The following is a 125,180-nucleotide window of genomic DNA, read 5'->3' on the forward strand; positions in this document are numbered from 1 at the left end:
ATTGATCCTCAAATTCAATAAAAGTCATGCAAAACATTAAACACCAATCTCATATTATAAAGTTGAAATCTGGAGAGAGGCTGAATTCTTTAACTTACCACTTGTATGCACAGTTGAATCTGGAGTGGTTGCTATCTCTTTAGCGTCAGTAACATCCTCTTTTCTTTACCCTCTCACCCAATAACTAATGACATGACAGAAAACAATTGATTTGGTTTGATTTTAAAGTAGTTGCTGAACAAAGGATTGTGGGAAAGCTCAACAAAAAACCCCACCACCCAACCTTTACAAGTGCATTCAAAGTCTATACCTTTCAGTGCACAATTCAAAGCATTTACCTAAAGGCTAGAAATTAAACATGTTAATCTATTAAACTCATGCTGTAACATTAATTTCACTCTTACACACATAATTACAGTATGTGACAATGATGCATAATATTGGTTATTTTTCAAGATTTATTCTAATCTACACCAGAGATTTTCTAATCAGAAATAGTCTATCAGCTAGATAAACAGTTTTTCTTTGTTTTAGTTTTTGATTGAATAAAACAAATCTGATATTCCCAGTTGTTAACCAACTTCTGTAATGGAAACCTGTGCTCGGTGTTCAGCTTGTTGTTTGCATCCTGCTACCATACACCAGAAAGGACCGAGCACACATCCAAACCTGTCCATCTTGGTCTGAGAGTCAATGTTCTATGCTACTAAATCACAGGTAACTTGGAGATACCGGTAGCAACAGTCATACGGAGGGAAGTGTGTACATTAAGGTCACTTGATTGTGTTTAAATACCAAAGTCTCACGTAAAAACAGGGAACTTAATTTAACCATGTAACCTTGCTATGGGAGGTTATTGACACACACATCACTGGTGTCTATGCAGTGTAGAATGTGTATAATACACAACCCACACAACTCTCTTCCTGTGACTGAGGTAATTTAAGTGATCTCCACCACAGAAATAGAAACACTCTCCCACACTTGAACAAAGACGAAAAGAGCTGCTAGAAGATGAAAGGATTTTACTAAACAAGTGAAGTAAAGAAGTGAGATGGCAAAGATAACTGTATTATAGCTGATGTCCATTGAATTACAGTGAAAACTACATTGGAGATCACTGTATGACTCAGCACACGACATCTTAGATTGAAACAGGTCAGAGGCCCTCAGAATAGCCTCAATTAATCTGGGCATGGACTCTACAAGGTGTCGAAAGCGTTTCACAGGGATGCTGGCCCATGTTGACTCCCATGTGAACCATTCTTCATACACACGGGAAACTGCTTCAAAAACCCAGCAGCGTTGCACTTCTTGATGGAAAGCGGTGCGCCTGGCACCTACTACCATACCCCATTCAAAGGCACTTAAATATTTAAATATTCACTCTCTGAATTTCACACATACACAATCCATGTCTCACTTGTCTATAGACTTAAAAATCCTTCTTTAACCTGTCTCTTCCTCTTCATCTACACTGATTGAAGTGGATTTAACAAGTGTCATCAATAAGGGATCATAGCTTTCACCTGGATTCACCTGGTCAGTCTATGTCATTGAAAGAGCAGGTGTTCTTAATGTTTTGTACACTCGTTGTATTGTATCCTGTGAGCAGCAGACAGTGGAGTTGAGTGTGCCACTGCCTTGATGTTCTGGAGTGGAGCTTGGCAGAGCGCTGTGGTTACTGTGGCGGGAGGCTGGCAGCCTTCTCCCCAGGGTTTCAGGGAGTGCAGGCAGGGGGGGGCAGGTTGTTGAGACGGGGTGGTAGGCTCGGTGGGTTTGTGTCTCGTCTCTGATGGGGGGGGGGGTTCAGGGGCTTCTCTTCCTACATCCGTCCCTCTGCTACCCTGCTGCTGCTCCTGTCTTTCTAGGAACCTGAATCTTGGGGGTCTGGGGTGGAGGGGTTTGGGGAGGGGGGAGGGGGTTATGGCTGGTTGGCATTTAGTGTACTTTTCCTTTCTTTGTTTTTGTCTCACCTGTTCTGCTTTCCACTGTGATATGTTCTCTTGCGTTCAAGTACGCTCCTGGCTCTGAGCTCCAATGAAGCAGTCTGTATAAGGCTTTGGTTATGAAACAAGCATCACAAGCACGAATGGAGCGACAGGTGAGGATGCAAACACAAGACTCTCTCTGGTCAGAGAGTGACCTGGGGTTGGACTGAACTAGGGAATACACGATGTTAGGATGCGGTCTAGGTGCCGTGGTCCCCCTCGTTTATCACAACTGAGCAAATGTTCCATCATGGCTCCCAATCTTGTTAGAAGGACAAGTGCCTAGTAGAGTGTACGTGGCTGAAAACCTACTGCTCGACTCCCAGTGTGTTACATCTGCTCCTGCCATGCCCTCTACTGCTCATCCTGTGTCTCCTTGACCTGCCATCACTCCCCCAATTCTCTCTCTCTCTCTCTCTCTCTCTCTCTGTGATTGTGTGGGCGGAGACAGGTGTGCTGGAGTCAGAGCACATCCCCACCAGCTGCAACCTGTTCCATAATCAAGACCTCTACAAATACTCAGCCCTGCCACTTCTACGCTGCCAGATCGTAATCTCTGCTCAGTCAGTTTACGTTTCCAGCCATTTGTTCCTGTTTAGATCCTGTTGTGCCTGTTTTCCCTTGCCTGTCACGGTTTTCCTCTCCGCTACAGTTCTACCCGCTCTGACTCTGGTCCCTGTCTCCAGTCCCACATCTCATCAGTCCTGCTACTCTGTTCTGGATCTCCCACTCTACTGCTCCCTTGGATTCCCCTCCGGACCTGCTTACCCTGTCTCAACCCCTCTCGCTTCAGCCTCAGCCTCCGCACTTGTTTTCCTGCAACCTGCCCAAACTTCCCCTGACCTGCACTCCATCTTCCCCCTGTGTTTCAATAAATACCTTGGTTACCTCATCCCAGTCTCCTCGTTTGAGTCTGCTCTTGGGTTCACGTGTTCCACTCCGCATAACACATTGATTGGTTCACTGCTGCAAATGTCTATTCTTACATAGCCCAAATAGGCGAGAATATGAAATATTATTTTTCTCAAACAACCCTCTACGCCAGTTTAACCGCAATGCAAATGTACATGAGCAGAATTGGAGTGACTGGGAAGTGGAGTCCTCATTCAACGGGGATGAGAAGACTATAACTGTAATTTTCAGACAGGCAGAGTCTCTGACCATGACATAGAACTGTATCTGCAACATTACTGCACTCTCCTTCAGCTTGCCTTAAAACCAGTAGACACCAATGGGATATGGAATGGCCTAAGAGGGTACAAGGTCCAGCCCAAGAGAGGAACAGATGGTGCTGTAGAGATCTCCAACAACATCGTGCTAGGGCCACACAGCTGCAGAATCTTCTACCCAGGACAGACCAGCCGCTGCTATGTCTGTAAAGCCAGTGACCACCAGTTGAAGGATTGCAAGACTGTCAAGTGCTGGAGATGCAGTGAGTTCAGCTACAAGTCCAGAGAGTGCACAAATGAAAGCAAGTGAACACTCTGCAATGGTGATGGGCACACCTACTTCAACTGTCCACAAGCCTACAGCAACAGAGCAAAGAATGGTGGAAGGGGAGCAGAACCTGAAGCTCAACAACTAACTCAGCCAGCAGACAAGCCCGATGACCCCCAGATCCCTCCCCTAACAAGCTGAGCAGCAGAGCGGTGAGGAGGAGGAGGACAAGGGAGCAGAGAGAGGTGAGGAAGAAGGGGACAAGGGAGCGGAGAGAGGTGAGGAAGAAGGGGACAAGTTAACAGAGAGGGGTGAAGAGCAGAGAAAACACGAACCCGAGTATAACAGCCAGTCATGCAGTCAGTCTGACAGCACACCAGAGAACAAGAATGACGAAGAGAATGATGACAGCTTTGAGTCCGCCAGTGAAGAGCCATCCCAAGACTCTCCCCTCCCTGATGACACAGGTCCTGCAGCAGTCAGGTCCACTCAAATGGAAGCTCATGATGACGACCCACCAAACCATGCCAGTACTCCGGCCACCTCCCACCTCCCTCCCTGGTGGCTACCCACCTAATTCAAAAAAACTGCTCTAAATGAGTACCATTAAATAGACTGCATACAAGCAAAACTTTATCAATATTTACAGGACTTTTTTATTATCAGTATTTATTATGATTATCTCTAATGACCAAATTGAAGTATTTTTTAAATGTGTGCCTTCTATTTTGCAATATGTATTTAAAAATATTGTCAACTCATGAATTGTATTAATTATTGATTGAAAATAGATTCTTAATTAAGATTATATTAAAACTAAAAAACTAAAAAATCTAAAAGATATGACGCAAAACAACTTGTCTGTATCTAATAAACAAGAAAAGAAACTGTCTTTTTTCTAGTGCTGGGTATGGGGCCAGAGAAGCGAGTGCTGGGCCCAGCCCAATTTCACTGACTATTGTGGTTTTAACACATCAACCAGAGTTGGCCTTAATCTCTCCCAGAGATACAAACACATGAATACATACACAAACATACCACATGTTATTGTGCATCTGCAAGCAGGCAAAGTCCAATGCAAACAGGCAAAGTCACATACACATGTGCATGCATACAGTGCACACACTCACAAACGTGAACAGTCACACACACAGGCATAAAGTCACACAGGCTACACCATTCAGGACACACTCTTGAAGACATACAAACAGTAAAACAGTAAAGACATCCAAATTCTGTGAACAAAATCGTCCGATACAGAACAGAGGAGAAACAATAGGCGTTTTCACACTTGAACATTTTCCCTGCATGGGGCAACCACAGGAGGAAATGATCTAATGAAAAAACGCCCATCACTGATAGCAACAAGGAGTCCAAATTTTCCTCACTAATCACACATTACCACACATTAATCAATAAAACCTATCCAACAAATGAACATGCAAAGAGAGTAAGGGGGAGAGAGATGGAGATGGTCAGAGGGCTGCCGTCAGCAGTAGGCCATGGTTACAGCTGGCTGTGTGTATCTCTGTATACGTGGTTGGTTGGTGGCTGTGGTTACAGTCAGGGGGCTGGGTGTACTTTCTCATGGCCCACATCTTCTTTTTCTCTGTCACCAACAGGACTCGCTCCCCCACACACCCACCCACCCATCTCACACATTCATTTCCCCTCTTTCTCTCTCTCTCTCTCTCTCACGTTGCATGGCAAAGGGTGAGAAGGTGAGCGAGAGGACAGGAGCTTGTGACTACTCTAGATTTGGAGAACAACAAAAAAAACGGCCCGTGGTGTAATAATAGATGACATTTGTTGAAAAGGTCTCCTGGTCATGCCTACTACCAGACATCTCTTGACACATCCATGTGTTGTGGCTGCTCTGAAGCTCTGCCTTCCTGTTATACTCTCTCTCTCTCTCTCTCTCTAAATCTTTCTTCATGGCATTTCACTCTGTTTCTAGTCTTGTGTATACGGCCTAGAAGCCTATTACATGATGCTACTCTCTCTCTTACTGTGAAAGGATAGTGGGAGGTCAGGGGGTGTGAGAACTCTGAAACTCTATGGTACCCAAGGCAGTCATACCTCCCTGTACACTACATTACAGTATAATAACCTAACACCACCGCCACATGGAAATGTCATGTATCCTAATGTATTTAGCATTTACCATCTGTCATACTGTAGATGAGTGAAGAGGAGGTGACTGCTCTGTGTGGTCCCATCTTAACACTTCCCCTCATTCACAGCCAAGATATCAGTCATAGTGTTAAAAAGCGCTTATGTCACTGTCACCAATCTCGCTAATCTTTATCCAGCAAAAGTGTTATGAGATCATAAAAAGGCACTTATATGTTGGGCCTTGATGGTAGTAAAACGATGTACAGTGCCTTCAGAAAGTGTTCACACCCCTTGACTTTTTCAATCTTTTGTTGTGTGACAGCCTGCATATAAAATGGATTACATTGGTATTTTGTGTCACCGATTTACACACAATACCCCATAATGTCAAAGTGGAATTATGTTTAGATATTTTTACACATTAATTAAAAATGAATGAACCCCTTTGTTATGGCAAGCCTACATATGTTCAGGAATAATAAGTTGCATAGACTCAGTCTGTGTGCAATAATAGTGTTTAACATATTTTTTTTATGACTACCCCATCTCTGTACCCCACACATACAATTATCTGTAAGGTCCCTCAGTCGAGCAATGAATTTCAAGGACAGATTCAACCACAAGACCAGGGAGGTTTTCCAATGGCTTGTAAAGAAGGGCACCTATTGGTAGATGGATTAAAAAAAGCAGGCACTGAATATCCCTTTGAGCATGGTGAAGATATGAATTACACTTTGGATGGTGTATCAATACAGCCAGTCACTACAAAGAGACAGGCTTCCTTCCCAACTCAGTTGCCGGAGAGGAAGGAAACTGCTCAGGGATTTCACCATGAGGCCAATGGGGACTTTAAAACAGTTAAAGAGCTTAATGGCTGTGATAGGAGAAAACTGAGGATGGATCAACAACCTTGTAGTTACTCCACAATACTAACCTAAACGACAGAGTGAATATATTCCAAATATTCCAAGACATGCATCCTGTTTGCAACAAGGCACTAAAGTAATACTGCAAAAAATGTGGCAAATACATTTACGTTTTGTCTAAATACAAATTCTTATGTTTGGGGCAACTACAACACATTACTGAGTACCACTCTCCATAGTTTCAAGCATGATGGTGGCTGCATCATGTTATGAGAATGCTTGTCATCGGCAAGGACTAGGGAGTTTCTTTTAGATAAAAAGAAACCGAATAGAGCTAAGCACAGGCAAAATCCTAGAGGAAAACTTGGTTCCGTCTAAATTCCAACAGACACAGGGAGACAAATTCACCTTTCAGCAGGACAATAACCTAAAACACAAGGCCAAATATACACTGGAGTTGCTTATCAAGACAACATTGAATGTTCCTGAGTGACCTAGTTACAGTTTTGACTTAAATCAACTTGAAAATCTATGGCAAGACTTGAAAATGGCTGTCTAGCAATGATCAACAAAGAACTTGACAGAGCTTGAAGTATTTTAAAAAGAACAATAGGCAAATATTGTACAATCCAGGTGTGCAAAGCGCTTATAGACTTACCCAGAAATACTCACAGTTGTAAATGCGGCAAAGGTGATTCTAACATGTATTGACTCAGGGGGTTGAATACTTTTCTAATCAATATATATTTGTTTTTTGTTTTCCATAATTTGTTTTGAAAAAGTTATCATTTTTCTTCCACTTTGAAATTACAAAGTATTTTGTGTAGATCGTTAACAAAAAATGACAATTAAATATATGTTAAGCCCACTTTGTATCTCTGTATTCTAAACTCTGATGGAGTGGGTCTCTATGTGTATGAAGGGACTATTGTTTTGGCCCGGTGACTCAGGTTTCTGCTCTCTACCCCACATTGATTTTGAATGTGATATGTATGAATTGTAATATATTTCCTTCTAAAATAAAACATTACATTTAAAAAAAAACTCTGATGGAGGGAGAAGTCCATTTACTGACACTCATACTCACAAGTGCAATCAAGCACTCACACACACACACCGGGTGGACGTGTGAAGCCTCTGTCACACACACCACACCCAAAACACCAGTCTCTCTGCCTCACACACATGAATAAGCAAACACAAACAAATAGCCAACACACCAAATAAATAGAGTATTTTGTATTGAACTGACTTTGCAGGTTTGTATAGAGATACAATATCAACAACAGAAATATCCAGAATAGCGATAGTTCATTCAGCTACTATGCCCAATATGTAAGGGTATGCAGGTAACTGCCAAAATAAAGGAAACACTTGAGTAAATGAGGGATACAAACTATAGCCTCCTGAGACCCAGCAATTCATTTTGTCCTCTTTAGTGGACATCAGTTCTTGGTCCTTATCTCTGAGGCCATACAAGCCACCCTATTAAGTCCTGTTGTCACTTTGAGAGGACATTCTGGGCTTTCAATTATATCACGTGTGGGGGTGTGACCTTGACAACTTTATCTTGCTGGTTCTTAAAAAAAAGGCTGCCGTCAAAATTAGCCCATTTTATGGAAATCAGATTTTTGTGAGTTTGATATTCAAATTGTTTCTAGTAAGTGAATATCTCAGGAATAGTTAAGTGAGTTGTCAGGACTCTGTAATAATTTTGTCACATTAAATAAGAGCTAAATAAGAGCTCATCAAGAAATGTCCTCTGTAGCGGACACCCGGATGGCGCAACTATGTATTTTACCTACCCATTGACTGTAATGTTCCTATTTATGTCCTAATGACCACTACAGAAGACAATTTTGCATTTACAATAAAATATCAATAACAATATATATATATATATATTAAAAGTTATTGGTAATGTTTTTTTTCAGTCCAAACACTTACAGTGGGGGGGGGAAGTATTTGATCCCCTGCTGATTTTGTACGTTTGCCCACTGACAAAGAAAGGATCAGTCTATAATTTTAATGGTATGTTTATTTGAACAGTGAGAGACAGAATAACAACAAAAATATCCAGAAAAACGCATGTCAAAAATTTTATAAATTGATTTGCATTTTAATGAGGGAAATAAGTATTTGACCCCCTCTCAATCAGAAAGATTTCTGGCTCCCAGGTGTCTTTTTTACAGGTAACGAGCTGAGATTAGGAGCACACTCTTAAAGGGAGTGCTCCTAACCGCAGCTTGTTACCTGTAAAAAAGACACCTGTCCACAGAAGCAATCAATCAATCAGATTCCAAACTCTCCACCGTGGCCAAGATCAAAGAGCTATCCAAGGATGTCAGGGACAAGATTGTAGACCTACACAAGGCTGGAATGGGCTACAAGACCATCGCCAAGCACCTTGGTGAGAAGGAGACAACATTTGGTGCGATTATTCGCAAATGGAAGAAACACAAAAGAACTGTCAATATCCCTTGGCCTGGGGCTCCATGCAAGATCTCACCTCGTGGAGTTGCAATGATCATGAGAACGGTGAGGAATCAGCCCAGAACTACACGGGAGGATCTTGTCAATGATCTCAAGGCAGCTGGGACCATAGTCACCAAGAAAACAATTGGTAACACACTACGCCGTGAAGGACTGAAATCCTGCAGCGCCCGCAAGGTCCCCCTGCTCAAGAATACATATACAGGCCCGTCTGAAGTCTGCCAATGAACATCTGAATGACTCAGAGGACAACTGGTGAAAGTGTTGTGGTCAGATGAGACCAAAATGGAGCTCTTTGACATCAACTCAACTCGCCGTGTTTGGAGGAGGAGGAATGCTGCCTATGACCCCAAGAACACCATCTCCACCGTCAAACATGGAGGTGGAAACATTATGCTTTGGGGGTGTTTTTCTGCTAAGGGGACAGGACAACTTCACCGCATCAAAGGGACGATGGACGGGGCCATGTACCGTCAAATCTTGGGTGAGAACCTCCTTCCCTCAGCCAGGGCATTGAAAATGGGTTGTGGATGGGTATTCCAGCATGGCAATGACCCAAAACACACGGCCAAGGCAACAAAGGAGTGGCTCAAGAAGAAGCACATTAAGGTCCTGGAGTGGCCTAGCCAGTCTCCAGACCTTAATCCCATAGAAAATCTGTGGAGGGAGCTGAAGGTTCGAGTTGCCAAACGTCAGCCTCGAAACCTTAATGACTTGGAGAAGATCTGCAAAGAGGAGTGGGACAAAATCCCTCCTGAGATGTGTGCAAACCTGGTGGCCAACTACAAGAAACGTCTGACCTCTGTGATTGCCAACAAGGGTTTTGCCACCAAGTACTAAGTCATGTTTTGCAGAGGGGTCAAATACTTATTTCCCTCATTAAAATGGAAATCATTTTATAACATTTTTGACATGCGTTTTTCTGGATTTTTTAGTTGTTATTCTGTCTCTCACTGTTCAAATAAACCTACTATTAAAATTATAGACTGATAATTTCTTTGTAAGTGGGCAAATGTACAAAATCAGCAGGGGATCAAATACTTTTTTCCCCCACTGTATGTCTCAGGAGGATATTGAAAGCAGGTGCTTCCACACAGGTGTGGTTCCTGAGTTATTTAAGTGATTTACATCCCATCATGCTTATCATCTATAAAAATGTTGCCCAGTTGCCCACTCGGGCAGTCTAAGGCACTGCATCTCAGTGCTAGAGGCATCACTACAGACCCTGGTTCGATTCCAGACTGTATCACAACCGGCCCGAAATTGGGAGTCCCATAGGGCGGTGCACAATTGGCTCAGCGTCGTCCGGGTTAGGGTTTGGCCGAGGTAGGCTGTCATTGTAAACCAGAATGTGTTCTTAACTGACTTGCCTAGTTAAATCAAGGTTAAATAAAATCAAATAGGTTTGGGCTACCATGGCTAGAAGAAGAGATTTCAGTGATTTTAAAAGAGGGGTCTCAAAGGAGCATAGGGGATTTAATAAAGGGGTTGTGTGTGTGTGTCTGTCACGACTTCCGCCGAAGTCGGTCCCTCTCCTTGTTCGGGCGGCATTCGACGTCACCGGTCTTCTAGCCATCGCCGCTCCACCTTTCATTTTCCATTTGTTTTGTCTTGTTTTCATGCACACCTGGTTTACATCTCCTCATAATTACTATGTGTATTTAGCCCTCTGTTCCCTCCATGTCTGTGTGGGGTATTGTTTATTGTCAAGGTTGGCACGCTTCCGGCTGGTTTGCGCCGGGTTTTGTTTTGTACCCGTGCTTTCTGGCAGCCGGTACTTTGTACTTGGTTGTGGTACTTTGTGCTGCCTCACTTGTTCTTTGGGCATTTGTTTTTGTGACGCGGTTGCGTTCTGTTCTAAGAATTGCCTCAGTAAAGTGCTTTGTCCACTCATCTCTGCTCTCCTGCGCCTGACTTCCATGCACCAGCTACACCCATCGTTGACAGTGTCTCAATTACCAGATCTCAACCCATTTGAACACTTATGAAAGATTCTGGAGCGGCGCCTGAGACCGCATTTTCTACCACCAACAAAACACCAAATGATTGAATTTCTCATGAAAGAATGTTGTCGCATCCCTCCAATAGAGTTCCAGACACTTGTAGCATCTATGCCAAGGCTCATTAAAGCTGTTCTGGCAGCTTGTGGTGGCCCAACGCCCTGTTAAGACACTTTATGTTGGTGTTCACTTTATTTTGGCAGTTATCTGCATATAAGGATAGAGGTGAATTGGACATGAATTTAGATGCACCTGCTTATCATATATGAGGCAGAATAATCTGCACAATCCTCCTCTGTCTCTTACAGCTGCGATTCACACTCTCATTAGATTTTCTCTCTCGACTTGACACATCCCTTTCACATCCGCTCTGGTTCCCATCACAGCAAGGTCGCACCCATCCAGTCCCAGCATTGGTTTTTCTAACCTCTCTAGGCCATCACAAATAGACATACACACTAAGAAACACACCGCTGTGTACAATAGCTACATCATATTGGCCATCTCCCTCCATGTAGTTACTGTAAGCATTCTAAAACTCCACCTGACCCAGATACCACACACACACACACACACACACACACACACCTGCAAAATGGAACAAATAGAAGTTCAATAACATAAAATAAATGGCAAACCAATAACACAATCCCATGCTATTACTGCACAGTAGCCTACCTTTGTGTGATCACCAGGACAAGACAATGGACCAAGAAATACATTTCCTCCCACATTCATTTAGTGACTCTTCAACATAGTTAGAAGCCTATAGTGGTGGTGCTTGACACTCTGGTAGTCTTTGCCTAATCATCAATGACCCCTGGTGGATATGGAGCATCAATGCATCTTATCGTGTGTGTCAATACTATATATATATGTGAGCTTGTACGCATTAAATCACCCCAGAATCGACCAAATAGAGATTTTATTTAGATTGACATATTTGCTAGAGGCAAAATATACGCTCCAGTATGGAAAATAAGATATTATTGGGTTGGGGTGGATGACACACACACTGGTGTTGGGGTGGACAGCGGATCTGTCTCACGCAGAAGGCATCTTGCCGTGAACCCGGAAGCGATACACACATGTGTAGTCCTGGTGACCCCAGTTGCTGAGGATACGGAGCTCCACATAGCGATACACACTGTTAGGGTTCTGAGAGAGAGAAGTCCACTGTTATAATCATTTTGACACTTTTATTATATCAGCCTGCCTGTTGCATAAACAATCACCCCAAAAGTTAAACTGCTTAAAGCCAAATGAAATTGGAATAATCTGTGTCAATGTCTGGAATCATGTTATCTGTATCTCTACCACGTGTATCTCTACCATGTGTATCCCCACAGGGCACAGACGTCAAGTCAACGTCCATTCCACTTTGGTTCAACATCATTTTATTGGAATGACGTGGAAACAACGTTGATTCAACCAGTGTGTGCCCAGCGGGTCTCTACCATGTGTATCTCTAATATCTCTTTGTTAGTGTCTGACTCACAGGCAGTTTAAATGTCTGGATTGGATCCCCAGCCTGGTTAAACATGAAAGTCCCGAGCAGGGTTCCCTCTTCACTGTCAGTAGTCATGCCCTACACACACAGAGAGAGAGCGAGAGAGAGAGAGAGAGAGAGAGAGAGAGAGAGAGCGAGAGAGAGAGCAAGAGAGAGAGAGTTAATTAAAGGTACTCAGCATAACACTCTAAAAACATTCCTGTGTGGTTCTGATCAAATATACAGGGGTCAGAGGTGGCTCACGTAGACGGCGAAGTCCTTAGGAGCGCTGTCTATGTGTCCGGTGGGAGAGACGGCGGTGGAGATGTGCTCCATGGTAACGTAGGTGACGTGGACAGGGTGAGACAGAGCCACAGTCATGGTGCCCTGGGCCCCGTGGAAAGGCCAACACTTACCAGGCTGCACCAGCTGGCCCTTTGGAGAGGAGAGAAAGGGAAAAGTAGGGGGGAAGCAAGACAGAGGAGTGTCAGGCTGATAGTGATCTTTAAAGTGCATTCAATCATGGTCACATTACATTACAGTTTACAAAGGAAGGAGAGAGACAGACGGAGGGAGAGAAAGTGTGAGTATAGAAGTGAGGCGGGAAAGAGGAAGAGAGACAGAGACAGAGACAGAGAGAGAGAGAGAGAGAAAGAGAGAGAGAGGTACTTACCTGAATTACAGTCCGGGGGCTCTCTGATGGAAACCACAGGGGAATCCCCAGGAAACTCACTCGGGCCGAACCGGTCTTATATGTCTCAGAGCACCGACTAGTTACAATGCTGCCACCTACACACACACACACACACACACACACACACACACAGTGAGCTCTGAGCATATTGAATAATATAGTCTATACCATGGATCATGAACTAGATTCAGCCGTGGGCAGATTTTTTCGTGAGCGGATGATCGAGGGGCTTGAACATAAAATAATTCCAAACAGATATAATATTTGACAAAAACATGATCACTTCAAACCTTGCTTACATTTGTATACGATCATGTGTCTCTCTATAATGCGTGGGAATACTTGGGAACAGATTTATTTTATGTCATTGTCACACACTGTATATAGACTTTTCTTCTATTGTGTTATTGACTGTACGCTTGTTTATTCCATGTGTAACTCTGTGTTGTTGTTTGTGTCGCACTGCTTTGCTTTATCTTGGCCAGATCGCAGTTGTAAATGAGAACTTGTTCTCAACTAGCGTACCTGGTTAAATAAAGGTGAAAAAAATAAAACTTTTTTTTTTTAAATGTGCCCCCCCCCAAACAAAGTGATCAGTGATGATGTCACAAACCTTGGGACTCGAGGGCGAAGTTGGGCATTTTGTCAGCCAGTGGACGACTGCAGTCTTTCACCACCTGTTTCACATCCTGTCTCTCATCCTGACACACACACACACAAACAAACATACATTTACACACAATTCTATCACATTTCATGTTAATTTGTGGGGAAAATAATACAAAATATCAAAAAAATTCTACATCTACAGTTCCTTGCAAAGGTATTCATCCCCCTTGGCGTTTTTCCTATTTTGTTGCATTACAACCTGTAATTTAAAAAAATATATATTTGGATTTCATGTAATGGACATACACAAAATAGTACAAATTGGTTAAGTGAAAAAAAAAAAAAAACGTATTTCAAAAAATACAAAATAAAAAAAATGGAAAAGTGGTGCATGCATATGTATTCACCCCCTTTGCTATGAAGCCCCTAAATAAGATCTGGTGCAACCAATTACATTCAGAAGTCACATAATTAGTTAAATAAAGTCCACCTGTGTGCAATCTAAGTGTCACATGATCTCAGTATATATACACCTGTTCTGAAAGGACCCAGAGTCTGCAACACCACCAAGCAAGCGGCACCATGAAGACCAAGGAGCTCTCCAAACAGGTCAGGGACAAAGTTGTGGAGAAGTACATATCAGGTTTGGGTTATAAAAAAATATCCAAAACTTTGAACATCCCACGGAGCACCATTAAATCCATTATTAAAAAATGGAAAGAATATGGCACTACAAACCTGCCAAGAGAGGGCCGCCCACCAAAACTCATGGACCAGGCAAGGAGGGCATTAATCAGAGGCAACAAAGAGACTAAAGATAACCCTGAAGGAGCGGCAAAGCTCCACAGTGGAGATTAGAGTATCTGTCCATTGGACCAATTTAAGCTGCACACTCCACAGAGCTGGGCTTTACGGAAGAGTGGCCAGAAAAAAGACATTGCTTAAAGAAAAAAATAAGCAAACATGTTTGGTGTTCACCAAAAGGCATGTGGGAGACTCCTCAAACTTATGGAAGAAGGTACTCTGGTCAGATTAGACAAAAATGTTGCTTTTTGGCCATCAAGAAAAACGCTATGTTTGGCGTAAACTCAACACCTCTTATCGCCCCGAGAACATCATCCCCACAGTGAAGCATGCTGGTGGCAGCATCATGCTGTGGGGATGTTTTTCATTGGCAAGGACTGGGAAACTGGTCAGAATTGAAGGAATGATGGATGGTGCTAAATACAGGCAAATTCTTGAGGGAAACCTGTTTCAGTCTTCCAGAGATTTGAGACTGGGATGAAGATTCACCTTCCAGCAGGACAATGACCCTAATTATACTGCTAAAGCAACATTTGAGTGGTTTAAGGGGAAACATTTAAATATCTTGGAATGGCCAAGTCAATGCCCAGACCTCAATCCAATTGAGAATCTGTGGTATGACTTAAAGATAGCTGTACACCAGCGGAACCCATCCAACTTGAAGGAGCCGGAGTAGTTTTGCCTTGAAGAATGGGCAAAAATCCCAGTGACTAGATGTGCCAAGCTTATAGAGACATACCCCAAGAGACGTGCAGCTGTAATTGCTGCAAAAGGTGGCTCTACAAAGTATTGACTTTGGGGGGGTGAATAGTTCTGCATGCTCAATTTTCAGTTTTTTTGTGTCATTTCTTGTCTGTTTCACAACAAAAAATATTTAGCATCTTCAAAGTGGTAGGCATGTTGTGTAAATCACATGATACAAACCCCCCCGAAAATCTATTTTAATTCCGGGTTGTAAGGCAACAAAATAAGAAAAATGCCAAGGGGGTGAATACTTTCGCAAGCCACTGTACCTGGGCCAATCTATCTCTGAGCCATTTGCCCATGGCCTCTTTGAACTCAGGGGTCAGGTGTGTGTTGGTTGGTGTCAGAGCGGGAGGAGGCTGGTTCTTTATAGAGGTCACCTGATGCTGCAGCTACAGAAACAGAGAGATTACATATATTATGAAAGAAAGGGTGTGTGTGTGTGTGTGTGTGTGTGTGTGTGTGTGTGTGTGTTACCGTGTCGCTGACATCCTCCAGGGCCCTAACTCTTCCTCTGGTAAAGATTAGGTGTTCTTGTAGATCAGCCACCTGCTTGCTGAACTCTGTAGCTTCCTGATCCAGGCGACGATCAAAGCTCACACTCTCAAAGTCCACACTAGAGGCAATACAATACAAACCAATACAACTTTATTTTCGTTTTTGGGAGAGGTTTGTCTTGTAGAATAGAATACAACATAACTTTCAGGAGTAGGAGCTAGGGGCTAGGGGTTAGGGGCTAGGAGCTAGGGGCAAGGCACTGAGCTAGTTTCAGGACTGACACACACTCACCTGTCCACCCTCACTCTCATGTCATCAATCTCAGTCTTCACACACCTCAGGTCCTTAGTCATTCTTTGTAACATCTATAGGGGAAGACAAACTCAATTCAATTCAATTGTCTTCATTCCTTCCTGAGAGGCAATTATTGACACCTAAATTAAAGAATATTGGAGGAAACAACATTTGGCAGTGTTTTTAAACTTTGAAGGTATGTCAATTTAAAGGCGCGTCTCACCTCGGAAATGTCCCTTTGCTGGTTTTCTTTCTGTTTCATAATTTCAATCTCTCTCTGCAAGACACACACATGTAACAAGTCAGATAACCAAATGAATATGTCCATCAGGATTGAGGTCAATTCAATTTCAATTCTAGTCAATTGAGAAAGTTAACCAAACTCCAATTTAAATGAAAAATGTTCATAATTGAAAAGCATAAGAGACTAGGAATTGGAATTATAGTGTACTTCCCTGAAGTGATGGAATTAAAATGGAATTGACCCCAACCTATTTTCGGTATGCTCTCTCTCTTCCCACCCCTTCTCTCTCTCTCCCTCTCTCTCTTACCAGTATAGTATCCATTTGCATTTCGAAAGCTGAATTCATGATAGGAGTTCCATGCTGTAGAAAGAGATTCAACAAGTCCTTATTGGACAATCAGGCTCATAACTTCAATGCTACATTCACCCAAATCAATGCATAGATAATAGACATGAGACAAACAGTAGGGCTAAGAACAGTATTAGACCGATGAAAAACAGGTCCTACCGTAGTCTTTTGAGTCAGGTCAGGTTGAGTCGGTCGGGTCATCAGATTAAGGTTCATGGTGGGGAATGCAGTCGAAAACAGGAATACTGCTGGGAAGACATCGTAGTACTAGTTACACAGAGGACATCAGGTTGATTAGGAGCACATCTAGATGTGTCAAAATGTGATGTAACACTCACCGAAGGTCAGAAGAAAGGGGAGGAGGAAGAGCAGGATGGCAAACCAGGAAGGCAACCAGGAAGGCAACCATGAACGGGCTACAGGGGGAAACACATAGAGCCAAAGCTAATACTAATACTAACAAACAAGGCACAAGCAGAGAGAAAAGCTAACGCTCAGCTAATGCTAACAAACAAACTACGAGCATAGAGACCAGCTGTCTCTAATGTTGTCTCTCGTACACAAACACATTGCACTCACTGCAGCTAGCACCGGTCCTTGTGCCAATGCCACTAGAGAAGCTCCTGCTGGAGCATGTCCTACGCCTTTGTGGCTCTTCAGAGCAGTAGCCAGAGCTGTAACTCATGCTCGAGAAGCTCAGGCTGGGCTCCAGGGCCACACTGGGGGCCACACTAGGAGGAGACAGGAAGGTCTGCCTTCTCTGGGTGGCCCTCAATGTCGGAGCCAAGTCTGACATAGGGAGGGAGAGGGGAGAGGCAGAGAGAGGGAGATAAGGGAGGTTGAGTATTTTAGACATATACAGTATATTGTGTATACATATCCAATTATTTCCGATTGACACAAATGTCTAATCCAAGCAATGGGGTTAGAGGGTAGGCCTGGTCCCAGATCTGTTTGTGTTGTCTTGCCAACTCCTATGGCCATTGCCATGGCGTGACAATGACCACAGGAGTTGGAAGGACAGAACAAACAGATCTCAGACCAGGCGACTAGTCGACACAAGGAGCTAATAGAGGTTGGCAATGTGAACACCAACTAGCTAGGACAGGAAGTGATGTCTGCAGTACCAATGTCATCAGCATTGATGTTTCTCTCATTGGTGAAGTTGGTGGCACTGACAGTGCTGCTGGCCTGACTTGATCGGGAAGAATCCATATGTCCCCCAGTTCTCTTCTTATTGAAAACCCTGAGAGGGACACACACAGTTTTAACATTGTTCTAACGCTACCGTTCAATACAAAAAAGATCACACGCAAGATGAACTCATACACATAATCACCTGACGGGGCTCTCCCTGTAGGAGATGCTGGAGGAAGACTCGTCATCGGAGGACTGGTTATAGTACCCTCCGGTTACTAGCCTCGCGCTTCTCCTAGGCATGTCTGAGGGGGGGGGGCAAGTGAGATTTATTTATTGATTTCAAATTAGCCTACTTTTAAACAAATAGACCTACTGACTAAAACCAGGCATTTTATCACAGATATAAATAGCCTTCTACTTACCGGAGTCTTGCAATCATAGGCTACAGTAATCTTCGCAGTCTGTAAAATCAGATGTTGCAAGAGCAAGTGAAACTTTGCAAATGAGCCACTGTGTTGAAAACTGCAATTACGCCGTTATTCACATTGTTGCGTAGAAGGAGCACAGGGCACGTCATAATCGGCTCTCTGCCAGTTCTGGAATACTTGATTGACGGGCAGTGCAATCTCCACCCTAAACCCTAACCTTAACTCCTACCCTAACCTTAACCATAACCATAACCTAACCCTTACCGTAAACCATTAAAATGTCAACTTCGATGGGGTATGTCCCAAGGATCCCGGATAGCGCTGACCCTTGATTGACAGCGGTCCTCCCGCTCATTCGTCTCCAAATGTCCATTGATTGTTCGAATAAGTAACCCCATGAGTTTATTTTATTTATTTATTAGGTTTATTTAAAAGGGACCATGCACAATTAATACTAATCTTACAAGAAATTTAATGCATTGTAATTTGAATTATATTTAGCCTAGCTAAACAGCTCATCAAGGCTTCATCTCCCTGGCCCGGGCAGCTGAACAATAGCCTTCATCTTTTCGGTTTATTGGAGTCTCATTATTCAAATTGTAAGCCTATAAACCACTGTAAGAGGGAACATGTGCCAGCCAGGGTGAAATAAATAAGCACAAAAGACACTGTATTTTTTTGTAATCAATTATTATTTAATGTGTTATTTGTTTGTAATAATACTTTTGGGGGGGGGGAGTAGGCCTAGGCTACAGACAGAGCCTTCTATTGCATTAAAAGGCTTTGGCTACGGACTGGGCTGAAATTAATTAGATTTCTTCTCAACATCTCACTTCGTCATGACAACCGTTAAAGAGCCAAAACCCCGTGTTTGTCACCACTGCCGCGGCGCTCCACTCTCAACACCAGTCACCGCCCGCAACAGTTTTTTATGAAGTTTCATTCTTGAGAGAACCGGACCGCACCGGACTAGTCACCCCAGAGCGATGCACCGCGCAATTCACTGTTGTTTTTCTAGACACCGTTTGAGCAGCATACAGATAAGAAAACGTTTTTGTGAAAGAAAAAGCTGTCTGACAAACGTGCTGTGGTAGCAGGTAAGTTTTATTGTTTTTGCGTTGTGTTATTTAACAACTCTTGAGAATAATTAAGGCATCTGATTTAATAACTGATTAACTTTAAATTCAAATCTTAGCCTAACTATTGGCTACTGAAATATTGCATTCCAATGTCAAACTCACATAAATGTGTAACACAATGCGAATGACACTTCCAATATTCTGTTGTGCACTTTTCCTCTAGCGTACCCTACCTGTCATAACCAGGGCACACTGGTATACTGACTAGACTACTGCCTAATATATGGCAGTGTGTGTCAGGGGGATGAAGAAAACAACCAGGAGCCAGAAACGTCCTCTCATTCAGTTAAATCTACAGTCAACGACATGTCACATATTACTCTATTACCTTAAACTATATTAAACAAGTAGTTTTGAATCATATTATCTTTCAGCAGGGTAGGGTAACCACTTTTAACTTTGTTTAACAAAGGTCTCTGTAACAGTTCTAAACCACAAGACTTGTTGGTTGGGGGGAAAACTGTACTGGATTGAATTGGAGGCCAGTTTTAGAAATAGTCTGTCTCCTATAAAGTGCTCTTTTTCCTCTCACTTCCTTTTCTGATTATCTTGTCTCTTTCCCAACAGTCAAATCTCCTACACCAGTGTTTTTTAAATGTTGGGTCTGGTCCCACTGGAGGGCTGCAACTGATTCCTTTCAGGTCTGGATCCTGGCGCAATAAGCATTGGAGTTGGTGACAGCAGAATCACTATTCCACCATTTTGTTAGTCAGTCCTTCACCCAGCATAAGCCATGTTCAGCCTGTCAGAGCTGGCCTCTCTGAGTGAGCGTCAGGGCAGCTCCAAGCTGCTGAAGCCCTGGTGGGAGGTCTTCATGGAGTACCTGGTGGTGCTGATGCTCATGGTATCTGTGTTGTCAGGCACCCTGTTGCTATCTCGAGACAGGGTGGTGTGTCTCCCCCTGGACCTCACTACCACCTCCACTAACCAGAATACCTCCTCCAGCAGTGGTGCCGTACCTCAACCCCATCCCCCTAACAGGCCCCCCACCAAACCATCCCCCATACCAGCCAGCCCTTGGACCCCTGCTAGGGGCAGACGCACCCACCTGGACTACCAGCAGTATGTCTACATTAGCCACGTGTGCTACCACAAGGCCCTGCCCTGGTACTCCCGCTTCTTCCCCTATGTGGCTCTACTCCAGTCCCTGGTGCTATTGGCCAGCGGTTGCTTCTGGTTCCACTTCCCCCTCACCTCCGCCCGCATAGAGCACTTCCTGACCATCCTGGCCAAGTGCTGTGAGTCTCCCTGGACCTCCCGCGCCCTGTCCCATGCCGCCCGCCAGGAGGAGGGAGGGGAGGAGACAGGCCCCCAGGATCTCCAAACGCCTCCTCCTACTCTCCTGTCTTCACCCTCCGTAATCCGCAACCGCCAGTCCAGCCTGGACTCAGGCACAGACAGCCCCCTGCTGGTGAGATCGGATAGCGCGTCCACTGCCGCCCCTCCCTCGCCCTGCCCCTCCACTCTCTCCCGGACTTCCTCTCTGTCCTCCATGTCTCTGTCCCGGGCCCGTGTCCCGGCTTCCAAATCCCCTGTGGTGCTGGATGGTTCACGGCAGGTTGCCAGTTTGGACCGGCGTGACGGGGAGCAGGCCAGGGCACTGTTCGAGAGGGTGCGCCGCTTCCGCTCCCACTGTGAGAACTCTGAAGTCATCTACAAGGTCAGGGGTCATTTACTGAACGTGTCTGAACTATTTTTTGATGTATCTGTTTACCATACCACACCTTCACAATCACCATCCCTGTTTTCTGCTCTCTCCTGCTGTAGGTGTACTTGGCCCAGACGGTGTTCAAGCTGCTGCTGGTGGTGCTGATAGTGGCCTACACCACCCCTCTGATGAGCTCCATCTCGTTCACCCACACCTGCCTGCCCCAGGCCCATGCCCTGACTGGCTACAGTGCCTTTGAGTGTACCCATGCCCTGGCCTCTGTCCTCCACAAGTTGCTGCTGGCCTACGTCAGCCTGGTGGGGCTCTTTGGCCTGCTGAGCATCTACACCCTCAGCTGGATCCTCCACAGGTCTGGATAGCAGATTAGTGGCAACATTTTTACGAGTGTTGTGACTGTAATTTGCATTTTATTTTCCCATCTATTTTAATTTGCTTTGCTCTGCAGCCAGTGGTATAAAGTACTTACGGTAATTAAAAATACTTTAAAGTACTACTTAAGTAGTTTGCTTTACTTTACTATTTATATTTTTTACTAACTTTTACTTTTACTTCTCTACATTCTTAAGGAAAATAATGTACTTTTTACTCCTGACACCCAAAAGTACTTGTTACATTTCGAATGCTTAGCATGATAGGAAAACAGTCCAAATCACGCAATTCTCAAAAGAACATCCCTGGTCATCCGTACTGCATCTGGTCTGGCAGACTCACTAAACATAAAATGCTTCATTAGGTAATGAAGTCTGAATGTTGGAGTGTGCCCCTGGCTATCAGTAAATGAAAAAAACTAGAAAATCATGCTGTCTGGTTTGCTTAATACAAAGACTGTGAAATTATTTATACTTTTACTTTTGATACTTAAGTATATTTAAAACCGAATACTTTTAGACTTTTACTCCAGTAAGTAGTATTTTACTGGGTGACTTTCACTTTTACTTGATTCATTTTCTATTAAGGTATCTATACTTTTACTCAAGTATGACAATTTGGTACTTTTTCCACTACTGTCTGCAGCATATTACACTCTTAGTACCTTTGTTGTTAACTATACAGTGCTCTGTTTGTGGTTGTGCACCCCTCAGCTCCCTGCGTCAATACTCCTTTAACAAACTGAGGGAGCTGGGCTCCATGAGGGATGTCCCTGACTTATGTAATGACCTGGCCTTCCTGTTACACATGGCTGACCAGTACGACCCCCTGCTGGCCCAGCGCCTTTCCGTCTTCCTGTCACCCGTCAGTGAGACACGCCTGCTGGAGGAGAGCCTGGAGAGGCGCTGGGGTGCCGAGAGGCTGCGCTCCATGACCACGGTCGACCCAGAGGGACGGCCCCTGCTGCAGTTGGTGGCCCTGCCGCGCCTGCCCCCCGCCCTCTTCACCCTCAGCCAGCTGGTGGTGCTCAAGCTGGAGCTCATCACAGACGCCAAGCTCCCTGCACAGGTGGCCAACATGACCTCACTCAGGTGAGCCATATAGCCAACAATGAAGCCACCAAATATTAAAATAATCTACATGCAATATACACTTTATAGAAGTGTTTGGTTTGGTGTGTTCTAGACAAGGGGCTTCAACTGTTTTATATGTCACAACAGGGAGCTTCATTTGTACCACTGTACTGCAGCCATGCAGCCTGGTGCTCTGGTGGTTCTGCAGGAGCGTCTGGAGGCCCTGCACCTCACCTTCACCCAGGCTGCAGAGATCCCTGGCTGGGTCTACTCTCTCCGCGGCCTGCAGGAGCTGCACCTTTCTGGCCGGCTGGGCTGCGAGGGCGGGGTGGGCCGTGGCTGGGCCCTGGGAAGCCTCCGGCAGCTCCGTCACCTCCGGGTGCTGGTCCTGAGGGGCATGCTGCAGCGTGTGCCCGGGGAGCTGGGGGAGTTGGCAGGGAGCCTGGTGAGGCTGGAGATCCACAACGAGGGCTCCAGGCTGCTGGTGCTGACGGGCCTGCGGCGTGTGGCCGGTCTGACCGAGTTGCAGCTGCAGGACTGCCACCTGGAGCGCCTGCCCTCTGCCCTGCTGGCCCTCACCAGCCTGCGCACCCTGGACCTGCAGCACAACAGCCTGCGCACCCTGGAGGAGCTCCTAGGGCTGGCGCACATCCGCCGCCTCTCCTGCCTCAGGCTGGCCCATAACCGTGTTCTGGCCCTACCGGCTAGTGTTGGTGTACTGCGTGCTCTGGAGCTCCTGGACCTGGGGTACAACCAGCTCCAGAGCCTTCCCCCGGCCCTCTTCAACCTCCACCACCTACGTCGCCTCCTACTGGCTGGAAACCTGCTGGATGAGCTGCCAGCAGAGGTAGGAGCGCTGACATTTCTCACCGAGCTGGACCTGAGTGGGAACAGGCTGGAGAGTCTGCCTCCAGAGCTCTTCAGTCGCTGTTTGGAGCTGCGGAGCCTGAATGTATCCCACAACTCCTTGGGTTCCCTGCCTCCAGGGCTGAGCAACCTGAGCCAGCTGTCCCGCCTGGATCTGCGCAGCAACAGTCTGGAAGAGCTGCCCATGGAGCTGGGCTGCTGTTCAGGACTGCATGGAGAAGGTCTGCTGGTGGAGGACTGGCTGCTCCATGCACTGCCACGACATGTGAAGGAGTTCCTAACCCAGCCTGGCTCTCATACCTGCAAATCCTTAGAATCACACTCCCGTCCAGACTCAGATAGCTTCCCCTACTTCTCAGCTACCCAGTGGAGTTTCTCCTCCGCTCTGGAATCACGGATATAGAACTGGAGATTAATATTGTCTAACCTGTCATAGAATACATTCAACATCTTGTAGTGTTTGTATTGTTTCGGACAATTCATATATTTTTTTACTGCTTATTTTATTTCTGACATTTTATTTTTTACCACCTATTTTTCTTCTTGACCACTCTTTTCTATGTTTATCACTTGTTGAGTTTGTGGGGTACATCACTGCAGCGTTGACACATCCACAATCTTCCTAGACAAAAAGTGATTTTACATGAAAGTCCATAGACTTTGCTGCAGTAAAACGTTTGATACCTTATGTCCCTGTACAGTTTATATAACATCCATATATGTAACCCTGTGGAAAAACTGAGAAGTCTTTGCTTCCACTTTGAGAGTCCTCTATTCATTTAATTTCAAGGTAAAAACAGTACTTTGAAGGAGGCTGCATAAGACTGGATGAATGCATGTCCTGCTACACTAGATTAGACATTGACATGAAACGATTGTTATTATCTCCACGGTGGAGCTCAGGGTTCCCTCCACAGGCTTACAGAAACTCTGGGCTTTCTGGGACTTGTTTGTCTGAGTAGGAAAATACCCTGAGCTTCAATGAGCTTATGAAGTTTAAAGGCCTAAACTGTACATGTGGAAAGACTGAAATTGGACAGACTGACTTAAACAACCAATAAGATTAAAATTAACATTTATTCCTACTTGTTTTGCACATTTAATCTTCAAAAAACTCAAATTAATCTTACTAGCATTGGGTGCAATCTTTTGTGAAGCTAATACTGACGTGAAACTAATACAATAGTGTGCTTGTTCAGAACATTAGCACTTTATTGTGACTATTGAAATGATTAAAACTTGTTAAACTTTTTTGTACGACTAATAATATTAATTACAGTACATGCCCTTATTGGTGCTGATTGGGACTATGTTATCATAACACCTACTTCGTAATACAAAACACATCCCAATGAATCGGGACAAATACATTTATTGAATAAATGAAGTGTGTGTGTGTGTTCTACTGTACACAAGACCATGGTCAAACTTATTGACTGAATTAATTTAATAAACTATGAAAGTCCCGCATACTTCCTGGATCATGTTCCATAATGTTTTTGAATGAGATTCAACATTATATCATAATATTCATAAAAACGCGATCATTTGTGATATATGTAAAATTATATTTGTTTTCATGGCTTAATTTACTTCTGCCCAATACGTTTTTTATAAGGTATTAGATTACAAAATAGAAAACGCAATCGAAAATGTTAATGGAAGACAACAGGCGGATTTAAGATTTGTAGACTTTGCCATTTGTCAAAGTTTAAAAAAAAATCGCGTTGTTTAGGAGTGCAAAGGCGAATCGAGCTATTGCACACGCGCACTTCACAGAGTAGGCGTTCCCTAACGGAAATATGCAGATGCCTGCTAGAACAAGCTAATAGGATCTCGCTAGTTCGTGCTTGGCTCTTGCCCACTATTTCCCATTGGAAACGACAGGCTGTGGTCTATCTTGGTTAGTTATAAAACATCTTTGGCAGCAGTGCCTAGCGTCACTGATGATTGACACTTTGACTTGGCCAATCGTGATACGATTAAGAGTAGTTTCGTCAAATTGACACGTAAAACCAACCAATGATATTGCTGTATTTTAGTGGAGGCGGAAGTTCTGGCTTGTAGTATAAACTGAGGCCTCCTCTCCATGTGCTTTTGAGGAGCATTTTTCCGAAGTTTAATTGTAACATCACTGTAAGGTAAGACGGTAGCTAATATTGCTTATTTGTGTCCTTTTTGGAATATTCTGGTTCTCGTAGTTATATTAGAAATTACCAACAGCTTTTGATGGTTTTCGGAAAAGCAATATATTGGCAAATTCATTGTAAGCAGTGTTAGTTCTGAGCAAGGCATCTGAGAATAACGAAGGCTATTTTGCTAGCTAGGCTAGAACTAACGTTAGCTAACCAAAACCGGTCCAAGTCGTGCGAAACATTGGAGTTAGCCACATGTGAATGAACATGTTGTGTAATTTGGACAATAGTCGGCTTAGTTCGATAGCTCGCTACAGTTATAGTTTTATTAGTTAACGTTAGCTACCAGAAATGCTAATAATTTAGCTAACTATGTTGGCCTAAGCTGTGTGCGGCAAAGGAGGCAGAGTCGATTCATGACATTGTTTGCGTTACTATACGGATGTAACGTTTGCATTACTATACGGTTGTTACGTCAACGAGTAAAGTCAGATATCTCTGGTAACTAGCTACGGAGCTAGCCAATCCCAACCCTTGTTGACAACCTTTTAGTTGCTTACCATTTATTACAAATTGCTAGCTAGCAACCATGGCCCCTGGTTTTGTTTGTAGTACATAATTGAGCTGTTTTTATTTTGCTGTTTAACGTGGATAGTTTGCAAATAGCTAACTACGTAACTTAACTGGATAGTAATGTCTCTAGTTTGAGACGTTTCCTGCAACTGTCAACGTCATGATTTATTTAAACGTTATGATGGTTTGGTGTTACTGAATGTTAACTTTATAGAGGGCTCTGATGTAGACTAACGTTACCATAGAGTATTGCTTATTTCCATTGTAAGTAGTTAGATAGTGGCGATGTTGGTCTGTTAACCACTAAATCTCCTGATTTGAATACATCTTTTTATAAAAAATATGGTCTCGGGGACAATCCTCAGTCAAAAGCAAATGGTGACAACTAGTGTGAATGACCAGCCACTATTCCCCTTCTAAAAAATATTTCTGTAGACAGAATGGCTGAGAATGACGCTGACAATGAGCTGCTGGACTATGAAGAGGACGAGGAGCCTCAGGGAGCCCCAGAGACCGCTGCCCCAACAGGCAAGAAGGAGGTGAAGGGCTCCTATGTCTCCATCCACAGCTCTGGCTTCAGAGACTTCCTGCTCAAACCAGAGCTGCTCCGCGCGATTGTCGACTGTGGCTTTGAGCATCCGTCTGAAGGTGAGTGCTAGGAGTGGCATAAATGGAGGTCATGAATAGCTGAGTGGCATGTCTGTGGATACAATGGAGTGCATGCATAGGAGGACAGTGTATAAATGGCTGAGTGTCCATGGTCATTGGGTGTTGATGGACTACTTGTCAATTACAATGCATGTGTTGTTTAAGGTGTGATGGTAAACAATGGCTTTTTTGTTTGGGTAAAGATGGTGTACTGACCAAATGTCTCATTGTTTTCCAGTTCAACATGAGTGCATCCCTCAGGCCATCCTGGGCATGGACATCCTGTGCCAGGCTAAGTCTGGTATGGGCAAGACGGCAGTGTTTGTTCTTGCCACACTACAGCAGATCGAGCCTGTGGATGGACAGGTCAGTATCTGCACTCTGCAAATGCCTCTGGAATGTCTAGTTTCAAATATTTGTTATGCATAACCTACAAGTGATCTATTAGCATCAAATACTCCTCTTTCCTCTAGGTGTCAGTTCTAGTAATGTGCCACACACGAGAGCTGGCCTTCCAGATCAGCAAAGAGTACGAGCGCTTCTCCAAGTACATGCCCACAGTCAAGGCAGCCGTGTTCTTTGGGGGCCTGTCTATCAAGAAGGACGAAGATGTGCTGAAGAAGAACTGCCCTCACATTGTGGTGGGAACCCCTGGCCGAATCCTGGCCCTCATCCGCAACAAGACCCTCAATCTAAAGAACGTCAAGCACTTTGTCCTGGATGAGTGTGACAAGATGCTGGAGCAGTTGGGTGAGTCCTGCTTATTATTCCTGTCCATTTTGGAAATGCTCCTTTTTCACTCAACTTCTAATCCAACCCATTTTTGTTATTTACACCCCCCCCCCGAAATATTAATTCTAGCAATTGCAATCTTGAATGTAATGTGTGAACAAGGGTTTTCCCCTGTGGAAATCTGTTATCACATGTAGACTCAGCAAAATGGATGTCTTGGTACCTGGCTGTTCTGGGGGGTAGTTTGAGACTTGGCTGTTTTATCCATGGTCCCATTTCTCTTGTTTCAGACATGAGGCGTGACGTACAGGACATCTTCAGGCTAACACCACATGAGAAGCAGTGCATGATGTTCAGCGCCACCCTCAGCAAGGAGATTCGACCGGTCTGCCGCAAGTTCATGCAGGATGTGAGTGCAGGGGGTAGCACTGCCACTTCATGCGGTTTTGGACTCCAAATGCTGTTTTACAAACAATCGTCTTTGCATTGACTCCATAGAAAAGTAGATTTTTGAGGTTCTGAAGTACTTTGTGTCCTGTAGCCCATGGAGGTGTTTGTAGATGATGAGACCAAGCTGACGCTGCACGGTCTGCAGCAGTACTACTGCAAGCTGAAGGACAGCGAGAAGAACCGCAAGCTCTTTGACCTGCTTGATGTGCTGGAGTTCAACCAGGTAAACCCACACACTAATGGTATAATTTTTATCCCTGTAAAAAGTTGTTGTATTTGTGCTGTTTCCTTGTGAATGTTTGCTGTAGTTCTGTAATGTCACCTCTAGGTGGTGATCTTTGTCAAGTCAGTGCAGCGCTGTGTGGCGCTTTCTCAGCTACTGGTGGAACAGAACTTCCCTGCCATTGCCATCCACAGGGGCATGGCTCAGGAGGAGAGGTCAGTCTGTCGCTTACATGCACACCTTTCTCTCACACATCTCCAATTAAATGGAGCCCCAAATGCTGACTTTATGTAGCTGAAAGCCTCAATTAACTCAACACAGTTGCCTTCAAAGGGCAGCCTCTACATCTAGTAATACCTATAGCAGCTGTGTTAATCCTCTCTGGCTGTCTATCCCCAGGCTGTCCCGGTACCAGCAGTTCAAGGACTTCCAAAGGCGGATCTTGGTGGCCACTAACCTGTTTGGCCGAGGGATGGATATCGAGCGGGTCAATATTGTCTTCAATTACGACATGCCTGAGGACTCAGACACATACTTACACAGGGTGAGTCACATAACTGATGGAGCCTCAAACACCTGTCTTCTGGTAGTGAATGGTATTTCCAAATACCTATTTCAATGATTGCATCTGACTATTTCATGAACTTGTCATTGGCCTCTGTAGAGCTCCCTCTAAAGGCTAATATATTCTTTGAGTTGTCACTCCCATCTGACACTCTTGCCCCTCAGGTGGCCCGTGCTGGGCGGTTTGGAACCAAGGGTCTGGCTGTGACCTTTGTGTCAGACGAGACAGATGCCAAGACTTTGAATGACGTGCAGGACCGCTTTGAGGTCAATGTGGCCGAGCTGCCAGAAGAGATCGACATTTCCACTTACAGTAAGGCTTTCTCCATCCTTATACATGCAGCCTCCCATGGAGGTTTCTCCATTCAAACTGACATTACTTTTTATTCTTATAAGTTGAGTCATAGTTATGTCTTTCTGTCACTGTCTGCTGGTAATTGCTTAATTCAATGTTGAAAGGGAGTGAATGTAGTGAAGAGGGTCTAAAATTGACTTGGCTATCATAACAAATGTCAATGTGCCCTGTGTTGTGCCTGGGGTATGCAACATCTGTTAATCATTAGTACTCTAATGCTGGGCCTGAAAGGTCAGGGGGATGTTGTCAGCTCATTGAAACCCCCAAGATAATTGCCTGGTATAATAACTCATTGAGTAATGATGGTGGCTAGAGGGAATTGGACTGCCACGTCGGGCTGTCCTCCACACAAATCTTTGCCGCTCGAAAGTCATCTGTTCTTTTGACATTGGTAAAGTTTTTTTTTTTTTTTTTTTTTTTTTTTTTAAGAGCTTGTCTGATGCTTTAAGCCAGGGGTGTCAAACTCATTCCATGGAGGGCCTAGTGTCTGCTGGGTTTTGGTTTCTCCTTTCAATTAAGACCTTAACAACCAGGTGTGGAGTTCCTTAGTAAACAGTGACCTTGATTGAGGAGTTGGGTCCAAGGGAGAAGCAAAAGCCCTTAAACTCATTCCAGAGGGAAGTGTCTGACATGTGCTTTAACCTCTCTGGGGTATGTGGGACGCTAGCTAACAGCCAGTGAAATAGCAAGGCGCCAAATTCAAAACAACAATCTCATAATTCAAATTTCTCAAACATACAACTATTATATCCCATTTTAAAGATGCACTTCTCGTTAATCCAACCACATTGTCCGATTTCAAAAAGGCTTTACGGCGAAAGCATAGCATTGGATTATGTTAGGACAGCACCTATACAAGAAACTACACAGCCATTTTCCAAGCAAGGAGAGGCGTCACAAAAACCAGAAATACAGCTAAAATTAATCACTAACCTTTGATCTTCATCAGATGGCACTCATAGGACTTCATGTTCCACAATACATGTATGTTCATATTTATATCCAAAAACCCAATTTTACATTGCCGTGTAATGTTCAGAAATGTTTTGCCTCCCAAAACTTCCGGTGAATGAGCACATCAATTTACAGAAATACTCATCATAAACGATGAAATATTAAACTGTTATTCAAAGAATTATAGATACACTTCTCCTTAATGCAACCGCTGTCAGATTTTTAAAAAACTTTACAGCGAAAGCACACTTTGCAATAATCTGAGTACAGCATTCAGACATGAAACCAAACACGCCATTTTGTGGAGTGAACAAAACTCAGAAATAATATGATAAATATTCACTTACCTTTGATCTTCATCAGAATGCACTCCCAGGTATCCCAGGTCCACAAACGTTTGTTTTGTTCGATAAAGTCCATAATTTATGTCCAAATACCTCTTTGTTCGCGCGTTCAGTCCACTATTCCAAATGCAGGAAGTGTGCGCAAAATGTCACGATGAAAAGTTTTAAAAAAAGTTCTATTTACATTCGTAGAAACATGTCAAACGATGTATAGCATCAGTCTTTAGGACGTTTTTAACAAATCTTCAGTAATATTCCAACCGGACAATTCCATGGTCTTCAGGAAAGAAAAGGAACACAGCTCACTCTCACGTGAGCGCGCACCTCTGAGCTCATGTCATTTTTTTGTCAGCTACTTCCAGGACCTCTTATTCTCTCCCTAGTCACAGTAGAAGCGTGAAACAACATTCTAAAGACTGTTGACATCTAGTGGAAGCCTTAGGAAGTGCAAAATGAACCCTAAGTCACTGTATAGGTGTAACCGATGTGAAATGGCTAGTTAGCGGTGGTGCGCGCTAATAGCGTTTCAATCAGTGACGTCACTCGCTCTGAGACTTGAAGTAGGGTTTCCCCTTGCTCTGCAAGGGCCGCGGCTTTTGTGGCGCGATGGGTAACGATGCTTCGGTGGGTGTCAGTTGTTGATGTGTGCAAAGGTCCCTGGTTCGAGCCCGGGTTGGGGCGAAGAGAGGGACGGAACCTACACTGTTACATAGGCAATCACTTGAAAAACTACAAACCTCAGATTTCCACACTTCCGGGTTGGATTTTTCTCAGGTTTTTGCCTGCCATGAGTTCTGTTATACTCAGACATCATTCAAACAGTTTTTTTTTTTTTTTTTTGAACCTTCAGTGTTTTCTATCCAAATCTACTAATAATATGCATATCCTACCTTCTGAGCCTGAGTAGCAGGCAGTTTAATTTGGGCACGCCTTTCATCCGGATGTCAAAATACTGCCCCCTACCCTAGAGAAGTTAAGCACACATTTTGATGAAATATCAAATCAAAGTTTATTTATCACGTGTGCCGAATACAACGGCTGTAAACCAATGACTCGGGAGCCAGAGATCCAGATTCTGCCATTATGCTCCTGAGGTTACCACTAATACGTTACACCAGGGGTCGGCAACTCTTAAAAAATAATATATATATTTTTTTTCTTAATTCATGTGGAATGCCAATTTAGTCAATTTCTACTGATTTGTGTGCCAGTTAAGGGTTTCATATGCACTTTTTTATGGAACAGTGGTAATAAATTACACAAATATAAAGTCACGTCTATTGCCAACTATGTAAGGCATGGCCTGTCTGCAACAAACTCAAAACATTATCAATTGGGTCCAGCCCGACGCGTGCGCTAGCAAACTTGAAAACATTATACAAAATATTCTGGGCCCCTGTTTTGCTGCACCAGTTAGCCTACAGTGGCTTCTGTTCAGAGCTATTTGCGCAAGGGAAAAGAAGTAATCAGACAGGCTTATTTTTTACATTTCCACTAGATCAGAGCATGATATTTTTCCCTTTCACTCAGTGGTTATCAAAAGAGGGCAGGAAAGATTTTTCAAATACATTGAGTAACTATTAACATTCTCAATGTATGTTAAGACTTTGTTTACTTGCTGTTTGAAGTGACAAGTTACTTTAAAGCTCCAACTCATTAGTGGTGGTGAGTTAAGCCAATCAGAAATGCAATCGTATCCCCCAAATGGGCTTATTTTTATAGGTCTACATTTGCAAGCAGGCCAGGCAGCCTTAGGCCTACTTCTATACTCAACATTGACAGGAGTGCTTTAAACAAAAGACAATTACTAGTAATTTACTAGACAACTAGTAAATGGAATTGTATACATCTAAAGTTGTTTCTCACAAGTGGGTTGTGCACTCTGACAATGAGAACAAGACTAATAATATTAAATACATTAACAGATTATGGTAAACAAACCTTGTAGATTAGAAATTATGTGAATCAATTGGAAATGTACTACTTGTGATGTAATGGGGAATTGATAGACACTAACATAGGGCAAACAATTCACACAATGAATGTGCACGAATTGGCGGGAGAGGTCATTCTGGAGAGGTGGATTAGTCCACTGAGACAGGTTTCTTATGTGCCATAAAGACATGTGGGTTCAGCCCTGAACTGGGTAGGTCTTAGTGAATGGAGACCCTGTACATATTAACCTGTGTGAAAAGCTGGAATGCCCAGCTGTTGCTAATAGAGATGGTCTTCAGAACAGTGTGTCTTCTCTCCTTTCTCACCCACCACTTTTTTTCTTTCTAGTTGAGCAGTCCAGATGAGTCCTCCATCCCCGAAAAAATGTCCCCTACCCCTGAATCTCTGTCCTTGTTTGGATGAAAAACCCTCCTCGCTGTTTTTATTTTAAAGTTCTGTTCCTTGACTGTTTACCAAAAGTTTTTTATTTGAATGTGTCATTGGGGGTTGTCCGGTTTTAAATTTGTTGTGGTTTGGTCAATGAAATTAAAACTTTTTATAAAAATTCCAGTTTCTGGTCTAATTTTGACAGATTCCATGTTGCTTCTTTAAATTCCTTTTTTTTTTGCTAGTTAAATAGGACCATCAATTCCCCATTCAGATTGCTTTGATTGCATGCAAGCTTACAAAACGTTGGGCCAAATCTAAAATGCAACATCAGGAAAGTCTATGAAGGGCATCTTGTTAGTTACTCTTTATTGTGAGTCCCAAGCATGTGGTGGTTGTACGCTGGCTCCCTATCAAAACTGGGAAATCTCGGCACAACTTCATTTGTAAGGGCTCGTAAAAGGAGGGGCCATCACGGCTGATTTGGAAGAACCATAGTGTCTGCTGGCGCATGACTGACCCCAGTCATCATGGCTCTATTAATGGGAGCGGGGCATCTGCGGCATCCTTCCATTGGGTAACCGCATATCTGCCTGAACAATTTTATTTATACATGAATCAAAAGGTTGTAAGCGTCTATCATAAAACCTATTAGTGCTAATTGGCCACATCCCTGTATAGTCTTACAGCCATATTTCGTGAAACAGAGTTGTGGTTAAAGGGAGTATAGCCATTGATCATGCCTCGGTTTCATTACACAAGTCATTGGACGACGGTGTCATTGGACGACGGTGTCTTGTTTAGAGCCCTGACTGAACATTAACACGCAGTGCTTGCGGTATGGTTTTGGAAGCATAGAACCTTTCATATCAGCGACATTTTCCAAAACAAAGGTTAAATTGATAGCTTTTTTTAATAGGGTCAGAGTTAGTGTTCCCACCAGACCACATCTCCATGTTAGTTTGTTTACGGGCAACTGATAGGTGAGCAACTGCGGATTATCTAGCGTGCTCCGAACATGTGGAATAATAGCTTTGTCAGAGGCACCTATACATAGCTGTATAGATCTGTGAAACTGCTAAAGAATCTAATTCGAATGACTTTCTCACTGGTGAAAGATGAGGGCCATCTGTTTCGAAAGCTGTATCGCAAGCAAGCCGACGTTTCTAAATGGTAAAATGCCACGTCGGGATTGTAGTTCACATGACTCAGTCGTGGGCGACGCTGAGAACTGCAGGGAGAAGGCAGAATGCCGACAGAGTTAGGAGTGCAGGCGTGACATTTTGTAGGTGTTTAGGAAAGCATTTTAGCTAACCCTTTTCCCAACCTGCCACGTTGAATTATTCTAACCTGCTACGAAAGTCACTTCCGGTTGTATCTGTACTAGTCAGACCTGTGAAAGGGTGCACTTGTTCTTTAGGTAATACATCAACATCCAGGGTGTTCGTGAAACACTTTATTCCAAATACAGCATGAACTCAATTAGCCAGTAAATCAAAGTTAGGACAAACCCAGATATTTGCCTCTATACGTTTTCAATCACTTGTTCAATAAAGCAAAGAGATTTCAAATGGCAGTGTGTGCTGTGCCCACATCACAGAACCCAGACTTGCTCAGTGCTAGCTATACATGGACTGGTTATAAGGTAACTCGCATGGATTGGCCTATACACGGCAGAAACTCAACATGGATGCATCTGTACATAGCTGCTCTAGTGTCCAGTTATTAAACCAAATACTTCTCAAATCACAATCTACATAGGTAAGCGTGATGGCAGTGTCTAACCAATCCGATAACGTCCATTTTTATTTTAAAGTCAATCACCTAACAGGCTGTGTGCGGCAACTATGAAAGCCTGTCCCAACCTAGAAGTTGTACAAAAAGTTGAATCATAGAAAAATACAAATCAACACTTAAGGCAGGTAAAAATCTCATGGACTACAATGTAATATGGGCTTCAATACTTGAATCCTCTAATACTTTTCATGGAGTCAGAGGGAAAAGCATGTGAGTTACACATCTTTTAGTCTGAGATATACCACTCCGATGAAGTCATGAACAAGGCTGCTAAGGTGCATTAATTATCAACCCGTCCTAATAGGGGAGAATTTGGAAGTTTAATTCTAAAGAGGTCCATGTCTCACCAATACAGAATCTTAACCTCCAACTTCAGACAACTGTTATGCTAATCTCTTCGAGGTGCTAAAACAGACTACTGACGCATGTCCATGCAAAGGAGGAAATTGGTAACCACTTTAGTGCTGATCCCTTTGAAGTGTCCTCATGTCTGCTTCAGTCTCTAATGAGCATGATGTTATCATGTCAACCTTCAATGGCAGAGAGCAGATTTAGACGCCACAAACATAAAGCAACATGAGTAAGAGTTTTGTTTTGTGGAGTATTGTGGATCAGTTGCTAGATTACAGGCCAGATTGAGTCAAACGGTCCCGCCCGCTAGTTACAAATTATATGTTTACTTCATATGCAGGAATTTTTATCTTTTATAACAAACCAGAGGGTGGCTGAGGTTCTTTCTAACCCTCAGCCAGGATTGTAATTTGCTTCAAATCAACAACATGACTCAATGCCAAAAACAGAGGCTTGTTCCGCTGGCACTATGTTAAATGTCTCACTGTTTCAGGGCTGAGGAAGAAATGGAGACTGGTCCAACTGTGTAATGACTTATTACACACACACACACACACACCGCCTCAGCCAACAGGTTCTGCGCCAGTCTGTCTCTAACCATAACATCTCTCCTTGGGGAGTTGTCTTCGTCCACTATTGCTCAGGTAATGTGTCTGTTTGATTACAGTGAACACTGGTGTGACCAGGGATTAAGTCCCAGACCTCCCGGAACTCCCCTCTCTGCTGACAGATCTCAGCTGTGTTGTCTCTCTCAGGGCCCTCCGGTCATGCCGCTCCAAACATAGCAGTATCGCTTCTCTCATTGGCAACCACTGTGTCATCGTCTGTCACAATAAATATCATTACAAATACAAAATGACCCTTCCAGAGCATTCTGTGGAGTTTCCATATTCTGTCCCACAAAAACTTTGTCTTTTAGTGTCTTCATTTGGTTACGCAAATAGCAGGTATTGGAAATCTACTGGATAAGTCATTCTGTTTTCTTGCAAGTCTGATTCTCCTTCCACTCAAACCAGACCTGCTTGCCATTGACAGGCCTACTCTATGCTGGCAGTCACCATGAAATGTAACACCTTACCATCCCAAGTCCACACGTCTACCGGGTGTGTGTGCAGCAGCTGGGTTGGAGTCTGCATTGGGTGTGTCCCACTTTCTCCATCGTCCCCACAGTGCGGGTTCAGTCCCAGAGTACAGGAGTGCATGGGGAGTGACAAAATGGTGGCCGGACAAATCCATGTTTGTCTATTTGGTGATTCCGGTTGATGAACCACAATGGACCGGGTGTCTACTCTAAGGCCAACACTAGTCACTCATCTCTGTCCAGAATGCAGATCAACCAATCAAATTCCTTCACCCAGGCCTCCCAAAACATGCTCCAGGAGGGTGGTGGGGGATATTTGCATCTGGCTAGTGTCTACTCAAAGATACTCTTAGGACTACTTCTCTATCGGGGGCTTAGCTGGTGGGTAAAGTGATGGGGAGCGAGTGAGGGATTTGAGGGGGATGCTAGTCTGTGAACTTGTGTGTGTCTCCGTAGAGCCACTGCTGGGGCGGGAGGGCAACCTCGTTCAGATGACTACACTTATCACTGCATTTGCAGGACTGCACGAACATGACGGAGTGGTCGAAGCGCTCGCCATCAGGGCAGGCAAAGGTCACGGAGGCGGTGCGTGTGCGGCGGGGCGAGCAGCAGCGGCCGTCCACACACAGGCCGCAGTAGTTGGGCCGGTAGAGACGCGTGCTGCGGCAGCCAGCATAGGACAGACGCAGGGGCTCTGGAGCCTTGTGGGTACGGGAGCACTTCCTCCCTTTCTGTGGAGAAGAGAAAGAGCCTCGGTTAGTCACTTTACAGTCCCAGTGAACCATAACTGCAGTTATTATGCTGGCCCAGGGAGAGAAAATCTGAGGAAAGGTCAAAACAACAAGACCAGGGCTAGAGAGGGGCATGGTGATGGTATGGGTGGGTGGGTGGACATCCAACACCAACAGTTATGAGGTGGCATAGTGTCACATTAATGCCCCAACAACTCGCAAAACACAGAGAGAACATATTAAGACAGGTGCCTAACAACCAGACTCATCAGTGAATCACTGCTCTGGTGAGATGTAGAGAGGGAGAGCGTTTAAGGGTGTTGCATGAAACGAGAGAAAGCGAGGGAGTGGGAGAATGGAGAGCGCTTTGCGTCATACACACAAGGGCCTATTAACACCTCAGAGACCTGGGCACAGTGGGGGAGAGTCTCTACATTCCACTGTCACAACTATTTGGTGCCTTGTACTGTTGGTCTTCTAATGATGCTTTTTCCATTCACAGTTCAGTTGAACTTGTTCCACAGCAACAGTACTGTGAATAGAGTGGGCTCAGACCCACACTGGGAGAGCTTGCCAGAAGGAGGGGCACTTAAAACCATGATATTAATATGGATGTGGGCACACCCCTGTCCACACAGTCTCTTATGGTTTAGACTGGGATGCAGGCATTGACCTAAATACATGTACCTACAATGTATGAAGGCAGGGGGACTATTAAATGGTGGGCTGAACTTCCTGGATTAGCCTCGGTTTCAATTCTCCTCATTAGGAAATGCGACTGAGAACGAGATTTGGGTCATGGAGGAGTGCTTTGATGTGGGTGTCTCGTGTGTGTGTGTGTGTAAGAATGTGGGAAGCGTTTGTACTTTCACTCTGCCAAAAACAGTACACAGTCACTCACTCTTCTAGCACAAGGGTTCCCAACCTTTTATACTCCAGGGCCCCCTTTTTCACGTAAAAAAATAAGTCAGGCCCCCCTTTTATTTTTGACATGATTGTTTATTGATTTAGCCTATATTATATACACGACCAGCTTTATTTGGTTTAACGTGAAAGACAGGAAAATGTTATTTGAAGCTAATTTCCTTCAATTCTCCGTAGTTTAACAAGACTCTTGACATCTTCTTGATGATAATCATAATAGATAAGGAAAATAAGTTCTAGACCCAATTTCCACAAATGTCATTCCGCTACCAAATATGTTTTATGGTATTTATATGAACTCCCAATTTAATTATACATATTCTCTTTTAAACAAAGTGAATAGATCAATTGATAGCGACAGTCACACATTGTATAAGATTACTTCTCAAGCACAGTCCAATTTCTTTGACTCCTCGACTTTAGAAGGTCGTAGCTCAGCTTCTGAATGTCATAGAGCCAAACCAAATATATTCCCATGTGCATCAGTCGAGTGTTCCTCTGGCATCTTCCCACTTGTTTCTAGCCTAAAGTGTCACCGATGTATGCGTCATCTCAAATCAAGGAATGTCCCACGCCCCACTACGAAATGTTGGCGCAACTTATGGGGGGACGTGACCCATAGGTTGGGAAGCCATGTTCTAGATAACGTGAAACAGTCTAACCAGGTCTTGTCTGGAAGTAGCCTAGACTAGCTAGCAAGCCAACTTCTTTCGCCGATTAGCTTCAGCTGGCCAGTGTGCTAGTTAGGGACCGTCAAATTACACAATGTAAATGGGACAATATGTTCATGTTGCACATCTTTCAGTTGTCTAATTAAATGCTTTCAATATATGTATATTAATTTCTACGGCTTATAATTAAATCAAATTTGGAGCTGTTGACATTTTAAAATATTGTCGCATGTACATTGTGTGATTTACTGGTCCTTAGCTAGCCCCGTAACGGTATTGAATGTCAAACCAAATTAACCTTGGGCATTACGACCAGGGATGCATGCAGCTGGGTTCTGAATTGATGATTGCTGTGGGCAGGATTGAAATAAACCCAACCCAAAAAACCTGTCATGGTACCCTTCATTCTGTGACATACCATTTTTCCCTAATTATCTCACAAATCTCAGTTTGGGACGAGCTTGACTTTATGACCCAAATTATCTTATTTACATTTTGTAGTCAGTTTTGACACTGGAGTAAATGTTTGACTAATATCGATGCTACATAGGCCGTTTACTACAAGAGAAGTTGTTTATTGCCTTCAGTTGCTCTTTATGGTTTCTAGACCCTTTACACACACACACACACACACACACACACACACACACACACACACACACTTTACCTTGACGGGGATGGACATGGAGCTGCAGGGCCGGATGTTGCACAGACGCGTCTCCTTCACTAGCTTACACTGGGCGTTGTCATTGGTGACACGAGAGGACACGGCCATACCACAGCTGCGTGAGCATTGGGACCATCTTGTGGTCTGGACCACACACTGCCCTCCAAACTGCCTCCATGCTGGACGGAAGGAGAGAGTGGGGGAGAGAGGACCAGAGGGAGAGGCAGAGAGAGATGTAAGCACACTGGCCTCATTCACAGAACAGGCAACACTGACGCATAGAGGAGGGTGATCACAGAGAAGGAAAAGCTGGACGACAGAGGTATATGCTGTGAGAGAGTGGTGTGTGTGTGCGCCTCTGGTGCACAAGTAGTCAGTGGAAAACATGGCGCACTCAAACACTGACACACACAAACACACATGCAGGGGAAAGGCTAGTGGTGCACAGTGGGTCTGTTTGTGAGTCGGGGGCTAAAAGGCTAAAACACAAACATGACGTTTTACTGCGGGGAGGAAACAGACGGCGCTCTAAGGCAACATCACGGCGCCCGCTCTTACCCGCCAGGTGCTTGTGCCCTCGCAGCTTGTCCCATTTCTTCTCTACCTCCACCAGCTCGTTTCCCATGGTATCCTTGGGTTTGTAGTGGTAAGGCTTGGAGTATGGTTTGTAGGGGTAGGCAGGGTAGGGCATGAAGGGGAAAGGCGGGTAGGCTGGAGGCAGTGGGTGCCATTGTACTGGGGGTACAACGGATGAGCCCTTGTGGCAGTCGATACGGAGGCAGCACTGCCCAGGCACCTTGACCAGGCGCGGGGCAGGGCAGGAGGGCGATGCCAGGGGCACGTGGCTGGGGCACAGGGGCACGCAGCCCACCGCCCCGTCAATGCACGTACACTGGTGCTTGCAGCCAGCCCGGAAATTCTCCCCGTTCTGGTAGATCCGTCCGTTGTATTCGCAGGAGCGACCCTCGAGCTTCGCTGTTAGGGGAGACAGATAAAAAAAAAGGATAGACTTAATGATGTCTGTATGTAGAAGGCTCTGAGGTATCACTAGCCTATGGCCATGCCTTTGGTTGTATTGCTTAAAACACAAAGAGTTCAAGTTGAGTGAGGTAATGAACAAAGTGGAGGAGAGGGACAACAGAGACAAAGGAATAGAGAGAGAGAGAGAGAGAGAGAGAAAATGGGCACATCAACAAGAAAGGTCCAGAACTAATTGTGTATTAGAAGTAGGAAGTGAAATGACAGTAGAGGTAGACACTCTATCCCCAGTTTAATGAAGGAGCCTCTATTCTTAGTCCAGAGAGGAATTTTGACTTGTTTACAATGTCGTTCCGCTTCAGTCCCTCTGCGGGACTTCCATACAACACCCCCAAATACCCTCCTTTATATAGAACCCCCCACACACACACACATAAAAATACCCCTGTGTGTGTGCACATGCGGCAAGACACGGAGCTAGATAAATACATTCTGCCCCCTGCTCTCAGCAGTGTGGCTCAGGAAGATGCTCTCTTCTAAACATGGCACCAGTTTCAAACCCCAGATCCATATCAAAGACAACCAACATTCACTTTTTATTGAATCCATACAACCCCAGACTAAACCCAACCCTCATGAACCCTGACAACCCCGTTTGTATTGTGTACATACCCCTGCAGATGCCATGAGTGCGGCCCACGTCATTGCCATAGTTACACTCCAGCCCCTTGTGATGGTCACAGGGGTGTGAGTCGTGGCAGTCCTGGTTGAGCTGGGCAGCACACACCTTACAGCAGCCACAGCCGTCAGGTACAGAGCTGACCCCCGGGGGACAGGAGGGGGGGCCAGCCGGGCACTCACACATCACAGGGCAGCCAGCACTCACCTACAGGGGGCAGGACGGAGGGAATGGTGCAATACAGAGACTTGAAAAAGGGATTTCAATGAGGGCCGTTCATAGCCTAAACATTAATAGAACGAGAAACTGTTTGTTTCAAGTGGAGTCAGGCTACAGAGCACAGAAGATCTTCAAAGTGTGTTTGGCTTAAATATTCACTAAATACCCAGCAGCACCACCCCCCTGGGACACTTTCCCACCCTCTGTTGCTGTCGCCTTCCTCTTGGCAGGGATGAAAGAGAAATTCAATGTGACCCCCTCCCTGAGGCCCAACACCACAGCCCCCCTTAACCCTGATAAAAAGGTTTTGGGTCTGCCTGTCTACAGCCTGTCTACAGGGTAAGACTATCCGAAGTATCCCTCTGCTGCCATGCCATCCTGGGCCAGGGGGATTGAGTGGTTTCTGCACAGCAGGTTCCATCCATTTCCAGACCTGAATGTGTCACTTTTCATCTCAGTTTGGGAGCCCTGTTTGGGTCCTTGTGTGCCACTGGGGTTTAAAGGGCAGTAGTGGTCCAATATTCCAATGATATTCAGGAACCCAGGTAAAACATGAGCACTTGAGTCAGGTTAACATCATCTGTCATGTCATGCATTAGAGTCAGATAACCACACTGTTCCTTTCGGTCTCTATCTTAGTGTATAGATGACACTGTGGTCAACATCACTTTCATTACAGAGTACAGAACCGTACTTTTTTTTCTGGAAACAGATTTTAGTAGTGGGGTGTCCCCATCTGGCCATAAATGTTCACTGTAAAAGGTAAAACGACAGCATTTACTCAACTGTAACATCAAATTCACAGTGCCTTCACATTAAAGCAATATTCAGAGACCTAAAGATATTTCTTATAACGCTGAAGACAGAGGACCAGTACGCTTGTCGGTGGGGCAGTCTGTTGACTACCCGCCACTGTGCTGACAGGAGACCGACCCGACACGTGAACTTCTATTTACAATGTTTACACAAGCTTGGCTGAAGCCAAAATAATACAAAAACATTGCATACACTTACCAAGGCAATAGTCGTCATTTGAAACAGAACAAGCAATATTAACGTCCTCATGTTGTCAAATGACAATTGAATGGAAAAAATAAAGAAAATATAACTTTTGTCACAATAATGTAATTGTTGTTTTAGTCCACGAACAAAACCCCACAACGGGAACTGTCAAACAAGGCGCAGTAATTCCAAAATTAATGTGTAGTGTTCTTCATAGAATATCAACACCTGCACATTTCAATCGATTCATTTTTGCAGCTCGGTAATATATTGCCCCCGTGCTTTTGTTGCAGCTCCGCCTACCACAGTCGTTCTAGCCAATTAAGAGGCAGAGGTATGCGTGTGAGGCCAGGGTATTCCAAACGGGGAGGGGTTTGAGGCGTGGCCAACATGAATGCGTTCATTCATAAAAAAATCTGAATTACTACATTCCAAAGAGGACCTGGCTTTTGGTGTTTTTTTATTTATGTTTGAATTAAAATAATATTATTGATGCTTTTAAGTTGTTTTCACACGCATACCTCTGTCCAGCTGCTGTTTTGTGAAAGGCAAGATACATATACTCAGCTGGCTAGTGTGTGCTACATTAAAACTGGAACAGCCATAGAAAACAGTTAGGAATTTGGTCCCCTTCTTTATAAAAATACTTGACGAGGAGAGCGAGACAGATAAAGTATACATATAGATGGGAGTGTAGACGTTGTAGTGGAATTAGCTCTGATATACCAAAAATGTGCACAAGTCTACGAAGGTGATGGTGAAAATGATAGCAATAACAACCCCTTTCAATCCATCACTCTCTCCTCCTTCCATATCCTGTCTGTCGTCAACATCCATCTTACCTTCCTCATAGATTCCCATGGTGCCCCTCTACGTGGCCTTCATTGGTCGCTCTCTCTTTCTCTCACAGACATTTATTGAAGGAGGGAGCTAAAGGTCCAGTGGTGGTGAGTGCAGACCAAAGCAGAGCGGAACGGAGGTGAGAACAGTCGGGCTAATCCAGGGCTCGCTCCCATGGACACGGACACAGGAAGCTCTCGGTTTACCTGAGCTTGTACACACTTTGACCATATAGTGTGCCCTGTTACACACTGATACTGTGTTAAGAGGTAGACACACATACCACAATCCACTGACACACTGTTAAACTGTACAGCAATCATGCAAACATATAGTACCAGTCAAAAGTTTGGACACACCTACTCATTCAAGGATTTTTCTTTATTTTTACTATTTTCTACATTGTAGAATAATAGTGAAGACATGCAAATTATGAAATAAAACATATGGAATCATGTAGTAACCAAAAAAGGGTTAAATCAAAATATATTTTATATTTGAGATTCTTCAAAGTAGCCACCGTTTGCCTTGATAACAGCTTTGCACACTATTGGCATTCTCTCAACCAGCTTCATGAGGTAGTCACCTGGAATGCATTTCAATTAACAGGTGTGCCTTGTTAAAAGTTAATTTGTAGAATTTCTTTCCTCAATGCGTTTGAGCCAATCGGTTGTGTTGTGACAAGGCAGGGGTGGTATACAGACCAAGTCCATATTATAGCAAGAACAGCTCAAATAAGCAAAGAGAAACGACAGTCTATCATTACTTTAAGACATTAAGGTCAGTCAATCTGGGAAATGTCAAGAACTTTGAAAGTTTCTCCAAGTGCATTCACAAAAACCATCAAGCGCTATGATGAAACTGGCTCTCATGAGGACCGCTACAGGAAAGGAAGACCCAGAGTTGCCTATGCTGTAACGGGTAAGTTCATTACAGTTAACTGCACCTCAGATTGCAACCCAAATAAATGCTTCACAGAGTACAAGTAACAGACACATCTCAACATCAACTGTTCAGAGGAGACTGCATGAATCAGGCCTTCATGATCAAATTGCTGCAAAGAAACCACTACTAAAGGACACCAATTAGTAGAAGAGACTTGCGTGGGCCAAGAAACACAAGCAATGGACAATAGACCGGTGGAAATCTGTCCTTTGGTCTGATAAGTCCAAATTTGAGATTTTTTGGTTCCAGCCATCATGTCTTTGTGAGACGCAGAGTAGGTGAACGGATGATCTCCACATGTGTGGTTCCCACTGTGAAGCATGGAGGAGGAGGTGTGATGGTGTGGGAGTGCTTTGCTGGTGACACTGTCAGTGATTTATTTAGAATTCAAGGCACACTTAACCAGCATGGCTTCCACAGCATTCTGCAGCAATACGCCATCCCATCTGGTTTCCGCTTAGTGGAACTATCATTTGTTTTTCAACAGGACAATGACTCAAAACACACCTCCAGGCTGTGTAAGGGCTATTGGACCAATAAGGAGAGTGATGGAGTGTTGAATCTGATGACCTGGCCTCCACAATCACCTGACCTCAACCTAATTGAGATGGTTTGGTAGCAGTTGTACCGCAGAGTGAAGGAAAAACAGCCAACAAGTGCTCAGCATATGTGGGACTCCTTCAAGACTGTTGGAAAAGCATTCCTCATAAAGCTGGTTGAGAGAATGCCAAGAGTGTGCAAAGCTGTCATCAAGAAAAAGGGTGGCTACTTTGAAAAATATAAATATATTTTGATTTGTTTAACACTTTTTTAGTTACTACATGATTCCATATGTGTTATTACATAGTTGTGTCTTCACTATTATTCTACAATGTAGAAAATAGTAAAAATAAAGGAAAACCCTTCAATGAGTAGGTGTGTCCAAACTTGTAACTGGTACTGTACATTGACACGAACTGTGACGACAAAGTGTGCCGCATTACACGCTGTTTTACTGAGTAAGACACGCAGACTGTACACACACACACACTCCTTTATCCTCTTCCCACTCAATCCATCTCTGTCTCTTCCTGACTGTGTAATGAGGTGATGTAATTGGTCAAGGTAAGAAGATCCCCCCCAGCGAGAGAAAATGAAGGACTAAGTAATAGATGGACACACTCACAGCCGTGTTGTTGTTTTCATATTTCCTCAAAGCTTAGGCTACCATGACTCATCAAAGGACGTGTCCTTTCCAATGTAGTCTGAACTGGTCCCACCCAATGCACACATACACTTTCCAATATATAACACCAACAGAAAACACACACGCACAGACACTCAAAATTCACACACACACACACACACACACACACACACACACACACACACACACACACACACACACACACACACACACACACACACACACACACACACACACACACTTCTCTCTCTCTCTCTGAGATGGATATTCACGCATAGACATTGCAAATATTCAATGACCTTTCTGCTGACCTTTGCATTCTATGTTGACAGCAAACGTCAACTGGTAATAGCTAAAGTGGCACTGGTTTGTTTTCAGATCTTTGACTATGTCAGTGGAAATCCCTCCCCGTTTATGATCAAATAGAATTCACGGCGGTAAGCGGGAAGGTAAAGGGGGAGTGGAAGGAGCGGAAAAAAGGTGGGCGGTGGCAGCTGAGGAAGAGATCAAACATTATACTTTCATAAACAAGTCTGTGGAAATCAGTGGAGGCTGCTGAGGGGAGGACAGCTTATAATAATGGCTGGAACGGAGCGAATGGAATGGAAAGGGAAAAGGGGATACCTAGTCAGTTGTCCGGCTGAATGTGTTCAACTGAAATGTGTCTTCCGCATTTAACCCAACCCCTCTGAATCAGAGAGGTGACGGCATCAAACCATGTGTTTAAAGTATTTGATACCATTCAACTCATCCTCCCCAATTAAGGTGCCACAAACCTTCTGTGGTGGAAATAGAAAAAGAGAGGGAGAGACTGAGAACAGAGAGAGAAAGTAAAGAAGGGGGGATAGTTCTGTGAGATCACTGAAAAGAAAGACGAGGTCTGCCATTTCATGACTGGCAGTTCAGACCTAATACCTCCATTACCAACTTTTATTCCAAAACAACAGAACAAGTTGGTTCCATGAGAAAGGTAAAAAAGAGATGGTCAGCTGGAGGGAAGGCATGGGGTGTGTAAGAGGGATAGACAGTGTGTTTACACCACAAGAGGTTGATGGTACCTTAATTGACCATGTTGTTGTCATGTTGTGCTGGTACCATGCTGTGTTGTCATGTGTCGCTGCCTTGCTATGTTGTTGTCTTAGGTCTCTCTTTATGTAGCGTTGTCTATCTTGTTGTGATGTGTGTTTTGTCCTATATTTGTATTTTATATTTGTAGTTTTAATCCCAGCCCCCACCCCGTAGCCTTTTGGTAGGCCTTCATTGTAAATAAGAACTATTGAGAATATTCTCAATCTGAGCAGAAGAACAGTCTTCAGAAGGAGAATATATTCATTCTGGACACTGACTTGCCTAGTTAAATAAAGGTTAAATAAATAGAAATATACAAACAATCAGGGAGGACCGGCTTGTGGTAATTGTAGGAGAAAAAGTGGTGGAATGGTATCAAACACATAACCATATGCCATTCCATTTGCTCCATTCCAGCCATTATTATGAGCCGCCCTCCCCTCAGCAGCCTCCACTGGTTTACACATGCGAGGCGGGAGGATTAGAAGAGAAGGGGGACAGGTGTGGAGTGTTTGTTAAAGTCAGGAGGGAGCTCTTGCTTGCCACACCTGTTGAGGTGCATTCTGTTACACAAACACACACAGACATTTTTGTGCACTAAAACTGTATGTATATGGCCTGTGATTGCTCAAATCACATCAGCATTGGGTGTGTCTCTCAATGCTGGCACATGGGAAGGGGCAGGGTGACTGGGAGCGAGAGAAAGAACACAACCTGTTCCAAAACAAGTGAAGAGAGAAGTTATGGGAGAGGGAGGGAGAAAAGAGGAAAGAGAGAGAGAGGAATTTAAGTCCCACAGTTATTTTTATACCTAGAACAGGAACTCTTCTGTTGACTTCCACACTGGTAGAAGAGTAGAGCAGCACGGAGGAGACGGAGAGGGCAGAAACTGGGAAACACACACACACACCTTCGTGCACCTACACGTGTGCACGCCTCTACTGCTACACACTATCAGGTTTAGCTCCCTCCATGAATTTACATCCTTATGCAGGTACACTTTACTACACTACAGTATGTGTGCATGACTCTTAAACACGTGCACATTAGCATTATACTGTACGTGTAAATATGCTTTCCTATGTATCAACAGTCTGTGTACACTTTCACTCTTCACACAAAACATAGACCAAGTAGTCATTCATTTCAATCAAACAAAGATCTTTTCAAATAGCTATGCATTTGAAATCAAACAATCTCCTAATTGATGATAATTTAAGATGTATAGAGAGAAAATAAAGAGGAGACAGAGGTCTAAATTAGAGAGCTTGCGTCTGGACAGAGAGAGAAAGGCTCTGCATCTGTATACAGCACAGATGACAGAGCAGAAACAGTGAAAATTAAGAGACTGAGAAAAAGCGGACTTGGACTTTGGTTTCCGTTTCACTTTCATTTAAATAAGTACAAGGTCATTCACTGTACTTGCCCTGTTGGGAACAATTTAAGCTAACAGCCATTTTACTGTGCATTGTACTATATGTGTCACCAGGCCATTATGAGTAAGGACATTGGGGTTTGGCGAGGACGAGGCTTGGACAAAACCCAGATAGCACCCTGTGAACAAAGAGCATACACTTTCTCATTCATTATTCCTTTGTTTGGGGTGACATAAAATCTCAGCCTCATCAATGGTTGTACTGGGCCCACTGTCCTGTCTGTCCTGTGGAGTGAATGGCCAAGGAGGGAGAAGGAATGATAGGAAACAAGCTAGACCAGTTAGCAGTCCAAAAAAAAGGTTGTTGCTACATGTGACACGGGGCCTTATAACAGCTACGTCAATGGTTAGCATTAGCCTAGCGCTCGGGTCAGCTTGGTGACGAACGAGGTCAGGAGTGGCACGCACTGTGGGCTCAAGGAACGTAATAAGGTCAAAGGGCATCGAAAACTGGGTCACCTGTGCCTGTTGATCAGTCGTAATGAAGCTTACTGACTCTGCCCACCCTCCTGCCACCCAGCCTTGGTCACACCCTCTCTTTTGGCCAACACCCCCCCCCCCCCCCCCCACCTCCCCCCCACCTCTAAGATGTCACAGAAAGCATCCTTGTTCTTGACCTCGCCCCCTGTCTACTGGGACCCCTCAAAAATCCCAGATATCCCTGCAATTTCCGGTGCAATGTTTGTTTGGCGCCTAATGGGGGGGGGGGGGAGAGCCTGACTCACAAACATTTTGGGCTGCGTTTGAGGGTAAACACATAAACGTCAGGCTGTGCGAGGCGGGCAGTGAGGAGGACTGAGACGCCGGTGTTCTGGCCCTGACACGCAGCTCCCACCACAGGCTGCACACAGAGCACAGTACTGTTCAGGCCCTAACCGACACCTCAAAAACAACATGGGCCTCCTCTCTGATCAGAGGAGGGGGCTCTCTGCGGGGGATATCTGGACACGGTCTATAGACGGACAAGGCAGGGCACACCATTACTGAAACGCTGAGGTTGGTTCACTTGTTGATGTTAATCCTGAGAAACAACAATGCCCTGGATCTTTCAAACTATACATGCTAAATTTAATGCAATTGAAATGTCACAGGGCAGCATATCCTTTAGAAACTATTCATGTGATTATTTGTAAAGGACGTACAGTATAATAGGCAAGAGCAACATACATTATACCTGGATAAGACTTGTTAAGGATGTGTAGACGTAATGCGCTATATGCAAATACATTATATAAGCTTACATAAGCTAAGTGTCAGTCTGAATATGCCGAAGTAACAAGACAGAAAACCGCATACAGCATAAACACAAATGGGCCTCCTGAGTTGAGAGACCCCTTTCCTTTGCTGGACAATATCACTTCCTCCTGAAGGGCAGAGGGTGGAGGAGGGGTACAGGCAAGGGATGGAAGGGGGCGTGTGGGGAGGTGCATGGCGAGGGTGGCGGGGAGTTTTCGGGAAGCAGCAGGGGTACATGGAGGAGGGAGCCAGACTGACAGATAGGCGGGAGGAAGTGGGGGCGTCTGTCTCTCCTGTGGTTGGCTGCTGGATGTAAATACCCCTCTCTGTGTCCAGCCATCCTCTCTCTGAACCCACTCTGCTGCTGTTTACTTCTGTTGGGGGAAATGGCCTCCTCCTCTCTATCTCCAATCCCCAGACTCTGTAACCACTGGCACAGTCCACCATCTCCCTCTGTCTCTGGGGTGAAGGACGGGACATATCTGTCATTGACATGGTCCTCTCCTTTACACTCCAGCCTCCTCTTCTTCAACTTCTGCTTCTCTTTCACTCCTCCCTCTCCAGTCCCAAGATTATCTCGCATTTTAAGAGGAGACACTGCTCTGCCCCATCTTGCCCTGCCTTTGATATGGGTCCTTAGGGGTGGGGAAAGCTGAGAAAAAGGCTTTCCGCCCTGCTGTCTGCTTTCAGCACTGACTATGAATGAGAGTGTATCTGTGAGAGGTCCAGTTGGTGGTTCTAATACAGTGAGCCCATGTGCACTCATGAGTCTCTTGGGCTGTGTTTGTGTCTCGGAGTCTGTGTTTATGTGAACGTCCTTCTCTGACACTACGTCATTGTGAGTCAGTTGATGTGGGAGTGTGTTGATGTGGGTGCCTGACAGTAAATCTTGGAGGGTGTGTGTTCCTGAAACCTCGCCGGCGTGTCTATTCGCAGGCAGCACCGCTCTGGACCTGCGGAATATGGAGCGGAGACGTCGGTGGGGTGGTAGGCTGGCCGACAGCCCCGACGGTCCGATGCTGCGGAACAAAGGTGGGGGGCGGAGGGTGATAGAGGGTCTCATCTCTTCACCCGTCTTCTGGAGCATTACATCTGCTCCTCTCTCCTCCTCCCCCTCTTTGAGGTGCCTGCAGAAGTCATCAGATCTGTCCCCATGTTCAAACTGCCAGTGTCGGGAAGGCTGGGACATTCTACCTTGTTACAGGTGGAGGTAGATGGGAGACTGTGTTTAATGGTATTGGATGGGGTAAAACAGTTCACTTGGTAAGATGATCCCCTCTGGTTGATATGGTCTGTGAAGACCTCTTGTTAGACTTTTCCTAAATGTACTACGTTTAAAAAAAATCCTGAAGTCACTTCACCAATGTCCGGATAGGTCATAAACATCTCGTTCAACAAGGCACCCTATAAGTAGACAGTGGATACAAATGTACAGAATTAACACAGAGCACAGGAGGTTGGTGGCACCTTAATTGGGGAGGACGGGCTCATGGTAATGGTTGGAGGGGAATTAGTGGAATGGTATCAAATATATCAAACACATGGTTTCCATTTGCTCAGTTCCAGCCATTATTATGAGCCGTCCTCCCCTCAGCAGCCTCCACTGACACAGAGTTATTCAGAGTTAAGTCATCAAAGCTATGGTATTGCACTACATCCAGAGAAAACAGTCCGTGTCCAGAACAATAAACAGAGAGGAAAGGACAGTCAAAGAGAAAACATTGAGTGCAGTGCAATGATTATGTACAATAGCTAAGTCATGGTAAGAAGTACTACAGGTCTACAGAGAACATGTGAAAGCCACTCACAGGGTCAGGTGTATTCTCTCTGCCTTCTCAGGTCTCAACTTCAGGAATGAGCTGGCTTTCATTGAATATCCATTCATTGTTAATACAGCAGTCTGGTCCTCCTGTCCACATCAGCAGCAATGCTTTGCCCCCATTTCTGAATCCATTGTCTGTCTGTCTGCTGTCTACTCTACTCTCTCCTTATCTAGTCTCAGTCTCCTCTGCACCTCACACACCCACATCTCTCTACCTTTCATCCGGTGGCCATCTGACATGAAAGGTGGTCGAGACAGCCTCACTTCTCACTTTCATTTTAGTCTCCCCATCAATTATGAATGAATGGCTCTCTGAAGAGAAAGGGCCAGCATGCTACCCATATTGATAATTTCGCTTAGGTGAATTTATAGATGCCTGAGCTCAATGCAGTGAACTTTATAGGCAGATAGCCTATAGCGGTTTAGAGCGTTGGGGCAGTAACCGAAAGGTCGCTGGTTTGAATCCCCGAGCCGGCAAGGTGAAAATAATCTACCGTTCTGTCCTTGAGCAAGGCAGTTAATCCCCAACAACTGCTCCCCGGGCACCGATGACGTAGACGTCGATTAAGGCAGCCGCCAGTACCTCTGTGATTCAGAGGCGTTATATGCGGAATGCATTCAGTTGTGCAACTGACTAGGTATCCCCATTCTCTTTCCATCTGTTAAATCATCAAGATTGAAAGCAGCTCCTTTGGGTAATTTTGTATAGGTATCCGCAATATTTTGCGGTGTATGATTAATTGACAAAGGTAGACAATAGTATCTCCTTCTGTGTCAGATTCCGTGTGGTGGGGTCTCCACGATTTGCAAATCCACCTCACCTCCTCTATCTCGAGAACTCCTATCTTGAGGTCTTCCCATTGTTTTGCCAGAGAACCTTTCATAACCCTTCAAGTGCACTGGCGCCACTGTAGTTCTGAATTTAAACTTGTGGCGGCGCTACTCGCTCAAATTTAAACACGAGAGCCACAAATAATCTGTGCATCCTCTTATCTGAATTGTAAACGGAAGTACTTCATACAGGACGATAGTGTACAGAACGGTAAGTGTTTTGTGTTATTTGTCTGTGTCACTACAATGATATTCTGGGTGACATTGGCACGTAATGGCAGTAGTTTTGCTCCGGTTTGTGGATGTGGGCGTTTTATAATGGGAGGACGCAGGCGTGTGGAAAGAGAGAAGGAAGACACAGGCAAAGTCACACGGAGGTTATTCTAAAAAACAATCTAAACCCATTTCGTAAATACTCACACAGTGGTTGCGAAACACGACGCCGTTTTATTGGATGGTCAAGCCACTAGAAAAATAACTATCTAAAAACTCTGGTGGTTTATTGCCCTATCAGCAGTTGTCAGTGAAATTAGCTAGCGTTAGCTAGCTAGGGAATCTGTTTGAATCTAGTTCCCTGCTGTTCATGTTATGCATAGCCACAAAGCCAGCCATCTCGCACACACCTACATGTTACTGTATGGTGGTAAACAAGAAAGTCTTGCATAGGTGTCCTCCCCCTGATGTCACTGTCCAACAATAGTAGCTCTGCCTGAGTAGTGGCCCTGTTTTGATTATGGTGCCATGAAATTAAATTTACTGATCAGTCTTCTGTTCTCTTCCCCCAATATGTCTCCTTTCAGATGGCTCACCGGCTGCTAGTCCGTAGAATTTGGACCCTCTCAGTAAAAGACCTTCGCTGTCTCCCGGCCCCCACCTCCTCCTTCTCTACCTCCCTGCGTTCCTCCACTACCCCTCTATCCTTCCTTTCCCCCAAACGCACTCTGCCCCGCTCCCTGCCCCACACTTCCCGCAGAGAGGTCTCCTTCAATGTGCAGGACCATGAGGACTTCACAGAGAAAGTCATCAACAGTGAGCTGCCTGTGCTTATTGACTTCCATGCCCAGTGAGTAGCTAATAGATTAATTCACAAATATGTTTCATGAACCCCCAGAGGGGATATTAGGCTCCACTTACAGCATTTACAAACTACCCTCTAAGAGAAGGCAAAGCCCCTAAGAGACAATACATGGAGAAGCATCTATGTCTGCCTGTTGAAATTAGACTGCTGAGATGACAGCAGGAAACATAACTTTTATAGCAGAAATCAAATGATGGTTTACAACCATGCTTGTAAACCTGACCATAGCTTTTTCAACGATGCACCCAACACGTGAATGTATTTATCAATTATATAGATTGACATAATATGCTCAACAGCTTTCCTATTGTAAGACTAAAGCATAACAGTGAACGTTGTGACTGAGTGCATATCATGTGTGATAACACCTTACCCATACTGTATGTGTCTGGCTGCCTGGCTTTACATCTGATGGTGTTTCCATTGGAGGTAGATCATTTTAGGTTACACAACAAGAGGCAATGCCAGGACAGCCACATTGGGTTCATGCTCTTCTACAACATGTCAAACTCATTCACGTAGGGCAGAGTGCCTGCGGGTTTTCGCTCCTCCCTTGGACTTGATGAATGAAGGTCACTGTTTGGTAAGGAACTCCCCTCACCTGGTTGTCTAGGTCTTAATTGAAAGGAAAAACCAAAACCCAGCAGACACTAGGCCCTCCATGGAATGAGTTTGACACCCCTGCTCTAGAAAATTACACACACAGCCTGAATATATACATACACACACACAGTGGCTTGCGAAAGTATTCACCCCCCTTGGCATTTTTCCTATTTTGTTCCCTTACAACGTGGAATTGAAATACGTTTTTGGGGTTCGTATCATTTGATTTACACAACATGTCTACCACTTTGAAGATGCAAAATATTTTTTGTGAAACAAGCAAGAAATAAGACAAAACAGAACTTGAGTATGCATAACTATTCACCCCCCCAAAGTCAATACTTTGTAGAGCCACCTTTTGCAGCAATTACAGTTGCAAGTCTCTTGGGGTATGTGTCTATAAGCTTGACACATCTAGCCACTGGGATTTTTGCCCATTCTTCAAGTCAAAACTGCTCCGGCTCCTTCAAGTTGGATGGGTTCCGCTGGTGTACAGCTATCTTTAAGTCATACCACAGATTCTCAATTGGATTGAGGTCTGGGCTTTGACTAGGCCATTCCAAGACATTTAAATGTTTCCCCTTAAACCACAAGTGTTGCTTTAGCAGTATGCTTAGGGTTATTGTCCTGCTGGAAGGTGAACCTCCGCCCAAGTCTCAAATCTCTGGAAGACCGAAACAGGTTTCCCTCAAGAATTTGCCTGTATTTAGCGCCATCATCATTCCTTCAATTCTGACCAGTTTCACAGTCCCTGCCCACGGAACAACATACCGACAGGATGATGCTGCCACCACGCTTCTCTGTGGGGATGGTGTTCTCGGGGTGATGAGAGGTGTTGGGTTTGCGCCAGACATAGCGTTTTCCTTGATGACCAAAAAGCTCAATTTTAGTCTCATCTAACCAGAGTACCTTCCATATATTTTTGGGGAGTCTCCCACATGCCTTTTGGTGAACACCAAATGTGTTTGCTTATTTTCTTTCTTAAGCAATGGCTTTTCTCTGGCTACTATTCCGTGAAGCCCAGCTCTGTGGAGTGGACGGCTTAAAGCGGTCCTATGGATAGACTCCAATCTCCGCTGTGGAGCTTTGCAGCTCCTTCAGGGTTATCTTAGGCCTTTGATTAATGCCCTCCTTTCCTGGTCCGTGAGTTTTGGTGGGCGGCCCTCTCTTGGCAGGTTTGTTGTGGTGCCATTATTCTTTCCATTTTTAATAATGGATTTAATGGTGCTCTGTGGGAAGTTTTGGATATTTTTTTATAACCCAACCCTGATATGTACTTCTCTACAACTTTGTCCCTGACCTGTTTGGAGAGCTCCTTGGTCTTCATGGTGCCGCTTGCTTGGTGGTGTTGCAGACTCTGGGGCCTTTCAGAACAGGTGTATATATACTGAAATCATGTGATAGATCATGTGACACTTAGATTGCACACAGGTGGACTTTATTTAACTAATTATGTGACTTCTGAAGGTAATTGGTTGCACCAGATTTAGTGGCTTCATAGCAAAGGGGGTGAATATATACAGTTGAAGTCAGAACTCGTTTTTCAACCACTCCACACATTTTTTTGTTAACAAACTATAGTTTTGGCAAGTCGGTTAGGACATCTACTTTGTGCATGACACAAGTAATTTTTCCAACATATATTTACAGACAGATTATTTCACTTATAATTCACTGTATCACAATTCCAGTGGGTCAGAAGTTTACATACACTAAGTTGACTGTGCCTTTAAACAGCTTGGAAAATTCCAGAAAATTATGTCATGGCTTTAGAAGCTTCTGATAGGCTAACTGACAGTCATTTTAGTCAATTGGAGGTGTACCTGTGATGTATTTCAAGGCCTACCTTCAAACGCAGTGCCTCTTTGCTTGACATTATTTGAAAATCAAAAGAAATCAGCCAAGACCTCGGAAAAACAATTCTAGACCTCCACAAGTCTGGTTCATCCTTGGGAGCAATTTCTAAATGCCTGAAGGTACCACGTTCATCTGTACAAACAATAGTACGCAAGTATAAACACCATGGGACCACGCAGCCGTCATACCGCTCAGGAAGGAGACGCATTCTGTCTCCTAGAGATGAATGTACGTTGGTGCAAAAAATGCAAATCAATCCCAGAAAAACAGCAAAGGACCTTGTAAAGATGCTAGAGGAAACGGGTACAAAATTATCTATATCCACAGTAAAACGAGTCCTATATCGACATAACCTGAAAGGCCGCTCAGCAAGGAAGAAGCCACTGCTCTAAAACCACCATTAAAAAGCCAGACTTCTGTTTGCAATTGCACATGGGGGTGAAGATCGGACTTTTTGGAGAAATGTCCTCTGGTCTGATGAAACAAAAACAGAACTGTTTGGCCATAATGACCATCATTATGTTAGCAGGAAAAAGGGGGAGGCTTGCAAGCCGAAGAACAACATCCCAACCGTGAAGCACGGGGGTGGCAGTATCATGTTGTGGGGGTGCTTTGCTGCTGGAAGGACTGGTGCACTTCACAAAATACATGGCATCATGATGAGGGAAAATTATGTGGATATATTGAAGCAACATCTCAAGACATTAGTCAGGAAGTTAAAGCTTGGTCGCAAATGGGTCTTCCAAGTGGACAATGACCCCAAGCATGTTTCCAAAGTTGTGGCAAAATGGCTTAAAACATCTTAGGGACAGACGTTCCGCTAGCGGAACACCTCACCAATATCCAATGGTAGAGCGTGGCGCGAAATACAAATACCTCAAATGCTATAACTTCAATTTCTCAAACATATGACTATTTTACACCATTTTAAAGACAAGACTCTCGTTAATCTAACCACATTGTCCGATTTCAAAAAGGCTTTACAGCGAAAGCAAAACATTAGATTATGTCAGGAGAGTACCCTGCCAAAAATAATCACACAGCCATTTTCAAAGCAAGCATATATGTCACAAAAACCACAGCTAAATGCAGCACTAACCTTTGATGATCTTCATCAGATGACACTCCTAGGACATTATGTTATACAATACATGCATGTTTTGTTCAATCAAGTTCATATTTATATCAAAAATCAGCTTTTTACATTAGCATGTGATGTTCAGAACTAACATACCCACCGCAAACTTCCGGTGAATTTACTAAATTACTCATGATAAACGTTCACAAAAAACATAATTATTTTAAGAATTATAGATACAGAACTCCTTTATGCAATCGCGGTGTCAGATTTTAAAATAGCTTTTCGGCGAAAGCACATTTTGCAATATTCTGAGTAGATGGCTCGGCCATCACAGGCTAGCTAATTTGACACCAACCAAGTTTGGTGCTCACTAAACTCAGAATTACTATAAGAAAAATTGGATTACCTTTGCTGTTCTTCGTCAGAATGCACTCCCAGGACTTCTACTTTAACAACAACATGTTGTTTTGGTTCCAAATAATCCATAGTTATATTCAAATAGTTCCGTTTTGTTCGTGGGTTCAAGTCACTATCCGAAGGGTGACGCGCGAGCGCATTTCGTGACAAAAAAATTCAAAATATTCCATTACCGTACTTCGAAGCATGTCAAACGCTGTTTAAAATCCATTTCTATGCTATTTTTCTCGTACAATAGCGATAATATTCCAACCGGGCGACGTTGTATTCATTCAAAGGCTGAAAGAAAAAAATGGAGTAGTCTCGTGGACGCGCATCTCCAGTGTCACTGTTCCCAGGCTGACCACTAACAAATTATCCTGCTGTTCTTCGCCCAGAGACAGCAGACACCCCATTACACTTTCTGGCGCGTTCTGAGAGCAAATGGAAGCCTTAGAAAATGTCACGTTTCAGCAGAAGGACAACAAATTGTCAGACAGGGCACTTCCTGTATGGAATCTTCTCAGGTCTCTGCCATATGAGTTCTGTTATACTCACAGACACCATTCAAACAGTTTTAGAAACTTTAGAGTGTTTTCTATCCAAATCTACTAATTATATGCATATTTTAGTTTCTGGGCAGGAGTAGTAACCAGATTAATTCGGGTACGTTTTTCTATCCGGCCGTGAAAATACTGCCCCCTATCCCAAACAGGTTAAGGACAACAAAGTTAAGGTATTGGAATGGCCATCACAAAGCCCTGACCTCAATCCCATAGAAAATTTGTGGGCAGAACTGAGAAAGCGTGTGCGAGCAAGGAGGCCTACAAAGGCCTACAAACGTGACTCAGTTACACCAGCTCTGTCAAGAGGAATGGGCCAAAATTCACCCAACTTATTGTGGGAAGCATGTGGAAGGCTGACTGAAACATTTGACCCAAGTTAAACAATTTAAAGGCAATGCTACCAAATACTAATTGAGTGTATGTAAACTTCTGACCCACTGGGAATGTGAAGAAAGAAATAAAAGCTGGAATAAATCATTCTCTCTACTATTATTCTGACATTTCACATTCTTAAAATAAAGTGGTGATCGTAACTGACCTAAGACATGGAATTTTTACTAGGATTAAATGTCAGGAATTGTGAAAAACTGAGTTTAAATGTATTTGGGTAAGGTGTATGCAAACTTCCCACTTCAACTGTATACACGCACCACTTTTCTGTTTTTATTTATTTTTTACATTTTTTTTAAAATTAAAATAATTACTTGTTAACTTCACAAATTTGGACTATTTTGTATGTCCACTACATTAAATCCAAATAAAAAGTTTTGCAATGCAACAAAATAAGGAAAATGCCAAGGGGGTGAATACTTTTGCAAGGCATTGTATATACAGTCAACATGATACACATGACCTTGATATGCATAGTGGTCAGTGTTGACCTGGGTTTATGTTTTTGCCAACTTGTTGACATTGTCTTGCTAGGCAACAATTTAATGTTATTGTCAGGTTCTATTCTGTACTCACAGATATATATTTTGTGGAGACTTTGAAATTTCATGAATACCTTCAGTATTATTAGTTCTAACCAGACATCCCATGTTTGTTCTATAAAGGTGGTGTGGTCCCTGCAAGATACTGGGGCCAAGATTAGAGAAAGCTGTCGCCAAACAGAAAGGCAAAGTTGCCATGGCAAAGGTCGACATAGACGATCACACAGACTTGGCCATTGAATATGGGGTAAGTGGAAGCTGTTGACATTATTGATTGATATTGCAAATGTTAGTAAGAAAATGTTACCTTCTTTCCTCCCTTCCTTGAAGTAACTCCTGATCTAAAATGGTGGGATTTGTGAAAGCAGGGATTCCACTACATAGTTTACAGCAACCCAGTCATATCAGATCAGGGATTACTAGAAGGAAGGAAGGATGAATTTTGTTCTGGAACAGTGCCTTTGACTGATATCATTGTGGTTACTGACCTCTACTTCTCTCTACAGGTATCGGCGGTCCCCACGGTAATCGCCATGCGAGGAGGCGACGTCATCGACCAGTTTGTGGGAATCAAAGATGATGAGGCGCTGGACTCGTTTGTCAGCAAGCTCGTTGGACAATGAACATGTCAATCACATCCCTGTGATTCAACCCCTTATGACCCCATTGTTGCCTGGCCTGGTCCTCAGCGCTACACGGCCATGTTGAACCTGTTAAAACAACTAACAACCCACCCACCACCTGACCACAATCCCACCTGACCACAATCCCACCTGACCACAATCCCACCTGACCACAATCCCACCTGACAAACAGGCACACGCTCACACCCATCCCTAAACTCTCTGCTTTGTATTATTCTGTCTGTCTATTGTCTAGTGATGGGTGTGTGCTTGTGTGAACTTCAATTCCATATATTGCTCCCATCTTGCAGCGGTTTCCTCCCTCTATCAACCTGTAATATAATGGCCCCACCCTGTGGAAACTAGTAGAGCAGCCTGAGCCAGTGTGTACCAGTTTACTACAATAGATTGTTAAGGATGGGCGACTACACTGCTGTACAGGGACAAGTCGTTTAGTATTAAGTGGGGAGGGACGTTAACAGGAAATGTGATATTGGTGAATGAACTGTGATGTCTCTCTTTGCAGTTCCTTCTTTAGTCCACTCGAGGGCGGCCTTCCCCTAGCATTGTAGGCTGCACGGTCATTTTCCACCATTATGCCTAATGTGAGAGTGGAATGTGTCTGTATGGATGTATCTGTGTATGAGTTTCTCAGTCTGTACCAGTCTGTCTCTTGGTTTTGACTGAGAAATTAGAGATAAGCGGGAAACACATATGGATATATGGGTTCGATTTAGATTTTATTTCAATAAACTATGTAATATGACCAAGAGAATAAATAAAGGATATTAAAGGTTTTCTATATTTGGAGTGTGAATTGGTTTGTGGTCTGCTATTACATGCGGTAAAGGACTAAGAATCATGAGGAAGTGGTTTCATAGTAATATTGGAGGACTTTAGACCTGTATATGACTTCTTTAGCTGTAAAATAATATTTTTTATAACTTTATTTTATTTTCAGTGGTATGTAAATTATGAAGTTTACGTCTAATCAGTTGTGGTAATATTTCAGCCATGTGATTCCCATGTTAACTATGTGGGCAGTCTAGTTAGGGGAGTGGTGATAGAATGTTGACTAAGGATGATGGTGTGATGTTTGTTTACCTGGGAGGCAGGGATGTTTTCTGTCACAGATTAATTGACATTTCTTTCTAGTAGAATGGGTGTGATGTTCTCACCATTACTGACAAACTTCTGTATGGACCTAATGAGCTGGAATAGTCTTCTGTCTGTTTATTAAGCTACCTTGCCACATTCTTTTCCTTCTCATTCAATTATTTATTTTTATTTAACTAGGCAAGTCAGTTAAGAACAAATTCTTATTTACAATGACGGCCTATTTATCCCTCATTCAGTTTCTCCTCTTTTCCATTTCATGTCTCTCCATCCTCCTGTATTTTCAGTTTTATCCTTTAATTCAGTTTCTATTTAATCAGTCTCTCTTTGTTTCTCACTCTTTACTTGTTTCACCCCCCTCTCATCAGTGTAACAGTGTGGAAGCCTGAAGCACGTCCCCCCGCGTCCACGGCTTCACACCAGTCCTCTCCCCTACACCCTAACTCACCAAGCTGTCTAGGTAGGCACCTGGGCTCTGACTCCCCGTCTCCAGTTATCATTCCGTCTCACATGACGACACACAGGTCATTCCCACACTGCGTGCCTCACGATCACAGCGTGTTATTACAGAATCACCGCTGACATCGTCATGGCACAGGCTTCCAAGCTACTTATTTGCTACCCTTAAACGGAGTACATTCTACAGGTCCCGTCTGTAGTTTTAATTACCTTGGATTAGATCATTGTTACACAAATAACGGCCCCCCAAGAAATTGACTGAGTGTCAAGCTGTTCAGTAGCCAGTTATAAAGGATATAAACATCCAGGGATTTTCAAAGAGGAATTCCATAGGTATTACAAAAACAGGTGTGAGTAAGCAGGTACGGTTGGAGTAGCTAATGGTCTCGATCTATAATCCAGACTGCTGTTGTACTCAATGAAAGACATTTCTGTTTGGACGCTATCACATAGTTCAAATGGCTGGAAAAGTAGTTCAGCAGTCCCTTTTGTTAATGATCTATTTTGAATGAGTCCTCCCTCTCCCTTCATGTTCTCTCTTTTCCCCCTCCCTTTCTTTCTCTGTGTTCAGTGTCTTGACTACTGTGCTGATGATAGGTATAGACTTATACAGGCGTACTTGTTGATTCCCCTTCTTTAAAGGACCATTTACATTTACGTCATTTAGCAGACGCTCTTATCCAGAGCGACTTACAAATTGGTGCATTCACCTTATGATATCCAGTGGAACAACCACTGTTCAATAGTACATCTATATCTTTTTTTTTGTGGGAGGGGGGAGGTGGTGGGTTAGAAGGATTACTTTATCCTATCCCAGGTATTCCTTAAAGAGGTGGGGTTTCAGGTGTCTCCGGAAGGTGGTGATTGACTCCGCTGTCCTGGCGTCGTGAGGGAGCTTGTTCCACCATTGGGGTGCCAGAGCAGCGAACAGTTTTGACTGGGCTGAGCGGGAACTGTGCTTCCTCAGAGGTAGGGGGGCCAGCAGGCCAGAGGTGGATGAACGCAGTGCCCTTGTTTGGGTGTAGGGACTGATCAGAGCCTGAAGGTACGGAGGTGCCGTTCCCCTCACAGCTCCGTAGGCAAGCACCATGGTCTTGTAGCAGATGCGAGCTTCAACTGCAAGCCAGTGGAGTGTGCGGAGGAGCAGGGTGACGTGAGAGAACTTGGGAAGGTTGAACACCAGACAGGCTGCGGCATTCTGGATGAGTTGTAGGGGTTTAATGGCACAGGCAGGGAGCCCCGCCAACAGCGAGTTGCAGTAATCCAGACGGGAGATGACAAGTGCCTGGATTAGGACCTGCGCCGCTTCCTGTGTAAGGCAGGGTCGTACTCTGGGAATGTTGTAGAGCATGAACCTACAGGATCGGGTCACCACCTTGATGTTAGCGGAGAACGACAGGGTGTTGTGCAGGGTCACGCCAAGGCTCTTAGCACTCTGGGAGGAGGACACGATGGAGTTGTCAACCGTGATGGCGAGATCATGAAACGGGCAGTCCTTCCCCGGGAGGAAGAGCAGCTCCGTCTTGCCGAGGTTCAGCTTGAGGTGGTGATCCGTCATCCACACTGATATGTCTGCCAGACATGCAGAGATGCGATTAGCCACCTGGTTATCAGAAGGGGGAAAGGAGAAGCTTAATTGTGTGTCGTCTGCGTAGCAATGATAGGAGAGACCATGTGAGGATATGACAGAGGCAAGTGACTTGGTGTATAGCGAGAATAGGAGAGGGCCTAGAACTGAGCCCTGAGGAACACCAGTGGTGAGAGCACGTGGTGCGGAGACGGATTCTCGCCACGCCACCTGGTAGGAGCAACCTGTCAGGTAGGACGCAATCCAAGAGTGAGCCGCGCCGGAGATGCCCAACTCGGAGAGGGTGGAGAGAAGGATCTGATGGTTCACAGTATCAAAGGCAGCAGATAGGTCTAGAAGGATGAGAGCAGAGGAGAGAGAGTTAGCTTTAGCAGTGCGGAGAGCCTCCGTGACACAGAGAAGAGCAGTCTCAGTTGAATGACCAGTCTTGAAACCTGACTGATTTGGATCAAGAAGGTCATTCTGAGAGAGATAGCAAGAGAGCTGGCCAAGGACGGCACGCTCAAGAGATTTGGAGAGAAAAGAAAGAAGGGATACTGGTCTGTAGTTGTTGAGATCGGAGGGATCGAGTGTATGTTTTTTGAGAAGGGGTGCAACTCTCGCTCTCTTGAAGACGGAAGGGACGTAGCCAGCGGTCAAGGATGAGTTGATGAGCGAGGTGAGGTAAGGGAGAAGGTCTCCGGAAATGGTCTGGAGAAGAGAGGAGGGGATAGGGTCAAGCGGGCAGGTTGTTGGGTGGCTGGCCGTCACAAGTCGCAAGATTTCATCTGGAGAGAGAGGGGAGAAAGAGGTCAAAGCATAGGGTAGGGCAATGTGAGCAGGACCAGCCGTGTCGTTTGACTTAACAAACGAGGATTGGATGTCGTCAACCTTCTTTTCAAAATGGTTGACGAAGTCATCCGCAGAGAGGGAGGAGGGGGGAGGGGGAGGAGGATTCAGGAGGGAGGAGAAGGAGGCAAAGAGCTTCCTAGGGTTAGAGGCAGATGCTTAGAATTTAGAGTGGAAGAAAGTGGCTTTAGCAGCAGAAACAGAGGAAGCAGAGTCAGCATTATTTCCTGATAGTGGCTGGTTGATAATACAATCTATACAGGTCCTTCTAATCAGCAGGTTTGCAATAGGTGGGAGTTTCTGACATGGTTATGCAGTAAATGAGTTAATAGTGTCACAGGCGTCGAAATGAGTAGACCAAGGCGCAGCGTGTATAGTGCTCATTTTTTTACTTTTAATGAAGACACTTGAACCAAAACAATAAAACGACCGACAACAGTTCCGTAAGGTACACACTGACAAAACGGAAAACAACTACCCACAAAACCCAAAGGAAAAACAGGCTGCCTAAGTATGGCTTCCAATCAGAGACAACGCTAGACACCTGCCTCTGATTGGAAACCATACCCGGCGAAAACATAGAAGTAGAAATCTAGAAAAGCCCCACATATAAACAGAAAACCCAAAACCACCCAAAACAACTACCTGTCACGCCCTGACCACTCTACTATGGAAAATGACCTCTTACAAGGGTCAGGACCTGACAAATAGACTAATAACAAAGAGTTCCAAAGAGAGTTCTAATGAAAATCTATTACAGTAAGGTACTTAATTGTTACCCTGAAATTATTTGCTATTGATATAAAACGGCTGCATTGGGCCTTTACCTACTCTTTGTCTGACTTATGCTGCGTTTGTAACCAAGTGGGAAGTGAGAATCTACCACATATGTCTGGGAAAAATCCACTTTAACGCCCCTTCAACTGGTAATCACTAGTGGGAACTCGTCTATCATCCTGAGCTCCCACATGCTGACTTCTGACAACAACTACTAAAGAAATGACCTCGTTAACAGCATTTTCGGCAGATAAATGCAATAACAAAACATTATTTCTAAAAAGCAATCTATCAATAGGGTTTTTGAACTCTATCATTTCTTTACAAGCATTATAGCTGTACTTTTAGTTTATGGTTTATGCAGCTTGTTGGTCATTAGTCAATCAGTGTTTCTCAACAAGTTCAAAGCACATGAATACATCCAACTTATATTTACGACTTCACAACTGGTAAATTCCCACCTCCCACTTGTTTATGAATGCGACATTAGTCATAGGAACGAGGTGAAGAGATGACGGAATGCTGGAAAGGTTCATGAGTAGTGTAACCCTACACCTCTTCCGCCAAAAACAATAGACCACACCTCCATCCTCGCTCCCGCTGTCTCTCTCTCTCTCTCAACCACTCTGTTACCATATAAGGCAAAAAAGACTGGTGAAGCCAGTCACTGTTGAACAAATGGGCTGAGAAGGGAGAGTTGCAGAATTCCTCTGCCATCTCTCTCTGCTTTTCTCATACTCTAAAACTTGTAATGTTTGTTGTGTGATAATTTGACTGGCCCTGCCTGTGCCACATAGTCAAAATGCCTTTGGAATGTGTGTGTAGGTGATGCTGTAACAACAGCCATACCTGGCACAGCCCAAGAGTATTCTGTGTTTATAGTAAATACTTAGCTCTATTTATATTTCAAGCAGATATCACCCTCCAGCTTGTTGAATGTCCGTTCTGTTCCAGACAAATATAAATTGACCATACACAAAGCAGACACTGTTTCTCGCTCCCATCTTTTCCTCATCATGTACATTTATTTTATATTTAACCTTCATTTAACTAGGCAAGTCAGTTAAGAACATTTTCTTATTTACAATGACGGCCTAGGAACAGTGGGTTGACTGCCTTGTTCAGGGGCAGAACGACAGATTTTTACCTTGTCAGCTCGAGGATTCAATCTAGCAACTTTTCGGTTACTGGCCCAACGCTCTAACCACTAGGCTACCTGCCACCCCAATGAGCAATGTATACTTTTTATACATACAGTATACATTATCTGAACTTATATTTTGGCTATGAGAGTTGATTACAGCTGAGTGGGAAAGAGAATATGAAAGAAAAGCAGGAGCCCCCCCTTTTCCCTTTTCTCTACATTCCAGAATTTTGTGAGTCAACATGGGTCTGTCTTATCACCCCTTCCTGTGTACTGATTACTGGGGGAGGGAAGAAGCGAGGGATGCTGAAAAGGACAAAAGAAGGAATAAATTGCCATGTGTTCTACTACTATAATTTCATGACAGCATATTTGGCATGCTGGAGCTGTTTTTAATTACTTTGCGGTTGTGTTTGGACATTGCCCATCAGGGATGCTCTATGCCATTTAAGGACACACAAAAATACTTTCACACAGCCATACTCTGTCATGTCAAGACAAGCTGGCTAAATTTAAGTGAGTTGCGTAAATAGTCTTGACAGGGGGGTTGACATTATTGGTGAATGGTGTAAAACAACAGCAAGGTGCTGGATGTTGACAATGTGTTTCTACAGATAGCCGTTAGGCTCATATTCAAGCGTGTTGTATGCTTAATATGTGTCACACCATGTTTAGATAAGGTTTTTATCTGGAATTAACAGGATACAGCACTCCAATCACTTACAGGTCTGACACACATGCACGCTGGCCCATACACATTACTCTCACATATGAATGCACACACATGAATTCACAGGAGCTATTGGTGTGTAAATGAGCTCAATGAACTCATACCAGCCTGTTCACATTGTGCGAGTCAATGGGTCCCTTTCTTTCAGAGCAGATGATGTGACTTTACACACCCAGAATTACAGACACACCCGGTTGCTATTACAACTGCAGGAGAAAGAGAGAGAGACTGTCATAGCAAGGGAGAAGGGACTGAGTGAGGTCAGCGTGTCTCCATATTTGGTTATCTACTCTTAGTTATAGGCTTTTCTTCTGTTTTAATCCCTCGTTGCTACCGTCTGGGCCCAAATCAGTTTGTTGTGTCCTGTCACTCCTGTTGTGACAATGATTGAGCGGAGTATGATGTACAACTCAGATTAGGTCTGGATGGGCGGCTGCACATATCTTTCCCAAATCCCTTCCTTTCTGCTCCCTCAGCATCTGGTACTGCTCAGAGGTGACCCTTGACCCCTGGGCTAAATTCTTTGTATTTCCCAACCAGGCCTGACTGAGCGATGTATTGATTTTTACAACTACATGGCATGTTCGTCAGGGTTGTCGTGTGCTATATGTGATGCACAGTTGCTAAATATGCAGGAACGAGCACAGACACATTCCACACCTGCTGACACATTGAACAGTATAAAGTTGAACATTGAACATATTTCTCTGCTTGTTAACAGACATTATACCTTCATTGGCTCATACTTTTAGATAGTTTTAGGCTATAACCCAGGGTCCTGAGTTTTTGCTGATCATATTGTGTGGTCTGGAAAAACTCCTTTCCCTAATAATCATTATGTCATCCTATGGTTATGATAAAGCTGTTTACCCAGACTGCCTCTGTTAAGTGCACATGAGAAATAGGTTGTGTATGTCAATATGTTGATGTCACCTGTGTCGAGGATGTTTTGACCAATGTTGGTTGTGTTAACCCTTGTTTATCCGATGAGGTCACAACATCATCTGTTTCACATTCAGGTCCTTTTGAACGCATACAGAGCCGGCGTCACCCTTAGGAGAGAGTGAAGATGAGAACGAGTGAGGTCAGGAGTGCAAAGTATTAAATTACCTCATTCTTCCTCTTTCATCTTTATTCTATCCCTTTTCTCCTTGTTCCACCATACTCATTTTCACCTGGGCATTTCTTCAATGTATTTCCTTTGCCACGTTTCCTTTTTCCTTTGCAAAGGGTATTGTCTCCCTGCTGTTGGTGGCCTGTATACTGGTCCAATGCCATTGTTTTGTCAGACTGTCTCACCTTCTCCATATCTCAGGGGAACACAATGGAATGAGCAGGTAGATGTGGTACTGAACCACTCTCTATGTACTTACGCTCTCTACCCTCTTAGCATCCATCAGCTCATATCATCCCCTCTTTCTTTTTCATCCTTCATAGTCTCATTCTTTACTTCTGCTACTCTACCCCCAATTCCAGCCCTTCCCCCATCACTTAACCATGAAGATGATATTGTTGTCTTATGTTTTCCAGTATTGTTATTTTAAGGTTCCTTTCCAGGCAAACTTGTCCAGAGATCTGGATGTGCTGAGGCTGTGCAGCCTTAGTACACACACACACACACACACACACACAGAGCAGTGCTCTACTTGGGAGTGAATCTGCTTCTCTCCACTTTTTCAGCCTGCTGTCCATAGTACATCTCTTGGCTTCCAGTGGGGGCTAAGCTTGCCCTTCTCACTACAGCCATAGTTTTAGCAATCTCAGCTACTGTATCTAGACTCCTCTCAGTAAGCAAAATTACAATGAAAATAAGTATTTTCCAGACGTTGACATCACATTCATTTCAAGTGCTGAATGGAAGGTTAGAAGACGTATATTCCAGATGTCAAAAATAAACATTTTCCGGACGTTGAAATCAGGTGCATCTTAGGTGTTGAATGAAAGTAAAAAACGTGACTTTTCCAGTACATGTTTTCTAAAATGTGAAAACATGTCATTTACAGACATTGAAAATACTTACTTTTCGATCATTGATTCTATGGCCAGATTTCAACTGCTATAGATTCTCAATTAAGTAAGCAATAAAACACATTCATTTTTTCACACCTCTAAATGGAAAAGAAGAGCAAAGTGAAGATTGCAACTAAATATTATTATATTATCACATGCACTTATGTTAGCGTTTTCAAAAGCTTTAAAACTGACACCATGACATGCTGACCACACCGCTCGTTGCAAAATAAATGTACACATAAATGTTATTCAATCGTTGCACCCACACTGCTTGCGGAGTGTCTGCGTAGCCAGGCACTAAAATAGAAATTGGTTCTATTTGTGACGCTCCACGTGCTGCAAGTCCGGCCTCTCCCATCTCCACATTGGTTTTTAGGAGCATATACCCATGTGCCATATCCTCGTTGTTTTTTAGACGCATATACCCACGTGGGTGATTGAAAGATTAACTGAGGTCCGCAGTCCAGTCAGTTGAAGTAATGCACTGTAAATTGCCAACCGTCATATAAAGTCCAAAGAAGAAAAATAAACCTGAAGGAAGGAGAGATGATGAGATACAAATTCGGTTTACCGTTTTATCTGTGGATTAATTGTTGGAGTAGTGGATCTTGTGCATTTCAGGTAAAATAACAACCCAATGTTTATATCCCATGATAAATTAGCTAGCAACAGCAAGCTAGCTAGCTAAATTGCCAGAGATGTTTAATCAAATTTTATTGGTCACATACACATGGTTAGCAGATGTTATTGCGAGTGTAGCAAAATGCTTACGCTTTTAGATCCAACAGTGCAGCATTATCTAACAGGTAACATCTAACAATTCCACAACAAAACCTAATGTTTTTAATCCTGTCCACAAATTAATATAATTGGTTCAGAGTTTGTTTTGATATTTCAACCTGCAAGGCCTGATCGCTTCGGGTGTGGGTGAACAAAGTCAACATGCACACAGTTTGTTCAACTACAATAATATTCTGTGTAAAGGTTACAGAGTTTTTTCTTGCTATGACTGTGATATGTTGTTGTTTATCTACCTTAGTTGAATGCACTGACTTTAAGTCACTCTGGATAAGAGTGTCTGCTGAATGACTAAAATGTAAATGTAACAACATACTTGCAAAGCATGTTGGGTATTATTCTAATGAGCTCCGCCCCCAAACAAGTACAAATGTGGTCGGTGTGGATCAGATCCAAATCTGAACGAATCACAGACGTCTAGGTTATGTTTCACAGGTTTGAACATCACAGTACTGTATGGCAAAGTTTAGTACAGTAGAACACAGAAGAGTACAGTACAGTACAGTACAATACAGTACTGTATGGTACAGGACAGTAGAGTTTTATTCAGTAGAGTACAGTACAGTAGAGTTGAATTCATTAGAGTAGAGTGCAGTGGAGTACAGTATAGTTTAATTCAGTAGAGTACAGTAGAGTTTAATTTAGTACAGTAGAGTATAGTACAGTAGCATACACTACAGTACAGTAGAGTTTAATTCAGAGTACAGTACTGATTTGTTCAGTAGAGTAGTGTACATTAGAGTAAAGAAGGATAAAATACAGTACACTATACTTTACTTGTCTTTACTGTATTGTGTAATGTAATATACTTTACACTGCTGTGCTCTACTGTACTGTGCTGTACTGTGCTGTCCAAACTTGTGAAACATAGATGCCGATGATTGGTTCAGATTCGGTCTGGTACGGGATGGACCAAATCTGAACCAAGTATAGACAATCTGAACATCTATGTTTGGGCCAAATATAGGCCGGTCGGGACCGGATGTCCGTGGACGTTAAAATGAAGGCCGGCCTAGGTCAAGTCTGAACCAAACATAGACGTCAATGTTTGGCCCAAATCAAGGCCTGTACGGACGTCTGTGGACGTTGAAATATAGGACCATGAACCAAATATACACTGAGTGTATATGACACAGTGAATCTAGGTGAAAGCTATGATCCCTTATTGATGTCACTTGTCAAATCCACTTCAATCAGTGTAGATGAAGGGGAGGAGACAGGTTAAAGAATACTTTTTAAGCCTCGAGACAATGGAGACATGGATTGTGTATGTGTGCCATTCAGAGGGTGAATGGGCAAGACAAAATATTTAAGTGCCTTTGAACAGGGTATGGTAATAGGTACCAGGTGCACCGGTTTGTGTTAAGTACTGCAACGCTGGTGTTTTTTTTACGCTCAACAGTTTCCTGTATTTATCAAGAATGGTCAACCACACAAAGGATGTCCAGCCAACTTGACACAACTGTGGGAAGCATTGGAGTCAACATGGGCCAGCATCCCTGTGGAACCATTTTGACACCATGTAGAGTCCATGCCCCAACGAATTGAGGCTGTTCTGAGGGGAAAAGGGGGTGCAACTCAATATTAGGAAGGTGTTCCTAATGTGTTATACACTAGGTGTAGACGTCTATGATTGGTTCAGATAGACTTGATACACAGGGAAGTGCCTATTGTCAAAAATCTATGTCCGTAGACATTGAAATCCAGGTCATTCTGGACCACACCAAAAAAAGACAGAAAAAGACGTCCAAAAGACGACCCCTGACGGTAAATGCTTAGTGGGCTTTTGCACCTCAACAGGAAAGCACTTGTGTTTGTTGAATCTACCTTCCTTCTTTCAGTTGTTATTGTTTTTTTTGTATGTTTTTATATTTCCTGGAAGATTCTTGATCATTCAGCAACACACAACTGACAGCTTTCTATGATATCAGCATCATACATTGTTTTTGTTTGACAATAGACACTTCCCTGTGGACCAGGTCTACCTGTCAATAAACTGAAACATAGCAATTCACACAATCACACAATAAGTTATTTGTATAACCGGTGTGAAATTGCTAGCTAGTTAGCGGTGGTGCGCGCTAATAGCGTTTAAATCGGTGATGTCACTCGCTCTGAGACCTTGAAGTAGTTGTTCACCTTGCTCTGCAAGGGCCGCGGCTTTTGTCGAGCAATGGGTAACGATGCTTCGTGGGAGGCAGTTGTTGATGTGTGCAGAGGGTCCCTGGAGAGAGGAGAGGGACGGAAGCAATACTGTTATATTTGCACAGGTCAAGTTTCTGTCACGTGGATTGCTATTGACCAATTTCATGCAAATTACATTTTTTCTTAGGGTGGAAAAATAATCTGAATTGTTGTTTGTCTATTTGGTGTGTATTTTTATATGCACATACACCTACATTTATTATGCCACAGTGGGGTTTTAGTTTCAGTATGTTTCTGTCCCTAAATATCACTATTATTAGTGCAGTGATGGTAATACTATCACTAACTGAAAATGTGTTCTCAGTTAACTTACCTGTCAAAATAAAGGTAAATGGATAAAGAGTAAAACAGTTTGTGTAGTGGTAGATTCCTTGACATGAACCTTGGTAGGTTTGCTCTAAACAGTGTCTGTGTGCTTCAAAGCAGACAGTCTAGCCCCAGTCTAATGACACACGGGGATAACCTGGATGATGTAGCCCATCCTGAATGGACTGGTACTTATATGGTCATAAAAATCCTTACAGTGCACATACCTCCTTCATTAAACACCACCTTATCTGTGCCCCCCTTCTCCTCCCCTCAACTATTTCATGTTCAAGATTTTTTTTTGCCCAGTGGCAGTAATTTCTCCACTTGGAAACGCCCCTTCAATAACATTATTGGCCCAGACGGTAAGGATTATTATAACATTGGCTGGGAGAAGCCAGGAGGGCGGAGACATAACATATAGGCCCCTCCTCCTCTGGACCGCACCCCGACTGACAACGCAAAGAGCGAATTTAACTAGCTAGTGGAAGAGAGAAGGAAAAAGAAAAAAAGAGTGAGGGAGAGCAAGAGAGGGAAGAAGAGAACACTATAATTTGATCCGAGTTCTTTGCGAGGCTGCTGTCGACTGAAAAGGAGTTTGTTTCGCGGCGACACGGAGACAGACTCAGCCACCGGTTGTAGCTAGCCAACCCCAAAAGCTTCTGCATCTCAACAGCAGGTAATAGTCCAGCTAGCTAGATATCTATTCTAGCTACATTCTCATTTCCTTCAGCCTTGGCTCTTCACATGCTTGTGTCTAGCGGTGAGCAAGTGTACCTAACCAGGAAGGACGAGAACTGCAACTTCATCACCTCACTGGGTGGGACCTCATAACCCAGATGTTTATTTATTTTATTTTATTTCACATTTATTGAATTATTGTTAACTTTTCAACGTCCAACTGTATCAACTTTTGTTTACATAGTTGATACAATTTCAGGTGGAAAGTAGTTTCATTTTAACAGGCACTGTGTCAAAGCAAGATTATATCAGCGACTAAAGAAGCAATGGCGAGAAAAGACGTAGCAAGTCATGTATGCTAACTTGCTAACTACAGGAAGTGATTCGCATGAATGAGTTGTAGAAAGGGAGGGAATGAAAAGTAACTCAAAATAATGGAACGCATCAACTATGAGCACGGTCCTGTTAGAACCCTTTTGAAGTGTCTATTTCATCGTGGATTAACATGTTGTATAGTTTATGTCTCGCTGTGTGATCAGCCGCCGGGCAAGCAGACAAGTTTGTAGGCTAACGTACCCCGGGAGTGTTGTTGCACACCATTACGTCACTCTATAATTGAATCGCTGTGTACGTCCACGCTTCCTGTTCTTCGATTGATCAATTTAGGTCTACGTCATTGAATTAGCATTTCTCATGTATTTCATCCTACACTTCAATGAACCCATTATGCGTGAAATGGCAATGTAGCCAGTCGTGTACAGTTAATGTATTACTTAAATCATCATAACTCAGAAAATGTAATCTTTCTTGACCTAAGTAATTGAACTAAATTAGACTAGATTCACTTTACTCGGTAGGCCTATTGAACCTTGTTACACGACCAGACATTATATATGCAATGACACCAGTCTAAGTGCTTTGTCAGTAATTTGGGTTTGGTCAGTGTTTTGTGTTGTGAAGTTATAGATTGCTGCAATACTTTGATTCTGATTATTTCGACCTCGGGGACTTTGCCTGGCTACCCAAACTCGTTGCTCCGGCCAAACGCAATGCCACGCCCACTGACATTAGTTTCTGCTCCACAATGGGTCTGGATCTGAGTACCTCCCCAACGCAGAGGGTAGCATTCTAGAAATCAGAGTCCCCAACAAGGGGATGTTCCGGTTTTCAGGGCAAATGGAAAGCGTCTGTGATGCCACTTCCACTTTTGGACGTTAACAATGTGACTCCATCTTAACTCCTCCACATTTATCGGATTGGTTGAACATTACAGAAGAGAACCTTCCCCAAGTTGTCTTTTTTCTTCTCGTCAAGACCAGTATGTAGGGCATCTAGTTTCAGGAGTTTCTTTTACGCCTGCTAGTTAGGTTGTTAGAACACAAACCCATTCTGATTGGTCCCAGAAACCAATGGTTTGGACCAGAACACAAGTTGGTAAAGCAGCATCTTGGAAGTGTCATTGGCTTTGATAGTCTGATTGGCTTGAGATGATGCAATCACTGGTCACCTTAATTTTGACGTCACCACAAACGACTTCAACGTTGGCAGTCTCAAGCTGAAGTGTAGCGAAATATAGAGCAGAGGAAGAATTCAGTGTGAGTCGTCAGGCAATCCGGGACTCACAAATGACGCATGGTTCTCCAGTGAGCTTGGGCAATTCTCCTGATATAGGAACATGGCTCAGTCTAGGCCTGTGCAAAAGTCTGTTCCTACTGCACTGAGTGAATGTCTGCCTTACAGATATAGCCACATTTGAATATCATGCCCTTTAATTCAAACTTGTTATTTCAAGTGAAACACAGGCCTATGTCTTAGATCAGGGTTTCTGTCTTTTGAAGGGAACAGTATGCAGTCAAGTTCATGACTTTCTTGCATACATCCTTGGTCTCTCTCTGTTGGTGTCTTTCTATTTCAATAGCGCAGGGTGTTGGTTCCTAGTCAGAATAACATAATTTCCTGTTTGTGCTTTCACTGCACTGAACTGTGAATCAAACCCCTGGCAACATCTGAAACGAATCCTCTGGATTTCAACACTTGCTCATTGGAAAGGCATTCACCATTATTATTAGATATAAACTGATTAGTCTAACTTGTCGTGATCTTCTTACATTTTACTGACTGTGTTTCAATGATTCCCTACTAGAATGTATCCAATTCATGACCAGTGGGTCGACCACATTTGAACAATATGTAGTTTAGCCTAAAAATCTGCTTAACCTCTCTAGGGGGTGTGGGACGGTAGCGTCCCACCTGGCCAACATCCAGTGAAATTGCAGAGTGCCAAATTCAAAAACAGAAATACTCATTATAAAAATTCATTAGACATACAAGTGTTATACATCAGTTTAAAGAATCCAACCATTACATTACATTTGTCATTTAGCAGACGCTCTTATCCAGAGCGACTTACAGTAGTGAATGCATACATTTCATTAAAAAAAATTCCCCCGTACTGGTCCCCCGTGGGAATCGAAACCACAACCCTGGCGTTGCAAACACCATGCTCTACCAACTGAGCCACACGGGACGGTGTAAGATTTCAAAAAGGCTTTACAGCGAAAGCATGCCATGCGATTATCTGAGAACAGCGCCCAGCAGACAAATCATTAGTTACCAGCCAAGTAGAGGAGTTACACAAGTCAGAAATGGCGATAAAATGTATCACCTACCTTTGATCTTCATATGGTTGCTCTCACAAGACTCCCATTTACTCAATAAATGTTCATTTTGTTCAATAAAGTCCCTCTTTATATCCAAAAACCTCCGTCGTGTTTGGGTTTTGTTCAGTAATCCACAGGCTCAAAGGCAAACAAAGTCCGAAAAGTATCAGTAAAGTTCATAGAAACATCTCAAACGATGTTTATAATCAATCCTCAGGTTGTTTTTAGTCATAATAATCAATAATATTTCAACTGGACAAAAGCTTCGTCAATATAAAAGGAAAACAAGAAAGCCACGCTCTCGGTCGCGCACATGAAAAACCTCTGGGACACTGCAGTGTCCACTCATTCAGAGTGGTCTTACTCCCTAATTTTTCAGAATACAAGCCTGAAACTATTTCTAAAGACTGACATCTAGTGGAAGCCATAGGAAGTGCAATTTGAGTCCTAAGTCAATGGAATCTGTACAGGCAGTCAATGGAAAACTACAAACATAAATCCATCCAGGAAGTGGGATTTTTTTTCTCTCAGGTTTTCGCCTGCCATATCATTTCTGTTATACTCACAGACATTATTTGAACAGTTTTGGAAACTTTAGTGTTTTCTATCCAAATCTGCCAATTATATGCATATCCTAGCTTCTGGGCCTGAGCAACAGGCAGTTAACTTTGGGCACGCTTTTCATCCGGAGGTGAAAATAGAGCCCCCTACCCTAATTAATTTAAAAACATACAGGACAAATTAAAATGCCTGTTAATGGTGAAACTGTCATGTCAGATTGGGATATTAACAAAGTTCCTGTAAATGAGTTTCTTTCTACATCCGACGTCATTGCATGCGTGATGCAACAGCAGAATATGTACTGCAACTTTTTTTAACTACACTGCTCGACGCACCTCACCTCTGTTACTCCACAAAACGATAACGACGGTGCTGGGGCGGACAGTGGCGCTGTTTCCCCTGATACGGATTCCATCTTTAAACTAGGGCTGGGAGTTGCCAGGGACCTCACAATATTTCCATGATACTTGGGTGCCGATACGATATGTTTTGCGTTCCTCACAATTGTATATGTATTACGATTCGGTACTGTGATTAAAAAAATATATGTATTTTTGGGGGGGGGGATTTGACGTTCCAAACATATTGCTCACCATATGTATGCTGCCGAGATACAAGCAAGCGCATGAGAAATACATAATGGAAGAGTCCTATAAACAAATTGGCTCCCTTTTTTTAATAAGATGGAGAACAAGCTATGGAGGAAAAATACTGGATTTTTCAAATCAAATTCAAGTACATTCCTTTCCAATCACCATTTTAAAGAACAGGTTTGATATCATGGATTCTTAGTAATGCAGACATCAAACACAGGATATTACGTGTGCATTCGTATTTGCTCTCTGATTCAGGCTTGAGTCATATTTTACTGTGGCTGGCTTGCCAGTCAATCTCTCAAACTTTTATTTTACTGCCATTACTCTCGCTAACAACTATTATTTATATGTAATAAACTCATTCCTTAGTTCAGTCTGGCTTTAACAATATGCTTTGAATTGGGTCAATCGGATTGGTCGACTTGGCAGGGACACCCAATGTATCAGCTAAAAAGGCCTAGTGCAAATCCCACTACTAAGTGTATTCTACTGTTTGCTTGCTTGTTTCTTTCCTTCCTCCTACTCCATTCTGCCAATTTCTCCATACCTCCTATTTGGGGCCCCCTTCCCATCCTCCCTCTCACAGCGCACACCTGTAGGGTTCCACTGAATGCAACAATAGCAGGAAATGACTCATCTATGGCTGGGGTTCCAAACAAACAAGGCTTGTTCTCACTTCTCTAGACTTAACCGTGGAAACACTGATTGCTGCTTGGTTTATGATACATGCTAGGCCTATGCTGGGTGGAGGGAGAGTTGTCCTTTTTCATTTATAGTGAACAAAAATAAAGCAACATGGAAAAATTTAAGATTTTGCTGAGTTACAGTTCATATAAGGAAATCAGTCAACTGAAATAAATGAATTAGGCCCTAATCTATGGATTTCATATGACTGGGAGACTGATATGCATCGGTTGGTCACAGATGCCTTAAAAAAAAAAAAAAAAGTAGGGGCATGGATCAGAACCAGTCAGTATCTGGTGTGACTACAATTTGCCTCATGCACCTTGACACATCTCCTTCGCATAGGATTGATCAGGCTGTTGATTGTGGGATGTTGTCCCCGCTCCTCTTCAATGGCTGTGTGAAGTTGCTGGATATTGGCAGAACTGGAACATGCTGTCGTATACATCGATCCAGAGCATCCCAAACATGCTCAATGGGTGACATGTCTGAGTATGCAGGCCATTTTTCAGCTTCCAGGAATTGTGTACAGATCCTTGCGACATGGGGCCGTGCATTATCATGGTGAAACATTAGATGACGGCGGCAGATGAATGGCACAACAAGTGGCCTCAGGATCTCGTGTCGGTGCATTCAAATTACCATTGATAAAATGCAATTGTGTTCATTGTTCGTTGCTTATGCCTGCCCATACCATAACCCCACCACCACCATCTGTTCACAATGTTGACATCAGCAAGCCGCTCACCCACACTATGCCATACATGGTCTGCGGTTGGGATGCCAGTTGGACATACTGCAAAAATTCTCTAAAATGATGTTGGAGGCAGCTTATGGTAGAGAAATGAACGTTCAATTCTCTGGCAACATTTCTGGTGGACATTCCTGCAGTCAGCATGCCAATTCCACACTCCCTCAACTTGAGACATCTGTGGCATTGTGTCGTGTGACAATTGGACATTATAGTGTTTTTATTGTCCCCGACACAAGCTGCACCTGTGTAATGATCATGCTGTTTAACTAGCTTCTTGAATGCCACACCTGTCAGGTGGATTGTCTTGCCAAAGGAGAAATGCTCACTAAGAGGGATGTAGCCAAATTTCAGTAGCTTTTTGTGCGTCTGGAACACTTCTGCAAACTTTTTTATTTCAGCTCATGAAACATGACTAAAACTTTATATATTGCGGTTATATTTTTATTCAATGTAACTAATGGAGAGAAGCAGATTACTAGTTAGGTAGAGGTCTTTTACGCCATGTGGGTGGTGAAAAGCTACCTTGCTTGTCAGAAAATAGACTTTGTTCCATGTTGGGTGTGATCTGCGCACCTGATGTATTTGGTTTTGTAGGCGTGTGTGTCAGACTGGCTATTGCCCAACGCAGTCAACTTGAGCACTCAAACAGTTTCACGCTGAACTTTGAAACGCTCTCTGCACGGGGATGTCCCTCTGACTGCCACTCCATATTTAATTTCTCTGTCAACTAAAATACAGGTCAGGTTCCATATGCCACACTAGTTTGAATACAGCACATGTTCAACTGGCTGTGAGTGCTTTTTGTTTGACTGGTGAAAAGCCTCCATAAACGCTAAACACCATTTGTTGTTTTCATGTAGCCTAGACTGTAGTGATTTCAAAGGGAGTGCTCTTATACTGTAGATAAGACTTCTAGTCAGGGATAAGGAGAGATCGGAGTTAGACTACACCATCCCCTCCCTTTTGTCTGCTAAGTGGAAAAAAATGAGAAGACCTGTTCAGTGTTCATGGTCAGGTGAAAGATGTTTTATGCCCTGAGTTGGGTTTAGAAAGACATGTTTATTTATGTGACCGAGGAAGCAGGTATGTATGACTCCCTCCAGAATTCTTTCACAACCGGTAAAAGGCTTATGTAACCATTATCTAATATCAATGCGCTTTCACTTGTTCAGCAAGCGGGTGCAAATTTAAAAAGCCAACCATGTCCAATATTGCTGTCAAAATGACCAAAGAAATATGAGCCATCAAATCATTATACGTGTATGTGCAAGACTGACACCTACTGGCTGTCAACTAGTACAGTTCATATAATAATTAAAGGAAATGTCTATTAGATCTAAACTGGACAGTTCAAATCAGTTATTCACTTTATGGTGCTGCTAGACTAACAGGTTGCTTAGAGTTCCAGTTTATGTGCATCTCTAGCGAGGAATGTGGATAAGTGTTTGTCATGGAGTGTGGTTAGTTTCCAGGACTTCATTTACTGCAGTCTGCAGAGGACCGAGAACTTTTAGTTTCAACGGTGTCTCTGCAAGAATTCACACAACAAAGTTCCACAAATGGCAAAATAGTTTTCCCTCTTTGTCATTTCCTCTCTCTCCTTGGCTCCCCCTCCCTCCCCCGTTTTAGGTGTCTGAGTCCATCATGAACTTGGAGTGTGTGTCTATCTCTCCTGGCCTCGTCTGGCGGTCACATGCTCTCCCTCAGGGTGTCAGACAGTGGTGAGGACTAGAAGAGCCAGAGGTAAGGTCAGAGGGCAGGAGAGGGAGCGATAGGCCGTTGAAGTTTAACATGCTTAAGACTGACCATGCTAGACTGGACCCAACAAGAGACCATCTGATGACTAGAGTAGGGACGGACAGGGTAGGATGTGATATGAGGGGGATGTATTAATGGGTCTATTAATATTCCAGTCAATGGAGCCATATACCATGGCCAGTTGGCCACAGCTGTTTATCAGCTTTATAATGTGGCTGGTGGGATACAAGGCTTATTGTACATGGTCAGGCTTTAAATGTAGCCTTTGGTCTCCGACTGACGAGATGGAGGATCAAGACCTTGACTTTTCCAGCTACTCAGCATAACTCTGGGTGAGGAGGCGCAGGGGAAGGCACTGAGCTGGAATGGAATGAGTGGAGGGAGGGAAGGATGGCTCTGATGAAGAGCAAGCAGCCCTTGGTGTGCCTTTTAACGAGAGGGCCAGGCGTTGACAAGGACACGCCTTACTTCCTTCCTTTGTGCCTTCATTCTTGTCTCTGTGATGTCGGTTCTGAAAGCACCCTCTCTCCTCCCCCTTGTGTTATTCAGCCCGGGGGGGGTTCCGCTCCCATAGTAGGCCACTTCTGACTAAGCACCACCCTTCCTAGATGTCAGAGGTTGTTTTCTTAGCCTTGAATGACATGTTGGCTAGCCAGTGATCGTCAGGTTCGATAACATTTAGGGACTGTTGGAGCGATTAGTTTCCTTGTATTCCACGTGTCGCCTTCATTAATGTGTAACTCTGCATGAGTAACTACCAGAACGGCTAATCTCAATGTAGCCAACCTTCAATAGATGAGTCTGTTTGTACAGCTGAACAGTATTTAACGTGACGAGACATGGGGAGGCCTTGCAGCTGCACAGTACTGAGGTTCAGGCTTAGTGGCGTCCCAGGTTGAGTGACTTTGGTGGCCAGACGGAAAGCTGTGGACTTTGGTGGCCAGACAGAAGGCTGTGGACTTTGGTGGCCAGACAGAAGGCTGTGGACTTTGGTGGCCAGACAGAAGGCTGTGGACTTTGGTGGCCAGACAGAAGGCTGTGGACTTTGGTGGCCAGACAGAAGGCTGTGGACTTTGGTGGCCAGACAGAAGGCTGTGGACTTTGGTGGGGACTCTGAGTCATAATAAAATACGTAGGTCTACCCAGTGTTCTCTTAATGCCATAGACATTGGCAACGGCTGACCATCACACTTCAGGTTCGCCTTCACCTTTCAATGTAGAGCACCTTCCATAGAATGGCTATGGAAAGAATAGATGTGCTTCTAAATGTAGCCCTGTGCTGCTCTCAGGAGATGGATGGAGGAGATGCGTCACTGACTAATCTGTGTCAAGACGACGTGTGTAGGACAGCACAGGCCTCTCTGCTCCCTCCCTCCCCAGGGCCGTCCAAAACGGCTGCATGCTCTCCTTTTTCAAGTCTCATTTTATCATTGTTATTTCTGTTCAATATCATTGGGTTATATTCCTATCCTGCTGGCTTATCCATGTCTTGCTGGTAGACAATGCAAGCTAAACTCTCTGGCTCCCATCCTGCTTCCACTCAACAGATGGCCTGTGTATGTTTTGAGCTGCCTGTTTTGAGTTTGTTTTCATGTAGGCTACATGTTTTCTTTTCTTCTTCATGCTGCACGCCCACGTTAGCCTCGCTGACACTTGATAAGAATCAATCCCAGAGCGTTGGTGTGTTGAGGCTGTACTCCCTACTGCTTATTGTTTTCCTGCTTGGCAAAAACACAGTTAACTATTGCAGTCAGGCATTAACTGTGTTAGGTCTGCATGGAACTGACTAGACGCCCCTTGGTGTGGTTGCTGGTTGTTTGCCTAAAGTTGCAGATAGTTAGGCTCTGCCACAGTCAAGGGACTGTCTGAAGGCCACTGGCTTCACCACTGCACAGTAACTGTTATACTGTACAGCCTGTGGGTGCATTACCAGGGATAGGTGATGTTGATGTATCGTGAGTGTTTTTATGGGCTCGAACACACCAATAGCGTTTGCCTGCTGAGAGTACTTTGCAACCCCAAAAAATATTTTACATGTAGAATGGCGCAAAAATGTAATCAGTCAGACATTAACAGCGTGCTGAACAATTGGTAGAGGAACGGGAGAACAGGAATAGAGGCAGAAAGACTGGAAGGAAAGACCAGGAGAGACTGATGGTGATAAGAGGAAAGAAATGTGCAGCATTCCTTTGCTCTCTGTCTCTGATAGTGTCAGTATGGGAGGAATGTGACCCTGGAAGACTGGATAAACAGAGGGGGGTGGGGAGAGGGAGACTGAAGCTGACCGAGAGGAGTCTGGGGGGACTCATTGTGGGGTACCTCACTCTAAAGCAGGAAACTGGGAAGTAAGGGTTGAGAAACAGAGTTGTGAAAGGGGAGTGTAGTGATGGAAGTCAGCTGTAGAGCTCTGAGGGAGAGGGAATGGTGCTACAGTCCTGGTTCCCTTCCTGGTTCCCTTCCTGGTTCCCTGACTTAGATCAGGGTTAATGTGCCATTTTAGTATTTCTCATAACCCTCTCTCTGTCAGCAATGGCCATATCCAATGCAGTACAGCCTTTTTTCAATACATTCTCAAACATCTACTCTCCCTAGCCTTTGTGTGCAGTAGACTGCATTGCCCCCAGTGTAGGTTAACATGCCTATAAAATAACTTTTCCCTATTCTACAGCAGGTAAACCTCACATTCAATGATGTTGCTATTTCGTAAGAATAGCTTTCTGATGGCAGGCACTGTAGGAGAACTTGCCACCTGTAACCCCCCCTCCCCCCCTCCCCAAGATTTCACAAATTGCATTTCCAAATTATCCAAGCAGAAACTCTGCCAACAAACAAAGCTCAAAAGTAAAGTGGAAAAATATCCCAAACTTCTAACTTTTTTGAGTGTTTTGCAAAGTTGAATATGTAAACAAAACAGAGCCATTTGTTGTAAAATGTCAACTTTTATTTCTACCCTAGGGAGTAAAGGAAAGTTTTAGGCTAACGACCCTGGCGGTGGAGGGAAAGCGCAACGCTCCCGTTGTTGGAATGTTCAGATAATGGCCTTCCCTTTTCTCTATACCTCTGTGTTTAGCTAAACGTTATGAAACACCCTTCCCTCACCCCACTGGATTCTGGTAATACTTGTCTAGTCTCTCCATGTGGGTTACACCATGGAACTGACTTCAATGACTTAGATGTTGTTCATGAGCTGTGAGCCGGTCCTGTTTGAGCCTGCAAGCAATATCTCTCACCTCTAGCATTGTGGTTGTTTTACACAAGCTTTGTAAACAAGATTCAAGACTGAACATTGTGTTTAGGCCTTTAACCCAATTTTTTGGGGGGTGGGAATATTATTTAAACTTTTAGTCCCTTGAATCTTCAACTTTTTGTTGTTGAACATTGGAGGATCCTCAGGCCTCATTATGTACAACAGTCTATTAACCTCCCACTCTGACGTGCTCCTCGTCCCTAGAAACCGAACGTTGCGAAACACATTGTTTTTGAAGATTTTCCTCCAAGTATGTAATCAACGAATTCGTTCCCAAAACCACATATTTAAATGAGATGGTCAGCACATGTTGCACATTACTGTGAATATATAGTTGAAGTCAGAAGTTTACATACACCTTAGCCAAATGCATTCAAACCCAGGTTTTGACAATTCTTGACATTTAATCCTAGTAAAAATGTCCTTTCTTAGGTCAGTTAGGATCCCCACTTTTTATTTTAAGAATGTGAAATGTCAGAATAATAGGAGTGATTTATTTCAGCTTTTATTTCTTTCATCACTTTCCTAGTGGATCAGAAGTTTACATAAACTCAATTAGTATTTGGTAACATTGCCTTTAAATTGTTTCACTTGGGTCAAACGTTTCAGGTAGCCTTCCACATGCTTCCCACAATAAGTTGGGTGAATTTTGCCCCATTCCTCCTGACAGAGCTTGTGTAACTGAGTCAGGTTTGTAGGCCTCCTTGCTCGCACACGCTTTCTCAGTTCTGCCCACAAATGTTCTATGGGATTGAGGTCAGGGCTTTGTGATGGCCACTCCAATACCTTGACTTTGTTGTCCTTAAGCCATTTTGCCACAACTTTGGAAGTATGCTTGAGGTCATTGTCCATCTGGAAGACCCATTTGCGCCCAAGCTTTAACTTCCTGACTAATGTTTTGAGATGTTGCTTCAATATATCCACATAATTTGGCATCATCATGATGCCATCTATTTTGAAGTGCACCAGTCCGTCCTGCAGCAAAGCACCCCCACAACATGATGCTGCCACCCCCGTGCTTCACGGTTGGGATGGTGTTTTTTGGCTTGCAAGCCTCCCCCTTTTTCCTCCCAACATAACGATGGTCATTATGGCCAAACAGTTCTATTTTTGTGTCATCAGACCAGTGTACTTTTGAGAAATGTTCTATCTTTGTACCCATGTGTAGTTGCAAATCGTACTCTGGCATTTTATGGCGGTTTTGGAGCAGTGGCTTCTTCCTTGCTGAGGGCCTTTTAGGTTATGTCGATATAGGTTATGTTTTACTGTGGATATAGTTACTTTTGTACTAGTTTCCTCCATCTTCACAAGGTCCTTTGCTGTTGTTTTGGGATTGATTTGCACTTTTCGTACCAAAGTACGTTCATCTCTAGGAGACAGAACGTGTCTCCTTCCTGTGCGGTATGATGGCTGCGTGGCCCCATGGTGTTACTTGCGTACTATTGTTTGTACAGATGAACGTGGTACCTTCAGGCGTTTGGAAATTGCTCCCGAGGATGAACCACACTTGTGGAGGTCTACAATTGTTTTTCTGAGGTCTTGGCTGATTTCTTTTGATTTTCCCATGATGTCAAGCAAAGAGGCACTGAGTTTGAAGGTAGGCCTTGAAATACATCCACAGGTATGCCTCCAATTGACTCAAATGATGTCAATTAGCCTATCAGAAGCTAAAGCCATGACATCATTTTCTGAAATTTTCCAAGCTGTTTAAAGGCCCAATTATCGTATGTAAACTTCTGACCCCCTGGAATTGTGATACAATGAATTATAAGTGAAATAATCTGTCTGTAAACAATTGTTGGAAAAATGACTTGTGTCATGCACAAAGATGTCCTAACCGACTTGCCAAAACTATAGTTTGTTAACAAGAAATTTGGAGTGGTTGGAAAAACAAATTTTAATGACTCCAATCTAAGTGTATGTAAACTTCCGACTTCAACTGAGTTTTACAGCACTGTAAGTTACGATAAAAAAAATGTTTTAGAGACCTTCTTGGCTGGAAAGGGAGTGCGCCCTTTTTTAATTTGATTTAGCATCCGTGGCGGTTGCCTGAAACGTGGGGCCTCGTTGAGAATAGTGTTTTATGTTGACCTAACCTGAGCACTCCATGTTGTAGAGGAAACATTGGTGACCCCGGCATTCCCCGGACATTACATCAAGACAAACAGCCAGGGACCAGACCTCTTTGACAGACATCAACTCACAACCCAACAAACCTTCTGGGCAGTGGCTGTCTTTAGCTCAGAACAATCCCATGGGTATTGCGGATATAGATTGACGTGAGGGTGAAATTAAATTTCATGACCACATTCTTGTTTTGGGGATGGATAATGCTTTGTAGTTTAAGGGAAGTCTTTGTTTACTTGGCTCCAGTATATGTCAGGACTGTTGCTCATTTACATCAGGTTTGTTTGTTGGTTGCGGTCTAACTAAATAGAATTGATACTACAACTAAATGCTCGATTTCCTAGCCCTAACCAACTTCTGGGTCTCTTTCCACAGCAACCATGGCGACAGACGCAGACAAGTTCCTGTACGTGGACCGCAACATGGTCAACAACCCTCTGGCCCAGGCAGACTGGGCCACCAAGAAGCTGGTGTGGGTGCCGTCGGAGCGGCTGGGCTTCGAGGCGGGATCTGTGAAGGAGGAGCGAGGTGAAGAGTGCCTGGTGGAGCTGGCAGACTCTGGCAAGAAGGTGAAAGTCAACAAGGATGACATCCAGAAGATGAACCCGCCCAAGTTCAGCAAGGTGGAAGACATGGCTGAGCTCACCTGCCTGAACGAGGCCTCGGTGCTGCACAACCTCAAGGAGAGATATTACTCTGGCCTCATCTACGTGAGTATTATACACCAGGCACACACTGAACTGAAGGACACATTCCCAGCCTGTAGAACCTGAAGGAGAAAGTCTGATACTACAGCACATTGAAGGACCTCACCTCATTGTATGGTACACGTGTCAATCATTACTCTGTGTTAATGTGAACACTCCTGACTCACTCTTGCCCCCCTCATACAAGAGCTGATAATGTTAGACTTTTTTTTTTAGATGTTATCCAAGGTCTTGCTTAATGCTGGTTACGAAAGCACTATTTTCTCATGTCACAACTTGGCCTGGTTCCAAACCAGGTGGTCCTCCTTCCTAGCCTCATTATCCCCATTAAGCCTATTGTCAGATGACCCATTGTGTGCAGGTTGCCACCCCAAACGAAAGGCTGTAATGTTTACCAAACATACAAGTATGTTCAGTCCTCCCTTTCTGGCTCCCTTCCTTTTCTTACTCTCTCCTGTGTTTGGAGTACTGCTGTAAACAGGAATCTGCAGGGAACAATACTTTCCTGAGGGGGGGTGGAAGAGGGACACAATGGGGGGGGTGGAGAGTAAAGCTGTTTAGAGTTGCGTTTCAGGTGGAGCTGGAAATTAAATGAATATGGAATGTAAATCGTGCTCCAATTATTGTTCCCCCCTAATGCCATTTATCCCCCCATAATGCCATTTATCCCTCTGTCCACGACGGAGTGCTTTGGTGCCTGCTACACTGGGCTTTGAGCCGGTCAAGTCAACACACCCTGGTCCTCTTGGGGTTTGGGTCTTGCCGTGTTGCGCGCCACTGAACCGGGTACCCTTCTGAAAACCCCCCTCTTGGGAGAGGCAGAGACAACTACCAGACCAGAAGCAAGGGCACGGAGCAATGGGGAGGGGAAGACAGGAATGTAGCTGAGAGGGAAGGAGACAGAAATATGGAGGGCGGATGAACATAAATGAAGTGGGGAGGAGAGATGCTCCAGATGCCCATACCAAGATGAGGGGAGGCTTTAGAGGGGTATAATGAAAGGGACGGGGGTGGGGTGAAATCACCTCGGATGATGTCACTGTTTGGTAGAAGCTCTTGGTGATTGTGAAACATGACTGATCAAGCCCAGCCTCTGGCTGAAGTCAGGGAGGGAGATTGGGAAATAAAGTATGGAGCTGGTGTTGATGAGAGACTTGGAGAGGGTTAGATTCAGAAGATAATGTTCACTGGTGTTGACGAGAGACTTGGAGAGAGTTAGATTCAGAAGATAATGTTCACTGGTGTTGACGAGAGACTTGGAGAGGGTTAGATTCAGAAGATAATGTTCACTGGTGTTGACGAGAGACTTGGAGAGAGTTAGATTCAGAAGATAATGTTCACTGGTGTTGACGAGAGACTTGGAGAGGGTTAGATTCAGAAGATAATGTTCACTGGTGTTGACGAGAGACTTGGAGAGAGTTAGATTCAGAAGATAATGTTCACTATGATTTCCCCATTCACATCTGTCCAGTCTTGTTCTCGCCTGTAGACCATCAGAGTGATCGAATATGCAGTCAGTTTAAACTATTACATTGGCAGGTCAGAGTGATTCTACTGCAATCTCTCGCTAAGATCGACAGTGGAATTTTAATTGAAATGTTATCTCTAGACTAGCCAAAATCCAATGTAAGAAGGCCAGTTAAGTCCGACTGTATAATCCCTAGTGTTCTTGGTTCAGGCCATGGATAGAGGAGAGCATGTATGTTCAGTAGCTATTATTAATAAGCATTTCTCTTTGTATCACAGACATACTCCGGGCTCTTCTGTGTGGTCATAAACCCCTATAAGAATCTGCCCATCTACTCAGAAGAGATTGTGGATATGTACAAGGGCAAGAAGAGGCATGAAATGCCCCCCCATATATACGCCATCACTGACACGGCCTACAGGAGCATGATGCAGGGTAAGCGAAGGTCCTTGTTATACCACATTGTAGTAAGTAACCTCTCATATGTATTCAGATGAGACTAATGAGTAAAACGGTTGTTGGTAGTATTTTTAACATCCATGTTTACTAAGATTTGTCTAGAAGATATGAATCGGTTTAGACTCCTCCCAGGCACACTTGGCTCTGAAAGTCTGCATTTAAGTAGTGAAGCATTAGCCTCGATTTCTGAGGGTTCCTGCCTTCCATAACCAAGGAAAGGCCATTAGTCAGTCTGTAAGGGGATGTAGGCTACATACAGTACTTTCTCAGTACTCTATCCCAGACCCATTATCTTGATGTGCTGTCAGGCTGTCCATTCACTCTCTTGTCTTGTTAGTCCATGGTTGGCCCCCATTGAAGTAAAGGGAGTCATTTAACTTTAGAAGAGAGGGAGGGAGTTAGCGTGCAGTATGGGGATGGTTAATTGGCTTGTTGGTTAAAAGGCATCACCCTTTCCATTCACAGGAAGCCGGATATTGATTTCCTGTGTGACCAATGCGCTTCCTGTTTCAGAGACAAAAATGTGGTGCATGTGCTCCTGAGATAGCAAATACACACTGTAGAATTCACATTTTATATAAAGCCAGCTGGCAACAACATACTTCAGTTGTTCTGACAATGGAACTGAAGTTCCTTTGCACCACAAGCACCCATGATGGGCTGCAAGTAAAAGCAGAAGCTATTGTCACTATTGAATTCAACTGTCCCCTCATGTTGTTCAATCTAACTTAATGCATGTAATATGTACCTTTTAAAAAAAAAAAAAAAAATCTTGTCCCCACCTCTTTTCACAGACCGTGAAGACCAGTCCATTCTTTGCACGTGAGTCTTGAGCACAAAACCCTATGAACAGCAAATCTTGGTCTCTCAACATGACCTTGAAATATCACGGTGTTTGTTGTGTGATATTGCTGACGACTGATTAAGGAAGTCACTTTTTTGCTTCTGTCCTCCTCTCTTCCTCCTTTTCTCTTCCACAGAGGAGAGTCTGGTGCTGGGAAGACGGAGAACACCAAGAAGGTCATTCAGTATCTGGCCCACGTGGCCTCTTCCCACAAGACCAAGAAAGACCAGGTCAGTCCTCATCTACTCTACTATTCTCTCTCATAATTCCCTCTGATCTTCTCCCTCTACTCTCCTTCCTATTCCTTTTTTTTCTCTTTCTCTTCACCATGCTCTCACTCTCCACTCTCTGACGTGGGCCTGGTTTCCTGTGGTCCTTTATCAGCTCGGAACCAGACTTTCCCGAGTCCTCAATGCTCAACCACTTGTACTGTGATTGTATGTGTGTTTGAGAAATAGTGGTGCCAGTGGTACTTAACATTACATCATTGTCAAGCCATCACCATATTGTTCCAGGTCTTGGATAGGTGCTGCTTCTACATCAGTCACACTGCTCTATGGTGCCATAGAGGACCTCTAAATAAGGGTTGGCCAGTCTTGGTTCTTTAAGACTGACCGTAGCACTGCAGGATGTAGATTAAACTCTCTTGTTAGCTGGTTCATAGTGTGATATCTAAACCACAGTGGACTGAATATATTATTCCTTTTGTTGACATTTCTCCTCCAGCGGCTGAGCTGAATCAAAGTGACCTCCGGTCAACTCTAAAGCCATGAGAGAAATGTAACCCTGCAGTGCTGTAGTTGGCCACCCCTGTGATAGATGTAGCTGTGACTACAGGGTTCAAGAGGACCAGTCCTTTCTGAAAGCAGACCAGTATCTGTATCTATCATTCCTTTGAGGTTGTGTGTTTCTCTTTTCCCATCAACAGACCAGCTCGTTCCTGTCACATGTGAGTTACCCCCCCACCCCCTTCCTTCCTCTCCCATCACATCTCTGGATCTCCTCCTCCACACCCTTCCTCCTTCTCCCTGGCTCTTGCGGTGTCTCTCCCTCCTCCCCCGTGCTGCTGGAGCGTGCTCTGTGCTGGGCTAGTGGGTCACTTGGAAGTGTAGGCCACATGTCCAGAGGAAGGAATGTTCTTTATTAAAGGGGAAATTGCCATTTGAATTCAGCCAGACAAAACTCAGAGCACATCCCTTTTTGTATTGTTGATTTGATCTTCTTTAAATACTACGTTTAAAGACGTTTAATGAGTAAACAGCTCTGCAGTTTGACAAGTCTGGCTGAATTTTGCGTAACGCTGTTGATCCTTTGTTTTCCCCCTGGTGGTTCCAGAAGTGTGCTTGATGTGTTTACCTGTGTGTGAGACGACATCATGTCTGCTTGCTGTGTGTGTGTGTGTTCCAGTGTGTTTGTTCAGAGATCTGGTCAACGTTCTCTCACAGTTCCCCCTCCATTTCTCACTTTGTCCACACCATTTTAAAGATCTCTGGACAAACTCACTGAGTTGCTGTGTGCGTTGATGCCAGTGGACTAATTGTATAAGTGTGTGTTGGTTCACTGGGGATGCTTCATACCAGTGATCATATCCATTATTCCCTGCTCCTTATTACTGTTTAAAGCCTGATAGTGGTGTAATGTATAGGATTAGTTAGGGATTGGTTTTAAACTAAGATTGTCCTTGAAGATTCAGGAAAAAGGTTCAGCGAGCTCCTCAGATTGATAACATTGACAAAGCCACTATAGCAGCTACATTTTTACATTTGAGTCATTTTAGCAGACACTCTTATCCAGGAAGAGTTACAGGAGCAATTAGGGTTAGTTCCTTGCGCAAGGGCACACTGACAGATGTTACACCTAGTCGCCTCGGGGATTCGAACCAGCAACCTTTCGGTTACTGGCCAACCTCTTAACTGCTAGGCTATGCAAGAATATTAGTGTGAGTCTATTTTTATTGGGTGGATTGAAGTGATTTCCACCCAATATGTGCCAAGCTCCTCACATGTTGACACAGCCTCAGCTGTAGCAGACTCTTGAAGGTTATCAGTAGGCTTTCCTGTCCATGTATAGATCCTTTTTCAAATTGGAATTCACTGTAGTATTACAAGTGGCATTTTAGATGGAGTCATGTGCATGGATTTACCTGTACAACAACAGTCTGAAGTAGAGCTCAGTGTGAACTATGTGCAGATTTCTGGCTGTAGGGGGTTGTGTATACTTAATGTCAGTGTAGTGAACCTTGACAGTTCTCTGCATGGGGTCTGGGGGCTACTCTGGGTGAAGGGTTACTGATGAGGGCCACAGGGTCGTCCATTGGGTGTCAAGGTGTGGGCACTAACACTGCGCTGTGTGGGGTATTGTGTACTTGTGTATGTTTCCGTGTGTGGTGATATTCAATGGTCTGCATGCAGTTTGTTTTATTTTCTCCATAAGTAAGGTAATGCAGTTGTGTGAATTCTTATGACTTATGGTTAAATGATGGACTTGGGTGTGAAAAGGGAACATCCAAACACAAATCAAATGTTCAAACAACTGAAATCCTCACAATGGAGTGAAACTAGAGTAAATTAAAAGCAGATGTCTAGTTCTCACAATGCATGACTATGAATCATCCATTGGAATCACCAACGGTATTCAGTTTGATCCCACTGCTGAGAAATGAGAAATGGCATGTCCTGTTAGTGTCACTATAGAATTTGCACTAATCTAGATGTCCTCATAAGGAGGTGGTGGCTTAAAGAATCTAATGGGATAAAGTCATTGGTTGATGGAGAGGTTCTGTTTGTCCTCTAGGGTGAGCTGGAGAAGCAGCTGCTGCAAGCTAACCCCATCCTGGAGGCCTTTGGAAACGGCAAGACTGTCAAGAACGACAACTCCTCCCGATTCGTAAGACCTTTTTAAAATCTCTTAGTGATGCTTGTGGTTTGACTTCAATGTATTTATTTTTTCTGTTGGACAAGTATTTCCTGCTTCCTTAGTAATTCACTATGTTCTCTCTCTCCCAGGGAAAATTCATCAGGATTAACTTCGACGTCAACGGATACATCGTGGGGGCCAACATTGAAACCTGTATCCTTCATACTATGTTAATCACAATGAAATTCACTCCCTCATTTGAAATATACAGTAGTTTGGGGTCCTGAGTGGCGCAGCGGTCTAAGGCACTGCATCTCAGTCCTAGAGGCGTCACTACAGACACCCTAGTTCAAATCCAGGCTGTTTCATAACCGGCCGTGATTGGAAGTCCCATAGGGCGGCGCACAATTGGCCCAACGTCATCCAGGCTAGGGTTTGGCCGGTGTAGGCCGTCGCTGTAAATAAGAATTTGTTAAATAAAAATTCTCGGCTATAGATTGAAGTGTAGTTTAACTCCAGACACCTCTCTGTTAGTCTTTACAGTAATCTAGACAAGTAATTCACACACACTTGCCCCGGCCAGCAGAAGCTCACAATCCAGTCTGAATGAGTGGCTCCTTGACGGTCTGACCACCAGACCTGCTGGAGAAGTCCCGTGCCATCCGCCAGGCCAAAGACGAGAGGACCTTCCATGTCTTCTATTACATGCTCACTGGTGCTGGAGACAAACTGCGCTGTAAGCCTCCTTCGTTATCACCTTTATCAAGTACAGCTAACTGTTCATATCAGATGTAATAACTCTGTGCTCCCCTCAGCCGAGCTGTGTCTGGAGGGCTACAACAACTACCGCTTCCTGGTCAATGGAAACGTGACCATCCCTGGCCAGCAGGATAAGGACCTGTTCACCGAGACCCTGGAGGCCTTCAGGATCATGGGCATTCCAGAGGACGAACAGATTGGTGAGTGGGAGGACGGGACACTACCCTCTCACTGGTTTATTTTGGGGCGGCATGACTCTAACCTCTGGTCTCCTCATGCAGGTCTGCTGAAGGTGGTGTCTTCCGTGCTCCAGCTGGGCAACATGAGCTTTAAGAAGGAGCGCCATTCAGACCAGGCCTCCATGCCTGACGACACGGGTACAGCAAACCTTTCTGCTGGTTTGATCCTAAAAGGAGATCCTAGTATCTGTCAATTACACTCTACTGACCAGCAGATTATACACTTTTCAGTCCACCAGAATTATTTTTGGTTTCAAAGTCTAGTTCCATGCACTGCTGTAGGCATCAAACTGTTATTCCCTGGGGGGATCCCTCCCTCTCAACCCTATCATCTCTCTGTCCCCTGTCCCTCCCTGTCACAGCTGCTCAGAAGGTGTGCCACCTGATGGGCATGAGCGTGACAGACTTCACCCGTGCCATCCTGTCCCCTCGTATCAAGGTGGGCAGGGACTACGTGCAGAAGGCCCAGACCCAGGAACAGGCTGAGTTTGCAGTGGAGGCCCTGGCCAAGGCCACCTACGAGAGGATGTTCCGCTGGCTGGTGATGAGGATCAACAAGGCCCTGGACAAGACCAAGAGACAGGGAGCCTCCTTCATCGGCATCCTGGACATCGCTGGCTTTGAGATATTTGAGGTAAACTGGAGTGGGGGAAAGACCAAAGCGATTACATTGTCTTGAGTAAGACCCAGAGAGTATATTGGTTTCCTCTTCTCTCGCCATCTCCACTTATCTAGAAAGACAGAATTGCGGTGGATGCCTACAGGGAATCTGTCTTCACCTGTCTAGTTCTTTCACATCACTGCAGATTAGGAAAAGGGGACAAATAGACACTTGAGCCTCATAGTTTTTGTTCATGATGGTGAATGCACTTTCTGACCATTTCTTTCTCCTCTAGCTGAACTCATTTGAGCAGCTGTGCATCAACTACACCAACGAGAAGCTGCAGCAGCTGTTCAACCACACCATGTTCATCCTGGAGCAGGAGGAGTACCAGAGGGAGGGCATCGAGTGGAGCTTCATCGACTTCGGCCTGGACCTGCAGCCCTGCATCGACCTCATCGAGAAGCCTGTGAGTCTGACCCTTTGTATCTCCCTACCTTTAATCATGTACGGTATACTCACTTTCTCACTCCACCCTTCCCTGTATGTAACTCTGTTAACCTCTCACTTCCTACAGTCTCATCCCTTTCTCCCTATCCTCTCCCATATCTCTCTCCACCTGCCGCCTCCCTTTATCGCTTCCCCTCCCTCCATCTCTTTCAGTTCAGTCCCATGCTATGCTGTACCTCCAGGCTCCCTGGTCTCTCTGTAAGCCTTGTTCTCTGCTCTCCCTCAGGCTAGCCCCCCTGGTATCCTGGCCCTTTTGGATGAGGAGTGCTGGTTCCCCAAAGCCACTGACAAGAGCTTTGTGGAGAAGGTCCTGCAGGAGCAGGGCACCCACTCCAAGTTCCACAAGCCCAAGAAACTGAAAGATGAGGCCGACTTCTGCATCATTCACTATGCCGGGAAGGTAAAACGGACCAGTAATGAAGACGAAGTTTAGACTCTGCTTAAACTGTGTGCCCTTGGACATCATGTCCCAGGTAAACCTTGTTTAATACTATTGTCTATATGGCGTGCCGTCTCCTCAGGTGGACTACAAGGCTGACGAGTGGCTGATGAAGAACATGGACCCTCTGAACGACAACGTGGCCACGCTGCTCAACCAGTCCACTGACAAGTTTGTGTCTGAACTGTGGAAGGACGGTAAGTGCAGCCAATGATATGGATTTGGCAACCAGTAAGAAGAACAGACTTAAGTGGATTAACCTTCATGCTGGGAATTGCTGCTGTGTTTTCAGTGAAGGGTCTCTTCCTGTCTCTCATCCACTTTTCTCTCTCGTCTTGTAACCAATGTCTGGTGTCTGGACCTCTGTTCTTACCTGTTCACTCTGTTTTGGTTTCTATCCATCTGCTCCTCTGGCCCGTTTTCATCTGTTATTCTCCCTCTTACTGGGTCTCAGAGGTAAATGGGTCTCAGAGCCTATTTTTATCAGCCTTTTCTCCACTCAGATTCAGGTGACTTTATTTTTTTCATAATTTCAGTCTCCTTTATTTACTCCAATTCTGCTCATCCTTCTGTTCACACGAATATGAACCTTTCCCTCATCTCAGCATCAACTGCCTATGTTTTTATCCTGTGCTCATACCCTGTTTTCTCTGTGGCTCAATGTTGATTTATCAGATCTATTTTTACAAGGGGTTGTTTTGACCGCCCCGCCAGCTCTGTGTGCAGTGAGATCTACCACTTGTTGCTCTTTCATTGGACTCTCCCTCTCTCCCTCTGTGTAATAGTGTGGTTTGGGACCCCTGGTGTTACTCATGGGTACTGCAGCAATGGGTATATACTGCATGGGTTTGGTTCCGTCGTCACCAATAAAAACATGCCTACAAATGCACAGTTTGTCACAAACGTTGATTTCCACATAGTATATCGGTTCGCACCACACATTTGACATATTAAGATGGTCGCATAGTGTAAGTAGTTACGTGTGTGTGTGTACACACACACACACACACACACACACACACACACACACACACCCTTCACTCACTGCATCGAGTTGCGTCTCATTTTAGTGTGATTTTTTTTTTCCCCCCACGCTTCACTGGCATTTTGTGACCCCTCTCATTCCCCAAATCCCCCTTCCTACTGTATTTGTCCTCTGCATTGACCCAGTGTTGTGGTGTCACTGGTTTTGAACCCGTCAGTCATCTCTCTCGCCGTCCCCCATGGAGAGATGGGATTCCCCCATCGCCATTATACTCTGCTTCATGTGTTTTATGTTGTGGTTTGTTTTCACTGTGTGGAGTTTGCCTGGTTAGATATCCTCATGTGAAAGCCTCTTATCTCACGTCACCCCTTCTCCTCTCCTCTTTCTTCTCCCCGTCTTCCCCCCCTCTCAGTGGATCGTATCGTGGGCCTGGATAAGGTTGCAGGGATGTCTGAGATGCCCGGTGCCTTTAAGACCCGTAAGGGCATGTTCCGCACGGTGGGCCAGCTCTACAAGGAGCAGCTGTCCAAGCTCATGGCCACTCTGAGGAACACCAACCCCAACTTCGTCCGCTGCATCATCCCCAACCACGAGAAGAAGGTACCAGTAGATCAACTCCACCAGTGAAAACATCCTAACAATAGTTTCTCTCAAGATGCTGTCGAACACAGTACGCAACGGAGGCGCCCACAGCTTGTGCTAGTGGTGTTATCTTGGCAGCTTTGTTTTATTTACACATCTAAACATGTTCCCTTTCTTCCCTCCCTACAGGCTGGTAAGCTCGACCCCCACCTGGTTCTGGACCAGCTGAGGTGTAATGGTGTTCTGGAGGGGATCCGTATCTGCAGACAGGGCTTCCCCAACCGTATCGTCTTCCAGGAGTTCAGACAGAGGTACTGTACTCACTCCCATTGGCTGTATACAAATGTCTATTTTCACCAGTTCCCCAACTTAACCTCTTATTGTTCTTGCATCATGCTGTGTATGTTGCTTTTAGTGAGTTGAGTCCAACTGATGATCCCATGCATATATACCTTCTCTCTCTCTAAGGTATGAGATCCTCACTCCCAACTCCATCCCCAAGGGCTTCATGGATGGCAAACAGGCCTGTGTGCTCATGGTAAGAGAGAAGGGCATTATTATCTTGTTCTAGAACCTTGTCACTCATTGAGAATGAAGAGATGAATATTGTCAGTTTAGCTGATTGTATACCTCACCCTCCTTCTGGCAGATCAAAAGCCTGGAGCTGGATCCCAACCTGTTCAGGATTGGTCAGAGTAAGGTGTTCTTCAGGGCTGGAGTGCTGGCTCACCTGGAGGAGGAGAGAGACATGAAGATCACTGACGTCATCATCAGCTTCCAGGCCTGGTGCAGAGGCTACGTGGCCCGCAAGTAAGGAGACCCCCTGACTGTCATATGGCTGCAGTGGAAACGTTCTGATTCATGTCTTATAACTGTATTTAGAAGATACCAAAGTGTTTCTCGCGCTCTCTCTCCGCTTGCTCTGCAGGGCCTTTGCCAGGAGACAGCAGCAGCTGACCGCCATGAAGGTGATCCAGAGGAACTGTTCAGCCTACCTCAAACTCAGAAACTGGCAGTGGTGGAGACTCTTCACCAAGGTACACATTATACTTATGCTAATGTTGTTCCTATAGAATGCTAGTCGACTCAGCCAAACCCCGGGGGAATACTGGCGTACAACTGCCTTTCTCCTCTGAACTGTCCCTGTCCCCCAGGTCAAGCCCCTGCTGCAGGTGAGCAGGCAGGAGGAGGAGATGCAGGCCAAGGACGATGAGCTGAGCAAGGTGAAGGAGAGGCAGGAGTATGCTGAGATACAGCTGCAGGAGATGGAGGTCAAACAGCACCAGGTAAGATCGAGGCCCTCTATCACTGAAACAGCCCTGAAGTGACATGTTGATCATTTTATAATGAAACAATAATTGCTCAAGCTAACTTGAAAATGCATTCATGAACCCGTAACACCATATTGTGTCTGTCTCCCCCAGTTGAGTGCTGAGAAGCAGGCCCTGCAGGAGCAGCTGCAGGCTGAGACGGAGCTGTGTGCCGAGGCTGAGGAGATGAGAGCCCGTCTGGCCGCTAAGAAGCAGGAGCTGGAGGAGATCCTTCATGACCTGGAGGCCAGAGTGGAGGAGGAGGAGGAGAGAGCCACACATCTGCAGACAGAGAAGAAGAAGATGCAGCAGAACATCACGGTGAGGACACACAAACCAACACACACTTTGTGTGCAGCATGGCAGGTACACACTGTACTAACTCTTTCCCCTCGTGGGTGTGTGTATAGGACCTGGAGCAGCAGTTGGATGAGGAGGAGGCTGCCAGGCAGAGGCTGCAGCTGGAGAAGGTGACCACAGACTCCAAGCTGAAGAAGATCGAGGAGGACGTCATGGTTCTTGAAGACCAGAACAACAAGCTCATGAAGGTCCGTATACAACCAATGGGCAGACGGGTGTATGGATGGATAGAATTGTGTTGTGAACTCCTGGTTGTGTGGTGGGTGTCCCACAGGAGAAAAAGCTAATGGAGGAGCGTATCTCTGAGTTCACCTCTAACCTGACTGAGGAGGAGGAGAAGTCCAAGAGCCTTCAGAAACTCAAGAACAAACACGAGGCCATGATCACTGACCTAGAGGGTAGGTGGAGCGCACACACCATGTTGACCAAGTTGCTCTTATTTCCTCCTTAACACTCTCCTTCTCTATTAGACCGCCTGCGCAGGGAGGAGAAGGGTCGTCAGGAGCTGGAGAAGAACAGGCGTAAGCTGGAGGGAGACTCTACTGATCTCCTTGACCAGATAGCTGAGCTGCAGGCCCAGATCGCTGAGCTCCGCGCCCAGCTGGCTAAGAAGGAGGAGGAGCTACAGGCAGCCCTGGCCAGGTGGGATCTCTACAAGATCTCTGCAATCACATACAAAAATAGTGGCTTCAGTGTGATGACTCTGAACATTGGATTTTCATGGCATAATGAATGTTATAACACCCTCCATTTTCCCTCTCCTCCCCTCAGGATTGAGGAGGAGGCAGCCCAGAAGAACTTGGCCCAAAAGAAGATCCGGGAGATGGAAGCCCAGCTGTCTGAGCTGCAGGAGGACCTGGAGCTAGAGAGGACCGCACGCACCAAGGCTGAGAAGAACCGCAGGGACCTGGGAGAGGAGCTGGAGGCCCTCAAGACTGAGCTGGAGGACACACTGGACTCCACCGCTGCCCAGCAAGAGCTCAGGTACTGACACCCGTTTTCAGTGAAACTGCTTTATTGTGAAATAAGATGACACATAGTGGATGCTATTTAGATTCCTTCATGTTGACCTTCCAGAAACATTATTTCATGAGTTGATGACAATTCTCATAGACTCTAAAATTCTGTTATTTTCCTTGTTTCCCAGTATTTAGCTTAGCGCACAATCTGACAATTTCCAATTCCCTCTTTCCTTCGTTTCTTTACTTCTGTCTGTCAGGACAAAGCGTGAGACTGAGGTGAACCAGCTGAAGAAGGTTCTAGAGGATGAAGCCAAGGTCCACGAGCAGCAGGTGGTGGAGATGAGACTGAAACATAGCCAGGCCTTCGACCAGCTCAACGAGCAACTGGAGCAGGCCAAGAGAGTGAGTGAGATATATATATATATATATATTACACACACGCCCTCAAGAATTCCTGTGTATTACAGTATCTGTATGTGCGCTGACCCCTGGTGTTCTGTCCCCCCTCCCCTCCCCTAACAGAACAAGGTGTCGGTGGACAAGACTAAGCAGGCCCTGGAGAGTGAGCGTAATGAGCTGGCCATTGAGCTGCAGACCCTGATGCAGGGGAAGGGAGACTCTGAGCACCGCAGGAAGAAGGCTGAGGGCCAGGTCCAAGAGCTACAGGTCAAACATGGAGAGAGCGAGCGCCAGAGGATTGAGCTGGCAGAGAAAGTGGCCAAGATGCAGGTACAGTACCATTAATCTCCTTTCCGTTACGATTTGGAGAATGTGGCCTGTAACCTAGCTGTAAGGCCCATGTTGATGAATATTTTGGTTCTTGTGTTCTTCCCCAGGCTGAGTTGGAGACTGTCAATGGCTTGCTCAGTGAGGTGGAGGGTAAGTCCATCAAAGCGTCCAAGGACTGCTCTGCTGTGGAGTCTCAGATGCAGGATGTGCAGGTACAGTACTCCATAGACTACAACAGATCCAAGTATTCAATATTGTACTAGTTTTGTCATGGTTATCTGTAAAAGCTCAGTCATTAAGCTGCTATAACTGTGCTGGTCTTTCTCTTCTACCTACAGGAGCTTCTCCAGGAGGAGACTCGTCAGAAGCTGTCCATGGGCACTCGTCTGCGTCAGCTGGAGGATGAACAGAACTCTCTGAGAGAACAGCTGGAGGAGGAGGAGGAGGGCAAGAGGAACGTGGAGAAGCAGCTGCTCACCGTGCAGGCTCAGGTACACACACTTACAGCAACATACACCTTAAAATTGGATTGATGTAAATGTGCTCTTAGAATGTTTTTGTTCAACACATCATTAGAACCATAAACTGCACCACAGAATGTTTGAGTGACAGGTGCTGTCCCCCTATAGCTGGCAGAGATTAAGAAGAAGTCTGAGCAGGAGGCGGGCTGTCTGGAGAACGCGGAGGAGGGGAAGAAGAGGCTGCAGAGGGACCTGGAGGGGCTCGGCCAGCGGATGGAGGAGAAGTGCAGTGCCTTTGAGAAACTGGACAAGACCAAGACTCGTCTGCAGCAGGAGCTGGACGACATGGTGGTGGACCAAGACCACCTCAGACAGATCGTAACCAACCTGGAGAAGAAGCAGAAGAAGTTTGACCAGGTTAGTAGGAACACTAGCTAGGTTTCCATCCAATTGGTGACAGATTTTCATGCAAATATTAAAAAATCTGCATAAAAACAATATGCATTTTACCAGCAGAGATGTTTCCATCAAATTGACTTGTTGTGAATAAAAGGCTGTACGTGATGACGTAGTGCACATAAAATGACTTGTGGGTAAATTCCCATGTACCGAGGGGGAAAAAGAAAGTTACATTAAATGGGTTTCCATGGGATTTTCAACTCTAATGGTTTTGTCCTAATTTTTGGGGTGGCGTTCTATAAGGAATGTGCCCGCTCTGGCCTTGATACATGCGCTTTAGCCAACAGCTCGCAGATACAGTGCGGGTAAGCTACCTACAAAAGGTTATTCTGGACAGAATTAAGATTTTTATTTGTTAAACGGCAGCCAAGCATCGACCATGTCACCAGAATAAGAGTAAGACCCTCAATATTTATTGGAAAGTAGCAACAAGCTCATTACTGTGCACTTTAACCACCCTGGTAAACTGTATGCTTTCCTTGGTCGTAGTGGGAGGACCACATGTCATCGCGTTACTCCAAGTTCACTTCGATATGATGGTTACTATATCAATATTTGTGCATAAAGGCATTTCACCATTTCTCGCATAATTCATTTTAGACACAAAAAGGTCACATCTTCTCTAGTGTATTTTGAGTTGACAGATTTCCATCAGGCCAGTTTTTTATTTTTTTATTTTTTTTACTAGACATGTACTTTACTTGCATCAAGGTTCTAGTAAACCTGGTTACTGGCCACAATTAATTCACTCAAACTGGGGGGGTAAATTACTTGGAAGGGTTGATTCTGAAGATCCATAAATATTAGGGGAAAATATGTCTTGAAGTATAGTATGACATTCCTCCATTTTACTTGTAGATGCTGGCTGAGGAGAAGACCATCTCATGCCGCTATGCTGAGGAGAGGGACAAGGCTGAGGCTGAGGCCAGGGAAAAGGAGACCCGGGCCCTGGCTCTGACCCGCCAGCTGGAATCCCTCATTGACATGAAGGACGAGATGGACCGTGCCAACAAGCTGCTCCGTGCTGAGATGGAGGACCTGGTCTCCTCCAAGGATGATGTCGGCAAGAGTGTAAGACAGCCTAGTGTCACTACTTTTTTTTTGGGGGGGGGGGGGGGGTTGAATTGTTCTAGGTAGAAATCAATTCAAATCCTCTGTTTAAATACTGATCCCAAAGTCCTATTTCTCATCACAATCTCTACTATTCTCCTTCAGGTACACGAGCTGGAGAAGTCCAAGCGTGGCATGGAGCAGCAGCTGGAGGAGATGAGAACTCAGCTGGAGGAGCTGGAGGACGAGCTGCAGGCCACGGAGGACGCCAAGCTGCGTCTGGAGGTCAACATGCAGGCCATGAAGGCCCAATATGAGAGAGACCTGGCAGGACGAGATGAGATGGGCGAGGAGAAGAAGAGACAGCTGGTCAAACAGGTACACTAGAAGCTACAGGTTTGACTTTGTAGATAGTGGTTCCTTACTGTGTTATTTGTCCACATGTAGTCCAGTGATTGAAAGCTTGAATCTCTCTGGTCCTCAGGTGCGGGAGATGGAGTTGGAGTTGGAGGATGAGAGGAAGCAGCGCTCTGTTGCCGTGGCAGCCCGTAAGAAGCTGGAGCTGGACCTGAAGGAGCTGGAGGCAGCCATCGACATGGCCAACAAGAACCGTGATGAGGCCCTCAAACAGCTTAAGAAGCTCCAGGTAACAACCAATTACATTATCACCAGCTTCTGACTAGTATGTTTTTATACCATGACCACGTTCTATCCTAATCAAGATGCATGCAGATGGTGGATAGTTTGTTAGAAAAATGCTTTGAACCTCTCCACCAGGCCCAGATGAAGGAGCTGCTGAGGGAGCTGGAGGACACTCGTATGTCCAGAGACGAGATCATGGCCCAGGCCAAGGAGAACGAGAAGAAGCTCAAGAGCATGGAGGCCGACATGATCCAGATGACAGAGGTCGGTCTGCGCTGCTGCTGCCCCTCACCTGACCATCTCACACTAGTCTCATTTTATTCTCACCTGACACCTCGCCCTCCCAAACAATACAAAACCTACTTCTGTAACTCTTTATAAATCCTACTGTGAGAAACTTTATTTGCAAATAACTCAAACTTTTGCACAAATCCTCCACTGAAATCATGATTGTCAAATCAAAGTTTATTTGTCACATGCGCTGAATACAACAGGTGTAGACCTTACAGTGAAATGCTTACTTACAGGCTCTAACCAACAGTGCAAAAAAGGTATTAGGTGAACAATGGGTAAGTAAAGAAGTAAAACAACAGTAAAAAGACAGGCTATAAATTAGCGAGGCTACATACAGACACCGGTTAGTCAGGCTGATGTGGAAAGGTAGTTATGAGAGCTTATCTCAAGTTAGGATTTGGCCCACGCACACGCTTTGGTTCTCACACACTCTGACCCCCCCCCCCCCCCCCCCCCCCCCCCCCCCACCCCCTCCAGGAGCTGGCTTCTGCAGAGCGTGTAAAGAGACAGGCCCAGCAAGAGAGAGACGAGCTGCAGGATGAGATCAACAACCAGGCTGCCAAGAAGTAGGAACCATTTTCATATTCTCTCATAACCTACTGTTTTATCTCTGCTTCTAATGACCCAAATGTCTCTTGCTCTCTTATCTCATCCTTTCTTTCCCACCTTTCCTCTTCCCCTCAGTGCTCTGATTGCAGAGGAGAAAAGGAGACTGGAGGCTCGTATCGCACAGCTGGAGGAGGAGCTGGAGGAGGAGCAGTGTAACACTGAGCTGGTTAACGATAGGCTGAAGAGAGCTCTGCTGCAGGTAGGACAGCCAAGGACGGCAATTGACTTTCATGCCCCATGTGTACAGACTGGGATGGTGTACTTCTAATGATAAGGTGGGTCAGGCAGTTTAACCCCCTGTCTCTGTCAGACTGACCAGATGACTGTGGAGCTGACGGCAGAGCGCAGTACCTCCCAGCGCCTGGAGGGGGCCCGCTCCCAGCTGGAGCGCCAGAACAAGGAGCTGAAGCTGAAGCTGCAGGAGCTGGAGGGAACCGTCAAGTCCAAGTACAAGGCCACTATTTCTGCCCTGGAGGCCAAGATCGCCCAGCTGGAGGAGCAGGTGGACATCGAGACCAGGTGAGTGGGTCTGAGCCTGACCTTAGACCACCTGCATCCTCATTCAGATAACCCGCATCTCCTGTGCTCTCCATAATGCAAAAAAATAACTGAAATTGCAGCATGGGTGAGATCAGATGGTGAAAATCCCACAAGCCATGGAGAAGTTAAGTAGAAGTTTCAGCCTGTCCATGTGACCCAAATGTATGTTTCCACAGGGAGAGGCAGCAGGCGTCCAAGCTGGTGCGCCGCACAGAGAAGAAGCTAAAGGAGGTCGTCCTCGCGGTGGACGACGAGAGACGCAACACAGAGCAGTACAAAGACCAGGTCAGGGCTCGAAAACAAGTTTCAACACATGCCCAACAGCTTTACACCTGCAAACTTCGTCTCTATTTTGAATATATGTGAATGATTTAATGGAGTACATTTATATAAAGCTTTCACACTACATCTCTTTGTACTTTACATTGTCTTGGAACACACCCTATCCACCACCTATATGTAGCATCCACCTTGGTACTTGATGCACGTGTGTGTGTGTGTGTGTGTGTACGCAGTCGGACAAGCTGAACTCTCGTATGAAGCAGCTGAAGAGGCAGCTTGAGGAGTCTGAGGAGGAGTCCCAGAGAGCCAACGCCAACCGCAGGAAACTGCAAAGGGAGCTGGAGGACGCCACCGAGTCAGCCGACGCCATGAACCGTGAGGTCAGCACCCTCAAGAGCAAGCTCAGGTACGTACACCTCCATCACCCAACCGGACTAAATGCTGATGCACTGACTTAGTTGTAAATGAAGCCGTCTGTACTAGCACCCTACACAGCATACTTGCATTTACAATGTATGTTTCAATCACATTCCCTCTGCTACATTACTGATCATATATCCTCAGAGGGCCTACATTTTTTTTTTTTTAATTTGGGGGCCCTCTAGGACTCTCTTCCATGGTATGTGCTGTGCCCTTGTCACGATCTCTCTGCCCTAATCACTGATCTCTACCGTCTGTTCCAGGCGTGGGGACCTCCCCTTCACCATGCGCCGCATCGTCAGCCGCGCAGGCATTGAGAGTGACGAGGAGAGCGAGCCCAAGAGCGAGACCCCTGAGCCCAAGCCTGAATGAACAGCCAGTGTTCCCTGCTGTCCGTAGGATTGAACTGCAACAGTCATACAAAACACACAAACCAACACATACCACTTAAAGTAACGCATGCACTTAGAGGGACACAAACATCATGATACTGTATGATTTTAGAGGCAGTAAATATACTTCACAGCCAAACCTCAGTGTCTCTTAAATCGGAGACTTGACAATCTATGTACACTTATATTCCATACAAGCCAATACAACAGTACTTCAGACAATCACCATACTGACATAACTCATACAAACTTGTGGGCCAAATTTATTTTCTCCTGCTTCATTCTCTGGGAAAAAAATAAAAATGAATGATATTTTTGTAAGGAAACATTCCATTAGAAATAGTCTTTTTTTGGGATCTTTTTCTAACTGAAGCAAGAACGAATGAAATGAATATAAATAAATGAAGAAGGATTACTCGAAGGGGGACCAAAGTAATATCGCTATCTATAGATTTGTATTTTATGCTAAAGTTTTTATAATGGGTAAGTATGAAAGTACTACACGTCTATTATGGCTCTCGCTCGCTCTCACCTCAGTTTATAATGGAGGTTTATGTGCTCAATTGTACCGTATTAATTTAGCTGCGGATAGTACTTAAAACATGAATATGCTTTTGGGCTTAAGAAAACGATACATCTATAGACACACACAAAGCGCGCGCGCACACACAGAATTAAAGAAACGCATTCATGTACAAACATCTTGATTTGTGCTGATTTGTCTTATTTTTGCACTGAGATGTATGACTGGATTAGAAATGATAGACCACTGCATTGGTGCATTAAATTAAAGACATTGATAGACAGCAGATGCACCTCAAACAAGAAAAGACAAATTCAGAGTAACTGCAAGCTCATGTATTCATGCCAACACACACTAAAGCCTTACAGTCAAATTTTACTGTTCAAGGTTGTTTTTTTCCTGGATCCACGTATTGATTTTTTTATATGCATTTCTTTACTACTATCAATGTTTTTATTGATGCGCAGGGTCGACGGTTACGGGGTGGTGGGCTAGTTTATTACTCACGACACGCTGTATTCTCAGAGCACTGCTTGGTGGGGTATAGGGGTGGTTGAATAAAGCATGTTGTTGGGATGAGTGGGACGTTGTTTAATTTTGCAGCGCCGTGGTCTAACACATCACATGATATCCTGATGGCATCTTTACTTTCTCTGACAGGAAGATGACTCCCTGTTGAAATGCCTGGCCAGGTTTAATCCCATGCATTTAAGGGATGTGGTGAGGTAGATGAGTGAAGGTGCTTTAGGTCTGGGTGAACTGACCCCTGCAGGCTGTGCTCAGGGTTGCCTTCTTTGCTCACACTGCTGGGAAGTGAGAGGAATTTGTTATTTTTAATGATGGATAACAGACAAAGGATCACTCTCTCGCATTTGGAAGCAAAAAAGAAAAGATTAACAAGTTATCTCAATTTTGTACTGTTCATTTTCTCTGCAGCTCTGAAAAAATGAAATCTTGATGAGTTGTGAATTGTTGGTATTATTGCAATAAAGATGGCTTTCTAAACTGCAACCATTGACTCCTGAGGATTTTTATGTCTATTAAAGGGGCAATCAGCAGTTACTACATTAAAAAATATATATATATATTTTACCCATTTATTCTTTAAGAATATAACTTACAAATTCCTTATGAACTTAGTTCAAAGTAAATGTAAACAAACAAATGGCCTCGAAACATGGTTAAAACAAAAGTTATCATGGATGGTCAGTCCGTGAATCCGTAGCTTTGTCTATGAATTTGAGTGGTTAGATTCCTCCAGCCCCATCCCTCAGCTGTTTACTGAAACGGGCTGGGATTTCGCGTTAATGTTTCTACTGCTGATTGCAGCTTTAAACTGGCAATACACTAGACTATCTGCTCTAGTATTATCCTGTAGTCTTTATTTTTTTAGCATCGTGATCTCAGACATGACCACAAGAGGACAGTCATGAATCTGAACAAATCCAAATTGAAATGGTTCCCCGGGACAAACGGCATAATAATGAAGCAAGTTTAAACCGGTTTAAACAGAATATTGGACACAAGGATGGACAGATTTGGGTGAGAACTGAATGTCGTTTTTATATTGTATTGTACAATATTTCAGCGAATGGCCTTTGCTTGTTAATCATTGTTTAATCAAATAATTACAGATGCCTGTTTCTGTTGATTACAACTTTTGTCCACTCTCCAGTTCAATGCTCTGCCCTATGCATTTATAAATGAGTTTCTATTCTCATTGTGCACGTTTTGTAACTAGTCTTCGGGTTGTGTTCTCATTCTAATTTAATTGAAATAGTATTAGACACAATTTTCGGTAAATGTTTTGTTGGATTGGGAAACGCTTCTGACAACTGTCTGGTTCATGATTGTTAAGGTTTTGTATTAGAGCTTCCTAGTCGTTGATTCTGGTACTTTAAAATTGGAAACTCAGAGCTCATGTTTCCTAGTTCCGACTAGCACGAGAACGAGGCATTAACTCCTAAATTATTTCGTGGGAATCCTGAGATGCATATGGTTCCAAAGATCACTGTAGGCCTCTGTTTATCATGATTGAAAATGATCTAGTGTGAGACCTGTGATAAATGTTGCTCATATTTGTTTAAATTAACGTATGTTGAACTACCTTGAATGTTTGTCGACATGTACATTCGAGGTTGACATGGGAGTGCAAATTCATTCCTGTCAGTCTTTCCTGTCCTGTCCTGATTCTGCAACAGTTCCTATAACCCCGGATCATAATCACTCCTGTCCAGTCCAGTGCTAAAATTTAGCTGAATGAGTGTGCAACCAGTCATTTAGTGATGTCTGTGTTACATTAACAATAGTCATTCATTGTATGAATCTGTTTCAATGTATATAATGTGTGCTGAGTCACTTTGACTCTCACAAAATCAGTCACATAGATGTATGCCGATCGAGATGTCTGTCGGTACCCATTTAAAGTAATGTCTTGAAATGACAGAACATATTCCATAAAACATGTATATCAAGATTTAAGGGTCTGGAGTCTGGACACATTATTAAACCCAGTCCTGGACTAAAGCACTTTAACTTAATTTGGCCACCTGTGCCTCAGTATTGAGAGCATGATGCTTCAGGGCCCCCCCTCCACATATACACACATGTTCACACCACACACACAGATGTGCACACACACACTCATGAGAAACATGTGCAGCGTGATCAGGGTGTATGTAATGCTAATGTGCTGGGTGGTGATCTTTGATTAGTTAATAAGTAACTGTGTGTCTTAAATGGGAACCATAGTGTGAGTCAGATGATTCCTACATTGGGTCTGTGCTGTGGTGAGCACAGCCCCTCTAGTTGATCAGTCAGAGGCAGTGCAGCTCTCCAGTATCTGCCGTAAGGGACACACTGTATCAACATTGCAAACCACCCGTGCTGTAAGTCACAGCCTGTAACATTCTATATCAGTTTAGAAAGGTTATTCTGTGTTATGTAATGGATTGCGCAGCTGAAATGCCCATTCATGAAATCTTCATCTTCTCTGTAATCTCTTGTACAGGAGTGTTTGGGAAAAGTTGAATGGACAGTGGCAGAGTAAGGACTGAGAAAGTGATAAAAAAAAGAGGATTTTGATCATACAAGGACAACATTATTGGATTGGAATTTCTTCTCAACTTTCAAAATAACAATGGAACTGTCTCTGGTGAGTGGGATGTTTTATACATCATTTAGTATTTGATCCATGGTGAAAGTCTGAATGACAATAATTCTAGAGTAACTTCAGTGACTGTTGTACATGTACTGTGAATAGCTGAGTATGTTTTATTGATGTGGTTTGGGTGGTCTAAGGGCTTGGATTATAATATTTAATATCTCAGTTAAGATTTCACATGCATTTTATGTCAGGCTGTGATTTTGGATCAGGGTACCCAGGCCTACTTTCTCAATCCAGCCCCTATGTTAATCGCAGTACCATCCTGTGACATAGTTGATTGACCCAGTTGTCCTTACCCCTCCTCTAACCTGCTGGAAGTTTCAGGCCACTTTCATACTATGCACTTTCTCAGGCTGTTCTAGAATATTCAATGTTTTCTGTGTTTACAAGTTCTCTATTATCCTCTGCCCTGAAGTAGGTCAAACTCCCGGGTGCCACCTTAAATCTTCATAGACATGCCAAACAAGTGAGCAAGGCTTTGCCAAGCCTCCACTGTGCCAACACTGCCATTGGTCAACAAGCACTGTTGGTGGGCTGTTGCCATAGCACCCTCATTAAGGGAGGGGCAGGGACATGTTGAGAAAGTGTGGGTTTCAAGTCCCAGTGAAGTAGTACAGGTTGTCAATATCACATCACAGTACAGGAACTACCAAGTAATTTACCAGAGCTGAGGACATTGAAATGTACTAGAATTCATGCCAAGTGATAAGGAAATAAAAACACTTTTACACATAAGTACTAGTTCTAGAGCAGCACATACGCTCTAGAATGTAAACCGTGATAAGTTGTTTTATGGAAGCCAGAACATACAAAAACATGCGCATGCGCTCACACACACACACTGACATTTACAATGTATGACGCATGGCATTTTGCAGAGAAGTGCATTAGCTGGAAGCAGAAAGATGAGGGGTAGAGTAGGAGAACCAGCATTGAGAGGTTGTGTGTGAGAGAGACTGGAAACATACGCCAGTGGATTAAGCTGCTTTGTGAAGGGAAACTGAGGAAAGCTTATAGAGAAGTGAAGAGAAGGATGGAGGCTTTTGCCCTGACAACCCACCACAGTTCATAACAGCTTAGCCAGAGAGGGGAAGAAAACAGGGACAAATGCAGGAAAAACAGGATCAGCCACTGAAAAGTAGCCCGGGGAAGGTAGGGATGTGGGCTGTAGGAGGGATGTGTGTGTTGTTTTGTATATTGTGTGTGTGGCGTCTTATTTTTTGTCTGTAATGACAGAATGTGAAGATTGGAGTGACTGGGTATGGTGGATATGATGTTTATTCTGCAGCCATCCAGTTCTTTGTTAATGTTTGTGTTGGCAGATTGTTTAGAGAACTAAGCATGCCAATTATGATAATGCATTATAACACATACCTGATGTAGGGTGACACTTGCAGGGAGGGGAATAGTGTGTGTGTTCATGGGTTGGTGCATCTTAGTTTTTCAATGGAGAGTCCTTTGCCCTTTTGCCTGTTCTCTTCGTGGTCCCATGTTAATTTACACACAATTTTTCAATCATTGCTTTGTGTTGTAATCACTCATATTCTTGAGTCTGAATGTTTGTTTTTACTACTTGTGTGGGTATTTATGTAATGTGAATTACTGTAGCAAGTGTATGTGCATTTGTCCTATTTCCCAGGACCCACTCTGCCTGGTGCTTTCCATCGTAAACAGTCGTAAGGCCCGTCATGCTTTGGGCTCTCACTGAAGAGCACTCTACCGTGACTGGTGTGTGATCGATGTTATCACTCTCCCTTCCTCCCCTCTCTGCTTGTCTCTCCCTTTAGGCTCACCCGGCTCTCAAAGCCTTTATGTGTGGCTCTCTCAGTGGAACATGCTCCACCCTGCTCTTCCAGCCTCTGGACCTGGTCAAGACCCGCCTGCAGACCCTTCACAGCAACATGCAGCCTGGGTGAGTAGCCTTCAGCTGGCTCAGTCAATACCTCTACAGCGTAGTCCACACACTTCCACATAGTTATCAGGTGAGGTTACATTTGCAGTAAGTTTTCTGGCTCCAGATTACAGTCTTGTCCTAGACCATGAGACCCACTAGCATTGCATTACTCTATTGACTTGCCTCATTGACTAAGCAATATTGTAGATTGTAGATCTGAACATTGAGAGTCCAAAGAGTCATAAAACTCACGCTGGTTCCACATGGCCTGCATGCTAGTAACAACTCAATGTCACGTCAGCTATTTTGAAATGAAGCGTAGTTGCAACACACTTAAAAATAACTTTTGGGTCATTTCATAGGACAGTGTGTTAATACGGCTTTCTCTCTCTCTTACGCTCTTTCAGTTCAGCAAGAGTGGGGATGGTGACTGTGTTCTTAAGTGTTGTACGGACAGAGAAGCTCATAGGACTTTGGAAGGGGGTCTCACCAGTAAGTTGGCCTCTCTTTATGATCAGTGATATAAATAGAAACACATCAACTGTGTTGAATTTGTGTGTTGAGTATATGACTCTGACAGAATTTCTGCTCTGCTTCCTCCTCCAGTCATTTGTGCGGACCATTCCCGGCGTAGGGATCTACTTCAGCACCTACTACTCTCTGAAGCAGCACTACTTCCTGGAGCAGGGCCCCGGGGCCATGGAGTCTGTGCTGCTTGGAGCTGGGGCCAGGACTGTGGCAGGGGTCTGCATGCTGCCTGTCACTGTCATTAAAACTCGCTTTGAGGTATGTTCAGGTAGAGAGACGGAGGGAGGGGCAGGAAGGAAAAGATAAATACTTTTCTATATACTGTATGATTACAGTGACTACATGAGTACTGTTTAATGTGTGGGTGTTTACTGTAGTGTCTGTTGTTGTTGTTTCAGAGTGGCAGGTATAACTACGTGAGCGTGGCAGGAGCTTTGCGCAGTGTGTGTCAAATAGAGGGACCCAGAGCTCTGTTCTCAGGGCTGACCGCCACCCTCCTCAGAGATGCTCCCTTCTCAGGCCTCTATGTCATGTTCTACAGCCAGGGCAAGAACACTCTGCCACAGGGTCTGTATCAGGACACCGGACACACACCACACTAATGCTCAACACTAGTATTTGTTTCACTAGTGTGCGATCACTTTGAAGTGTCAGTATGGGGACGCCGATGACATAAACATAGAGCAGTAGTATTGGTTACACTAGTAGCCACATTTGATAACTTTGACGTATCTGTCTCAATGTGAATTGTTTGGTGTGGAGTGGAATTTATAGTGTCTCTCTGTTTCTTCCTCGCAGAGATAAGCACGTCTCCCTACGCACCCCTGGCTAACTTCAGCTGTGGGATTCTGGCCGGGGTCCTGGCTTCCCTGGTCACCCAGCCAGCTGACGTGGTCAAAACCCACGTCCAAGTCAGCCCACATCTGTACAAGAGGACTGCAGACGCTGTGCGATACATTTACAATGTAACTATCTCTCTGGGTGTTTTATTGAACACAGCGTTGTTACTATGCTTAGGGCAATAGCACTGTTATAATATACTGACGTTGTTCTTATGTGGGTCAGGCTAAACTGTTGTCTGTATGTGTTTATATACTTACCTCTAGCCTGCACACAGTGTCACACTCTGTAATAAAACATATGAGTTGATTAATAGTAGTTGACAAGTGCCATTCTTTCTCTCCGTCTCTAAGGAGCACGGGTTTCCTGGGTTCTTCCGGGGTGGGGTGCCACGTTCTCTGAGGAGGACCATGATTGCTGCCATGGCATGGACGGTGTATGAACAGATGATGGCCCGCATGGGCCTCAAGTCCTGAGGAGGGATGACACAAAAGAGGGATGACAAGAAGAAGGGGTGACAAGTCCTGAAGAGAGAGAATGAAATGAGGAACGTGTGGACCGAGGAAGAAAGTGAAAGTCAAGTCACCGAGGACAAACCATTACAGTGAGGAGTGCCCTGGAAGGCACTGCTGTGTTTGTGTCTTAAGACTGCCTAGTTGTGAGAGTGTGCCAATGGACTTCTTCACTGACATACAGTATTCTGCCATAACATTATTAACACATTGCAAAGATATGATACCTCAGGGACTGGTATCCATACTTTGACAGAAAGATGGGGACTAGTAGTTTTATTAAAATGTCTGTATATTTGAATGGATTGCAATAGTTTTGCATTGCACAATATTGTCTGTCTTCATTGTATGTGAGGCTACACCAAACAAGACTTTAATTTAATTATTCTACTGGGCTACTTTCAAAATTCTATATTGCACTATAAGTCCCTAACTAGCCACTGGACTCCCAGCCACCCTGACTGTTTAAGCTACTCCAGGCTTTAGATATATATCCCACTGTAGAATTCTACAATGTTAGGTACAGTTGAAGTCGGAAATTTACATACACTTAGGTTGGAGTCATTAAAACTAGTTTTTCAACTACTCCACAAATTTCTTGTTAACAAACTATAGTTTTGGCAAGTCGGTTAGGACATCTTCTTTGTGCATGACACAAGTAATTTTTCCAACAATTGTTTACAGACAGATTATTTCACTTATAATTCATTGTATCACAATTCCAGTGGGTCAGAAGTTTACATACAATAATTGTGCCTTTAAACAGCTTGGAAAATTCCAGAAAATGATGTCATGGCTTTAGAAGCTTCTGATAGGCTAATTGACATCATTTGAGTCAGTTGGAGGTGTACCTGTGGATGTATTTCAAGGCCTACCTTCAAACTCAGTGCCTCTTTGCTTGACATCATGGGAAAATCAAAAGAAATCAGCCAAGACCTCAGAAAAACAATTGTAGACCTCCACAAGTGTGGTTCATCCTTGGGAGCAATTTCCAAATGCCTGAAGGTACCACGTTTATCTGTACAAACAATAGTACGCAAGTATAAATACCATGGGACCACGCAGCCGTCATACCGCTCAGGAAGGAGACGTTCTGTCTCCTAGAGATGAACGTACTTTGGTGCGAAAAGTGCAAATCAATCCCAGAACAACATCAAAGGACCTTGTGAAGATGCTGGAGGAAACAGGTACAAAAGTAACTATATCCACAGTAAAACGAGTCCTATATCAACATAACCTGATAGGCCGCTCAGCAAGGAAGAAGCCACTGCTCCAAAACCGCCATAAAAATGCCTGACTATGGTTTGCAACTGCACATGGGGACAAAGATCGTACTTTTTGGAGAAATGTCCTCCGTTTTGATGAAACAAAAATAGAACTGTTTGGCTTAATGACCATCGTTATGTTTGGAGGAAGAAGGGGGAGGCTTGCAAGCCGAAGAACACCATCCCAACCGTGAAGCACGGGGGTGGCAGCATCATATTGTGGGGGTGCTTTGCTGCAGGAGGGACTAGTGCACTTCACAAAATAGATGGCATGAGACAGGAAAATGATGTGGATATATTGAAGCAACATCTCAAGACATCAGTCTAGAAGTTAAAGCTTGGTCGCAAATGGGTCTTCCAGATGGACAATGACCCCAAGCATACTTCCAACGTTGTGGCAAAATGGCTTAAGGACAACAAAGTCAAGGTAATGGACCTCAGACCTATAGAACATTTGTGGGCAGAACTGAGAAAGCGTGTGTGAGCAAGGAGGCCTACAAACCTGACTCAGTTACACCAGCTCTGTGAGGAGGAATGGGCCAAAATTCACCCAACTTATTGTGGGAAGCATGTGGAAGGCTACCTGAAACATTTGACCCAAGTTAAACAATTTAAAGGCAATGCTACCAAATACTAATTGAGTGTATGTAAACTTCTGACCCACTAGGAACGTGAGGAAAAAAATAAACGCTGAAATAAATCATTCTCTCTGCTATTATTCTGACATTTCACATTCTTAAAATAAAGTGGTGACCCTAACTGACCTAAGACAGGGAATATTTACTAGGATATAATGTCAATAATTGTGAAAAACTGAGTTTGAATGTATTTAGCTAAAGTGTATGTAAACTTCCGACTTCAACTGTACCTGTTTTCCCTAGAATTTAGCACAACTTGTATCTGTTTGTTTTTAAGTTGAAGGTAAAGAACACTAATTGCTTAACATACTGATCCCTAGCTGGAAATGCACTTTAACTACTTCCGTAATCTAAAACCCTGGAGTGTCTCATGCCGCAGTGAGTCTGCCTGCCTTCCCTTTGTGCCAAGCTATTGCCACTGTTGTAAGATATTATTCTGGTAGAGATGTTGTAACATATAATAAATAAGCTTTGCTTGCTGTCCATTTGAGCTGTACAGTTGATTTGCCTTAAAAGGTTATTATAATTGTTAATGTTTTCATATTTGATATAATTTTTTATTGTTTATTGTAATGGTGAATAATTATGCTGGTGTGTTGAAGAGAACATTTTAAAAATGTTTGAAAGAAAATGTATAAAATGATCTAAGAATACATGAGTCTGCTAATATTCATTATATAAGGCATTTGCTTTGTGTCTGTCATGCCTCCCTTTACACCTATTTTTCTCCCTTTTCTCTTCCCTTTCTCTCTCCACACTCTGTGAAACAACAAAGTGACATGACATTAGTGCCTTGGGGAACCTTTCCACCACTGCAACCCATGCGTCCTCAGAAGGAAATGAAATAACCCATGACATACTGAATCCTGGCTGAGGCGGTGGTTAGGGGGTCACTGTGAGAGAGACAGGCTGACACGCAGGCAGCTCAGCTTAGTTCACACACATGTTCCAGCAATGCCCTACTTATATGGCCCATAAATCGCATGACAGTTGGTCTCAGAGCGTTAATAACTACACCTACAACCCAACATTGCCCTCGTTATTCAGAGGTAATATGGAAAGCCCACACAGTACTTGAGAGCAGTGGATGTTTCCAGCACATAGGTCATTCTCAGTTCCAACATTAGTACAGCAATACCGGAAATAGCTTTTATTTTCATTTCACCTTATACACAGCCATTATACCTACCAACAGTAATAGCAGTGCATGATGATAATATGCTTATCACAGAGCTGTCAGCATAAGACTGGGAGAAGGGGGCAGGGTTGTGACAACAAAGGGATAGTTAATGATAAGGAGAGTGAAAGGCAAGAGTCAAGCAAAAGTAAGGCATTAGGCTATACTGATCTAAACCAGTTTCCTTCTTGGCTATGTCTGTATTTGATTATTTTTTCATCTATAAACCTTGTACATTAAAACCATGTTATTAGCTAAGTATGCCATATTTTGTATGTTATTAGCTAAGTATGAGTCATATTTAATTGTTTGTGCATTACATGTCTGACTCATTATGTAAAACAAACACTGTTAACCCATTGGAAACTTGTGCAACTTTGTGGTTCTTTTTTTAGCTTAATGACATGACACCCAGTTCAAACCCAATCAGCTGTTCTCATTGGAAACCTTATATCAAGGACTGCAGTGATATAGCCTGTGTCACAGTGGCCTTTGCTTTCCAAATTAGATAGGGAACACTGACATATGAAGTGAGTTTGACACAGATTAGGAGTTTATTGAGGTCGTAGATGATGTATGTGTGTAAACTTGCTGTGGAGAATACATAGGTGGTTGCTACTTAAAGTCCCCAGGACATTCACAGTATTAGGCAAGACTGCCTTTTCTTGTGCACCAGACGCATGGAATAATCTACAATCCATGCTTCATCTAGATATGTTAGTGCCACTGAATTCATTTAAAATATTGATGGGAGACTGTTACAGAGGAGTGTAAATGCTTTTTTAGACTGGATCACATTGTATTGTATTGTTGTATGTTTTAATTCTGTAATGTATTGATTGTTGCTGCCTTCTTGGCCAGGTTTCCATTGAAAAAAAGACTCTGGGTCTCAGTGGGCTTTTCCTGGTTAAATAAAATAAAATTAAATTAAATAAATACATGCACCGCAAATATATTAAGATTGAGCCACTGAAAGGACTTTGAGAACACCCCAGTCTACATATTAACTTAATTATCCTTTTTGTAAGTGGCCTATTCAATAAGTCATAAAAGTTTGTTATTTTTATTCACTCAGTCACATAACCCCACTTCTCAATAACATGTCATACCCTCCACCTGTAATTACCCCATGACCTTGACATTGGTCAAAACATTGCAATGATCTTTTCCAGCACCCAACCCAAGAGATCCAAGCCATCTTGTCTAGCAAAATCACTATGTACGTTGTGATACCTTCACCCGGAACTCCGTATCTCTAGCAAATAAAGTTGCAACACAGGCCACTCTAACCGAGAGTCAACGTCTCCCCATTTTCTTAATATGGTCTTTCCATCGCATTGTCTTAATATGGGCTCCACGTCCGACCTCCAGTTACCGGTTTCACCCAACCCATATACGCTGCCACTCTGCTGCTAGTGCGCTGGAGTGTTTGCGCCATCTAGTGAATGAAATATCCAAGTAGACAGTTATATTTCCAGTCAGCGAAACAACCAATCATGTGCTTTGAAACGTGAGTATATATTTGGCGTAATTTCCTCTCGTCTTCCTCTCTGACGCCGCGTGTTACAGGTTTCGCGTTGTTTCGTGGTGAGTTGGAAGTTACATTTCACGCTTTTTAATGGCAAACGTCACTTAAATAGACGAAGTAATCAGTGACTATGTGCAGAATGTCTCACATTAGACTATCTAGATGTTTGAATTTGAAGGCTTTATATGACTTAAGTTAACACTAACATGTCGAGTAGACACGTGCCTGACATGCTGTTTAACGCACGGTGTCCTGCCAAGCACACTAGCCAGGTCATTTAATTCTAGGCGTGGATGGCCCTATCAACTACAATGTTTGGGCCTGGAATAATTGAATATTTTTTTATATAAACTTTTGACTTTTGGTCATATTTATTTTTTTATTTTTTTAAGTACTCAAGCCAGGGAAAGTGGTCAAGATGTCCGGAAATCTAGATGTCCTTCAAATGAAGGAGGATGATGTGCTGAAGTTCTTGGCAGCAGGAACCCATCTGGGAGGAACTAACATGGACTTTCAGATGGAACACTACACCTACAAGAGGAAGAGTGATGGTGAGTGTTTGGCAGTCCTTAACACCCAAAACACTGGAACAAAACTACTTGTAGTGGTATAAGCCAGTAGTCAACCCACCCAGGTTGTGGAGGGATACTGTTTATGCAGGCTGCTGTTCTGGCACAAGCATGCCTGATTTGTGTTTTTGTTCTGGTTTTCTGTACAGCCAATGTCACAAAGTGCTAATGTATAAAGGGCTTTATAAATACATTTGGTTGATATTCAAGGTCTTGATGAATATTTGAAATGGATGTCTGTTTCAAATGCTTCTGTCCCCTTCAGCTCACAGAACTAGAGTTGATCACTGACTCTTTCTCTCACTAGATGGAGCACATTTGGGCAGGGTAAACTGGACACAGATCTGGGTGTACTGACTGCCCCTTGTCCTCAGGTGTGTACATCATCAACCTGAGGAGGACCTGGGAGAAGCTACTGCTGGCAGCCCGTGCCATTGTTGCCATCGAGAACCCAGCTGACGTCTGCGTCATCTCCTCCAGGAACACTGGACAGGTACAGCTCCAACTGGCAGCGTAGTGGGCACGGTGAATAATGACTAACTGAATACTTGCTGTGTGTTTACCCATCAATTGGACAGGTTTCTGTATAGATGTGGCTGCATGCGGGCACACAAAGCCTTGCACTGAGGTTGGTGTGCAGGTGTCGAAAGTTTGCTAGAGGGATTGGGCCTGGTTTTTGTTAACAAATACGTTTATTTGTCATGTGCACCGAATACAACCGGTGTAGGCCTTAGAGTGAAATGCTTACTCAGAGGCCCTAACCAACAGTGCAATTTTTAAGTAAAAAATAGGTGAACAATGGATAAGTTAAGGAAATAAAAAAAGTGAATAATAACAGTAGCGAGGCTATATACAGGCACAGGTTAGTCGGGCTAATTGAGATAGTAGATGTGGTTAAAGTGACGATGCATATAAACCCAGCAAAAAAAATGTTCTCTCACTGTCGCCTGTTTATTTTCAGCAAACTTAACGTGTAAATATTTGTATGAACATAAGATTCAACAACTGAGACAAACTGAACAAGTTCCATAGACATGTGACCAACAGAAAATGGAATAATGTGTCCCTGAACGGGGTTTAAAATCAAAAGTAAGTCAGTATCTGGTGTGGCCACCAGCTGCATTAAGTACTGAAGTGCAGCTCCTCATGGACTGCATTAGATTTGCCTGTTTTTGCTGTGAGCTGTTACCCCAGTCTTCAAGGCACCTGCAAGTTCCCGGACATTTCTGAGCCCTCAACCTCCAATCCAACAGGTCCCAGACGTGCTCAATGGGATTAAGATCCGGGCTCTTCGCTGGCCATGGCAGAACACTGACATTCCTGTCTTGCAGGAAATCACGCACAGAATGAGCAGTATGACTGGTGGCATTTCCATGCTGCAGGGTCATGTCAGGATGAGCCTGCAGGAAGGGCACCACAGGAGGGAGGAGGATGTCTTCCCTGTAATGCACAGCGTTGAGATTGCCTGCAATGACAACAAGCTCAGTCCGATGATACTGTGACACACCGCCCAAGACCATGACGGGTCCTCCACCTCCAAATCGATCCCGCTCCAGAGTACAGGCCTCAATGTAATGCTCATTTCTTTGACGATATACGCGACTCTGACAATCACCCCTGGTGAGACAAAACTGCCTTACAACAGGCCTACAAGCCCTCAGTCCAGCCTCTCAGCCTATTGCGGAGAGTCTGAGCACTGATGGAGGTATTGTGGGTTCCTGGTGTAACTCGAGCAGTTGTTGCCGTCCTGTACTTGTCCTGCAGATGTGATGTTCGGATGTACCAATCCTGTGCAGGTGTTACACGTGGTCTGCCAATGCGAGGACAATCAGCTGTCATAGATGTCTCACAGTACGGACATTGCAATTTATTTCCCTGGCCACATCTGCAGTCCTTATGCCTCCTTGAAGCATGTTCACGCAGATGAGCAGGGACCCTGGGCATCTTTCGGAGTTTTTCAGTCGGTAGAAAGACCTCTCTAGTGTCCTACATTTCCATAAATGTGACTTTAATTGTCTACAATCTGTAAGCTGTTAGTGTCTTAATGACTGTTCCACAGGTGCATGTTCATAATTGTTAATGGTTCATTGAACAAGCATGGGAAACAGGCTTTAAACCCTTTACAATGAAGAACTGTGAAGTTGTTTGGATTTTTATGCATTATCTTTGAAAGACAAGGTCCTGAAAGGGATGTTTCTTTTGTTGAGTTTATGATAAAAAGTAGTGTTAAAGAGGGGGTGGCGGGACATAATGCAGATAGTCCGTGTAGCCAATGTGCAGGGGCACCGGTTAGTCGGGCTAATTGAGGTAGTATGTACATGTAGGTATTAGAGGTCGACCGATTGATTTTTCGATGCCGATTAATCGGCCGTTTTTTTTATTTATTTGTAATATTGACAATTGCAACAATACTGAATGAACACTTAACTTCATATAATACATAAAATCAATTTAGCCTAAAATATATAATGAAACATGTTCAATTTGGTTTAAATAATGCAAAAACAAAGTGTTGGAGAAGAAAGTAGAAGTGCAATATGTGCCATGTAAAAAAGCTAATGTTTAAGTGCCTCTCAGAACATGGGAACATATGAAAGCTGGTGGTTCCTTTTAACATGAGTCTTCAATATTCCCAGGTAAGAAGTTTTAGGTTGTAGTTATTATAGGACTATTTCTCTCTATACGATTTGGATTTCATATACCTTTGACTATTGGATGTTCTTATAGGCACTTTAGTATTGCCAGTGTAACAGTATAGCTTCCGTCCCTCTCCTCGCTCCTACCTGGGCTCGAACCAGGAACACATCGACAACAGCCACCCTCGAAGCAGCGTTACCCATGTAGAGTAAGGGGAACAAGTCTCGGAGCGAGTGACGTTTCAAACGCTATTAGCGCGCACTTGCTAACTAGCTAGCCATTTCACATCGGTTACACCAGCCTAATCTTGGGAGTTGATAGGCTTGAAGTCATAAACAGCGTGATGCATTGCGAAGAGCTGCTGGCAAAACGCACAAGTGCTGTTTGAATGAATGCTTACGAGCCTGCTGGTGCCTACCACTGCTCAGTTAGACTGCTCTATCAAATCATAGACTTAATTATAATATAATAAACACACAATTACGAGCCTTAGGTCATGAAAATATGGTCGACTCCGGAAACTATCATCTCGAAAACAAAACGTATATTATTTCAGTGAAATGCAGAACAGTTCCGTATTTTATCTAACGGGTGGCATCCCTAAGTCTAAATATTCCTGTTACATTGCACAATCTTCAATGGTATGTCATAATTGCGTATAATTCTGGCAAATTAGTTCGCAACGAGCCAGGCAATGAACGCAAGAGCAGTGACACAATTTCATGTTAGCAGGCAATATTAACTAAATATGCTGGTATAAAAATATATACTTGTGTATTGATTTTAAAGAAAGGCATTGACGTTTATGGTTAGGTACATTGGTGCAACGACAGCGCTTTTTTCGCAAATGCGCTTGTTAATCATCACCCGTTTGTCGAAGTAGGCTGTGATTCGATGAGAAATTAACAGGCACCGCATCGATTATATGCAATGCAGGACACGTTAGATAACTACACATAGTTGATATTACTAGTTTAACTAGTGATTATGTTAAGGTTGATCTTTTTTTATAAGATAAGTTTAATGCTAGCTAGCAACTTACCTTGGCTTCTTGCTGCCCTCGCATAACAGGTAGTCATTCTGCCACGCAGGCTCCTCGTGGAGTGCAATGTAAGGCAGGTGGTTAGAGCGTTGGAATAGTATCCAGAAGGTTGCAAAAACGAATCCCCCCCCTGAACAAGGAAGTTAACCCCTGTTCCTAGGCCGTCATTGAAATAAGAATGTGTTCTTAATCTGACTTGCCTAGTTAAATAAAGGTGTAAAAAAAAAAAAATCTGCAAATCGGTGGCCATAAATACCGATTGTTATATAAACTTCAAATCGGCCCTGATTAATCAGTTAACCTCTAGTAGGTATGGTTAAAGTGACTATGCATATATGATAAACAGAGTAGCAGCAGTGTAAAAGAGGGATGGGAGGGGGGGGTTGCAAGTAGTCCGGGTAGCCATTTGATTACCTGTTCAGGAGTCTTATGGCTTGGGGGATAAAAAGCTGTTGAGATGCCTTTTTGTCCTAGACTTGGCGCTCCGGTACTGCTTGCCATGCAGTAGTAGAGAGAACAGTCTGACTGGGGTGGGTGGGGTCTTTGACAATTTTTATGGTCTTCCTCTGACACCACCTGGTATAGTAGTCCTGGATGGCAGGAAGCTTGGCCCCAATGATGTACTGGGCCGTACGCACTACCCTCTGTAGTGCCTTGTGGTCGGAGGCCGAGCAGTTGATATACCATGCAGTGATGCAACCAGTCAGGATGCTCTCGATGTAACATCAGTAGGGCTTCAGCACAATGATTTTCATTTGATAGTGACCTGAGCCATTTCAATTCTGCATGCAGTCTAGTGCCGCTTGCCTTTAGGTTCCAAGGGCAGTGATGGGTGTTACACATGCTGTCTGCAGCTAGGTCGCTAATAACCGTTCATATACGTTTTTGTAGAGAGCTGTGCTGAAGTTTGCCTCGGCCACTGGTGCCACCACCTTCCACGGTCGTTTCACCCCCGGAACCTTCACCAATCAGATCCAGGCTGCCTTCAGGGAGCCCCGCCTCCTAATCGTAACGGACCCTCGTGCCGACCACCAGCCCCTGACTGAAGCCTCTTACGTCAACATCCCCACCATTGCCCTGTGCAACACTGACTCCCCACTCAGATATGTCGACATCGCCATCCCCTGCAACAACAAGGTTAGACTGCTTTGCCCTCATACGCTTAACACCTACGTGAGTTTCCTGGTTGGTGTTTGTCTTGCACACCGTTAGAGCCCGGCGCAGTCTTGTCAGTGCGGTGCTGGGTGTAGGATGTGTGCTACAGAAATGCAGTGCCTTTTTTCTCCCCTTGCTCCATCCGTGTGTAAGAGGGAGGGGGAATTAGGTATAGGCCTTGCTACATATTTCTGTAAAAGACAGGTGTTCTAGTCTCACTGGTGTAGTTGGTCATTGCCTGATCTGTGCTCCAGGGTCACCACTCTGTGGGTCTGATGTGGTGGATGCTGTCCAGGGAGGTGCTGAGGATGAGGGGCACCATCTCCAGGGAGCACCCCTGGGAGGTCATGCCTGATCTCTATTTCTACAGGGACCCTGAGGAGGTAAGACGCAGGCCTTTTAGACACATACTTAAACCATTATACACCAAATTTACTGGTAGGACAAGCTTACCTTCTCAATAGTAATGGATCTTGCATGTTCTGTTTGCCTTGTTAGCCTGCCACTCATTGTTTCCCTGGCAGATTGAGAAGGAGGAACAGGCTGAGGCTGAGAGAGCTGTTGGAAAGGAGGAGTTCCAGGGAGAGTGGACCGCTCCAGCAGCTGAGTTCACCCAGCCTGAGGTGGTTGACTGGTCTGAGGGAATGGCTGTGCCCTCTGTCCCCATCCAGCAGTTCTCTGCGGGTAAGGATAGTGAAGATGTGGTTTCTGGTTCCACTATGCTGAGACTTGGTTTTAGTTTCTTGACTGATGCACTTGGCAGCATTTTCTAAATCTGATGTTGAGTTGGATGTAAATGACTCTTGGTACTTCAGGACCTATAAAATGTTTGTCTGAAAGGTCTCATGTTTAGTTGTAATCCTAATTGAGTTTCCACTTGACTTTCAGCTGCTGCTCTTGCCAAGCCAGCTGCTGAGGGCTTCACTGGTGAGTGTTGTGAGCTTAACGTCAGCCTCCCTCTAATTGATGCACCATAATTGTCATCAGTTGGGTTGATTGTTTAACCTACTCAAATATACTGACATTTGTGATTGTTGGAAATGTATTTGCACCTCTTCAATGTTCTCTCTTGCAGAGGACTGGAGTGCCCAGCCAGCCACTGAGGATTGGTCAGCTGCCCCTACTGCCCAGGACTCTGAATGGGGTGGGGAGACTGCTGCTTGGTCCTAAGTAATGGTGGGCTGATGTTTGACAGTACAATAAGTTGCTTTTTTGTTATACAAACTGACCCCTGACAATTTAAACACTACAGTGTAGTAGGCAAATGACCTTAACTGCAGTACTACATGAATATTAACAACTGTTTTATGCTTACATTTCACATTGAAAGAACTTAAGGCAACAGTCTAATTAAATGTTATTATGTTGAGCCCTCTTAATGCTGACAAAAGGGGTAAAGCTCTAATTACACTGTTGGGTGATTCTGCCCTGCAAGCTTTCAGAAATTAAAACTTACTGAAACACCATTTTACCAGTTGTCTATTTGTCTAGAAATATCTCAATGGCTATGATTGTACTATTCAGGAATTTATATTTCTTACACCTGTAGACAAATGTAATTTGCATCATGTCATTAGACATCATTTTTGGTTGCAAATTAAATACAATTAAAACACTACTTATACATTTTTACATGAACTTGTATGTATTAAGTAATAAAAGGTTTTCATAACTCAACATGATGCCTGAATGTATAATCTTGACTGATGGCTGAAAACATTCATGCAAAATAAGATATTTCCACCAAACATTTGAATTTTGATTTCCCGTTCAAAAACAATTCATACTCATGTACATCATATGGGTGAAGTGGAGATGTATTTAAAAAAAAAAAAATCAACTGTTAAACTTAAGACCAAGTTAAACTCCAAGTAGCTGATGGGCTGTGCTTAAGGAAGTAGGCCAGTGTTTTTGAGAGATGGACCCAGATTGCAGAGGGTGACGCAGAATCACCGACGTGAATTGCCTGGATTTCATTGAATTTACACAGGTAGTTCTCTGCAAAGTCAATATGCACGATCTTCTCTCTGCAGTTTTGTATTTAAATTCTCCGGGGTATTGGTGTAAAATGTTGTACACGTGTTACCCCAACTTCTCTTCTCAGTCCTTTGGAGAAGTCCTCCAGTAGTCTAGTGTGCCACCTTTATTTTACTGACAAATGTGCAGGGACCTCCATGTTTTTCTTTTTTCTCTCCAGCTTTGTTTTTCCACTTAAACCACCATGTCTTCTCACCAGCATCAAATGCATGTTTTTAAGCTCTTTTGGTTGGCAAAGGGAGCACTGTACATGCACTCTTCAGGGTCTCACAGCACAAAGACAAGCTGCAGCTGATCACTTTATTGTAGTTTTTCCACCATGAACTGGAGGTTGGTGTGGGTTTTGCAGAGACGTGTCCCTATCATGGACTGTTGGCGTGACAACTCAAAAGGAAGTACTTTGCAGAATTCATAGGACATTTTAATCTCTGAATATTCGCTCTTAAAATAATGATTAGGGTTCTGAATTGTGCCATTCAAGAAGCGCTTCTGCTAGTTTTTTGTTCCTCTTTCCATGTTGCTCTACTGTTATCACATTCATAGAATCTAGTGATTTTTATTTTTTTCTCTTCTGTTACATTGCTTTTTCCTGGAGTATTGAAGACTTGTTGGCCTGTTCATTTGCCCTCATAGAATTTGGATTTTCAGCAAAAGCAGTTTGCAGCTTTGACCAGGCTGTACTTTTTCAGGATGTTGCCTCTGAGCATTTTGGAAGCCACTTGTTTGTCCTTGGCACTATGCATGTTTTGATACTTTTGCTTTAACTCTGCAATAATGGCATTTTGAAACAAAATCCTTCAAGTTCTTCAGTTCCCATATTTGGGGTTCTTGTCTCCATTTTATCAGTTGATCATACCTTTTTTTTTTGTATTTCTCAGCTTTCAGTAAAGCTTTATCAAGTTTGACATTTGTCATGCAAAGATCTGTTTGAGTGACCTCTTCCAAACTTTTTCCTTCCAGCAAGTATTTGACTTCTCATTCCTGTTGCAGATGCTAAGGGGCATCAGGGGCAGGTAAGTTAGGGGCATGTATGTTGCCCTCTGGCAAAGCTCCACAGAGGTTGGAGTATCTGTCCATAGGACAACTTTAAGCTGTACACTGCAGAACTGGGATTTATGGATGAGTGGCCAGAAAAGACATTGCGTAAGAAAAATAATAAGCAAACATGTTTGGTGTTTGCCAAAAGGCATGTGGGAAACTCCCCAAACATATGGAAGATGGTACTCTGGTCAGATTATACTAAAATTGAGCTTTTTGGCAATCAAGGAAACGCTGTCTGGCGCAAACCCAACACCTGATAACCCCGAGAACACCATCCCCACAGTGAAGCATGGTGGTAGCGTCATGCTGTGGGGATGTTCTTCATCGGCAAGGACTGGGAAACTGGTCAGAATTGAAGGAATGATGGATGGTGCTAAATACAGCGACATTCTTCAGGGAAATCTGTTTTTGAGGTTCACCTTCCAGCGGAACAATGAACCTAAGAATACTGCTAAAGCAACACCCGAGTGGTTTAAGGTGAAACATTTAGATGTCTTGGAATGGCCTAGTCAAAGCCCAGACCTCAATCCAATTGAGAATCTGTGGTATGACTTAAAGATAGCTGTACACCAGCAGAACCCATCCAATTTGAAGGAGCTGGACCAGTTTTGCCTTGAAGAATGGGCAAAAATCCCAGTGGCTAGATGTGCAAAGCTTATTGAGATGTACCCCAAGAGACTTGCAGCTGTAATTGCTGCAAAAGGTGGCTCTACAAAGTATTGACTTTGGGGAGGGGGTGAATAGTGATGCTGTTTTTTAGGTCTTATTTCTTGTTTGTTTCACAAATATTTTGCATCATGTAAATCAAATGATACAAACCCCCCCTGTGAGATTTGGCCCTGCATAATGGGGTGTTAAAGTTTAACCTATACCTTTAAGCTAAGTATTGTTGGGTTTTATTTCACTTATTAGATATGATGCATTACCATTTACAGTAGATGTAGGCCTAAGTATGAACGGACTGTAATGCACTAAGAAGACACACACACACAATGCCTGGTTGTGGGGCCGCTCAAGGACAGGTGTACGGGAGGGGCTGGTAGAATGGAAGCAGAAACTGTCCTAACTGTAGCATAAAAACAGGCACTGTCCTTGGGTGTCTGACTCTCGGGTACACACATGAAGATAAGCTAGAAGACAACTATGGTTGGCAACAAAGATGCGTCTAGATAGCTGGGACCAGCCTGCATGCCAACGATAGGATGAGTAAGTTTTTAAACCACACTCATCCTCCCTCTGACAGGCCAGCAGTGAGCTGGAACTATCTCTGTCAGAGTATTTAAGGAAGAACTTATGTCATTTTCAGTTCTCTGTTTGCCCTGCGAGGTGTTACAGTGAACCCGTATATACGGAAATTGCATTTGCCATTTATTAACTGCTGAATAAATATTGACATTAATATAAAATATAATTGACTCTTTGTTCCTATATCAGATTCGAACACATGCAGCCTTAACACCCCCAAGAATTATTTTTAATTCCAGGTTGTAAGGCAACAAAATAGGGAAAATGCCAAGGGGGGTGAATACTTTCGCAAGCCACTGTACGTTTGTGATGGAAATGACTGGGATGGAAATGACATTCTACAGTTTTTGGAGAAAAATGACAGACTGCTTAGCATGTTTTGGCTAGTATTAGAGCTAGCATATAGTTTACACTAAACACAAAATAAATTTAAAAAAATCAATTCTACCACAAATTAAAGAAATTATGGCCTGCAATATTTAGAGTTTTCTTCAATTTCTGGACAGCACACCTGGAACAACTGTCCACTGCAGCCATATGCTTCAGTGTCACAATACGTTTCCATGGTAACTAAATTAACATTCTCTTGACTAAAGGTTATGAGGAATTTTGCCCTCAGTGGTGGAAATGACACCACTACCAAAGGACAGATGTATTTTGTGCAGTGGTGGAAAAAGTACCCAATTGTTATACTTGAGTAAAAAAAAAAAATTCATGACAAAGTAAAATGTCTCAAGTAAAAAGTACAACTCCAACACTAAGACATAATTTAAAAACTAAGCATTTGTGTTAAGTGAGTGCCAGATCAGAGGCAGTAGGGATGACCAGGGATGTTCTATTGATAAATGTGTGAATTGGACCATTTTCATGTCCTGCTAAGCATTCGAAATGTAACGAGTACTTTTGGGTGTCAGGGAAATGTATGGAGTAAAAAGTACACTTTTTTTGTGATGTAGTGAAGTAAAATTAAAAGTTGTCAAAAATATAAATAGTAAAGTACAGATACCCCCAAAACATTACTTAAGTAGTACTTGAAAGTATTTGTACTTTTGAAGTACTTTACACCACTGATTTTGTGTAAATATAAAGGTCATACTCACAAATATTGATACAGATTTTATTTAATTGACTCTCTCTACTAGATAACATAATATAATTAAGCAATAAGGCATGGGGGGTGT

At 44.0% G+C, this 125,180-nt stretch overlaps 10 protein-coding genes across 15 annotated transcripts in view; 6 read left to right on the forward strand and 4 right to left on the reverse strand.

The window, feature by feature from the left end:
• LOC115201389 (zinc finger protein Gfi-1b) overlaps positions 1–1,028 on the reverse strand; it is a 5,625-nt gene extending 4,597 nt beyond the window's left edge. The window contains exon 1 of the mRNA XM_029764974.1: positions 99–1,028. The gene's annotated coding sequence lies outside the window, so the exon portion shown is untranslated. The remainder of the gene's footprint in view (positions 1–98) is intronic.
• A 10,782-nt stretch (positions 1,029–11,810) lies between these two features.
• LOC115204191 (SUN domain-containing protein 2) lies at positions 11,811–18,455 on the reverse strand. Of its 2 annotated transcripts, none has more exons than XM_029769684.1 (16): positions 18,190–18,455; positions 17,967–18,069; positions 17,755–17,873; positions 17,207–17,416; positions 16,966–17,043; positions 16,787–16,872; positions 16,586–16,639; positions 16,258–16,311; positions 16,032–16,105; positions 15,720–15,858; positions 15,512–15,634; positions 13,699–13,786; positions 13,065–13,180; positions 12,656–12,826; positions 12,401–12,490; positions 11,811–12,060 (listed from the first exon to the last, which is right to left on the reverse strand). In XM_029769684.1, the coding sequence occupies exons 2-16, from the start codon at positions 18,065–18,067 to the stop codon at positions 11,947–11,949; spliced, it is 1,617 nt and encodes a 538-aa protein (XP_029625544.1). In that variant the 5' UTR covers positions 18,068–18,069; positions 18,190–18,455; the 3' UTR covers positions 11,811–11,946. The 2 variants fall into 2 exon arrangements, with proteins under 2 accessions (XP_029625544.1, XP_029625467.1); XM_029769607.1 differs by having other exon boundaries at positions 16,787–16,875.
• Positions 18,456–19,155: 700 nt separating this feature from the next.
• LOC115201396 (volume-regulated anion channel subunit LRRC8D) lies at positions 19,156–24,784 on the forward strand. 2 transcript variants are annotated; one of them, XM_029764997.1, is made up of 5 exons: positions 19,156–19,292; positions 19,498–20,994; positions 21,102–21,352; positions 22,086–22,463; positions 22,593–24,784. In XM_029764997.1, exons 2-5 carry the CDS (start codon positions 20,068–20,070, stop codon positions 23,713–23,715), a joined length of 2,679 nt encoding a protein of 892 aa, XP_029620857.1. In that variant the 5' UTR covers positions 19,156–19,292; positions 19,498–20,067; the 3' UTR covers positions 23,716–24,784. The 2 variants fall into 2 exon arrangements, with proteins under 2 accessions (XP_029620857.1, XP_029620847.1); XM_029764987.1 differs by having other exon boundaries at positions 19,902–20,994.
• A 564-nt stretch (positions 24,785–25,348) lies between these two features.
• On the forward strand, positions 25,349–32,795 carry LOC115201406 (ATP-dependent RNA helicase DDX39A-like). Its single transcript, XM_029765011.1, has 10 exons — positions 25,349–25,453; positions 26,456–26,668; positions 26,907–27,034; positions 27,142–27,418; positions 27,691–27,809; positions 27,942–28,073; positions 28,179–28,288; positions 28,473–28,617; positions 28,803–28,950; positions 32,574–32,795. The coding sequence occupies exons 2-10, from the start codon at positions 26,461–26,463 to the stop codon at positions 32,588–32,590; spliced, it is 1,284 nt and encodes a 427-aa protein (XP_029620871.1). The 5' UTR covers positions 25,349–25,453; positions 26,456–26,460; the 3' UTR covers positions 32,591–32,795.
• Positions 32,796–34,053: 1,258 nt separating this feature from the next.
• LOC115201414 (CCN family member 1-like) lies at positions 34,054–41,977 on the reverse strand. The gene is made up of 5 exons (XM_029765023.1): positions 41,725–41,977; positions 40,485–40,698; positions 39,393–39,809; positions 38,835–39,013; positions 34,054–36,572 (listed from the first exon to the last, which is right to left on the reverse strand). The coding sequence occupies exons 1-5, from the start codon at positions 41,773–41,775 to the stop codon at positions 36,267–36,269; spliced, it is 1,167 nt and encodes a 388-aa protein (XP_029620883.1). The 5' UTR covers positions 41,776–41,977; the 3' UTR covers positions 34,054–36,266.
• A 6,255-nt stretch (positions 41,978–48,232) lies between these two features.
• On the reverse strand, positions 48,233–51,280 carry LOC115201423 (uncharacterized). Its single transcript, XM_029765033.1, has 2 exons — positions 50,231–51,280; positions 48,233–49,826 (listed from the first exon to the last, which is right to left on the reverse strand). The coding sequence occupies exon 2, from the start codon at positions 49,609–49,611 to the stop codon at positions 48,541–48,543; it is 1,071 nt and encodes a 356-aa protein (XP_029620893.1). The 5' UTR covers positions 49,612–49,826; positions 50,231–51,280; the 3' UTR covers positions 48,233–48,540.
• Positions 51,281–51,307: 27 nt separating this feature from the next.
• On the forward strand, positions 51,308–59,021 carry LOC115201431 (thioredoxin, mitochondrial). Its single transcript, XM_029765046.1, has 4 exons — positions 51,308–51,452; positions 51,876–52,138; positions 57,712–57,835; positions 58,095–59,021. Exons 1-4 carry the CDS (start codon positions 51,378–51,380, stop codon positions 58,209–58,211), a joined length of 579 nt encoding a protein of 192 aa, XP_029620906.1. The 5' UTR covers positions 51,308–51,377; the 3' UTR covers positions 58,212–59,021.
• Positions 59,022–70,567: 11,546 nt separating this feature from the next.
• On the forward strand, positions 70,568–103,736 carry LOC115201436 (myosin-9). 3 transcript variants are annotated; one of them, XM_029765057.1, is made up of 41 exons: positions 70,568–70,854; positions 83,619–83,953; positions 85,697–85,853; positions 86,672–86,699; positions 86,858–86,951; positions 87,650–87,670; positions 89,515–89,607; positions 89,727–89,790; positions 90,215–90,313; positions 90,393–90,536; positions 90,618–90,713; positions 90,938–91,209; positions 91,472–91,645; positions 91,913–92,086; positions 92,208–92,322; positions 93,523–93,710; positions 93,882–94,003; positions 94,161–94,230; positions 94,342–94,502; positions 94,621–94,729; positions 94,847–94,978; positions 95,117–95,323; positions 95,413–95,550; positions 95,637–95,760; positions 95,833–96,004; positions 96,134–96,346; positions 96,582–96,726; positions 96,847–97,053; positions 97,161–97,265; positions 97,392–97,544; positions 97,683–97,931; positions 98,832–99,044; positions 99,189–99,401; positions 99,508–99,669; positions 99,801–99,929; positions 100,437–100,525; positions 100,644–100,767; positions 100,879–101,087; positions 101,285–101,393; positions 101,624–101,796; positions 102,074–103,736. In XM_029765057.1, exons 2-41 carry the CDS (start codon positions 83,624–83,626, stop codon positions 102,180–102,182), a joined length of 5,886 nt encoding a protein of 1,961 aa, XP_029620917.1. In that variant the 5' UTR covers positions 70,568–70,854; positions 83,619–83,623; the 3' UTR covers positions 102,183–103,736. The 3 variants fall into 3 exon arrangements, with proteins under 3 accessions (XP_029620917.1, XP_029620934.1, XP_029620925.1); XM_029765065.1 differs by lacking the exon at positions 70,568–70,854 and adding an exon at positions 78,739–79,001; XM_029765074.1 differs by lacking the exon at positions 87,650–87,670.
• A 446-nt stretch (positions 103,737–104,182) lies between these two features.
• Positions 104,183–109,966, forward strand: LOC115201449 (mitochondrial glycine transporter B-like). 2 transcript variants are annotated; one of them, XM_029765096.1, is made up of 8 exons: positions 104,183–104,267; positions 105,736–105,879; positions 107,679–107,803; positions 108,193–108,277; positions 108,392–108,571; positions 108,712–108,880; positions 109,112–109,278; positions 109,507–109,966. In XM_029765096.1, the coding sequence occupies exons 2-8, from the start codon at positions 105,865–105,867 to the stop codon at positions 109,627–109,629; spliced, it is 864 nt and encodes a 287-aa protein (XP_029620956.1). In that variant the 5' UTR covers positions 104,183–104,267; positions 105,736–105,864; the 3' UTR covers positions 109,630–109,966. The 2 variants fall into 2 exon arrangements, with proteins under 2 accessions (XP_029620956.1, XP_029620948.1); XM_029765088.1 differs by lacking the exon at positions 104,183–104,267 and adding an exon at positions 105,388–105,613.
• Positions 109,967–114,262: 4,296 nt separating this feature from the next.
• Positions 114,263–121,142, forward strand: LOC115201462 (40S ribosomal protein SA). Its single transcript, XM_029765108.1, has 8 exons — positions 114,263–114,332; positions 114,666–114,824; positions 115,217–115,335; positions 119,413–119,658; positions 119,931–120,059; positions 120,201–120,360; positions 120,565–120,603; positions 120,752–121,142. Exons 2-8 carry the CDS (start codon positions 114,692–114,694, stop codon positions 120,844–120,846), a joined length of 921 nt encoding a protein of 306 aa, XP_029620968.1. The 5' UTR covers positions 114,263–114,332; positions 114,666–114,691; the 3' UTR covers positions 120,847–121,142.
• Positions 121,143–125,180: the final 4,038 nt, after the last annotated feature.

Source organism: Salmo trutta, chromosome 1 (genome assembly GCF_901001165.1).
Source record: "Salmo trutta chromosome 1, fSalTru1.1, whole genome shotgun sequence".
Classification (NCBI taxonomy): Eukaryota; Metazoa; Chordata; class Actinopteri; order Salmoniformes; family Salmonidae; genus Salmo; species Salmo trutta.

Bases quoted from the DNA above. Each gene is read 5' to 3' on its own strand.
- LOC115204191 (XM_029769607.1), bottom strand. From the start codon at position 18,067: ATGCCTAGGAGAAGCGCGAGGCTAGTAACCGGAGGGTACTATAACCAG. The intron at 16,312-16,585 runs GTAAGAGAGAGA...TGTGTCTTGCAG, and splicing joins TGCAAATGGATACTATACTG to AGAGAGATTGAAATTATGAA. The intron at 13,787-15,511 runs GTACAGTGGCTT...TGTGTGTGTCAG, and splicing joins TCAGAGATAGATTGGCCCAG to GATGAGAGACAGGATGTGAA.
- LOC115201396 (XM_029764997.1), top strand. From the start codon at position 20,068: ATGTTCAGCCTGTCAGAGCTGGCCTCTCTGAGTGAGCGTCAGGGCAGC. The intron at 20,995-21,101 runs GTCAGGGGTCAT...CTCCTGCTGTAG, and splicing joins ACTCTGAAGTCATCTACAAG to GTGTACTTGGCCCAGACGGT. The intron at 22,464-22,592 runs GTGAGCCATATA...ATGTCACAACAG, and splicing joins GCCAACATGACCTCACTCAG to GGAGCTTCATTTGTACCACT.
- LOC115201406 (XM_029765011.1), top strand. From the start codon at position 26,461: ATGGCTGAGAATGACGCTGACAATGAGCTGCTGGACTATGAAGAGGAC. The intron at 27,035-27,141 runs GTCAGTATCTGC...TCTTTCCTCTAG, and splicing joins TCGAGCCTGTGGATGGACAG to GTGTCAGTTCTAGTAATGTG. The intron at 27,419-27,690 runs GTGAGTCCTGCT...CTCTTGTTTCAG, and splicing joins CAAGATGCTGGAGCAGTTGG to ACATGAGGCGTGACGTACAG.
- LOC115201414 (XM_029765023.1), bottom strand. From the start codon at position 41,775: ATGAGGACGTTAATATTGCTTGTTCTGTTTCAAATGACGACTATTGCC. The intron at 40,699-41,724 runs GTAAGTGTATGC...TGCCCCCTGTAG, and splicing joins AAATGACGACTATTGCCTTG to GTGAGTGCTGGCTGCCCTGT. The intron at 39,014-39,392 runs GTAAGAGCGGGC...CCTTCCGTCCAG, and splicing joins AGGGCACAAGCACCTGGCGG to CATGGAGGCAGTTTGGAGGG.
- LOC115201423 (XM_029765033.1), bottom strand. From the start codon at position 49,611: ATGTCCCAGCCTTCCCGACACTGGCAGTTTGAACATGGGGACAGATCT.
- LOC115201431 (XM_029765046.1), top strand. From the start codon at position 51,378: ATGTGGGCGTTTTATAATGGGAGGACGCAGGCGTGTGGAAAGAGAGAA. The intron at 51,453-51,875 runs GTTATTCTAAAA...GTCTCCTTTCAG, and splicing joins ACAGGCAAAGTCACACGGAG to ATGGCTCACCGGCTGCTAGT. The intron at 52,139-57,711 runs GTGAGTAGCTAA...TGTTCTATAAAG, and splicing joins CTTATTGACTTCCATGCCCA to GTGGTGTGGTCCCTGCAAGA.
- LOC115201436 (XM_029765057.1), top strand. From the start codon at position 83,624: ATGGCGACAGACGCAGACAAGTTCCTGTACGTGGACCGCAACATGGTC. The intron at 87,671-89,514 runs GTGAGTTACCCC...TTTGTCCTCTAG, and splicing joins CCAGCTCGTTCCTGTCACAT to GGTGAGCTGGAGAAGCAGCT. The intron at 93,711-93,881 runs GTACCAGTAGAT...CCCTCCCTACAG, and splicing joins TCCCCAACCACGAGAAGAAG to GCTGGTAAGCTCGACCCCCA.
- LOC115201449 (XM_029765096.1), top strand. The intron at 108,278-108,391 runs GTAAGTTGGCCT...TTCCTCCTCCAG, and splicing joins TTTGGAAGGGGGTCTCACCA to TCATTTGTGCGGACCATTCC. The intron at 108,572-108,711 runs GTATGTTCAGGT...TTGTTGTTTCAG, and splicing joins TCATTAAAACTCGCTTTGAG to AGTGGCAGGTATAACTACGT.
- LOC115201462 (XM_029765108.1), top strand. From the start codon at position 114,692: ATGTCCGGAAATCTAGATGTCCTTCAAATGAAGGAGGATGATGTGCTG. The intron at 115,336-119,412 runs GTACAGCTCCAA...ACGTTTTTGTAG, and splicing joins CCTCCAGGAACACTGGACAG to AGAGCTGTGCTGAAGTTTGC. The intron at 120,604-120,751 runs GTGAGTGTTGTG...TCTCTCTTGCAG, and splicing joins AGCTGCTGAGGGCTTCACTG to AGGACTGGAGTGCCCAGCCA.